This window comes from Puma concolor, chromosome C1, assembly GCF_028749965.1.
Source record: "Puma concolor isolate L17-30 chromosome C1, mPumCon1.1.hap2, whole genome shotgun sequence".
Classification (NCBI taxonomy): Eukaryota; Metazoa; Chordata; class Mammalia; order Carnivora; family Felidae; genus Puma; species Puma concolor.
In genome coordinates, this window is record NC_141674.1 from 201383229 (window position 1) to 201527407 (window position 144179).

The 144179-nt window shown below is 39.2% G+C and overlaps 1 protein-coding gene and 1 long non-coding RNA gene across 14 annotated transcripts; both read right to left on the minus strand.

Annotated features, from left to right (window-relative positions):
- Positions 1 to 10666: 10666 nt before the first annotated feature.
- FN1 (fibronectin 1) lies at positions 10667 to 81722 on the minus strand. 13 transcript variants are annotated; one of them, XM_086719567.1, is made up of 46 exons: positions 81285 to 81722; positions 80172 to 80300; positions 79106 to 79243; positions 77364 to 77495; positions 76287 to 76424; positions 73917 to 74075; positions 71234 to 71425; positions 70246 to 70425; positions 69409 to 69585; positions 68207 to 68359; positions 66787 to 66915; positions 64796 to 64939; positions 59708 to 59829; positions 56406 to 56586; positions 56031 to 56207; positions 54878 to 55006; positions 54681 to 54770; positions 53441 to 53635; positions 52379 to 52651; positions 50787 to 51053; positions 45164 to 45258; positions 43324 to 43492; positions 42699 to 42785; positions 41246 to 41437; positions 39663 to 39935; positions 38354 to 38536; positions 36131 to 36220; positions 34574 to 34843; positions 33460 to 33576; positions 32403 to 32567; positions 31497 to 31652; positions 30712 to 30825; positions 29603 to 29872; positions 28196 to 28383; positions 26891 to 26978; positions 25839 to 26015; positions 24998 to 25087; positions 24563 to 24742; positions 23361 to 23450; positions 21960 to 22066; positions 20684 to 20822; positions 18062 to 18226; positions 16079 to 16204; positions 15471 to 15577; positions 12014 to 12121; positions 10667 to 11425 (listed from the first exon to the last, which is right to left on the minus strand). In XM_086719567.1, the coding sequence occupies exons 1-46, from the start codon at positions 81430 to 81432 to the stop codon at positions 11354 to 11356; spliced, it is 7071 nt and encodes a 2356-aa protein (XP_086575693.1). In that variant the 5' UTR covers positions 81433 to 81722; the 3' UTR covers positions 10667 to 11353. The 13 variants fall into 13 exon arrangements, with proteins under 13 accessions (XP_086575693.1, XP_086575688.1, XP_086575687.1 ...); XM_086719562.1 differs by having other exon boundaries at positions 21960 to 22348; XM_086719561.1 differs by having other exon boundaries at positions 21960 to 22423.
- LOC147578660 (uncharacterized) lies at positions 57557 to 59295 on the minus strand. Its single transcript, XR_015255532.1, has 2 exons — positions 59135 to 59295; positions 57557 to 58894 (listed from the first exon to the last, which is right to left on the minus strand). It is a non-coding gene; the product is annotated as an uncharacterized LOC147578660 (long non-coding RNA).
- Positions 81723 to 144179: the final 62457 nt, after the last annotated feature.

A 144179-nucleotide genomic window follows, 5' to 3' on the forward strand; every position in this document is an offset into this window, starting at 1 on the left:
ATGCCACTCTCCGTTATTTCCCAGATACGGAGGAGCAGTATTTTTTTCTTATATAATTTATTTTTTATTATTTTTTTAATGTGTTTATTTTTGAGAGAGAGAGAGAGAACGGGGGAGGGGCAGAGAGAGGGAGATACAGAATCTGAAGGAGGCTCCAGGTTTTGAGCTGTCAGCACAGAGCCCGATGTGGGGCTCAAACTCAAGAGCTGTGACATCATGACCTGAGCCGAAGTTGGACGCTCAACCGACTGAGCCACCCAGGCGCCCCCGGAAAAGCGGTATTTTTAAAGACCCAAAATGCTTTAAGAGTATTTCTGTTAAAGAGTAAACTTTTTAAACCAGGTAAGTTTTTATTTTGGACTTCAGGCACACAGAATTAGAATAATCTTTAGCCCATGACAGACCGGTTTATGTACATGGTCTTAATAACATTATAGGACCGGGACTTCATCTCCAGGACAAAATCTAGGATCTGGACAATAACTTAGAATCCAGCCCTTTGGAGTCCCCATGTTCCCCCACGCTATCCTATCTCCTCCAAGATAACCTCATCCTGAATCCCATGTCGATCTTTACATTTTTATGTAAACTTAAAAATTAGAAATCTTTGCTACCTACCCAAAGATTAGGAAGATTTTCTCTTATGTTTTGCTCTAGACAATTTATAGTTTTTATTATTACAGTTTACATGTAAGATCTGTTTAAATTTTAGTGTGATGATGTATGTGTCAAGTTTCATTTTCTTTCCATACATTCATACAGGTGTTTTATCATCATTTGGAAAAACTTCCTGTTGGATTTCCTTGTTTGCTTAGTTAACCATTATTTGCATGGGTCTGTTTCTGGCCTCTGTTCTGTTCCATAGTTATTTGACCTAACACCAGTGCCACGTTGTCTTAAAAATTATAGCTTTGTGGTAAATTTTGAAATCAGATAATGGAAGTCCTTTATCATTATCCTTTTTAAAACTTGTTTTTTGGTTATTCCAGGGCTTTGGCATTTTCCTATACGTTTTAAAATTAACTACTCTATTTCTATAAAGAATCCTGTTGGAGGGTTTCTGGGTGACTCGGTTGAGCATATGGCTCTTGATTTGGGCTAAGATCATGATCCCAGGGTTGTGGGATCAAGCCCTGTGTCTGCCTGGTGCTGAGCATAGAGTCTGCTTAAGATTCTCTCCCCCTCTTCCCCACTTGAGCTTTCTCTCAGGGGAAAAAAAAATTCTGTTGGCATTTTGATTGGAATGATAATTGAATCCATAGATCAATTTGTGGAGAATTGGCATGTCCCCTTCTTTCCCTGTGAAGGCTGATCCCCTCTGGTTTCTACCACCTTTTGGTTCCTCTCCAGTGGTTTCAAATATTTTGTAACATTTTTGTTCTATGTTTATAACTATCTGTAGGAGAGTTAGTCTAGTATAGTCTACCCATAAGAGAATCAGAAACACCAGTGAACATCATAGGAAAATTTTTAGTCACTGCTTCCATTTCTTAAGTTTTGTTTTTTTTTTTTTAATTTCTAAGTCAATTCTAGGGGCACTTGGATGGCTCAGTCAGTTAAGCGTCTGACTTTGGCTCAGGTCATGATCTTGTGGTTTGTGGTTTCGAGGCCTGCATTGGGCTGTATGCGGACATCTCAGAGTCTGGAGCCTGCTTCAGATTCTGTGTCTCCCTCTTTCTCTGCCCCTCGCCTGTTCACACTGTGTCTCTCTCAAAAGTAAATAAATTTTTAATACATTTGAGTCAACTCTAGAAAGTATATTTTTTTTCTCCTAGGAACTTGACCATTTTGTCTTAAGTTGTCAAGATCGTTGGCACATGGCTATATTGTTTTGAATTTTTAAAGGGTCTTTATTATGGAGGTTTTGGGATGGACACAAATCAGCTAAACTCTGTACCTGTCATCCAAGTGTAACTCATGATCACTAGTTTTATATGTTTGCCCACTTAACCACTCCTCAACACTGATTATTGTGAAACACAATATAGGTATTTCCTCTGTAAGTATTTCAGTTAAAGTGACTCTATAAAATTTTAAAGTATTTTTACTCTTTAAAATATATAATCAATCTATCTGCTGAAGGGGCCAAGAAATAATAATACCCCAGTAGCAAAGAACATGCCTAATGCCGAGTTCTTGGTTTCTGATGCTATCCAATAAAAGGATCCAGGACTCCTTAGAGAAACAGCCGACTCTAAGACTAGGGCAGAAAATATACAAGATGAGATGGATGCCTGGAGCATCTTAGTTTCAGTTAAGGAAGTGGTTTAAAAACAAAAATATAATGAGAGTATGTCAAAAGACATGGGAGCCAATGAAAAGAATTCCCAATAGCCAAAGCCAAAATAATGTAGTGTTGGATTATAACCCAATCTATGAAATATCTGAGTACAACGCCGACATAAATGAATGACTAAATATATGAAGAATAAATCCATGAAGAAGAATTTTAAGTAATTTATATGGATACTGCACTTTCAAGGATATGAGCATAACTTTCCACCCCTGAAGTGTGGGCCCTCTGCATAGTGACTTGTCAAGGAGCGTAGCATGGAAAGGAGGGTGAAAGAGTAATTACAGTGAAGAAAGCTGCCCACCACCTTGGCCAGGTGAAGGTTGAACCACTGTGTCACGCTGTTAGTGTATGTATGCCTAAAAATGGGAGTGGCACTTTACCTCTCTGGTCTTTCCAAAACCCTGTAACCCCAGCTGAGTCATGAGAGAAACAGACAACTCCCAGCTGAAGGACATTCTACAAAATACCAGTACTTAGCACTGTCAAGATCATCAAAAACAAGGCAAGTCTGAGGACTACTATCTAGAGGAGACTAAAGAGACACAACCACTAAATGTAGTGTCCCCAGGATAGACTGCTTGAACAAAGGACATGGGGTAAAAACTAAGAAAAGTCTGAATGAAGTATGTAGTTTATTATGGGTCAGTGTTGATTCATTCATTGTAACAAATGTACCATAATAATGTAAGATGATAACAAGGAGAAAGTGGGTGTAGGGTATATGGGAACTCTGTACCATCTTCACAATTTTTTCTGTAAATCAAACTATTAGCAAATAAGTTTTTGTTTCTGTTTTTAAATATATCACCATAATTCAAGTATCACACTGAAAGACCTAACCATTCTTAATATCAAATACCCAGTAACTGTCCAGATCTTCCACACTGGCTTCTTTTCCCCTTAGTTTGTTGGGAATAAGATCCGAGCCTGAGACACATTGCATTTGGCTGGTACATCTCAAGTTTGTTAGTTGACTGGTTCCTCTCCTTTTTTATTTTTATTTATTTTTTGCAGTCGATTATTGAAGATGCCCACTTTTTGGTTCCATAGATTTTCTGATATTCTGAATTTTGTTACTGCTTTCTTATAATGTCATTTTATTTGTGCCTCTTTTTTTAATCTCTTTTAAAGTGTTAGTTGTAGTTTAATGATTTTTTTTAAACGTTTATTTTTTTTTTTTAATTTTTTTTTTTCAACGTTTATTTATTTTTGGGACAGAGAGAGACAGAGCATGAACGGGGGAGGGGCAGAGAGAGAGGGGGACACAGAATCGGAAACAGGCTCCAGGCTCTGAGCCATCAGCCCAGAGCCCGACGCGGGGCTCGAACTCCCGGACCACGAGATCGCGACCTGGCTGAAGTCGGACGCTCAACCGACTGCGCCACCCAGGCGCCCCGAACGTTTATTTATTTTTGAGAGAGGGAGAGAGAGCGTGAGTGGGGGAGGGACAGAGAGAGAGGGACACACAGAATCGGAAGCAGGCTCCAGGCTCCGAGCTGTCAGTGCAGAGCCCGATGCAGGGCTTGAACTCACAGACTGTGAGATCATGACCTGAGCCGAAGTCGGGCGCTTAACCGACAGAGCCACCCAGGCGCCCCTGATTTTTTTTTTTTTTTTTTTAAGTTTGATCTATCAACAGTGGAGAAAGATCGGTTGCAACTTCGCTCTGTGAAGATGAGTTTACGTCACTCCCTGCAGATTTATAGATGTTTGCTTCTTGTATATTTGAAGCTAAAAAAGTGCTTGCACTTTTAAGTTACTATTTTTCATAGTGCTTTTATTATGTACTAACTCCAATCCTACTAACAATTTTTGTGTTAGATAAAATATATAAAGTAAGTTATTTTATCTACTATGAACGTAGCTAGACTAGCTCTTTTTCTGGTTTATATATGTCTAATACCACTTTTCATTCTTCTTTGGTGCTCTTACACTATAGGTACAGATACATCTGGAACCTGTTTTTGTTTTTTTTAATTTTTTTTTTTTCAACGTTTTTTATTTTATTTTTGGGACAGAGAGAAACAGAGCATGAACGGGGGAGGGGCAGAGAGAGAGGGAGACACAGCATCGGAAACAGGCTCCAAGCTCCGAGCCATCAGCCCAGAGCCTGACGCGGGGCTCGAACTCACGGACCGCGAGATCGTGACCTGGCTGAAGTCGGACGCTTAACCGACTGCGCCACCCAGGCGCCCCACCTGTTTTTGTTTTTAATGCACTTTGCCAACCTTTCCTTTTGCTTTCAGCTCATTTGTATTCATGTCAATTATTGATATATTTGGACCCTATTTCTACCATCCAATCTATAAAGTTCAAACCACTTTTTATTCCCTTCCTGTATTATTGCTTTAAACTGATAACTATATATTTCTCCCCTAATAAGAACTTCTTCCTGCTTAAGAAAGTTTCTCCATTCTCATCCCCCAAAACTCCCATGTTAATCCCAGATTTTCAATTCAGGGTTAGAGAGAGACATTTTCTCCTACCTTTTTTTTTTTTTTTTTTTTTTTAATTTAAAGACAGTCTTTCCGAGGTTTCTGTTAACTACTTCGCATACCTCTTGCCATTTCTCCTGCGTTTTCTCTCATGTAGAAATTATATGCAGTGTTGTGGTCTCTTTAGGGACAAATTCATTTTTAAAAATAAATTGTAACAAATCATGCCTGTGGGAAGTGCATAAAACATTACAGTTTAAAGAATAATATGTGAACAGGGGTGCTTGGGTGGCTCACTCGGATAAGCGTCTGCCTTTGGCTCAGGTTGTGATCTCACGGTTGGTGAGTTCCAGCCCTGCATTGGGCTCTGTGCTGACAGTGCCCAGTCTGCTTGGGATTCTCTCTCCCTCTCTCTCTGCCACTTCCCTGCTCACTTGCTGTCTCCCAAAATAAATACACTTAAAAAAAAAAAAAAAAGGAACATGTAAAGAAACACTTATGTCACCATCAACCAGGTTAAGGAAAGTAATTTTTGCCAGCAGCCCCCCCATGCCTGTTCTGGATTATTTTCCCATTTTTCCCTCCAGGAAACTACCTTGTGCCTTTTATGATAATCAATAACTTGTTTTGATTCTCACCAGTTGGGTGATCTTGGGTATGTGGTTTGAACTCTTACAGTTTGTTTCCTTCCTCACTTGTAAAATAAAGATGGATTTGCTTCTGGAAAGGCTGAGTAGCTCTTGGTTAAAAGTACTTCTGGTTAAAGACACACGAAGCCAGTTTGTCAGGTTCAGGTCACAACACTGCTACTAACAAGCTGAGTGATGTTAGGCTATGCACTCAGCCTTTGCCTCACTTTCTGTCTCTATGCACCTCATAGGGCTGTTACGAGGGGTGGGTGAGACAATGTGTAAGAACACTGAGAATTCCACCTGGAACATAATAAATACTGTAAAAAATGCTAGTTCCTGGCGTTTTTTGTGTATATGGAAGGTAGTGGAGGATGACATGAATGCATGGAACTTGCTTCAAAAGTAGTAAGTGTATATTTGTGGAAGATTTTATTTCAGTTTCCAAATAGGTAGCCAAGAGATGTCTGATTTCCTTCAGCGTTTCATCGACTCTGTTTCCCCACACCTCACTTCTTACCAGTAGGTAAAAAGATATTGCAGAGACTTTCTGTAAGTAAAGAGGCATTTTGTTTTCTTTTTTTTAAATTAAAAAAAAATTTTTTTAGTGTTTATTTAATTTTGAGAGAGACAGAGTGGGAGTGGGGAAGGGGTAGAGAGAGAGGGAGAGCCAGAATCCGAAGCAGGCTCCAGACTCTGAGCAGTCAGCACAGAGCCCGATGTGGAACTTGAACTCAAAGACTGTGAGATCATGACCTGAGCTGAAGTTGGACGCTCAACCAACTGAGCCACTCAGGACCCCTCTTTTTTTTTTTTGAAATAAGAGTCACATAACACAAAATTGACCATTTTAACAATTCCAACGTGTACAAATCAGTGATTTTTAAGTGTATATGTTCACAAATTTATGTCACCACCACTGCCTAGTTCTAGAACATTGTCATCAACCCAAAACAAAGCCTGTTCCCATTAGCAGTTACTCTATTCCTCGCTTCTCCCTGCCCCTAGTACCCTTTAATCTACTTTCCCTTTTGGTTTGCCTATCCTGGACACTTCATATAATTGGACTCATGATATATAGCCTTTTGTGTCTGACTTCGTCCACTTAGCATAGTGTTTTCAAGGTTCATGTTGTGGTGTGTATCAGAACTTCATTTCTTTTTACAGTCAAATACTATTCCCTTGTACGGACACACCACATTTGTTTATCCATTCATCAGTTAATAAACATTTGTATGGTTTCCACCTTTCGTCTATTAGGAATAATGGTGCTATGAACGTTCGTGTACAGGTTTTGATGTGAACATGTTTTTGGTTCTCCAGAGTATATACCTAGGAGTGGAATTGCTGGGTTCTACACAATTCTGGGGTTAACTTTTTGGAGAACCACCAAATTTTCACAGCAGCTGGACCGTTTTACCTTTTCACCGGCAATGGATGAGGGTTTCAGTTTCTCTACCAAAGCTGCATGTTTTCGAGGCAAATATAACTTTTTAGCGCTTGGCTCAGCATCTTACATCTAATGCTGAATTAATTAGATCAGTAGGTTTCATTGTAAAGTCCCATCCAGCCGTTTGCTGGCAGAGGCAACGTTTCCTTCTGGAACGAAACGGCAGTTTCCAAAGTACTGTAATGCAAGGAAAGAAAAGAGAAGGCCAAGGGAAAATCCTTGGCCTTCACTGCATTATGTGGGAGAGGAGCCTCCTGTGGCGGGCAGCATGCAGACGTGTGTTCCAGGGCCCCGAGCTGCCTGCCTCCCTCGGCCTCCACGCAGCGCTAATTGTGAGTCTTCGGGGCTCCACACAAGAGCTATTTTAGAGATCAATTTGGCTCCTAAGATTGTTAAAACGCGCATGTCTCTAAAGAGTAAGTAAAAAGGAATTCAAGGAAATGTAAAACATGCTTTAATATCTTCTACCTGACCCTAGTGAGGAATGTTAGAAAAGGAATTTCCATTCTTTGCTTTCAGCTGAAGCACCATTTCTCTTGCTGTTTTATTAGAGTATTTTCTTCCTTTGTGATTTATATAGATTTTTGTTTGCAATTTAAATTAATCTTTTATTTCAATGAAGTCATGGAGTGAGCCAATGTGGCAATGATTATAACTCTCATTTCAAATGTGAGTGCCATATACTCTTTAAAAACAATGTTCTTAGCCTGAAAAACCCACAGCAGGCAAGGTCATCCTTGTGTTGTTCTCCTTTATCAGCCTTTATGCTTATCTTTAAGTGTTCCCCGAACACGAGAAGTCCCAAGAGTGGTCTTTTTTTTTTTTTAATGGTCGAAATCTATCTCCTGAAAATGGGATTTTTTAATTGTAGCTTGCCACTTTCCCTACCACAGTAATGGGAATTTACTGAATAGGAAGCAATTTCAGCATTTAAATGTGCTGATGTGATGTTTCTTAATCACTTTAATGAGTTTCATGCAACTAGAAATGGAATAGAATTTTCGATGGAAATATAATTAAATAGAAAAGTCATTTCCTATACTTGTAATTTCCACCTGATCATTTCTTTATTCACCGCCTTAGAAAGTGTGCCTTACAGACTTATAGTGATATTATTATACAGACTAATTTGCATCATTCACTTAGGTCATTAGAGCTGAAAACAATATAAATACACAGTAAATTTCATTGCAAATCAAATGCAGCAAGGCAAGGTAAAGCTTCAAACCTATGATTTTTCTTTTTGATTCTGATATATTTGTTAGTTTTACCTGATTTTTTCTTAAATTGGCAATTTCCTGCCTGAATCCAGATTGGTCTTTTTGTTTTTTTTTTAATGTTTATTTTACTTTTGAGAGAGAGAATAAGACAGAGCGCGAAAGAGTGCATGCACAGTGGGGGAGGGGCAGAGACAGAAGGAGAGAGAATCCCAAGCAGTCTCCACACTGGCAGCAGGGAGCCTGATACGGGGCTTCAACTCGCTTTCAATGGAACCGTGAGATCATGACCTGAGCCAAAGTTGGATGCTCAACTGACTGAGCTACCCAGGTGCCCCCAGGTTGGTCTTTTAATTATGCATTTTCAACCTGGTCTGTTTAAGACAGGTCTCAGGAAGAAGTATCATGAGTCAGTAAAAACTGTTTAAAGAACTTTGGAAATCCTCTTGGTTCTTGTTTTTGAATGATTTTTCTGAGAAATAGTAAAACAAAGTTTTACCATTCTTGCATTGTGATGCCAAAACATAAAAGGCCATTGAAATTTGTTTAATTTGTTCTGATTATTTGAATGTAGTTAACCGATTCACTATTGAAACAGTTTAATTTTAAAATTAATGTATTGCTCTTGAGAATCTAGCAGACATTTTGGAAAACGTGGTATTTTTAAATCTTAAATATGGAGCCTGTGGTTTTTTTTTACATATCAGTGTATAAGTTGTCAAGAGGCTTTGCTGTCCATTTAATCAATACAGTCCAAGTGGATTTACCTAAATTCACATTTGGGAAGATAGTTTTAGGTTGCAGATAGTGGTTCGAAGCACATTCTCAACTGATAGCTGCTCTTTGGTCATGTTTTAAAATATAAAGACTGTTAAGCGAGATGGAGTCGGGGTGTAGACCTTGACCCACGTGTTACCTGGGCTTCCTCTTCACATATGGAAATGGAGGGACCCGTGTGCATTCTCGTAGGTAGGCCTGCACCTTCAGTGGGACAATCCACTGCACAGTGTGCATAGATTTGTATCGAATCACATGTTCTCTTCAGCGATGAATGATGACAAACGAGAGAGTCACTTAATATCACCATGATCTGTTTCTTCTGTGATTTATCTCTCTCTCTCTTTTTTAAACGTATTCAGAGCTGCTGTCTTGGTCATTACTGGCCTAATAAAGCTGAAAGATGAGGAACGTTAAACAGAAACCTAGGGTTAGCTTCTATGTCCTGCTAAGGAAAACTGATCTGAGCTGCATTCTTTATAAAATTAGACTGTAAAACCTTGTCCCAGTGAGACACTAAATGTCAGGGCATTTTATAAACCATAAATCAATTCAGATGTGAGATGTTTTTTTTTAAACAAATGAACCCTGAGGAAATCTCTTTCTGTATTTAGTCTTAATATTCATTGGCAAGTATTTATTGAAATATTTTCTTCTGTTACTCAACAGTGTACAAAAAATGTTTTCCAAAGGCCCTTGGGTGGCTGTCGGTTAAGTGTCCAACTCTTGATTTCGGCTCAAGTCATGATCTCCTGTCATGATCTCACGGTTTCTGGAATTGAGCCCCGTGTCAGGCTCTGCGAGGACAGTGTGGAGCCTGCTTGAGATTCTTTCTCCCTCGCTCTCTGCCCCTCCCCCACTCGCGTGTGTGCATGCATGTTCTCTCTCTCTTTCAAATATAAACTTAAAAAAAATGTTTTCCATCTCTTGTATATTATGAATTACTAATTTTTAACTAATTAGAATTCAGCTGTTTCCAACACCATTATTTACTGTTTTGGATGCCAGATTCGATCTCAAAGTTTTGTTGTTTCCCCAAAGTTAAACTGAAAAGGAGATGTCCTCTGTAGGTCAGGAGTGTGCAAACTCTGTTCCCTGCTCTGCTGGGGCACCTCAAAAGTGTCAGCTGGCAGGAAGCAAGCAGAGCTGGGTTGAGGTTCTCCTATCACAGCATCTCCTTAAGACAGAACTCCTCTAGGATATACTGTTCAAGTAGTTTTAACATCACTGGCCTCCTTTTGTTTTCCTTGCAGGTAACCTCTTTGAATGGGTGTTTATTCAATGAAGGATGGCATGGAGAGGGGAGGGAAGGAAGAATGATAGTTGGAAAAAAACAACCAAAGGTTCTTTCAATCCCACTTCTGAAGAACCAGCTAGCAAGCTAAATAAATATTTGAGTCCACTGAAATCTGGTAAAGCAGAAATATAAAACTAGCTCCATTACTGAAGAGATGAAATGATAAGAATGAATCTGTTTTTGTAGTGACAGATTTAGAAAATTTTGTATGTAAATCGCCAAGGGGGAAGCTGTACACATCATTGGTTTTCCAATGTTTGCTGAATTGAAAAACAACATTAATTTAAAAAAAAAATTTTTTGTTTATTTCTGAGAGAGAGACAGAGCGTGAGTGGGGGAGGGGCAGAGAGAGAGAGGGAGACACAGAATCCCAAGCAGGCTCCAGGCTCTGAGCTGTCAGCACAGACCCCAACACGGGGCTCGAACTCATGAGCCATGAGATCGTGACCTGAATTGAAATCAGACACTTAACTGAGCCACCCAGGCGCCCCTGAAAAGGAACATCTGTGGGGATTCTTCTTTACCCCAAATTCCTTTATACAACATTCAAGCCACGACAGTCAAGTTGTGGAATGTAAATCTTTTATTAAACAGTTGTCTTTCCACAGTAGTAAAGCTTTGGCACAATACAGTATAAAAAATAATCACCAACCATAATTATACCAAATTCCTCTTATCAACTGCATACTAAGTGTCTTCAATACAATTTTTTCCATATAAAAATACTGGGAAAAATTGATAAATAACAGGTAAGAGAAAGATATTTCTAGACCATTACTAGAATCATTTGGAAAAGGTGAATACTGTGGATATTTTAAATATCACAGTTACAAGGACATGCCGTCCCTACAATACTGCAGGCCAGTTAAGTGGAAGCAGAAGTGTTTGGGTAACTTTCCTACTTAAAAATTTGAGAATATCATTTCAATACATTTTGTATGTCGGTTGGTGCCTATGCTTCCCTATTGATCCCAAACCAAATCACAAGTTAGAATCATTTCATTTAAAATACTGAGCGGTATTGAATACTTCGGAGCAGAACAGGCGATGTACTGCTTCCGTTTATGAGAAAAGTCTCAAAACACTCCCAGGGTGATGCTTGGAGAAGCTGTGAGTTGAGCTGAAGCTGGAGAAGTCACTCCAGAGCAAAGGGCTTAAGAAAGAAACTCTCTAAGATGGGGTCTGCTAACATCACTCCAGTTTGGATGGACCTTGGCAGAGAATCCATGCTTGTTTCTCTGGATTGAAAATATCACTCTCGGGAATCTTCTCTGTCAGCCTGTACATCTAAAGGCATGAAGCATTCAATTGGGCAGTTGACATTCTGTTAAAACAGAAAAGGAAAGAAAAAAAAAAAGCAGCATTCTGTTAAAATAGAAGAAAAATTTATAAAAAAAATCCTGTAAAGTTACAGAAAAAAGGTGGGGAGGATTTTATGACAACTACTTATAGATAGATGATTTTTAGCTTCAAGAACTTATCAATGTACCGGGCAATAGGAGATGTTTAAGAGTTTAATAAGTCTGAACCTAAATTATGTCATAGGGTACACACTCTTATGTGGATCCCGAGAAACTTAACAGAAGACCATGGGTGAGGAGAAGAAAAAAAAAAGAGGGAGGGAGCCAAAGCATAAGAGACTCTTAAAAACTGAGAACAAACCGAAGGTTGATGGGGGGTGGGAGGGAGGGGAGGGTGGGTGGTGGGTATTGAGGAGGGCACCTGTTGGGATGAGCACTGGGTATTGTTTGGAAACCAATTTGACAATAAATTTCATATTTAAAAAAAAGGTGTTTTTTAAAAATTAAAAATATTTGGTTCATTCAGAAGAAAGGTAGCTACAGAAAGAGACTCCCTACAAGGTGTCTAACTGCGTTTAGGGAAGAAACACTCGAGGTGCAGGTGCACGTACAGTGTTTGTTCTCTGGTGGTATCTCTGCGAGTACTGGTTGTAGTGGCCGGTGGAGCCTTCGTGACCGGGTTCAGCCCCTGGTCTTCGGCAGTTGTCACAGCGCCAGCCCTGAGAGAACACAGGCATGAAGTCAGATGGGGTTTATGATAACCTGGGAGCATCACAATTTAGGTCTTCCACGTTGGCAAAGTATAAGCTATAAGCGGTTAACCACTGAGGGAGCTTAGATGAGGATTTTATGCACTTACAACTTGTAGAATACATTTGGGCTTATTGCTTATATCTTATAATTGCCCCTGTCTACTTATGCTTTTCCTGAAATGTTCTCCCTTCTCTCCCTATTCAAACCCCACCCATCTGCTAAAAGTCATTCCGGTCCCAACTTCCCAAGTAAGCTTTCTGCACTAGAAGACAGAGAGGTTTTCCTAGAATCCTAGAGCTTTTTATTTTTTTTTAATTTTTTTTTCAACGTTTTTATTTATTTTTGGGACAGAGAGAGACAGAGCATGAACGGGGGAGGGGCAGAGAGAGAGGAAGACACAGAATCGGAAACAGGCTCCAGGCTCTGAGCCATCAGCCCAGAGCCTGACGCGGGGCTCGAACTCCCGGACCGCGAGATCGTGACCTGGCTGAAGTCGGACGCTCAACCGACTGCGCCACCCAGGCGCCCCTCCTAGAGCTTTTTAAAATGGACCTGCGATCACAGGGACAAACACCCTCATTTTGCCGATAAGGAAACTCAGGCCCAAAGAGTTACTTGCACAGAGCAAGTGGGAGAACCTGGTACTGAACTGCCGGTGGATTTGGGACTGCCACCCAGCTGCGTGACTCCTGGCCATCTCTATCTGTTGTCACTTCTTCCTAAATTTCCATGCCTAGTGTGCATTGTAGCCTTTCATCTGGCCAGACGCGGGATGAGAGATGGGAACAGGACGGAGCGGGGCCACTGAGACTCCTCCCTGAGAGTTTTGCTAGAAATGTTAGGGAACAGGTTCTTTTTCGTTGTTGCTCCTAAGCCTCTAGGTGATAAACATGGAGCTGACAGAGGTCATCTTTCTCACTATCAGCAGGAGTTTCTAGAAAACAAAGCCAATACAAAGGAACAAAGCATATGAGAGAGTGAGAGACTCTGAATGCCACTGCCGGAGCAGCTCTGAAGCTGGTCGATCCTGGACTCTTCAGCTTTGTGAGTCTTTTTTTTGCCTAAATCAGCTTGAGTTGAGCTTTCCTCTCATAACCAAAAGAACCTCAAATAATACAATCACTTTCTTCTACTGTCACTTAAATATTCCAGACATATTTCTCCATTAAAAAGTATATTCCCGGGGCGCCTGGATGGCTCAGTAGGTTAGGTATCTGACTCTTGATTTCGGCTCAGGTCATGATTTCACGGTTTGGGAGTTCGAGCTCCATGTTGGGCTCTGCGCTGGTGGTACAAAGCCTGCTTGGGATTGTCTCTCTCCCTCTCTCTCTGCCTCTCCCCTGCTCTCTCTCAATAAAACTTATAAAAAAGCATATTCCTCCTAATACCTAATACAGGTAAATACCTACTTACAGAATCACTGAATCTGGCTTCTACACACATAAAAATGTAACAGTTTCTACTGCTGTCTTTAGTGTTTCATTTAGCACTTTCTTTAGAACAGAACAGGTGTCACAAATGAAAGATTTCATGGGCGTAAATAATGAGGAGATGCTGAAGTGAGACCACAGTCTAAAAATTAACTTTCCATCACACATTTCTATACCAATCACTTACCAGAAATGCCTGAGTTCTATGATCACAGTCTTTGTTTAATGAGAGACAGTGAGCACCTCCACAGGTTCCCTCCATCAGAGGGAGGAGGTCAGAATACTTTCCATGAGCTCAGGTCCTCAGGTGGGGACAGAGGCAGACACCTGAAGACCCTTCCCTGCCTTTCTAAAAACCATTTTCATCATGTTCCTTTTCTTCTTGGGTACCTACAGTTGGCTAATACCAAAGGCATCAACCAGTGAATCTTACCCTAGGGTGGGGAGCAGACTCTTCATGTATCAGAATGTGAGGAGCTGTTGGAGAGGGTGTGTTTTCATTGAAAATAAAAGGAGTGTTATGTTTCATGGCTTGTGAGTTATAAGAACCATTTTATTTTGAAATTTCAAATAATATTAGAGAAAAGCACAGCATTTTCTATCATACTGAGGTAGAGCACAGACTAGAAATGGTTGAGGGGCCCCTGGGTGGCTCAGTTGGTTAAGTGTCTGACTCTTGATTTCGGCTCAGGTCACGACCTCACGGTTCGCGGGTTTGAGCCTGAGTCAGGCTGTGTATTGTCAGCATGAAGCCTGCTTGGGATTCTCTCCCTCTCTGTCCCTCCCCTGCGTGCACACACGCACATGCTCTCTGTCTCAATAAATAAAAGGAAATGGTTGAGAAGTTCCAGTTTAAATGATGGACTTCCAAGCCTTTCCATAAGTGGCTTCCCACTTCTTCTCATCTGATTTGTTACCATAAGACGCTCTGTAAGACGGGTGGCTCCCTGGACCCCACATATGCCAGCCCCTTCCCTTCTCAGGTGCTTTACTCTGGTCTCTCTGCTTCCTCCTCTTCCCTCAACCTATTTTAAACAATCTAGGGGCATCTGGGTGGCTCAGTCGGTTAGGCGTCTGACTCTTCATTTCGTCTCAGGTTTTGTGAGTTCGAGCCCCCACGCTGGGCTCTGTGCACTGACCACATGGAGCTTGCTTGGGATTCTCCCTCTCTCCCTCTTTCTCTGCCTCTCCCCACTCACACGCTCTCTCTCAGAATAAATAAATAAACCTAAAAAAACAAAAAAACGAAACATCCTAAACCCCAGCCAGTTCATGTTTCTCATTCCATGGAAACTTTCTTGCTGATTCCAGCCTACCTGGAAAGTATTTGTCAGACTCACTAAGAAACTTAATCAGCTTGACTTTCAGTGTGTGCTAATTTAATGTTTCCAAATATATCATGAAAAGCCAGGACCATTTCTCCTTCCCTTTGTCCCATATTCCTGAAGCACAGTGCTAGACCAACAGCAGGAATCTATTACTGGATTGAGAGAGGATACAAGAAAGTGGTAATTTCTTAGGTCCAGGATGTTATTCAGAATATTTCACAGCAATGCCACGGGGACACCTATCTATCAGAATGGATCTAGAGGCCCAGCGCTGTGCAGCATTTAACACTTTAATTTAAGATGAAGAATTGAGACAGCCCGAGAATAGTAGGTGTGAGAAGAAGGGCTGGGGCTGCCACGGAGGGGAGAGCTGGGAAGGGGTGTAGAGGGGCCTAACGTTGGCAGCTATGTGCCAACAGGAAATGAGGTATTTCTACTTTCATAACGGGCACTACCACACCTTTGTGTACAGCACACACACAGGAAGCTGACCTCTTAATCCCCAGTGCAGGAGCCCCCTCTTTGTCTTATTTAAATTAGAGGGAGGCTGGCCTTACCCGCTGGCCTCCGAAGCATGTGCAGGAGCAAATGGCACCAAGATATTCCTTCTGCCACTGTTCTCCTACATGGTATGTCTTCCCATCATCATAGCACGTTGCCTCATCTGCGTGGAGACACAAGTCAGAAGCTCATGTAAGATTGAGAATAATACAGACCTCACCTTCCTAAACAGGGTGGTTCTGTTTCTCTCCCAAATTTGCATCATCACAGCCGAAATCCTACATGTTTGTGAAAACCATTGTTAGGAGAGGTACTGCTGTATAGATCTTAGGGCAGCACTTCCAGAAACTAACTCTGATAAACTGGATAAGGTTCGTATTTTAAAAGTTGAATCTAAAGAACCATAAAGCTTTCTTGTAGTATTTCATTGCAGCTTATGGTCAAAATACTGAGGAAAAGTGCTCATGTGCCCTGTAATAACATTAAATCATGGCTCATTTTTGAAGCTTGTCTCCACTTTCCCAAATCAAAAGATTAACAAACCCACTGCTCACTCCTCAAGGAGACCTAAAGTCTCCAATCATTTCAGTGAATGAGAGCTGCAGCTCAGTAATAAAAGTGGGAGTGCTTAATAAGCCACTAAAAATGATGTGTGGCAACGTACGAGGATCACACTTGAATTCTCCTTTTCCATTTCCAAGACAGGTGCAGCTCATCATCTGGCCATTCTCCCCCTGACGATCCCACTTCTCTCCAATCTTGTAGTTCACGCCATTGTCATGGCACCATTCTGCAGGGTGGGGAAAGTCAGAGGCAGAGAGTTACCAGGGTGTTCTGACTCGCAAGACAGTGCGTGAGCTGGGACACGTCACAGGATTTCGAACGCCAGGCAACCTGGAAGGAGTGGCAAGAAAAGTTGAAAGTCATGATCTCCATGACAAACCAGTTTTGGGTTGGATTTAAAAATATTATCTTTACAGTTTCGCATTTTCTAGGATATTTTAAGACGCGATGTATTCCGCCAAAATCATGTCACAAGAATTGTCAGTGACCTTCATCTGCATTCTCACTCTTACGGTTTAAAATTACTGAAAACCAAAGTAGGATTTAAATAGTCTTTTGGGAATGGATCATAGATGAAAAGTCACTTTTTGGATTTGCAGAGAACCTGGATACAAAGTAGTTCTATTAACCAAAAAACAAAGCTCAGGTGGTTTCCACGAGTCACAGCCTGTTTCTTGTAAATGGAAAGGGTAAACGAATAGGCCTGTGTGTCAAAACAAAACAAAAACAAACAAAATGATAGATCACTGGTTATTATCCCTACAAACAAGGCTGCTTCTCAGGAGCATCTAAAAGTCACAGTACTATATCTTTACTACACATAAAAGGTGTCTTTAATCTCCAAAACAAAACGCACCTCAGAAGTGTGTATAACAGCATACCAGTTCTTCCCTTTTATCAAGTCGGTCACTCCTTACTTTGGCAATTACGACATATAAGCAAAGGACATGTGAGTTGGGCCAAAGCATCACATAAATCCTTATAGCTCCGCTCCCACAGTTGCGCCTAAGTACTTAGCTTGGTAATAAATATACAAACCTAAAATAGTTCAGTGTCAGAAATGAAGAGCCACCTAAATGATGCCAAATGCTAAAACCTCCAACTCCTACTAAACGGCATAGGGCACACCTGCTCCATCTTTCCATTTTCAGATGGTCAAGCACACCAGCCTGCATTGAAAAAATTAGTTGTCTTCATATGTTAGTCTGAATTAAACCACTTCACATTTTAGTCTGAAAATCTCTTAAAAATCTATTATGTTGGATTTCCCCAAATACAACTTCTGGATATGTCTTGTAGGAGGCTCGTTTATAAGCCATAATGGTTAACACCTATAGAAAGAAACCAACTGTCCATAATAATCACATCCCCTAAAAAAAAAAAATAAACGCAGAAATGAGAGTTTTGTAAATTCTAATGTTAAATCTCAAAGCATAATAAGTCATTTCTAGGATCATTTTAACTGGAAGTATAATCAAAAATATTACAATCTTTTTACAGTTTGAAACTCAAATATATTTCAAATGAAGTCGATTCTTAATTATGTAGAGATGAGTATCTGTTCTCTCTACATTACATGGCAAGATTCAAACTACCTGATGTGTGTACATGGGTGTGTAATACGAGGGTGTGTATGCGTGAGAGTGTGTATATATTATGATATGTGTATGTTTGGTGTGTGTTGAAAGAGAACATGAGCATAAATGTTCACCTCTGAGCTCACTCAACATTAAAGATTAAAAAAGATTTGGGATTCCTTCACATCTCTTCTATTCTTCATTAGACTTGGCTCCGGAGAATTTGACTTTAGTATCTTAACAGAAAATTTTTGTAAAAAAATCACATTATCATCACATATATATTCTTAATTAATAGTCATATTGCCCCATAACCCTGGAAATGAGGCAGGAGTCAACAAGTAAAATTTCCCATCATTTTTTATGATGCAAAATGTTACTTTGAGGCCAGCAGTCTCCCCTCATTTGCTTCATGTTTGGAAGAGCCCTTGTCTGCCAAACATGCTTGCTTGGCACACTGTGCTAACGCCTGGAACCGGAGGAGATGGACAAAGCAAGCTACTCACTAGATGAGTCACATCTGAAATGCCCACTGCCAAAGCCCAAGCACTGGCACGAGAGCTTAAAGCCAGATTCAGACAGCCGCTCCCACTCCTCTCCGACGGCATGATGAGAAACCGTGTAGGGGTCGAAGCACGAGTCACCTGTAGGTTGGTTTAGGCCTTGGTCGACTACATGAAGAAAAGGAGGAAAAAGAAAAAGAAAAGACATCTTATTGGTGGTTTTGGAGCATAAGGAGAAAACTGAATTACGGTTATAATGACTTAGTCTAAACCAGAAATCCCAGCAGCATTTAGAAACATGCCTCTGTTCTACCCAATGCATCAGCTGCTCTAACAGTGTTTAGATGCTGCCGGTGAACACTTGCCCAAGCACCTTAAAAGGAGCCCACATTTCATTTTTGCCATCACTTCTAAAAAATCCTCATTTCTGGCAAAACATGGAACACATCTCAAGGCATTTTAAGCTAGTTCAGAACCTGAGCGGGACGCAGAGGCTGGACTGTCTCTCCAGGAGTACCTGAGGGACCTTACGCTAGTTACTTTGCATTTCTCTGTCTTACTTCCCTCACCTGCAACACGGGGATACTAATAAAAATATATCTACCTGCTCAGGATCTTGTGAAGGAGATATTATAGCATGAATTCAAAGCACTGGTCCATTGCTAACACTTAGAAAGTGCTCAACAAGTAAAAAATATTAGAGAGCATCTTTTTCTTGTGCTTTTTATTTATTTATTTTAATGTTTATTTATTTTTGAGAGAGAGAGAGTGAGTGAGCAGGTGAGGGGCAGAGAGAGAGGGAGACACAGAATCTGAAGCAGGCTCCAGGCTCTGAGCTGTCAGCAAAGAGCCCGATGCGAGGATTGAACTCACAAACTGTGAGATCATGACCTGAGCTGAAGTCAGATGCTTAACTGACTGAGACACCCAGGTGCCCCTGAGAGCATCTTTTGCTTTTAATGCAAAAGTCTCAGGCATTCTTATATACCATTAGAATGCAATATTCACTTTTATTATTGCAGCCTTTGCTTTGCATAACTGTGCAAAAATAGTGCAAAAATCCTAGGTTCTGTACATTATTATCATAGTAGTAGGACTGTTTTACTTTAGCAATAAAATCAACTGTTTCAAATAAGAGAAAGCAAGGGATATGAACGACTCAGGAATGAGTAATGAGGTCTCTTCATGTTGCCTCAGATCTTGGTCTTTATGTTTTGAGAAAATTTAAAGTAATCTGTGCAAACAAAGCATGCTTCCAATGATTTTCTAAAAATTAAATAAACTAACTTCGGTGACTTTGAATCCCACCGGGTCTATTTCTTTTTATAGTGCAAACATCAAAATCTCAAAAGCAATAGATATTTCAAGTGGCTAATAGTTTAAAAGGCATCACCCTGGAAGAAACTAGAGTTTGAAAGAAACTAAGAAGTCTGACATGTCTAAAAGCCAGGAGAACCTGGCTAGAATGCAGAATACTGCTGCTGGGGATACTGGATTGGAAAGAGAAATGAAAGGAAACTGAACTGTTACTAGGGATTTCGGTAACCCTCCTAAAAATAGCCAGGAGTTAAAATTCCACCTGACTTAAGTTATGGAGATGGAATCTTAAAGAAAAAAAACAAAAATGATGTGGAAAAGCACAAAGACCTCTGTGCTTTTGAAAATTCCTTTCATGTGGCTCCCCACTAGTAAAACCACGCAAGGCAGAAGGCATGCATTACCATGGATACATAACACAACAAGCACAAAATGATCCCCCCACCAAATAGTCAACTGCTTAAATTCACAGACATTTATACACGTAAAGTAGCATGGTCATCTGTGTACTACTGTGTATTCGGCAGCTGACCCTGGAATAAAGCCCGTCCCTTGACAGGGATAGAATTTAGCACTCCCTGCTGATGTGGGATAGAGAACCCTCTGGTGGGAAGATGGAAGGTTCATGGTTTCGATTATTCCCTATCTCATGTTCCTTGGTGAATCTTCAGCTGATGCAGGTTGAAAAGGCAGGTGATACACTACTGGCTTAAAAGGACTTTGCAAGTGCTACAAAGAGATGTCGGTGACCGTTTAACCTCTATTTCAGCTTTGGGCCTATATAATCAGAAAAAGAAACTGAAATCACACTGGACTAAGGGAGCTCCTTGAACAGAAGGGGGCTATGTTGGCAGCATTTTACATGAGGAACAAAAACCAGCAGTCGCTAATGTTTGCAGATAGGGAATTTCCTTTACAGGTAATCAGTTCCAGTACTTAAAAATCCCTGAGGAGGCAGCAACATGGTGAGATGCAGAGGGCCTGGGAAAAGAGATCAGGAGACTTGTGCCCTGTATCAATTCAGATACTCACTGGCAGGTAGTCAAAATGTTGGACTAAATAATATTTGAGGTCCCTTCCAGGTCTATTATCATACACTGTTTGAAACTATTTGTAGATGCATTTTACAAAGATAGTTGGATATCATGAGGGAAAAATCATTGCATTTAAAGTTGCTCATTTACTTAATGGCATTACCTCCCAAAGTTAAAAGACAACAGCGATAAAGGAACATTCAGTCAAGAGAAAAAGGGTCTCTGGGGTAGTCCAGAGGGGAGCCTGTGCCCGAGTAACCAGGCATGCACGTACCAGAGTTGCCCACGGTAACGACCTCCTCCCGAACCTTGTGCCTCTTGTGGTCTTTCAGTGCCTCCACTATGATGTTGTAGGTGGCCCCTCTGGTGAGGCCTGTCAGGGTGGCACTGGCCGAAGTTCCAGGAACTCGGAACTGCAATTATCGGCACATCCAAAGTGACGGAAAGAGCGTTATGGTGAGGAATTCATGTGACTTGCCCTATTATCAGTAACCCGCGCTACGTAAATAAAGCAAACAAGGAAGGACGGTGGAAAGGTCTCAAACCAGCCGTAGAGAGAAATGGAACTTGGGGGAGAGGCCATCTTTTTTATTTGACCTGCCAAAAATCTACCCTCTGTGCTCCTTAGTTATCAGGAGCCCTCAGTAATTTAATAGGCAGGCTCCTCTTCGTCCTGCTGTAATCGCAGGTCTGTGTAAGCCCACTGGAAACCCTCACCACCCCATTTCACATAAAATGTGGACACTGTGCCATGAGGGAGATCTGTTCATCCTATGCAAGGTGGCATGTGACCCCCAGATGGGGGCCTTAAAGCGTTTTGGCAAATCCTCAAACTCATGTTTCTAAGCTCATGAAACTTTCACAGTGTGGTTAGTTTCTTTTGTTTTTGTTTTTGTTTTTGTTTTTTAACTCTTCCACTTTCTAAAAATAAGAACACAATAAAAATTGATACCAGCAAGACAAAGAACAAAAGTTTTAGAGAATCCATCGCTTGTAACAGCTGATATGCACGGCTTCACTTAAGTTCCTTCTCCTTAGACATATTGTAGATAATGGGATTCTTCATGGACAAACTATAAGGTGGCTATTTATTTATTTATAAAGATTTCATTTTTAAGTAATCTGTACACTCTACGTGAGGCTCGAACTCACGACCCCGAGATCAAGAGTCGCATACTCTTCCAACTGAGCCAGCCAGGTGTCCCAAGGATGGCATTTTAGCCCTTCTTGCACAAATGTAAGTTCAGGCAGAATATTGATCTGTCTTTTCTCAGGTAATTTTTTGTCCATATTACTAAGGAGACTCAAATGTGTGAGAATAATAGAAGTTATTTTATTTTCTCTACTAAACAAAAGCTAATGATACTTTTTGGCACATCCCCCAAAGTAAGGCATCCTGAGATTTTAAAAAGAAGAATCAGGGCTTAACGCCTGTCACCTTTCTAAAAGGTACTAGAAATAGAGCCACTTTATAGTTGAGCTCTGGTCACTTCAGTTACCTAGCTTACTTATTTCCAGGCAACTCAGAAGTAAAGAGGAAAAGCAATTACCTGTAAAGGTTCTTCGTCAATGCCAACGGGATGACATGAAATGATATACTCAGAGCTTTCTTGGAATGGGGTCCAAGAGATGGTTGTCTGAGAGAGAGCTTCTTGTCCTGTAGAGGCATTTGGATTGAGTCCCAGAACGTGAGGGTAGAGGTGATGGTCTACGTCTCCCCTGGGGACATGACCAACTTGGATCTCCTCATTTACATTCGGCGGATATGGTCTTGGCCTATGCCTTACAGGGGTGGCCGTTGTGGGCGGTGTGGTGCGCCTAAAACCATGCTCCTCAAAGATCATTTGTTGCCCAACACTGGGCTGCTGACCAGAAGTGCCAGGAAGCTGAATACCGTTTCCAGTGTCATACCCAGGGTTGATGAAAGGGGTCTTTTGAACTGTGGAGGGAACATCCAAGATCTCTGGTCCGTGAAGATTGGGGTGTGGAAGGGTTACCAGTTGGGGAAGCTCATCTAGCCAAGAGAGGTTAGAGCCAAAAAAGCAAAGCGTGTTAAGCTCCCAAAAGTAGCAGCAGTAGTCGTTATCAATTCAAGCAACAATGACTCTTTATCAATCTGATCAAAGCCCTTAGAAAATTAGCAGTTCTTAAATCACAAAACACTTTTTCCAAAAAGAAATCTTTATGATTTTTCTCAAAGATTTCTTTATAGTTTAGAATGAAAAAGCGTTTGTATGAGTTTATCATACACATAAAGCTTTGAACCGCTGAGCCCCATAGAAGCTGCTTCTGCTCAAATTAAGCCTAATGGAACTGAAATGTGCAGCCTTTTTTCTTCTTTTTTTCATTTGAGAATCATGTTATAAGGACTAGAATCCAGACTAATTATTTCAGCATCTGAAGTATGAGAATTCCAGAGGTTTGACTCAACAGTTTTTCATGAATTGAAATGATAAATATACATACATGTTTATTTCTAAACCTCTCCTATCAGCGTAAATATAGCATTTTCTTCAAATTAAACTGAAATTGGAATCATAAAGTTGAAAAAATTATTTAGCTCAAGTTTCAGAAACCAAATAATAAATAAAGACAAATAGGAAGGATTATTCTCCCTACTTTTTTTTTGTTTGTTTGTTTAACATTAACTTCAACAGAAGGTATAAAAGAAGAGCGGTAATAGCAACCTGCTTTTTACATTTTAATAACTGGCTTACATTTTTGAAAAGTGAATAGAAGGCTTTATATTGACTGGCTAAGAAAAAAAAAAACTGTTGCCGATTATGTTAGGTTATTCATGATATCAAAGAGCACAATATACATGCTAAGCTGTTTAAGAAACAATTTCCAGGAGAAAGGTATCAAAACCTCGAGAACCTTTTCACGGCAAAATTTATCACTTATAATTAGTTTTGTCTTGATTATCTTCCTACCCAGAAGGTGCCCTTTACCTGTCTTTTTCCTTCCAATCAGAGGCTCACTCTTCTGGTTGTTCTTGAGGGCAATGACTTGGATGGTATACTCGGTCCCTGGTTCCAGACCTGACGGAAGGACAGATCATCACATTAAAGTCTGTATGCTCAGCTAGCATCCTCTCTCTAGCTGGCCTTTGGCCTCCTGAAAAGTAAAACAGACTTCACCTTTTTCCTGCAAAACCCAAATACTCCACATAGGATGACCACTTGGCAAATTAATAATTTTCCTACCAAATCCGACACCTGAGTAAACATGTTTATGCTAATTTTTTGCGGGTATTCCTTTAACACATGGTCTTATTTGCCCTTTTGAATTCAAGAAAGTCTATCAGCATCATAAACCACTGGTGGAATACACATTTGGGGGAGATCACTGCAGATTGTATACATGAATCTACTTAGGCCTAATAACCAGATGGTCCTCAGTGACAGGATCAATGAAAAGTTAGACTATAGGTAAGTACTCTGTAAAAGAAAGCAGCCAATCTTTGTGTGGTCCCTGTAGGAAGTATCCAATTCAACTCCTTCCACATATGTTTCTATTTTCCTTCCTCCAAAGTCTCTAAAAAAGCAACATCTCTTTCTGGTTTCTCTGTGTTCCATAGTATTTTAAAATCCAGATGATATCCTGTACATAGTTTAAAATCTTAATCCCCTGGAACAAAAATAATACCAGAGGCTTATGATCTTTCCCACTGAAATGCACAACTCTTATTCTCCATTCCAGGCATTCTCCCCAATATGGGTAGTTGGGAATCACTTTGCCTCAAGACCTGGTCTGTGAAACTGGGCAATGAGGGCAATGGCAGGTGGCATTCTGGCAAGTCCTGTAAGATCATCAGATCTTTAGGGAGCTCATGGGAGGACAGGATCACAATTAGTTTCTTTTGAAAAATGTCTTTTTCTAGGACTGGACTGACAAGTATTTGGCAAACATACAGCCAATAAATCTAGTTATGCCATTATGACAGTATTAGAATTACTGCATTTTCATGAATTCCTGTATTTTCAGATGTTTTGAGCTCTACAGCTCTTCCACAGAGAATGCTTTTTGAAGGTACCAGAAACAGGGCTTCTTCTTCTCGTGATACAGCATCAAAGGCATAGTTGGGATCTGCTAAGTGCTTTGTGTGTCCTAGGGAGTCTGGAGGAAAACAGCAACATGGAAACCCCAATACCAGTAATAGTAGCCTCTGTGACACCAGGGCGAGGACGAGGGACCACTTCTCTGGGAGGGGACCCAGGTTTCTCATACTTGATGATGTAACCAGTAATCCTGGCACGGGGTGGCTGCCATGATACCAGCAAGGAGTTGGGTGTGGTGGCCAGGAAACGCAGATTGGATGGTGCATCAATGGCTAAAAGAAAACAAAATTAAGTCTCTAAGAAAGTGAGTAAGCAAGGAAATTATTCCCACACTCCTTTCCCTCCCTTATCAACAGACTTGAGAGAATCTGAGAGTTCTAGAACTATAAAAATGATTCACTTGTGATCTGCAATACAACGTCAGTCTCATTTTTATTTCTTAAGCTCACATCACTGATCACCTATAAGTTGATGGCATTTCTTCAGTAAAAAAGTAGTTACAAAAAAAAAAAAAAAAAAGTAGTTACCAGTGGAGGCATCGATGACCACAGGAGAGCTCCGAGCATTGTCATTCAGGGTGTATAAATAGATCTTGTAGTCCATGCCGGGTTGTAAACCTGTGATTTGTAAACAGATGCTTTTTATCTGATCTTAAATTTTTAGGAGAATTTTCAAACTCCTGTGTAATTTTCATAGTTCCTCTACCATCCCATACAGACCACGTTTGAGCAGTAAATTAGAGCGTGGCATGGGTGCTAATAAGAAACATATCTCAAAAGAAAATCACTGATGCACACAAAGATATTGGCTAAAATACATTTTAAAGTTAAAAAAATGCTATTAGAAGTGGTCGTCTTGGAGAATAAGGGGCGAGCACCTGCTGAGTGTGTTTTCTCTTATTGTACTCAGTCACTGGCTGGTAACCAGACCTAAATTGACCCAGATATTGAACATTCTCAGACTACCACTTTGATTTTTATGAAGTAGTGTTGTTTGCTTTTTAAAATTTAATTATGTTTTATAATCAATATTAATGTTACGAACTGTATGCCACTATTTAGTTTCTTTTGGTTTTAAGCATTATGTTATATATATTTTTTTATATAAGAAAGGATACATTGATGAAAGGTTAAATTTAATAAACGGAACTTGTGCCATTTCTTTGGCAAACATTAGACAAAATCAGGCATTCACAGAATACAATTATTTCTAATCATAGTATGAAAGTGAGTTTTTAAATATTATATCTGGATTATTGTAAAACACTGACAGTAAATTTAATCATTGCAAGTGGCAGAGTAACTGAGAAGCTAATTTATGTCGTGAATAGCAATCAACAAACATGATCAGTCCAGTGAGTTCCCTGACCTGTGATGGTGTAGCTTCTGACATCTGGCTTAATGGTTCTCTGAATTGGAGTCTGGCCGTTTGCCGGGATGGCATCAACTTGGAAGCCAGTGATTGTCTCAGTCTTGGTTCTCCAGCTGATGGTGATGGTGGTCTCCGTAGCATCAGTCACACGGGCCCTTCTTGGAGGGCTGACATCTGCACAAATCACAACTGGAGATTAGCGCCCGGCTGACTCATTTAGGTAAGGTTTTGATATTTTAAAATGTTTCTTTATTATACACCAGATATATCCATTTCTATGAATAACTAATAATGTGTAGATTTTCCCCTGCATCCAGAGAGAAAGGTTGACAGTAATTAGAAAGTATGAAAAGATTCACCTGTCATGCTTTTTTTTTTTGCAAAACTAAAAACCTTTGCAGATATTACCAGTGGTTTCTGAGTCTGATTTTACAGTATCTACAAATATCTTAGTAAGTATTAAAATTACTAATTTATTCTAACATAAAATATGGGTGGTAGGAGTTACAATGATATGGCCAGCCAGCAATAACATATATAGTATTGCTAGTATTTTGTCCTTTTTATAAGCCTTCATTTTTTTCTCTCAACATATGCAATGGAAACTGTATTTTATAGAATAGGAAATTTTGATACTTTATGCGATTTTTGAAAGAGCATACTATAAATTATTGATATGGCACAAAACTAGAATTTTGACCCAATTTTGTCCAATACTTATTGTACTGTTAAGGTACAGCAGAAGTCCATGTGTCTAGCCTCCACAGATTTATGAAGACAATTTCCAACAACTAGAGCATAAACTAAATGTAAGTCCTAGTTCATAACACTAACATTATCACATTTTGAAGTGATTCCATTTATGTGCCAGTACACCACTTTCTGGAGGGCATAAAAGGTGACTGTAGGCAGTCAAAAAGATGGGCAAGCAAATCAGTTTCCATATTGCGAATGCTTCTATGAATTTGGTGATCTAGAAAATCATTTACCATTCTTTCATTTTTGCTTATGCAGAATATCTGTCGACATTAAAATGCCTGATTACTCACTCTCCAGAGTAGTGACGACTCCCTGAGCTGGTCTGCTTGTCAAACTGTCCTTAAGGGCATAGACGCTCACTTCATATTTGGTGGCGACCTAGAAAGGAGGACACGGTAAGTTTTAGTAACGTGATCTACTGAAACCGAGGCATTTTCACTACAGCATTAGAAAAGCACAATGGTTATAAAAGAAAAAATAAACTAGCAAAACCCATAAATTCCTAGATGAGTTTTATTCCTGCACTGCAGATGATCAAAAGGACGTGTTAATTACATGAATTTTAAAAAATGTGCTTAAGGGTCAAGTTAAAGTAAGCTTTAACTTACATACTTACACTGATACAAAGCTGATACAAAGTGGGGAAAGCAGGTATTGGCCTATTTTTCTCCTTTATGATCTGACAGGTGCCAATCATGAATTTTTCTGACCACTGAGAGGCAGAAAGAACACTCTACTCTATCTCAGAACCCTCTTTCTGTCATTTCTCCTGAAACTGGCCTTATGTTAAGAAGTCCATCCATATCCTAGACTCCTGGCTAGTTTTCCACATGCTTATCTAGAAGGATTAAAAATGTTTCAATGAAGGGAGAGTCAGGCTGGATTGGTACACACTGGAGAATATTCCTTGCCAAGATAAAAGAGCTCAAAAAATGCATAACCAAAATGGATTTATGCATTCAACCTATGGATATATGAATTGCCCCCCTCAACACACACATACACACATACAATCTTTTAAAATAAACAGAATACATTTAAAGAGCTGTGCAATATCCAAAGCTGTTTATAAAATTCTGTCTGAGAGAGTCATCTGGAAAAGCTTACATCACTATAGATAATTCAGATACAGAATTACAAGAAAATTATTTGGTGGCAGAGGCACCAAAACACAATAGATTTATTATGATATTTTACCTCCACCACCTTAAAATGTGTAAGAGATGATTACAATTGATCCTTGTACAATGCAGGGGTTAGGGGTGCCAACCCCCCTGCCCAGTTGAAAATCTGTTTATAACATTTGACTGCCCCCCAAACTTGACTAGTAATAGCCCCCTATTGACCAGAAGCCTTACTGATAAGCAGTTGATCACCACATATTTTTGTATGGTATTTGCATTATATACTGTACTCTTATAATAAAGTAAGCTAGAGAAAAAGAATGTTATTAGTAAAATCATAAAGAAGAGAAAATAAATTTATAGTACTGTACTATAAAAAAATCAGCATATATAAGTGGACCCACACAGATCACATCTATATTGTTCAAGGGTCAACTTTATTTTATTCCCATGAAAAAGGGCACTGCATACCATGAGTCCTGATACAACCACAGATGAGCTGTCAGGAGCAAGGTTGATTTCTTTCATTGGTCCAGTCTTTTCCTTGGGGGTCACCCGCACTCGATATCCAGTGAGCTGAACATTGGGCGCTGTCCACTGGGCGGTCAGGCTTGTTGGTGTAACCTGGGTGAACTTCAGGTCGGTTGGTGCAGGAATGGCTGTCAGGATGGTCATTAATTAGAGGTTATATTATAGGAACCGGGGAAAAGGGAAATTAAAGTGAATTCCGAGAAGTATAGATTGTGCTTGTTTGGTGAGGTGGGTTCCCTGGTCAAGTCAAGATTCAGTATGAGAAAGTACAAGAAGGGATGCAAAATAAAGAAAATGTTTGCTGAAAAAAATGTGTTTTATATCCACCAATTCTCAGAATCACTGGAAACACTTGGAAAAATGCCAGAAGACTAAGGGACTTTGGGTTTGAAAAGTTGTTTTTTTTGTTTTGTTTTGTTTTGTTTTTTTTTGCTTTCCCTTAAAAAAATAAACATAAAAAAAAAAAAGTCAAGTTGGCTTATTCGCCATTAGGATTGATTTTCCATTTTATATGGAAAGATGAGCAATAGCCCTTTTCCCGGATAAGTCATTTTGTATGGAAAACCACTTCACAGAGTATTCCATCCCCAAAAGACAGAATTATGTCTTTATCCTCTTTATTTGAACCCCACAGCAGATAGTGCTGCTAAATTTGAAGTATTCTCTGTGGTACAGCATAAGAAGAAAATTGGCTCACAACAGAAGCAGAAAAGAGAAGCAAAGAGCAATAATACAGATAGTCACCTCCAAGGTTTATGGTGCCACACAGACACAAATTTAGCATTCCACTCTGCTTCAGAAACAAAGCACAAGCGGATAAAGTATAGTGGAAAGCATTTGCCCTAAACTGTTTCCGCTGTGTCTGACTCCCAAAACCTATAAGCAAATTGCGCACTCAGCACATGATATCTAACCAGAGAAGGAAGGTCTTACCTACGTGTTCTCAGAATCATGCTGCTAAGAAATAGCCCAGTTTGGGTTCCTTTTTTAGAGTAAGCTCTAGGATGCCAAACTCCTTTCCTTTATGCACGGTGAGTGTGACCACAGGGAATCCCGGTTTAAGAAATAATTCACAATTTTAGGACCATCTTCAGTTGTCTCACTTTATGGCCTTATTTATAAGCCAAGCCACTCTAAAACTTCCCTTTATGAGACTGTATCTGAATATCCCTTAAACTTTGTTGCTTATTACTATTCCTTTCTAAAGAGGGTCTTTCCTATTAGAGAGGCTGCTTTTTTTTTTTAACCCCCTTCCAGGGAATCAATAGCCCGAGAAAGTATAATTCATTCAGCAGGGCATAAAGCCACTGCTCCCGTGAGCACCCACTGGTGCAGTTACCGATATACCTGTGGACTGGGTTCCAATCAGGGGCTGGCTCTCCATATCATCGTGCAAGGCAACCACACTGACTGTGTACTCAGAACCCGGCCTGAGGCCTTGCAGCTCTGCTGTGTCTTCTTCACCATCAGGTGCAGGGAATAGCTCATGGATTCCATCCTCAGGGTTCGAGTAGGTCACCCTGTACCTGGAAACTTGCCCCTGTGGGCTTTCCCAAGCAATTTTGATGGAATCGACATCCACATCAGTGAATGCCAGTCCTTTAGGGCGATCAATGTCTGTTAGGCAAATTAATGGTAAGAGGTTATGTGAAAAGCAAGTTGTGAAATAAGCATTTTTACAACATGCAAAGCAGTTTTGCAGATACCATTTTCTCTGATGAATTAAATTCCAATGAACCCACTATTAAATGGAAAATTACTTGACACCTGAATAGGTTTTTTAGAAACTATTTAATGTTACATCACTTATCAAAACATAGGTGTATGTGAGACACATAGGCACCTGGTAAAATGTCCCCACAATGAGGATTTATTTCTATTAATTTTACGATATTGTAAAATTTGTTTTTTACAATTTGTTTTTTACAATTTGTTTTTGCAATGTGATGTTAGTCTCACAGACCTGAATTTTCTATACCTTGGAAGCGGTAAAGTTGATTTTCAATGTTAGAGTCAGATTATTACAACCTTTCTTTAACTCTTCTCTCCCCACTCTATTATTTACATTAATCGCTGGTCCAGACAGTTTTCCAAATGCTCCGAACACAATAGCTTCACGAAGCATGCCGCAATCAACTTTACCATCCAGTCGTAGAAAAATAGGTCCAGGCAAAATATTTTGTAGATTTGCTATATAGGCAAACAAGATTTTGCTGAGGCCATTTGAGCAAAAGAAATTCAAAGCACAGCAACTATGATAGCTCCACAAACTTCCTTCCCTATATGTTCATTGCTTGGCACCAAGAAGGAAAAATGTTTGTAAAGGGCTCAGCTCAAGATTCAAACTAACCAAGTTGGCTTTCTCTAGGTATAATCGCAAAAGACGTGCAGAGGGCATTCATTTGCCTAAGAACACAATTGACTTTGAAAATGGGAAATAAGCATTGGTTACATACTGGTTACTGCAGTTTGAACCAGAGGCTGACTCTCTCCGTTTCGATTCTGAGCGTAGACACTGACCACATACTCCACTGTGGGCTGCAAGCCTTCAATGGTCATTTCTGTTTGATCTGCAAAGGGAGTGAAAAGCAAATGCATCTATGTCATCCACTGTAAGGTCAGCTAAGTGACTTTCAGAGTTCCGTAATAAACGCACGGTGGCCCAGAATTTTCATTTGCAGAATTACCATGAAAACATGGATGAGTCAGATATGAATTTCCCTTGGACAAACATGTTCTTTGCTAATACAAACTGCCATACTGGAGTAAAGTCAAACTAAAGGAGACACTCTAAAATTTAATATGATGTCTCCAACAATGAAGGATGCTGCTCTTGGAAAAAAATGAAAATTAGCCTGACCTCAAGATACTACCTTGGGATCCCGATTTCACCAGCATTTTATATAAAAACAAAAACAAGAGTTAAAAGGATCTTAAAAAGTTAGGCCATCTCTCTCTTTGGTGTGCATGATAAACCCACAAAGATAGATCTAATCATGTAAGATGTTCACACCATCAAACAGAACTATGCGTGTAAAAGTAGAAACACACTTATCCTAAAAATGCTACCATGGAGGGAGTTTGTAACAATCTTGAGCCCTGAGTTCACAAATGGGGATCTCTGATGCATGATATGAAAATATATAGTACTTCAGACCTAGGTGGCCATTTATATTAAAAACCATATGGTGTGACTCTATTCTGTTTATCCTGATGTATGTGAGATGCTGGTTTTTCTTACCTGGACCCGCAGTTTTAGTTTTTGATGGTCCTGGGCCATTCTTGGGAGTAGTGGTCACTCTGTAGCCAGTAACAGGGGAACTTGAAGGCAGCCATCTGACACTAATGCTGTTTTCCTGAACGTCAGTCACTTGCATCTGTGCTGGCTTGTCAATTTCTACACATAAACACAAGGAGAAATCAGTGAAGCCCCAGCCCATGGGGACAAGAATGGACAAGTCTTGTTTCCAGTTCTGGTATGTACAGAATCATCTCTTATTACCATTAATGACTCACGGGTGTATCTTTTGCAGAAACACAGAGATTGCCTTCTGGAGGTGGGGCATGCATCTAGATGCCACTACCTATTTTCAAGATGGCTGCTTCATTCACAAAGACTATATTCCAAGTAGGTGTTTGTCTTCTTATCACCTCATTCCTTCACTCATTAACGAATATATTGAACACCCTCTATGCTTGTCTCTATTGCAGGCACATGGAATATATCCATTAACGAAATACACAAAATCCCTTTGTATATCTGGTGATACTTCTTTGTATATCTGGCTCAAAACTCTGCTGGCTGTCTATGTTGTTTCTTATTAAAAAAGAAAACCAGGGGCGCCTGGGTGGCTCAGTCGGTTGAGCCCCTGACTTCAGCTCAGGTCATGATCTCGCAGTCTGTGAGTTCAAGCCCTACATCGGGCTCTGTGCTGACAGCTCGGAGCCTGGAGCCTGTTTCAGATTCTGTGTTTCCCTCTCTTTGCCCCTCCCCTACTCATGCTCTGTCTCTCTCTGTCAAAAACAAATAAACATAAAAAAAATTAAAAAAGAAAAGAAAACTAATTCCACATGAGGAGAGTACTTTGGAAGAACTCTGTAAAACTAAGTAAATATTCTCATGTCACCTCAGAGCAGGGGTTGGTACCTGTTCGATAATCAATGGAAATTGGCTTGCTGCTTGCTGGGCTGTCTCCACGGCCAGTGACAGCATACACGGTGATGGTGTAGTCCACTCCAGGTTTCAGGCCACTGATGGTAGCTGTGGACTTGCTCCCAGGCACAGTGAACTCCTGGACAGGGCTATTTCCTCCTGTGTGAAAAGAGGTTAGTTCAAAATGTGAGGGGCTGAGAAGTAGTCGGGGATTGTTGAATAACTATAATAACATATTGAGACAGCAGTTAGTCACACGTTTTCTTATTCCTCTTAAAAGAGTGCTATTAATAGGGCCTAAACAGAAACATATTTATTTATGCATGTAGTGAACCTTAATAAGTGTGTAAAAATTGGGAGAAAATCACAGTTAATGCTTAACTGTGGAATGCTTAACATTCCAGCTTTAAAATGTCTCTGAATTGTGGGTTAAGATTAGAAGAAGAAAGAAGGTAAGTCCTCAACCCGGACTGCATAGACTGTGTTCCTTTTTCAAAATATTAATGCAATATATTCATGTTAAATAAAATTTTGAAGGGGTGCCTGGATGGCTCAGTCGGTTAAGCATCCGACTCTTGATTTCAGCTCGGGGCATGATCTTATGGTTCATGAGTTTGAGCCCCATATCAGGCTCTGTGCTGACAGTGTGGATCCTGCTTGGGATTCTCTGCCTCCCTTTCTCAATGCCTCTCTCTCTCCCTTAAAAATAAATAAATATTAAAATTAATAAATAGATAAATAAAATTTTGAAAATATAGGAAAGTAAAAAAAATACAAATCACTTACCATTTTACCACCGATCATATATTTGTGAATTTTGAATTCTTTCTTCCTCAGCCCTTCTATTCCCCCTTTAGTATTACATGATTTTTTTTCTTGATTTTGCCACCCATTATAGCATAAATATTTTTTCACATCCTCTTAGAAAAGACAAGGCTCCTCTGAATGGACTTGCCAAAGTTTCTTTACATACGTATCCATTGCTAGACGTTCAGGTTACCCACAACACAATCCGACTTGATCAGAATGAAACAGTGTCTTACTAACGCACCTGTTTCTCCATAGGTGATCCTGTAATATCTCACTGTGACAGCGGGAGCATCCCAGCTGATCAGGAGGCTGGTGGGGGTGGCAGCGATGACTTCCAGGTCCCTCGGAACATCAGAAACTAGAAAAACACAGGAAAGTTGCCACATTTATAACTTTCAAACAATGCCCAGATTCACTCTTCGCTCATTTTTCAGGTCAGCACCTTTATAATTCTCTCATATAATAATGTAAATACTACGCAAGATTAGTAGAATTAAAAATTATGAACAATTCAAGGTAAGGGGTTAAAGAGGCAATTCAAATTGTGATGAAATCATTATTACAAATTTATCATAGTGCTTTTTTCTTCAACTTTTTATTTTGAAAAATTGTAAAACAACAGAGAGGTCACAAAAATAATATACTGAACACCTATATCCCCTTCTCACAGGCATTTGCTAATTGGTAACATCTGCCACATTTGCTTGTCTCTCTGTCTTTCTGTTAGTCCACTTGAGACTGAGGTACAGATATCATCATACTACTTCTCCCCCAAATACTTCAGTATCCATCTCCTAAAAATAATGCTACTATTACATTAAAATAATTGTGTTTTTAAAGGAACTTTGAAACAGGGACTTTCTTAATATTTTGAATAAAACTTTAGGTATTGGAAACATATAAATATCTAAATTCGGTGAGAAACTTTTTGCAATAAAAAAATGATCTTCGGGGCACCTGGGTGGATCAGTCAGTTAAGCATCCAACTTCAGCTCAGGTCATGATCTCACAGTTTGTGGGTTCGAGCCCTGCATCAGGCTCTGTGCTGACAGCTCAGAGCCCGGAGCCTATTTCGGATTCTATGACTCCCTCTCTCTCTGCCCTTACCCAACTTGTGCTCATGCTCTCTATCTCTCTCAAAAAATAAAAACTAAGATGTTCATTAAAAAATGATCTTTGATACAGTCTAAGAAGGAGATTTTCTCCACATACACTCTCACTTCTCTCTCCATGTCTCATAAGCACAATCTATTTTTAAGAGACAATGACTCAGACAACACAAAGCTGTTTCACAGAAGACACCCCCTGCACAGGAAAGTCCTCAGAGTTTCTTTGCAGACCAGAAAACAAGTTACCTGTTGACTGTTGGCCAATCAAGGGAGGACTTTCCTCTCTGCCATTAAGAGCAACGATGCTGACCACATATTCTGTGCCCGGAATGAGATTGGTGAGGGTGATGGAATTCCGAGACGGGGGCACCCGATCTTCCCGAGGTCTTCCACCAGTGTGCTCAGGGTGATGGCGAATCCGGTAGCCAGTGATGGTGGCTCGAGGAGCAATCCAATGGACAGTGAAAGAGTGGGCAGTGATATCTGAAAAGTCTATGCCAGTTGGGGAATCGAGACCTGTTTTTCCCACCCAGGGGAGAAAGGTGGGGATGGGGAAAGACACCACCAGTTTAGAAGGTGAGGAAGAATGCAGGGAAGGTAACACACAGCCTTCTGTCTGTCCTTTCTCATTAACACAACATATTGCCATAAACCTCAAGTTATGAAGCACTGATTCTAAGCCACACACAAATTTCGAAATCCTAAACTGACTCAGTTCCAAATAGCCAACTCAAGCTCTTTTTTCTTTTGCTAAATAATCCAAGTTATGTATGTGTGTTGTTATTCTAGGCTTCTGCATCACTCTTAAAGATGGGTGTTTAAGATATCCTGGGAATAATTTTCAAATGCTTCAGTGTTCAAGTATTCCACGTTTCTATCCTGTGTCTCTCAAAATAAGGCAAGTTATGCCCACTCTCAAGCTTTTGGCTCTCAAAGAAGTTTTCTATACTCAAAGGGAACTGATAGGTCAATGGGGTGATAATAATGCCAAACATAAAGCTCTCAAAAACTAAAACAAGACATCATCCTGGACAAATTACAATGCAGGTAAATCCTCATGAATCGAAAATTTAGTGTACCATGGAAAAAGTAATCAGAATTTAGAGTTTATCTCAAATTCAAGTCACTTAATCTCTCTGGGACTACCAGAAAATTTTTATTTTAGTACTAATAATTACTTATTCTATTGAATAACATATTCAAACCAAATTGAGATGTCGCAACTTTTTTGGGGAAGCAAGTGGATTATAATACATAAGTTAATGGATACATCACATTGCAGTTTCTTAAAAGGAATAATTAATAGAAGCCCTCATATTTAAGGACTTTAATGTAATATTATGGGATTCAAATCAACTTCTTTACATTATGCATGCATATTTCATCAAGCAGATAAAAAAGATAAACTTGTTGGCTTAGCAAAGGAGGCAAAAGACTTCCATGACAAGGACAGTGTTGGGTCAGCCTTAGAGCTGCCTAATGAAAAGGAATGTTCGCTATCTCTAAATAAATAGGGATTATATTATTCTTGGGCGATTTTTTACAAGGAAAGATAACAAAGTTCCTGGACTATTTTGAGTCCTCTCTGGAAGCAGAGAGTATAATCTTAGTGACTGGAAATCAGGATAATATTTGAAGAAGTATCATTTAATTTTTAAGACTGGTGATCAAAAAGGAATGACAAGGTTAGAGCACCACTACCATCACAAGAATGGAGATGTAGTTTTAGAAGCAGTATTCTACTTTACTATTAAAATTGGTAGGTGAGAGCTATTTGATAAGCATACTGCCAACATGACTCACCTGTTTTCTGTCTTCCTCTAAGAGGTGTGCTCTCGTGTTGTTCGTAAACACTGGAGACACTGACCAAATATTCGGTGCCAGGCAGGAGATCTGAAGAGGCAAGTGGCACTTACTTTTAAATTGTGCTCAAAAGCATGAAAAAGCAAAGCACTCTTAGGACTATTTCAACTGATAAAATACAAAAAGGTTCAGTCCTATAACTGACTTATACTGACATGACTATTGCTACCTGGAGATGGGCTGTAACAAGGTGATAAGGAAAAGTCACCTCACCCTGTGACATCTCTAAGCTCTGCCCTCAGTTCCACTTCTGAGAGTGATTCAGCCATCTGCAATAAGATGGTCGCTGCCATGTAATATTATCTCTGTCATCCACTTAATATGATATCTATTGAAGGCATATAGTAATAATGACCGTGGCACTGTGGATTATCATTCACTCCTCACCAACAACCCCAGGAAGTAGTTTGCTACAATTGAAAGTGGACTTACGGCCATACAATAAACTACAAATATTTAAAGTGTACAGTTTTGACAGGTTGTGGTGTATGTAGGAACTTGTGAAACCATCACCAAATTCGTAACAATGAAAGTACCCATTTCCCCCAAAAGTTTGGTTTATAACCATCCCCATTTTACACAGGAGAAAACTGAGGTGCAGAAAAGTCATCTTGTTTGGTGTACTTACCCTAGATCATATAGGATTTGACCCAGACCAAGACCAGTGGTCTTAATAATTAACCTTTACTGGAAAAGAGTCCTAGTCCATGAGGAAAGTGATTGGTTCCACCATATTGAGGAAGAACACTACTTAAAAAATTACATACACATTCCTGAGTATCCTCTACTCTTAATTTTGAGGTCCCCAGAAAGGTACAGAGTAGGGTTTCTAACCTTTGAATTCCTACTCAGTAGACCTCATTCCCCTCCATACCATCTCCTCTTCAGCCTTTGTACAGAGGCCCCTGCAAGGTTTGGGAAAGCACCAGATGAAAGAGCTGGATACTTGGACTCTACTTCCCTTATTCCTGCTTGCCCAGGGGCAATTGACTTAGCCACTAGAGACCTCGGTTGCTTCATCTGTAAAATTGGGTAATAATGGCTTCTCTGGGGGGCAGGGGGTGGGGGATGGCTACCTTGCAATCTAGAGCAAGATCTAAAATAAGATCTTAGAATGTGTGATGAACATGTGACCAGTCAGTGGGGCAGACAGTGGTCCTGAAGCAGGAGCTGTGTAATGAGCGATGCTGTAACTACTGACTCCAGAGTAATCTAGAACAGAAACAACAGCCCTGTTGATAGGCAGAACTAAGGATGTTCTCACCCTCAGCCATGAAATGAGAAGCCAAGACTATAGTCATGTTGAGCTGCCTTTCATTCTCTAAAATGTGTCTGCAACATAGACGATATTTTCAGACCGTCATTTGGTAATATACCTAAATGTGAGCTCTTTCTTTCCTTAGGTAGAAACCTATGCTATTCTCATGTGCTTATTTTACTATTATGGTGAAAATAATAAGAAGCAACATTTACAGGAAAAACAGCACCATGTTGCAGCTTCCTTCTATTTTCTTTAATAAACAATGTCTATTTCAAAAAGGTAGGATCCAGAAAGACACATAAATGGTTGCTGTTTATTTGAATGTTAGCTGTTTTCTGGGTCCTCAGCCTTCAGAGAAATCCTGCCAAAAAATTCTTTCTGAAGTACCAATTACACTTCTGGCTCTTTCTTCAAAACAGCATCATCCCGATCTATCCTGGTAACATGTCACTGTTTCTGTGTTTTCAGAAGCTGGAGATTACCCACTGGCCCTTTTTTTTTTTTTTTTTTTTAATGAGAATAAAACAGATATGGTGACACTATTTTCAATCCTTATTGTTTCTCTCTCTGAACATCTAAATTTAGTCCTCTATTTTCTTTTGACATTCATTTATTTGTATGTGCTTATTTGGAAGCAGAATTTATTTGAAGTCTTCAAACTTCGCTGCTGGTGCTTTTCTACTGTGATCTTTAAAAAGTTGTGGATCTCAAAGATACATACATTAAAATAGTGACAAATTGTGACATCTTTCAAAGTGTACAGAGTCACACATCACATTTGGGGTTTTGTTTGTAGTTTTGCTGTAGCTGTCTTGATCTTAGTTGCTCCTCCCTGAGAACCCGGAATTCTCTCCTCGTGCTCTAGCTTAGCATTTATGGAACAGATACAGTTGACTGCTTACTTGTTAAGACCACTGCGTTGTCTGAAGGAGAGATGGACAACTCCGCAACATCTTCCTCATTCTTGACAGGGGAGTAGCGCACCAGGAGGTTGGTCAATTCAATGGACGGAGGTGGGGCCCAGGTGACACGCATAGTGTCTGGACCGATATTGGTGAATCGCAGGTCAGTGGGAGGAGGCACAGCTGGTTTCAAATAAGAAGGAAGACGGAGTCAATGTCACTTTTAAAATGAAAGGTAACAAAAATTAGCTGGAAAGGTAAAACCAATAGTTCATGCATTAAGGAAATGAGTCAGAATCATGCAAACATTCTAATCTAAATCTGATCTAAATCATAGTGAACTACTGTTAAAAATAAAACACTACACACAGTACTGTTAGGCCTCTTTAACCTTTCTGCCATCAGTACATTTCAAAGAATACTTTTCATCTACTTTCAAACATGTTGATTGTAAGTACATTATTAACACCAGTGACAGTTATTTAATCCCAGGCTGAAGAGGCTGAAGTTGCCACACAGCAAAGAGAAACACAGCGGTACTTTTCAAACACATGCACACAGACGAAAAGACAAGAGGTCCTACATTTCCCCTGATGTGAGATGACTACAGCTACCGGCATCGCTACGATCCCACTCCGTGAGTTCTACCTACGAGTGCAAAGGGTTCATGCAGATTGGTTCTCAGCATGTTTCTTACCATGCAGGGCAGAGAACCTTCGGAATGTTGCATGCTTGGCCCCAGACTGGTTAAAGAGGAGTTTCTTTACCTAGCCATGGCAATGCAATCCACAGTGCCCCAAAGTTTCTTTTTCTCCTATGTCAAGACAACCCCCTTTCAACCCACCCTAAATTTGACTGGGTTTTTAAGTCCACTGCAAAGAAGGAACATGGTAGGGTTTATCAAGGAGTCGAAAGAAGAGCATAACGGCACATTCTATAAGTACCTCTCTCATAAACCGGTGCTCATTATCCGAGTTGGTATTCATGTGAGATGATACTTTGTAAAAACTCCAAGTCTGCAAATTCATTTAACCTTTGCCATTTTGTGTTCAACAGATCAGATCTCGCTAGCTTTCTACACATTTGTGGCTTAAATGAAAGTGTCTTTAAGACCACTTGCATATGCCTGCATCCAATCAGTGTAGCATATACATTCAATTCCTTCGCCCCGGGCCTCAATCCACCCTCTCTTTCTTAATCATTGGCAAATCGCTGGCTTTTCCCACGAAACATCCATATTTAACCAGAGTGACTGGTGGCAGCATGCAACACCGTCCACGTCTCAAACACAGAAGTTTTCAAAATTCACCCGTTTGCTGTGTCAGTGTAGTAGGGGCACTCTCTCCGCCATTAATGAGAGTGATAACGCTGATGTCATAGTCAATGCCCGGCTCCAGCCCTGTCACTGTGTAGTATCCTACTGAGGAGTCCACAAAATCTTCAAAAATAGGGATACCTTCTCCTGCCGCAACTACTGTGATGCGGTACCCAATAATGGTGGAAGAGTTTAGCGGGGTCCACCTCAGGCCGATGCTTGAATCGGTTATATCAACAAAGCTTAGGTCAGTGAGTTGGGGCACCTCTATTGAGTTACAAAGCAAAGAGGGGCAAAAGGAAAATAGAGGCAAAAAAGAGGAAAAAATAAAGCAGTGTACATCAGGTTACCAGTGGTAATAATTGATGGAATGTTAAAGCAATGATGGTAATATGCAATCTTTTCCAAATTTTCTGAAAAGACATCCTAATCATCATGAATAGTTTGCTTTCCTGGGAGAATAAGACAGGTTTACAATATTCTTTGGGATTTTCTTGCATTTTAGAAATGTCTCTAAATAGTAGAGTTTGAACGTCTCAGATTCCTAAAAATTATAGGCCTATTTAGGATGTCAAAACCATTCTTAGAACCTAGACATGATATCTGTAGTAAGTATCAACAATGCTGTTTTTTTTTTTTTTAAATCCAAACTGTTTTAGTAGGAAAATAGAGCTTGCATGAAGAAGCTTAAAAAAAAAAAACATCGGTGGGTTTTTCTTTTTTTTCCCATACAAAAACTCATGACAACATTATGGCCATAATGCTGATGCAGTATCATTGTATGGTGTGAAATGTGCCATTCAAAAGCACATTCAGGTGGAAGACAGACTTGAGTCCAATACTATTGCCAATATTTTGTTTAATTCATAATCAAAGTTATTTAATTAGCATTAGTAAAAGCATTCTACCAAACAGGGCAAAGGAGAACACCGCCTGTCCAATGCTTTCATTTGGTCACAATCCAATTTGGGGCAAATAAAAAACCTATCCCTAGATAGGTCTTTTCAGTGTTGTCATTCAATCCACCAGAAAGAACACCCGAAGGCATGGCCTTTCTTTTTTTCTTCAGTTTTATGAAGGAAGGATTTGAAACTGCAAGACGAAGAATTGGACGTGTCAACCAAGTGCTAAGCCAATGCTCACATGTGGAGATAGGTACGATTGTACAGACAGCTGTTGAAAATGGATATGGACTGTAAAATCAGGGACAGATGTACCGATGGGATGCATTTACCATATTACTTTTAGCCTGTCAGTACAGAGGACAGACACATGACACTGTTTTAGTAATATTTCCACGTGAGCTGACAGTACAGAGTGAAGGCCATGGTTGCCACTCCATTACATACCCATCGCAACAAACAGCATCCCAGTGAAGCACAGAAAGTAAAGCGGTGTTAACAGCAAGCATTTGTCCAAATAGTTGCTTTGACTTCATGGTTTGGGAGAGTGTGGTTGGGAGGTCAGAACTAAATCCCAAATGTATCTGACACACTCAACCATCTGGGGATTAAGATATCAATCCCCACTCTCATCGAATCTGCCACTCTTAGGATAACTGCTTATTGTTCCATTACCTGGGATGATGGTATCAGAGATAGGGGCACTTTCCTTGTCATCTTTGACAGTGTAAACACTGACATTGTACTCCAAGCCAGGACTCAGGTTTTCAAAAGTGCAGGAACTCTGATCTGCATGGACCACTTCTTCCAAAGAATATCCCTGTTGGCCATTTGTAGGGGTGGTGGTAATTCTATAACCAGTAATGTCTAGAGAGGACAGAAAGGAGGCAGTTACTGCACAGAGCATTTGTGACCCAGGCTGAATCAAAGTAGACCCCAATGATGGACCCACAGAAGGGAATGGGGAAAGGACCCAGAATTTATTGAGGACTCTCCTGTTATTCAGTGCTGCAACAACCGTTTGAGGCAGGTATTAATATCCTCAGTTTAAAGAAAATCTTGGAATGGGGGAGTGATTACCATAGGCTTGTCTGACTCCTAATCCAGGTTCCTTTTACCACTATACCCTGCTTTGCCTTAACAGATCATCTTCAGGACAGATGAGGAATCCTCCATTTTACCTGCTTAGTCTGGAATGGTTCTCAACCCTAAGCATATTCCCCAATATGGGCTCTCCTAATTTACAAGGTCTGAACCTATGGGATTTACAGGAAGGGAATAAGGAAAGGAGACAAAGTGAAAAACAAAAGTGGTTATACTTATATTGTATACAAAAAATGCTCACTGTGGAAGATGTAAGGAATCATAGAAACTGGGCAGTAAGAGTGTTGAGGGGGAAGAGAGAGACATTCAAATTAAAACAGTGATAATTAGAGATCCACAGGGACCAGACTAAATGAGAAAATATGTTTAAGTTAAAATTACTAAAGGGTGACTTAAGTTAAACTTACTAACAGGCTGGACATGAAAATGGTGTCTAGACAAGAAAGTCCAACTGGATGGAAATAAAGGTTTAGGTCATTACATTTGCTAGTGACCATCCAGACAGGCAGCCTAGACCATCCACGAAGACTAAATGTTAATGATCTGGTTTCAAACAAGCATACGACTTGCCAGCTTAAAGTTTCAAACTGGAGGTCATTTCTGTCTTTCATCACCTTTAGAGTTTTGTGATGCCTCTCATGACAAAATATTTGTAAAACTTCATTGAATAGTATACTTAGAATCTCTAACAATAGACAAAAGGAAATTTCTGCAGTATGATTTCAGCCTTTTTTTTTTCTGGCAATTTTGAGCGCCACTGAGCAAAAGGTACCATCCAGAATGGTTTCTGTCAGCCCTCACGATTCCCTACAGCTTGATAAGGGTCTGCCTTGTTCACTTCCCTGTTATCTAAAGACACATGCAGTGAAACACTCTACATGTCACTCTGTGATGTACGCTCACATACTATATTTTTTATGGAAAGCTGGGTACTTATAATGTTGACCCTTTCTCTCAAAGTTTCCAACACCTTTGTCCTGTGACAGTACCACACAGACTTGCCCTTGATACATCCCAGGCTTACCTGGAGTGGTGCTCCTCTCCCAGGACACTGTAAGCACACCGGTGTCAGGGTTTGCCTCCAGGTGCAGGTTTGTGGGTGGAGACAATGCTATGCAGAAAAAAGTTTAAGTTACAAGTTAAAGCTAACACCAAGCACTTGACCTGTGGAATGTTTCTTACTGCCCTTTGCTTCTCTCCCTCCCTTCCTTTCCCTTCCCTCCCCTCCCCTTCCCTTCCTTTTTTCCTCTTTCTTTTTTCTCTCTCCTCTGTCTCCCCCTCCCTCCTTCCATCCCTTCTTTTTAAGAATCAGTAAAAACATAGAAGCTATACTATGAAACCATGGTGGACAGCAATTCTCTGAGACCATTTTTTTACAATTAACAATTTTGAAATACTATTGACATTCTTTCTGTCTTTCCAGTTCATAAATATTTTTGACATTAGAAAGAACAGTTCTGATGCCATGGAATATATGACAAGAGTTGAACTTGCTGCTGCAAATTTAGAAATAGCTAATAAGATAAGGAGACATGGGATCTTCCTCTTACACCGTCATCAGAAGCAAAAAGTGATACTGATACCAGTTATTTTTACAAATTGGAACAGTTTTAAAAGCTAAAAGAAAAGAGGCAAAGGACTCCTCTTACGTGTCACAACTTTCTTTACAATCGGTGTATCTCTCTCCTGCCCATCTCTTAGGACCGAGATGGTGTAAATGTATTCCACGCCTGGAGTCAGGCCAGACACGACGATGCTTCCTGACTCTGAAGTCACTTCTCGTGGTGCTTCCCCTCCCTGGCTTGGTCGTACACCCAGCTAGAAGAAGGAAAGCAAAATAAACACCAAGGGCAAATATTTCCAGAGCTAGGTTACTGCCGAGAGGTTTTGGTCATGCTTTGTATAATGTGAGCTTCTATGCACACTGCATATTGTGCTTTTATTAGGGAATGAGTTGGCGCCTGCCTTTCGTTCTATTAGATTCTTCAACTAGAAGCTCCCTGGACTGGGGGCGCAAGGTGGGAGAGGTATCTTCCCAAACTGCATTACATTGGCTTGTAATGGATGTCTCTGGAGAACTGTCATTACATAAGGTTTTGCTTGATAAATAATCTCCTGATATAAACCAGAAGTACACAGGGGCTTGGGGCAACATGGCAGTTCATTTCTATTTTCTTTTTTTCTTTTTATTATTTATTTATTTATTTATTTATTTATTTATTTATTGAGAGAGAGAGAGAGAGAGACAGAGTGCAAGCGGGGAAGGGGCAGAGAGAGAGGGAGACACAGAATCTGAAACAGGCTCCAGGCTCTGAGTTGTCGGCACAGAGCCTGACACGTGGCTCGAACATACAGCCGGTGAGATCATGGCGTGAGCCAAAGTCAGATGCTTAACCGACTGAACCACCCAGGTGCCCCTCTATTTTCTTTTTTGCTGGAAGAAATCCTCTAGCACTCTTTTTAATGAGTTATGAACATTCAATGTAAAGGTTAGTAGAGCCTTTAACATTTTGTACTTCAGAAACATTTCTTTTGAAGAAGTATGTTCATAGCTTAAACTGCAGGACAATATATTACAAAAGAAGAATTAAAATAAATGTGCCCATAATTTTCAATTTTTTAATATTTTATTTCAAAACCTAGGCAATACCGTATCATCAAACGGTGTTCTACTCTAGAGACGTCCTTTGTAGGTTACAAAGCTTCTGAAAGTCAGAATGACACGATTAAGGAGAATTTGAAAGGTAATCTTCAAAAACGATATCTCTATATTTAAGTAGCATAATCATCAATATGGCTATTTGCATATTGCAAAAAAGAAGTGACCTTTGGTGTATTTTCTTAAACAAGCTGTCATTGGGATTTAGTCTTGATTTCCAATTATAATAAATATTTCTCTCCCTATACTCTAAATGCCAAAGAAAGGAATTCTTTTAAACATATTCATTTGTATTCATCACTTTCCTAATATCATTACTTTAAAGAACATGAATCCAGATATCTACAGGGAAGACCTTAATCTTAACTTCTATTAAGAAATTCACCCAAGGGGCTTTGAACAAGTTGAGATGAAATGATTGGATGAAAATGTGATTTTTAAGTGACTCTGACTTTAATTGGTCTCTCTAAATGGGTTTTTGTGAACTTGTTGACACCCATTTAGAACAACACAACAAATGGCGTTTCCTTATATATTTTAAAATGCAGTCCCCTGGGGGAAAGGATGGAGAAAATCAGATAACAACAACAGTTCCATACTAATGTTTTATCCTTTTGCGAAGCACTTCCACAGCCTCAGTCCATCCTTCCAGAAATCCAGTGAGGCCACAGTAATGTTATACCTGGACAATGCGGTCAGAGAGGCACAGACAGAAGCAGCGAATAAAACCCAGGTCTCCTGACTCCCAAACATCCTGTTTCTAACACATTCAGAAACATAAGGCCACTTCAGGGCTGTCTCACAAGAGGTTAGGGATATCTGCAATTTACCTTAAAACCAATCCTTGGAGCAGGTGTCCATGTGATCACAATGGTGGTCTCAGTGACCTCTGTGTTGTAAGGTGGAACAGAGCCGAGAGGCTGCCCTGTGAAACAGAATCAATGCATGTGTTCAATGTGCTGGAATCACAGACTATTGCACAGAATGCATGTAGCAATTTTTTTGTTTTTGTTTTGTTTTTGTTTTTTCAGAGAAAGAGAGAGCGAGAGTGGGGAGAGGGGCAGAGAGAGAGAGAGAACCTCAAGCAGGCTCCACACCCAGCACAGACCCCAACGCAGGTTCAATCCCACAACCCTGGGATTGTGACCCAAACCGAATTCGAGTCATCTGCTCAACCGACTGAGCCACCCAAGCACCCCAGTAACAAGTACTTTTATGGAGAACCTCTGTTTACTCAGCTAGTGGATCCTGAATGTAACACCCTCACTGGGTGAGAATTTAGAGTAGGTCAGCGCTTCTCAGTCTTTTCTGTGCCACACAAGTTGTCTGACACCTGGCTAAAATGCAGGTTCTGACTCAGTAGGACCAACATGGGGCTAGAAGTTTGCATTTCTGGAATGCTGATGCTGAGTCCATGCATCGTACTTGAGTGACAAAGAGCTAAGTGACAAAGAAGACACTTTCAAGTCCTTGCAGTCTATGATTTGTGTCTTTTCATCAAGTTTGGGATTTGAGTTTTAGGACAATTAATTTCCCTGGAGAATCCCATTTGAAATATGAAACTGACCACAAATTGATTATCATTCTGCTTTTTAAATCATTAATTTGAGAACAATAGTTAAATTACAGATGAGATCTGAAAATAGCTTTAAGTTGAATTACTCCATAATTATGGTCAATTATTTTTGGTTGCAGTAAGAAATGCCACATGAAAGTTAAACAAAATCTGCCACTATAGACACACTTAAAAATCCTAAAGGTTCCTTAAATATGTGATTACCCATTTAGGATAATCAGACTGAAAAAATTTAGTACTCTGCCACTGAAATTAAGAATTATAACAAAAGTTAATTTTGCATCTCCTAACATCCTAACCTCACTGTTATTTCTCTTAATAAAAATATTACTGCTGGGGCGCCTGGGTGGCGCAGTCGGTTAAGCGTCCGACTTCAGCCAGGTCACGATCTCGCGGTCCGTGAGTTCGAGCCCCGCGTCAGGCTCTGGGCTGATGGCTTGGAGCCTGGAGCCTGTTTCCAATTCTGTGTCTCCCTCTCTCTCTGCCCCTCCCCTGTTCATGCTCTGTCTCTCTCTGTCCCAAAAATAAATAAACGTTGAAAAAAAAAAAATTAAAAAAAAAAAATAAAAAAATAAAAATATTACTGTAAAAAGAAGAAAACAGAAAAGAGGAGTGCCTGGGTGGCTCAGTTGGTTAAGCGACTGACTCTTGATTTCGGCTCCGGTTATGATCTCATCGTTTGTGAGATCAAGCCCTGGACTGGGCACTGCACTGAGTGTGGAGCCTGCTTGGAATTCTCTCTCTCCCTCTCTCTCTGCCCCTCCCCCCCTCACTGCACACTCTCTCTTTCTCTCTCCCAAAATAAATAAACATTAAACAACTTTAAAAACAAGAAGAGAAAGGATGAAAGAGTGTGTATACACAAACTTAAGACAGACATTTTCGGGGTACCAGGGTGGCTCAGTTGGTTAAGCATTTGACTCTTGGTTTTGGCTCAGGTCATGATCTCACGACCTGAGTCATGAGATCAACTCATGAGTTCGATGAGTTCACAACTTCATGAGTTCACAAGTTCGAACCCCACATTGAGCTCTGTGCCAACAGCACAGAGCCTGCTTGGGATTCTCTCTCTTGCTCTCTCTCTGCCCCTCCCCACCTCACACTGTCTCTGTCTGTAAATAAATAAATAAATAAACTTAAAAAAAAAAAGATAGACATTTTCAACAGTCCTATGAATCTTACTACAGATTTAGAATCTCTAAAATATAATCGGCTGAACAGCTAAACCTCGTAATAAGGAAATGAGCATTTTAATAACTGGCTGCTATGGGAAAGGTGAGGTCTCAAAAGCCAAGACATTTGAACAGGGCAAGTGTCAAATTCAAGGGTATCAAGTGTGTTGCCAGCTCAGATCACGTGTTTGGTGTCTTCATAATTCCTTCTTTTTTATGTACCAACCAAATTCTGTGCCCACTGGGGGAAACAACTATTAAATGCATTTATGCTAAATTGTGAATGGCTGGTGAGACAGTTATCCCCCAGAGGCACACACATGGAAATTAAAAGTCTCAAGACCCCACTCACTACTCAGCTCCAGTCATTCATCTTCCCTGTGATCACATGGGAATTCAGGCACCATTGCAATTCTTCCTTCCCCCCCCCCCCCCAGTCTGGACTTTAATGTGTGATTTTAAAAACTGTTTTGAAAATACTGTGTGGGGGAAAAATAAAATATGTGTGTGGGCTACTTTGTAATTACTTACTCTAATGGCCAAATTGAAGTTCTACTGGTTTAGTGAGCTGTTTCCTAACTATGTTATTATTTCAAGGGTGTTTTGGGGGGAGCCAGGATGGGTAATCCATGGTGCCTTCCCAGAGTCTCTGAAATCATACACCACTTGGCTGCTGCTGACTTTGACAAAATGCCGTGGCCAGCCCTGAGTGACCATGTTAATGGCCACCAAAAAAAAAAAAAAATTCAGAAAGCAAGCAGCTTCTTGTACTGAACATCTGTGAAAGCCACAACTTTTTCACAAATTACATTCTTTTCAACTGTCTTGGGCTTCAAGACTGGGTGTTTTCTACTGATTGAGCCAGCCAGCTAGAATCTTCCTAAGTTTAAGATGATGCTCTCTGCCTGGGAAGACCATTACAGGAAAGTCTCCAAACCACAAACCCACAAACTGATGTCAAACAAAGGATGTGACTGTAGTATGAATTATGGGTTCTGGCAGGTCATACATGAAGAATAGTCTAGCTGTTAAAGAAATAAAATTTGCCCTATTTATAAAGGAATAAGCTGTATTTTCCCCAGAAACAGCCCCCCACCCCCCACCTTCACATTTGCTTTTAAGAATTTGGCACAAGTTGTAAAATCCAGAAAAGTTCTTCCCAGAATTAAGCTTAGTAAGACAGTAAAAAGCTACAGAAACTTACAGCAATTTCAAAAATATGCAAGCCCTACTGATGTTTATAGCCTCAGAGAGTTCTCCAAGTTCAAATGAAGTTGTGGAACTCGCTACTTAAGTAGGTTTATTTAAATTGAAGCTTGGTTGAACTGTTTTCGTTCTCATTCTTCCCTCAATCATCTATTCAGTGAATATTTTTTGAAAGCGTGCTGTGTGCAAGGCATTATGTTAACCTTTATCTAATAAAATTAGTTTTGACTATCAGTACTTCCCTTAACTCAAATATAATTTTATTTTATATAAATATACTGTGCAGAGAATAAAAATAACATGTCCAATATATCAAAGTCTCCAAATAGTCTACACTGACCCGCCATACTCTACTTAATTACTGTTAGTACCAGTGAAAATGGTTTTTCTTTCGTGGGCACTCAGTCCAACAAAAGAAACTACACAAAATATGTATCATGTTAAGGAGTGAAAAAGTAAAAATGATAATTTGTAGAATCATATGTGGTCAGAAAAAGGCTAAATCTACTGAAATCTCCATTCTAATTCATGAAGGGCATCTGTAAGAAATAGATATTTACAAGAAATATAAAACACTGGTTTCGTATTAATGGATTCTAGAGTATCTTAGTAACATGTAACATAAAATAGCAAAATTTAAAGGTTAACTTACAAATAAAAAGACTTCACTTGCTTACAATTAGTAGTTACTTAAGAAAAAGACTCCACTAACAAAAATCATACACCAAATTTAAATGGAATTAAATTTTTGGTAAATTATGAATTCCTACAGGAAAATGAATTTTCTTTGGGAAGTAAATTCCATAGTTATTTACAACTAAACTTATATTCACTTTTTGAATGCTTATTAACGTCTGTATTTTTTTTTTTTCAACGTTTATTTATTTTTTGGGACAGAGAGAGACAGAGCATGAACGGGGGAGGGGCAGAGAGAGAGGGAGACACAGAATCGGAAACAGGCTCCAGGCTCCAAGCCATCAGCCCAGAGCCTGACGCGGGGCTCGAACTCACGGACCGCGAGATCGTGACCTGGCTGAAGTCGGACGCTTAACCGACTGCGCCACCCAGGCGCCCCAACGTCTGTATTTTTAAAAGCTTTTAGAAAAATGTAAACTAGTTGATAGCTGTAATATATGTCAAAAAGTGTTACGTGCTTCTGTAACTGAAAAGGTCGATTTAAAAATAACCAATAAAGCTAGAAATTAGGGGTCTCGTAATTCTTTGTAATATAAATGAGAATGTTTTTAATAGAAATCAGTTTATGAATATAGGTCTTTATTGTGTTGTAGACACATAGGAGATTTAAGGCCACTTCCTATAAAAGGTTGAATAAAAAAGGATAGATGTGACCAAAAATTGTCAGTATTTTCTTTCTTATTAAGAACTCTTGAAGTGGAACTTCAAGAGTAATTTAAGAAAGATAAAAGGAAAAAAAAAGTTACTCTGTTCCTCAGAAATACTTTGATCTGCTGCAGTCTCATAAAGAAATAATTTCCTGGGGCACCTGGGTGGCTCAGCTGGTTAAGCATCGACTCAGCTCAGGTCATGGTCTCATGGCTCATGAGTTTGAGCCCCACATTGGGCTCTGTGCTGACAGCTCAGAGCCTGGAGCCTGCTTTGGATTCTGTGTCTCCCTCTCTCTCTGCCCCTCCCCTGCTCGTGCTCTGTCTCTGTCTCTCAAAAATAAGTAAACATTACAAAAATTAAAAAAAAAAAGAAAAATCATTTCCTTATCTTCTTGGTCTGTTGGTTTCCATAGTTGGTAAATGTTTTTATTCTACATTTACTGCTATCATTCAACACCCAGAGTATTAGGATGTAGACATAGGTGCTGTTTCCTTGCCTTAACTAGGATTTGGTAAATTCATTTAATACAATAGCATTCAATTTTCAAATAACTAGGTGCTTTAAACTGTGTTACTCAAAGTGGTCCCAGAGGAAAGAAGAAGCTTGGCAACATTTGTAGTTTAACATGCTGCTACCTTCATCCAGAAAATCTTGCTTTGAAAAATAATCAACTGAACTGAATGGTGTGTTTCATGATTTATATTATGGCACAAGCTCCTTATTGTCCAATAAGAAACAATTCATGGTTCAAATAGCTGGTCCATGACCACATTTTGAGTAGCACTGGTTTAAATCTTCCTTTTTTTTTTTTTTTTTTTTAAGTTTATTTATTTGTTTTGAGAGAGAGAGAGAGAGAGAGAGAAAGAGCAGAGCAGGGGAGGGGCAGAGAGAGAAAGAGAGGGAGAGAGAATCCCAAGCAGACTCCTCACTGTCAGTGCAGAGTCCGATGTGGGGCTCAAACCCACGAATTGTGAGATCATGACCTGAGCAGAAACCAAGAGTTGGAAGCTCAACCAACTGAACCACCCAGGCGCCCCTTATACTAAGGTTTTTTAAGTTAACTTTTTAAAAGTGGGATGAAGAACAGAGAATGCAAATAAAGGTAAAAGAACATATGACATCACTAAGAAAAGAGGGTAAACTTTGACTTACGGGTGGTAAAGACGCCAGTGGCTTTGGGGCTCTGTTGGTTGCCTTTGACAGCCATGAGGGTTGCAGTATACTCAGAGGCAGGCTGCAGATTCCTCAGCGGGTACTGGGAGGCAGAGGGCCCTATGTTGTACTGCTTGGGCTGGCCTCCCCGGGTCAGGGCCACGGTCAGTCGGTACCCGGCTATGCGGGCCCGAGGTGGAGTCCAGGTCACGATGACAGTGGAGTCAGTTTCATTGGTAAATCGGAGGTTAGTGGGAGCATCCAATTCTAGAAAGAAAAGATGAAACACATCAAGAAATATTTGAACCTTGGTAATGATCATACTGAAACTTAAAAGCCCAGCTGAATTTTCTAAAGATTTCTCAAGGTTGAAACTAAGCAAAAGTCAAAACCTTGGAAATGTTGAGCCATTAAGAAATGGAGTGCTACACAGAACTTTGCAAAACTGTGTCAGTCATGAGAAATTGCTGCTTTTTTTTTCTTTTTTTGCTTGACTTTGATCCTGAGGAAGGTCTAATTTTCCATCCTGACTTTCCCATCACCCTCTGAAATTGTACTAACATTATAGAGATAGCATTAAAAATACAAAAACGAAAATACTTGTGAAGGCTACAATTAGACTCTGCTCTGAGCCAAACAGGTTAAGAAATGAGAGACAAGCCCACTAAAATGAGGGCAAGACATAACCTCTACAAGGAACAGAAACAGTATTCTCTGCATTTATTGAATGACTAGTCCTTTGCTAGAGAAATAAAAGTAATTTTCCCATGATTCCTATCAGGTAATAATTATAACATATACATCAGAATCATGGTAAGACACTGGTGAGTGTGCACTATCAGAAAGAATCACACACATCGTGAGTTTCCTTGAGTATGATTACTAGCGGTTTCCCTGCAGTAATTTAAAAACGCTTTTCAGATGAAGGGAATGCTTAGGAGAGAGTCAAGGATAATCACTGAAAGAATGAGACATAGAGCCAAAATGCCATTACGTCTTTGTAGATCTAGCTCCATCACTTCCTAGCTCTGGAACTTTACAAATTGCAGAAATTTTTAAGAGCTTCAATTCCTTCATGAATCCAATGAGGATAATAAGACCTTCCTCATTAGATCCAAAAGAGTATTAAATATAAGCACAACGCTTGTAAAGAACTGAGCAGAGGACCTGGCACTTAATAAGCAATGTTTCAAGCAATCACTATTCGTAAGTAATTCTCTCATAGAAGGGTTAAGAGCATACATTTCAAGTTTTATGGAGACAAATGTAGTTATAAAAAATACACTCAGGTTTGCAATCCATGTGTCTGTTAGCAAAGAAAATCAGGTTCTCTGAAGTTGTCCTCTCTCAGTGCCATTACGTGGGTGCATGAATTTGGGGCACGGGTTACCATTTAGCATGATGGAGTGGGTCTCAGTTTTGCCTTCAGGTGTGATGTGCTTTACGTCCACTCTGCATTTCCTTATCTACTGGGTATTTCCCTATTTCTAACCATAAACCTAGGAGTAAATGGTTTGCTGCACACACATGCACCACAGATCGGGAATGAGGGTGGAGGATTCGGGGTGGAGATGGAGGAGAGCAGAACATACTGGTCGTCTGTTCTGCTGTCAGAGGCTTGCTCTCCCTCCCTTGGTTCACAGCGAAGACTTTGAAGTGATAGGTGACCCCGGGGGACAATCCGGTGACCTCTGCAAAGGTGTTCCTGCTAATGGGCAGCCTCTGTCCGTGCTCCCCAGGCAAGTTGACGGGGATCACGTCCACGCGGTAACCCGTCACGGGGCTCTCAGGGGGTGTCCACATGATGGTGATCTTGACGTCAGTCACTTCCACAAACTGCAGGTCCTTGGGAGGGGGAACTTTATCTAACAGACAAGAGCCAATTGGTCAGTCACAATTCCTACTGAAGACTATTGTTTTTTGGTTTTTTTTTAAAAGCCAATTTCCTAGATGTATATAAGGAAATTCACAGGGGTTCTCATTCCAAACTAATGTCAAGTTTTGTCTCTTAACTAGAAAATATGAATTTTTTCTTATATTTTCATGGTTCTGACTTACTGCTTACATAGAACATTTGAAGTTTTTATCTAAAATATGTAGGTAAACCGAAGAGTTTCCAACATATTAAGTGTCCTATCAAGTAGTTTAAAATAAACATGCAAAAAATACAGTACAATACAATGCAATACAATAATACAATAATAAAATAAAATAAACCCTTATTGTGACAACAGAAAAAAATGTGGTTTGTATTTTACTGAACCATTTTATAGTATTTCAAAGGAATAGAGAAAGTGAGCCTTAAGTTTCTAGAGAAAAATGTGAAGACGCTAAGGTGTCAGTTTTTATTAGGGAAGGCCAATAGCCAGCTTTGATAAGTCAGTTAATAGTGTGGACATTTCAGTCATATTTCTTAAGTTTAGGGATAAACTAATCTATAAGATCACTTGCATGGAGGAAATGTTGACAGAGACGAAGCAACCCTCCCACAGAAACAACTATTCTTTCGTGTAACATTTCTGGTCCTCCCTAGCATGCTAAGGAAATGAACACAGTCCAAGGATAGTTTTATTTCTCCAACAAAAGAGCGGTTAGTCGTGTTTCCTCATTAAGCCCTAAGAGATACAATGCCGTAAGAAGTGACTTTAAGTTACCTGAACGCGGGACACCAGTGGTTTCTTGCTGGATGAAAACAGGAGTACTTTCTTGATTTTCTTCCACAGCATAGATCGTGATGTTATACTGAACTCCAGGTTGCAAGTCACTGAGGGTGACGGAGTTGGCGGTTTCAGGAAGGTTAAGTTCTGTGCTACTACCTTCAACTGATGGCGAGTACACTATTCTGTATCCTGCAGATTCAAGGGGGAAACGTTAGCCACACTGTTTTATGAAACAGAGGTTTCGTAAGTCGTAAATCTCTTATCAGAAAAACCCTTAGCATCTTGCTTGATTAGTTAAGAACCAGAGATGTTGCCACTTCTCATAAGGACTATTCAGTACAAAGGTAAAATAAGAGCAGCCGTGCAAACCTTTTTAAATAATAAATATCCTTGAAGACCTAATATCCTTAATAAATGTCTATTAGAGATGCCATGAGGTGAAAATACTCATGTTAAAATGATTTCTTCTCTTTGAGCTCCGAGCACTGAAAGCAATTAGTGAACTACCTTGAGCGCAGATTGTCTAGCACTGTCTCTTTCAGAAACTTTAGAGGCAGCTGAGTCACTTAATGAGCTAAGAAGGCAACTGAGCTACCTCTTTAAGAATAAGTCTTAGAATGAGGTTTTCAGAAAAAATAACCCTCTTCGGCCTCAGAAATGCCTGGTTAAATAAGTCCATGAGCTGGCTTTAGAAATTGTGTGTGTTGGGGAGCCTGGGTGGCTCAGTCGGTTGAGCGTCCAACTTCAGCCTGGGTCATGATCTCGCAGCTGACGAGTTCGAGCCCTGCGTCGGGCTCTGTGCTGACAGCTTAGAGTCTAGAGCCTGCTTCAGATTCTGTGCCTTCCTCTCTCTCTCTGCCTCTCCCCCACTCATGCTCTGTCTCTCTCTGTCTCAAAAATAAAGATAAACATTAAAAAAAATTTAAGAAATTGTATGTGTGTGTGTGTCTGTGTGTGTCTGTGTGTGTCTGTGTGTGTGTGTCTGTGTGTATGGGGGTCAATAAAATGGATATGATGGGAAATGATCTATAAGAAAATTGAGCTGTAAGCCTTGATGATAATCACATTGTGAATTACTATTACACACACACACACACGTACCCCTCTACCCTAGTAGACTAGTAATTATGCAGAAGATTTATGTGACCTCCCTGTCCACAGGTTAGAATCGGCCACCTCGCCACCTACGCCATCAAGACTAACATGGCAGCCAGGGAGAGGAGGCCAAGCTCACCTGTGATGGGCGCCTGGGGTCTGCTCCAGCGAACAACAATCGAGGTGTCATCGACTCGGTCCACGGCAGGGTCAGGAGGTGCATCGGGCGCTAACAACAAAAAGAAAAGGGCAAATGAGGAAAACAGTCAGGAAATATCACTCTAGGCCTGTTCTACAGATAAACAATTCTTCTCACAGCATGTAGTACACATGTACCTGTTGTCTGTGAAGTAGACAGGATTAGACTCTGCTCTCCTTCTTCAGATATCTGATAGACATTTACAATGTATTTTCGTCCAGGAAGCAGGTCAGGGATGCTCACAGAAGTGGCCGTGCTTGGAAGATCTTTAAAGTAAAAAAGGAAAGGTTAGCAATCAGAGCAAACCAATCCCTCAAATCACTCCACAACCTATAAAGGGGATATTTTTAAAACTGTACATTCATAAGGGAAGGGGAAAGTCTAAAAGGAAATGTACTAATGGGTAATCGATAATTATCAATACATTATGAGATTTTTCTTTTGTTTACCATTTTTTCTCTGAATTTTTTCTCTGAAGATATATAATTTTTGTAATCCACCCCCAAATTTATAAAAACAGCTCTCTGTAGTTAAAAGTCAGGGTAGCGGTTATGGTCAGGGGACGAGGGGGTGTGGGGTAGGAGGAATGATCTTTTTTTTTTAAGTTTATTTATTTTGAGAGAGGGGGAGAGAGAAAAAGAGAGCATGAGTGGGGGTGGGGCAGAGAGAGGAGAAGAGGGAGAGAATTGAGAGCAGGCTCTGCTAACAGCACAGAACCCAACTCGGGGCTTGATCCCATGAACTGTGAGACCATGACCTGAGCTGAAATCAACAGTCAGAAGCTTAACCAACTGAGCCACCCAGATGCCCCTGAGTGTTCTTTTTCTTAATCTGGGTGCTGCTCACATGGATGTCCTCACTTTATAAAAATTCATCAAGCTGTATGCCTATGATATGTTATACTACAATAAAGTTTTTTAAAAGCCCCTAACCATGAGAATTTGAAAAGCATGAGTACACCCCCAAAGGCTAACATTTTCTGCTGTGGTCCTCATACTGGCAATCACTTCCCTGGAGAAAATACTGTGGTTGTACAGACTTGTGCCCAGGCAAACGGGTAAGGCAGCTCACACTGGGACCAGGAAAATGTGAGCATGTTTCAGGAAAAATCCAAGCTCAGTTCTAGAAAGGGTCAGCTGTTCTCCTTCCTCACATTGGAAGTTTGTTCGGTCTGAGCTGTCAACTAGTTCCAAAACTCAATGAACACCTTCTTGGAGGTCCCCCAACCCACATACACATAGAGTCACCATCAGCCACTCAAAAGCTGTCATGGCAACACATTTAGCTTACCAAGGTACTGTGGTTCATCTCCCTCCTCACTTAGCTCGTATTCCACACGGAATCCTGACACGGTGTCTGATGCCGAGACCCATGAGACCACAAAGCTGCTGGCTGTGATTTCGGTCACAGATTCAGAAGTGGCCACAACGGGAGAAAGGGGTGTCGTCTCTCCTGTCACAGTGTTGCCTAGACAGCCACGGGAAGGGGAGAGGGAGCCTTCAGCCATCAAGAAAATGTCCTACTGTCATCTACAGAACACCATTTTTTAAAAACAGTATTGGGGCCATCCATGGAAGAATAGGACTTGAGAAGCAAACCACTCCCTGAGGACAGCGCAGCTCTGAGGAACACAAGCATGGGCATGAGGATGGCTTGGGTACGTACTAGTCACTGCTGTGCTCGTGCTGGTGGTGGTGAAGTCAAAGCGTGTCACCTCTCTGTGGCCGTAGTGCTGAACACTGATGAGCTGTCCCTCATATACCACACCTGGGGTCAGGCCTTTGATGGTGTAGGAATTCAAGTGGCCAGGAATGGTGGCTTCCTTCCAACCGCGTGGAGAATTTTTCTAAAGATTTAAAAGAAAAAAATCACATAAGTATTCACAAGGATGAAGATTCAGAGATGATCATGAGTAATCTTCAAAGAATGAGGGACCTGTGCAGCTCCATTGTGGAGGAAAATCGTGGAAAACTGAAATCAGAAGAGGGACCTGTAGCAGAGTTTAATGTCAATAATAATTATTAGTATGGCTAATATTTACTGATAGCTTATTGTGTACCACACCCTATGCTTTTACTTCATTCTCTCATTCAGTCTTCATCTCTCTCTTCTGCAACTTCATGGTATAAATGCCCTCATTTTACGGGTGAAGAAACAGTTATATGACATGCCCAAGGTCACACAGTCACAGGCACGGGGCACCTTCCTTTTTGCCAGACGAATTTATTTCATATTAGCAAGAAAATACGATGAGCCTAAGTTTTGCCTCTCCCATTTTTTAAATGTCTATGATGCACAGAGATATATTCTTTTCTTAGGTGGGAAACGGCCAGATATTTTACTTCTTACTTAGTAGGATACAAATTTCTTGCCTTGCAGAAATAGTCAAAGATATAATATTACTTTGTGACTCAGTTCCTGCAACCATCACATATAAGGTTCAGCTGGTCTGGCTGTATGACTCATTCTTGGATATGATTTACCCCATCAAAAGCGGTTAGCCAACTTTGGGCAAGACTGCAGAAGAATGTGATTTCGGTTTATTTAATCTTTGCTTCCAGTTTACATTTCACATCCGTCCAGCTTCATTAATATGTCATGGATCACAAAACTCATTGCAGTAAAATGTGTGGAAAAGAAACACACTTACTTCAAACAAGATGAGATCCTTTTAAGTGTAAATATTCTAAGCTAAGTCAAAATACATTTTTAATGCCCAGTGACTTTTTAAAATTATCCAACCAGTTCCTCAATAATTCAAATACTCAAGTGTCCATTTATATACATATATATATTTAATTTTTAATGTTGATTTATTTTTGAGAGAGAGAGAGACAGAGTGTGAGTGGGGGAGGGGCAGAAAGAGAGGGAGACACAGAATCCGAATCTGCGCTGTCAGCACAGAGCTGGATGCAGGGTTCGAACTCACTAACTGTGAGATCATGACCTGAGCCGAAGTCGGACACTTAACCGACTGAGTCACTCAGGCACCCCCATTTATATTTTTGAAATAAATGAAATGGATCGTAGTGTATTTTAAATTTAAATTTTAACTCAAGTACGTTGAAAAAAATCTCAAATTAGTCATTACAATTAGATCAGATTTCATAACTGTTTTATTCAATTCTAGAAGGTTAGGCATCAGAAGAAAGTATTCAAAAATACACTCTTGGATAATATCCATTGAGGAAAAACCTGAAAATTCTTCATCGTTAAAAATCTTAAAGAAATTAATCACTGCTGCTTCTTTGAAGATTTTCCAATTCAATGTACATCTTATTACTTCCCTATAAATGTCCCTTATTACAGTGATCTCACGCAACACTTCAGAATTAGTTTTAAAGTAAATAAAACTGGGAGTGAGATGTAAAGATGAGAGACAAGAAGGTATTGGAGGGGAAAATATAGTAATCCCACTGGCTAACATCACTAAATGCAAAGTTCTGGAAATGGCTGCTCTGGACACTATGACAAGAATACTGAGTATGCTACAAAAAAGAATGCTTTTGGGGCACCTGTGTGGCTCAGTTGGTTAAGCATCTCTTTGTTTCAGCTCAGGTCATGATATCATGGTTGATGAGTTCAAGCCCCATGTCCGGCTCTGTGCTGACAGCTCAGAGCCTGGAGCCTGCTTTGGATTTTGTGTCTCCCTCTCTCTGTCTCTGCCCTGTTCATGCTCATTCTCTCTCTCTCTCTGTCTCAAAAATAAACATTTAAAAGATTTTTTAAAAAAAGAATGATTTCACAGCTTGAATTTTTCCCAAAGAGTTTAAATACAATTGCCTGAGTTGGTCCAGCATTTTGTTTTATTTTGTTTTCAACTGCTAGGATTTAACAGCTGTGACTAAAAGTGGACATTTTTTTCCCTGGGTTTAAAAGAGTGTTTCTTAAGTTATGAGTCATGAATTTTGGAGATCTAACAGGCAGGTTTGAAGGGTAAGAAATCCTAAAATTTACTAGATCAACATCTTCCTCAGTATGATTTCTTCAATTTCTAGATGCTTCTCATTAAAAACTCAGAAGGTTCACTTTTTAAACAAGCCAACTATCACCCCTCATTTTCTTCCCTGGAATCATCTCTTTTCCCCCTCTACCTAAATAACTTCAGAGAAACAAAAGTAACATTTTAAGAAGTGATCCCTTAAAAAGTGAACCTCTATGGGGCGCCTGGGTGGCGCAGTCGGTTAAGCGTCCGACTTCAGCCAGGTCACGATCTCGCGGTCCGTGAGTTCGAGCCCCGCGTCAGGCTCTGGGCTGATGGCTGGGAGCCTGGAGCCTGTTTCCGATTCTGTGTCTCCCTCTCTCTCTGCCCCTCCCCTGTTCATGCTCTGTCTCTCTCTGTCCCAAAAATAAATAAAAAACGTTGAAAAAAAAATTTAAAAAAAAAAGTGAACCTCTATAGCTAAATATTAATTTTTTCAAATCATGGAAATGATGCCAATAACTGTCTTCCTCTGACAGAGGTGCAAGATATACAAAGCCTTTAGATTCCCTTCCCATATCGGGGAAGAGTTGTTTCAGACATTATCATCTCTAATTCCTTGTTAAGAAGATCTTTCTAGGGGTGCCTGGGTGGCGCAGTCGGTTAAGCGTCTGACTTCAGCCAGGTCATGATCTTGCGGTCCGTGAGTTCGAGCCCCGCGTCAGGGTCTGGGCTGATGGCTCGGAGCCTGGAGCCTGTTTCGGATTCTGTGTCTCCCTCTCTCTCTGCCCCTCCCCCGTTCATGCTCTGTCTCTCTCTGTCCCAAAAATAAATAAAAATGTTGAAAAAAAAATTAAAAAAAAAAAAAGAAGATCTTTCTAAATAACAAATCTTTCTAAATCCTTCTAAATACCAAAAAAGCTAAATCTATATATCAAATCACAGATAGTTCATCAGATCGGTTGGCTCGAAAGCTGGAAAACAAATATTTAGAATGTGTTTGTTTCAGAACCCTCAATGTCCCGTTTGTGGGTGGGATACTCACAGGTTTCCATCTGAGAATGTACTTGGAAATGTGAGATGGCTCTGGTGCATTCCACTGGATGGGGTGAGAATTGGGCTGACTGGGGGTCTCAGTGATGATGACTTGGACGGGACCAGTTGTGCCTGAAAATGAGAATGTGAGATTTGGTGATCTTGGGTATTCACTTGCTTCAACTTAAAAGTTAGTGCATGTGGATGGCCATCATTAAAAGATAGTTTTGCTTATCAGTAAGGGTGAGTATAGTTAAAAAAAATTCTGGGATTACTTTTTTACATATTGTCCTTGGAAATCAATGCAATAAAATCCGTTTTAGTCAATAAGTCATTGTCGTTCACATGAGAAATGCAAATAGAACTTGTTTATAGCAAATAAAATAAAATTTGAAAAATGCCTTAGTTTTATTTTGTCTCCATTTTCAAAATAAGAATTGAGAAAATTGCCAAACTACCCTAACCCAAATAAAGTAACAAAGAACCCAAACTCCCATTTATTTATCATACTAAGCTTCTTTAAAACAAATTCTCATTTGTGAAGCTTTTCATCTAGAATGAATCCACCCACTAAGAAGGAAACAACATTCTAAAGGTCATATGACATGATATAAAACACCCATATTTCTAAATGGAGTAGAATCCTAGATGAATACACAAAAGCAGTAATTACAGGTTCAGTTTTATTTCTTATCAGCCTACGCATCCCATTAGGGAAAAAGTTTTCATTTTATTTTTACTTAGTAAGTATACTCTAAAATCATATCACTGATGGGCCACGTTATTAAGAGATCAAACTTTTTTTTTTGAAAAGCAATTATCAGCTGAAATGACAGGTTGAAGTACATACTAAATTCAGTATTTCCACATCTCAGTATGTATGATTGTTTCCTACAAAATTTAAAGTATGTTTTTTTAAAGAAAAAACAATATAAGGAAAATGGAATTAATTTCTTTAAATTTTTTTTTTCTTTTTTTTTTCAACGTTTTTTTTTTATTTATTTTTGGGACAGAGAGAGACAGAGCATGAACGGGGGAGGGGCAGAGAGAGAGGGAGACACAGAATCGGAAACAGGCTCCAGGCTCCGAGCCACCAGCCCAGAGCCCGACGCGGGGCTCGAACTCACGGACCGCGAGATCGTGACCTGGCTGAAGTCGGACGCCTAACCGACTGCGCCACCCAGGCGCCCCGAATTTCTTAATAGTGTAGACTCCACTTAGGATAATAATGAATTACCTAGAAAATCTATGCTTGCTGAGCAGAACACATCTTTTCCCTAAACACTGTCTTTTTCATGATGTCATTGTTCAACTTTTTTGAAATGAAAACAAAGTTTCTTGTCATAACCTTTCCAAGAATTTCTAACTGCCACTCTATCAAAGACAGCAAAATCTTGCAAGTTTAGTAAAGTATTTCACCAGACTGTTAACAGATTTAGGTTTTCTGAAAGCTCTTAGGAAAAAAAAATATTGATTTTCAAACCTAATTATCTTTGCTGTCAAATTCTCTTTGAAAACAAAGTTTTCTGTAGCAGAACAAATATATAACTTGCATCTCTGTGTAGACTTAAAAGTTTTACAATAATATGCTCACTTCCACACTGAGAATAATTCAAAGTGGTTGAAAACTAACAAGTTAAGATTCTTTGAATCTTAATTTCATTTAATGCACCTACTTCTAAGTCACATAAATATCAAAATCCATGTACAGAATTCTTAGTTTTCTTTAATTCCATGTCACTCTTTGAATTACTCCTTCTGTTCATGAAGCTCCTCAAAAATACAAGTAAATTTTTAAAGATAAATGGTGAGGCAGTATGTTAGAGATGTGACTTCTGTGAACATCAGTAAATACAGGAATATCAGGTCCTTACATTATTTACAATAATTGGCATAAGGTTGTTCAAATATCAATCCTTTAAGGAATTCCTACTATAATTTCCTTAGGTAAAGAGACCTCTGATATATATATTATTTAGTTTGACAGTCATGATTTTGAGGGAGGAAAAGGTTTATGATGCCATAGAATGTACAACACCAAGAGTGATCCTTCATGTAAACCAAAGACCTGGGGTGAAAATGGTGTCTTGATGCAGGTTTATTGATTGTAACAAATGCACTGCTTGGGTCGGAATGTTTGTAATAGGGGAGGCTGGGCACGTGTGGGGCAGGGGCTGTATGGGAAGCTCTGTATCTTCCTTTCAATTTTGCTGTGAACCTAAAACTGCTCGAAAAAAAATTAGCTTTTAATTAAAAGAAAAAGTTTATGATGGTTGAATGTCTATTAAGTTTTAGAAAGACAATACAAATGACAATTACTGTCCACCTTTAACCCTAATCCTGTTCCTGGGTCCACAAGGTAATGAATGAGAGGGGAGGGAAACAAAAAAGGTGACTCACTCGTTTTTACCTCAGTGATGGAGCAAAACTACAGGAGTTTTTTCTCTTTCTAAACTTTCAAGCACTGGTTTGAAATTATAGGTTTTAAAATTTAGGCTTGTACCATAGACCACTGAACATCAGTGTGGATTTCATGCATTTAGTGTATTTTTTATCAGAAAGTAAAGAGCCCGTGTCCATCATTTGTAAGGCCAACTAAATTCTGGTTACCACTAGACTTGAATCTACATATGATTTGAAGACAGGACATCTGAAAATTCTGACATCATTTACATTGGTTAGATTTGGTAAAACTAAAATTAACCTAACTGGTATATACTAGCAATTACCAGTAAAAACCTTACTCCCTCTCTTATTCAATCTGGTCAGGCTAACCATAAAATAGTTAAGTAAAGATATGACACAATGTGTATGCTTTTAAAATCAGTTTAAAATAAGGCCGAAATGAATCATTTCCAGGAACGATGACCCTGGGGAAGTTAAATATTTATGAGTTTGTGACTCAGTCCTTTTTTCTCTATTTTGTTTGCTGAGATCTGTGCTTCCCTGGTTGTTTATTGACAAACCAAATGCCTCTTATCTTCTCTGAGTTTGAACAACTCCACCAAATCCTCTGTAGACGGGAGCAAACAGGGCAAGGCTCAGAGACAGTCTACTGGTCATCTGTGGTTCCTTTATTCTCCCCAACCTCATGAAGCCCCACGCGCTAGGCATGAACCACTGAGCAAACCAGGCATGGAGATAAGCACCCAAACACGTACTGAGGGCAAACACCAATCCCCTCTCCAAATCTCCTTCTCTGTGTTCCCTGAGCATTCTTCTTACCCTTTTTAAAAAATAGGAACAAAGTCAACAAGTAAACTCCAAAGCAGAAGGCTTCCTTCCCATGTAGATTTCACCCCTGTCCGGTTCACCTAAATGCTTCCAGCGAGCAGTTTTGTGAATACGCTCATTGTAAAAGGGTGAGAAAAATTTTTTTCTCTAAATCATTGAGGGCGATTTTCAACAAGTTGCCACAACAATAACAACCATAAACATAGAAACTCAGGAGCATTTCTTTAGAAGGCTCTACCCTTTAGTTGCCTCATTAAAGGAAAAAAAAATATATATATATAATTTCTGAACTTAAAGTTCTTCTGCAATCAGATATTTTAAACGTTATTAAATAAAAAAATATATTTTAAGTGATTCCTACACCTAAATTCACCATGAATACAATTTAAGAGCCAGGTCAATTTGTGCTGTGAGCTTGTTTAAGCAAAGTCACCTTGTACGGCCCTGGCAGTGACTGAGGAATGGGGAGAGCAGTGTTTCTTCCAAGTTTGTTGGAAGGGTGTATCTGGGCGGTTAGTGTTTAGGATCAGAGATTGTTAGGTTGTTTGTGCAGAAGGAACTTTAAAGGCAATCAACTTTAATATCCCCATTTTACAGATGAGAAACTAGTGAGTGAAGCTTGACATGGAACTCTTTCACAGCCTACAGCCAGGACCCATGTCTTGGCAAACTCTACCTTTGGCCAAATTGTTCCATATCCTGTTGTCTGTGATAGTGAATATGTGTAATAAGGGATACTAATCTCTTATGACATTATGGAGGGATTTAGTTTACTTAATCTTTTTCTCTTTGTTTATTTTTGAGAGAGAGAGAGAGAGAGAGGGAGACAGGGCACAAGCAGGGAAGGGGCAGAGAGAGGGGGACAGAAGATACCAAGAAGACTCCTCACTGATAGCAAAGAGTCTGACATGGGCCTCAAACTCACAAACCGTGAGATCATGACTGGAGCTAAAGGCAGACACTTAACCGACTGAGCTACCCAGGTGTCCCTAGTTCACTTAATCTTAATTTCTGTCATAGGCAGAATCTGATGCTCTCCCAACTTCTTTTTGTTTCTGAATGTGGCCCATGTTTCAGGTCTAAGGGTAACAGAGGCCTAGGAGGCTTTGCAGCTTAGTAGTTGCTCAAATAACTGGTGCCCAAAAATTTGAGCTTCATAATTCACCGTGTCTTATTATAATCTCTCAGTGAAAATTAAATTTAAAAAATGTTTTTTTGTCTAAAATGAATTAATCACACCTCCAGCTAGGCATTATGTCCTGTGACCTAAAAAAAAAAAGAAAAAGAAAAAGAAAAAAACAAACCCAGCAATAAACATTTGAGAATATTTGAACTGCGTAGGCAGAAAATTGACCAAATTACTCAACTCTTGACCCAGGATAGTTTGTTCTAGACTCCAACTGATCAAACAAATGAAAATTTTGACACAAAGAAGCCCCAGATGAAATGGTGAGCGAACACACATACCCTATATTGTATTTCACATAATCTCTCTAGGCAACCTTTCTGTTAAGAGCTGTAACATACAACCCCACACGTTACCTCCAGTATAGTTCACAGTATGGTTTCTATTTCCACGTGGGGATGTGAGATGAAATTAGCCAGACTGTTTTAACCTAATGGAATGCTCTACAGTGTTCAGAAACAAATTTACACACAGGCACATTTTCACAGCTGAGCACACCTTTAACTTGATGGAGGAGAAAGGAAAATTATTTTAGTCAAAAATCTGATTATTAGAGACAAGAGAAAAAGAAAATAGAGAGGAGGCCAATGCAGGCATCAGAGTATTAAAAACACTGATGCTGCCCTGTTTTGGAAACTCCGTTAAAGACTCTCAGTTTGCATTAAGAAAGGTACTTACCTGGATAGGTCTGCAAAGGTTGGCAATGCCACTCCCCAATGCCACGGCCATAGCAGTAACACTGGTACCTGACACCATGCACGTACTTCTCCCAGGAGTCTCCAATTTGATAAAATGTTCGGGTTTCTGAATCCTGGCATTGGTCTAAAATATAAACAAGTAGAAGAAGCAGCATTGAAGACATGGAGGTACAAATTTAATTTCAGTGTGCTAGACCATATATTATTTAAAAAAAAAAATTTTAAGGTTTATTTATTTTTGAGAGACAGAGAGAGACAGATCATGAGCAGAGGACATGCAGAGAGAGAGAGGGAGACACAGAATCCAAAGCAGGCTCTAGGCTCTGAGCTGTTAGCACAGAGCCTGATGCGGGGCTCGAACCCACGAACTGTGAGATCATGACCTGAGCCAAAGTTGGATTCTTAACCGACTGAGTCACCCAGGCGCTCCTATATTCTTTAAAAAACAGTTTTTAATGCTTATTTATCTTTGAGAGAGAGAGAGAGAGACAGAGTGTGAGTAGGGGAGGGGCAGAAAGAGAGGGAGACACAGAATCTGAAGTAGGCTCCAGGCCCTGAGCTGTCATGTCAGCACAGAGCCTGATGCAAGGCTCAAACCCACAAAGTATAAGATCATGACCTGAGCTAAAGTCGGATGCTCAACCAACTGAGCCCAGACGCCTCCCCCTCCTTTTTTGTAAATTTTCAGACCGTATATTCTTAATTTTAATGGAAACTTGCAACTATCCTTACATTTAAAAAAAATTTAATGTTTTTTATTTTTGAGAGAGAGAGAGAAACAGAGCATGAGCTGGGGAGGGGCAGAGAGGCAACTGTCCTTACAAATATATGTGGTTACAAAATGTTTTGTTCATATCTTTTACCTTACAGAGCAATTAGTAGTAGTAAAAAAAAAGTACCCATTGGGAGAAATGTTTAGCTTTCTAAAAAGATATTTCTTTTTAAATTTATTTTTATTTTTTTCAAGTTTTATTTATTTTTGAGAGAGACAGCATGACTTGGGGAGAGGCAGAGAGAGAGGGAGACACAGAATTTGAAGCAGGCTCCAGGCTCCGAGCTGTCAGCACAGAGCCCAATCCGGGGCTCAAGCTCACAGACCATGAGATCATGACCTGAGCTGAAGTCAGACACTTAACCGACTGAGCCACCCAGGCGCCCCAAAAAAGACGATATTTCTAAATAAAAAATTTATGATTTAGATTTCAGTATATACTGACATTCTGAATATCAATTTTGGAACAATAAATTAGATATTATATTTAACCTATATTGATGCACTGACTTACCGTTTAAATAGTAAGAACAAAGGATCACTTTATATACCTCTTTAAATTTTGGAGTGCTTAATTTTACATGCACATGGATGAACTAGATTTTAACAACGACTACTTGCTGAGCAGTTTCTAAAAAAATACCTCGCAGGCTTCTCTCTCAGCTTTCATAATCTCATGTCAAACAAACTCATCTGATCAGTTTGTTTTCGTGGTGAGCAACAGGTCTCCTTTGGTAAGGGAATATTAATGGATTACCTGAAGGCTGGCCACGCAGCTCTTTTAAGGCTCAATCTTCACTATTTGCTTAGATCTATTATAAAGGGCAGCCAAGAAAAATAAAGTATTTGGAAGGAGGTATTTACTGGCATGCTCACTTGCCCGCGTTATTGCACAGTCAGCAAAGGAAAGTTCTCTTTCATAACATGGATTCTCTTTATGATTCAGAACCAAAGAACTAATTCCATTCCATTAAAATAAACCTGCATGTGTTACCAAACTCAACAAAAATAGATAACTGTCACTATCAAACTGGTATCTTGGTCTATGATTAGAGAAAAAACTTTGCAAAGCTCTCTGCAAGCCATTGATCAAAGTCTGGAGTCAACTTCCATTATGTAATATCAAATGGCTCTCCTTATCTGAAACTTGTTAACTAGTCCCAGCATCCAAAACCTCCTAGAGACATGAGGCTAATTACCAACGGGATCGCATTTCCATCTGCCCCGGCCCTGACCAAAGCAGGTACAATTCAGCATGTGCCCCTCTTCATGACGCTTGTGGAATGTGTCATTCACGTTGTAAGTGATGTCGTCAACAATACACTGATCTGTTTAGGAGACAGTGGGATGGTGGAGAACTTTTTTAAGTTTCACGATGAGATAAAAAAAAAAAGTCATGTTTTTCAAAGCATACAGTTTTTTTTCCCACTAAATTACCAACACCTCCCACTAAAATAACTTTTCTACTAGCATAGAAAGAACATTTTTTCAAACCTTAGTCAGGAATACAGGATTTGGAAAAAAAAATTCTCTGTCTTATCAACTTTTTTATAAACTTAAATATCAGAGGTCAAAGTCTATACAACTAAGTAAAGAATGTGGTAAAATACACCTTCCTGTGGAAAGGTAATTTTTAAATAAATACATGTTTTACTTTTGGAAAAGTTCTTGCTAATTTGATAATGTCCTTTAGATCTCTGCGTGCTATGAGAAATAGGAGGAAAACTAAGCATACTTATGGAGTACCCAGCATGGTGTGATGGTCTGATCTCTAGAATGGCTGGGGTGGGGAGATAGTTGGATTTGGGAAATAAAATAACATTGATGGCATTTGTGAAATTAAAAACAAAACAAAACAAAACACAAGAGTAGGCCAACTGTGTTCCAAACTCTCTGAGAGATCCTGAGAAAATTACTTTCCCTTTTTGGGTCTCAGCTCCTTCCTCTGTAAAATGAAGAGTTAGTCTGTATGTCTTTCCTTTCTGTTCTGCAACATCATGTGGAATTATTATTACTCTGGTATTGTGTTTCCCACAAAAGGAGAACAAGTTCAGGCCAAGGTCAACACACCAGTTATATGGACTATTTATTGGTTCAGAGTTGTACCTAAATCATACTCTTCAAATCAAAGAAACAGAAGTACCAACATGGTTTTCATAAATCGATATCCCTATATTATATCCCAGGATCCAAGGGAAAAAAAATTGAGCTGAGCAAAAGAAATAGGTCTCTCTGATTGTCACCTTCAATTTGGATCTGCAAGGATCTGTTTTTAGAATAGCGAAGTCTCTTTTCTTTACAGAAATTATTCAATCTTTTCTAGACATGAATCCAATGGTGTAACTAAAAGCTAACAGGATCAAATAATTGTGTTCTAGCCTTTGAAGTCATCTTCTCAGCCTAAGTACTTACATCCTGGGAATGTTTCAAATTTTAGAAGTGCTCTGCCAGCTTCTCTCCACTGGCTGCTTAACATGACAAACCTATCTAGCAAGATAGACTGATGGCATGGCGTCACACATTTCCCCTCCTGCTTTTGGAAAGTACAAACGTCCACAAAACTTGGTCCTCTCTACAGTCTCGGTCCTTTCACATGCTCTCATTAATAAGCAAGCATACCTCGGAGCTGAGAGTAGGCGACACAAGTCCATTCTCCACGACCATTCCCAACGCATGTGCACCTCATCATGTGGCCCATATCATGCTGTTTGTCCCACTGATCTCCAATGCGATACATGACCCCTTCATTGGTTGTGCAGATTTCCTCGTGGGCTATATAGAAATGGATGGAGAAATGATCACAAGGTATAAAAACATGTGCAGTATTATCAGTCCTTAGGCTAATAGGATAACCAAGAATTGGTTGGAAAGCAGTCTGGTGTGCCTCAAAGAAGTCTCGGGGCTGCTCTCTGCATGTGTAGAGTTTTAAGTACCAGAGGGAGCAAACATAGTCCACAGGTGAAGTATGTTGTAGGGAATAATTACAGGAAAGGTTGAGGGTTGTTAAACCACAATAATGCCTACACATTCATGTAGAGGGTTTGCATTGTCGTAGAAGACTGATGTTGACTACTGCCTCATAATTTTTTCTACTTCCAGCTTATTCTATCCTGAAGGGAAACTATGCATTTGGGTATAGAATTGTAAGCTAGAGCATGTTTTTCTTCTAAATCCGACATTCTCTTGTGTTGAGAGAAATAAAAGTATAATTAGTTTTCTTATGTTTCATGGCCTCACATTCCACAACATACGGTGCACGGCTTCTCAGTTCCAAAACTACAAGATCAACTGTAACCTATGGCGTTCTTGAAATTTGAGAACAAAAAAAAAGGGGTTGGCCCCCCTTTCTCTATCCTTACAAACTAGATCCCCCTTAAAAAAGAAAAGATCCCATACTTGAAAGAAAAGCAGAGTTTTGGTCATTTTGGTGTTTAATAAGTGACCGGGCTTATTCTAATCAAACCAAAATTATGTTGTAAATATCATGGGTCTGTGACTACAGCAGTTATGTATTAAATGCTGTAAGTTGTATGCTCTTTACAAATGACAAACCTGTAAAATATGTGCATTTCCAGACTTTAAAAAAAAGCATTTTTATTGCATTTATATGTTTTTGGAATTCAACTATATCGAAAGGATTTTACAATTATATGAATGGTTATATAATATATAATAATTATATATGATACTATATAAGTATATGTATATAAATATATCTTACAAAGTTGCATGCTATCTGAAAATTAAGACTTAATGGGTAAAATAGGAGTAAACCGGACACTATTCTTATGTCTATGGGTGTCTACAGGGCTTTGTCTTACCGGCCATGGGGCAGAATCCAAACTTCTGGTCAGCATCGTAGTTCTCCGTTGTTCCACACCACTTCATGTTGTCTCTCCTGCCCTCAGAAGTACAGTCCGTGTAGTTGTGGTTGTTGTACAGGAAGGGGAAGTGGCACAAGGCACCATTGGAATTTCCACCTCGAGTCTGAACCAAAACTGCCCAGAATAACAGACAAATAGGAAGAAATAATATGACAACTGAGCTTACAGTGGGGACTAAGCACACAGCTTCATGTGACCCCAGCTTACAGTGGGGAATTACCACAGGAAGGTTCCGAGCGAGCCAGGTCTCTGCAGCTAATTCACGGGGAGTCTACCTCAGAAGAAAGGATGCCTGATAATATAGTCTCAAGCTTCCTTAGCGTATTCACCTTCACCTTCAAAACAGATTTAAATCCAATTTCACTCTCATTTTCCCAGCCAAAAGAGAAAAGATCAAATGGTCGCTTTGAATAAAACATAGTGTTAACCAGTAGAGAAGCAGAAGCACTCAGGCATTCATCCTGTGTATTCTTTAGTGCTGGGGGATTGCCTACGGATGTTAATATACCCGTATCTTTAATCACATCATAATCCCAGTGTGTCAGAAATAATTGAACAGGAGGGCTTTCCCCTCGGTGTCATTTCCCAAGGGTCCTGGGGAACATGGAAGGATCTTCAGCTGCTAAGTTCGCTTCATGTCTCCTGGGTCCAGACTGAACAAAAGTGATACGTCTTCTGCAGCCTCAAGATGAATGCCCAGAAGGCTGGCAAATAAAAATAGGGTGTGAGAAATGGGTTTTTCTCACTGCTGTGCTTTCCTCCTGGGAGACTCACCAGTATGGTCTGTACAGAAGGAATATTTCTGGTCTTGCTCATAATTGGAAGTTGTGCTGCACCAGAGATGTCCATCCTGTCGCCCTTCTGTGGTGCAGGAGTAGAAAGTCCTGCCGTTGTAGGTGAATGGTAAGACACACGGCTCCCCATTTGAATTGCCACCGTAGGTTTGGGTTACAGCTACAAGCACAACCAAAAGGGTCTCAGTAAATAGAGCTGCATTTATCTCCCACCAGTAGCTGCTTCTTTATAGCTGAATGGAGACTAAGCTTGTGCCTTCAAGCGGCCAGCACAGAGAATCACCTAGTCAGTCCAAATGTATTACTCAACAAACCTATCTTTTGTGAATAGAGTGACACCAGAGTTCCTCTGCCCATGTCCTTTGTTGCCACCTTTGCTGCCGTGCCTCAGTTTCCCCATTTGCAATGGTGTATTAATACAGACTAGTTAAGAATGCTGTTCAAAGTATACTGGAGTGATATACAGAACTCTGTTGGTGCCATAATAATTAATACATGAGGTTATTCTAGGGAAAAAGTCAAAGGTACCAATTGTTATTGGTTACTACCAATTATATAGTTATACCACTATAGTGGTTACTCTCACTTTTGTAGCCCAGAAGCAATGTATTAAGTTGTTGAAAGTTTACATCATGAAGCTCCAAAAATTTGAGATTCAGAGTATAAAATATGGTTGGTTTGCTATTCAGAAAGCAGCCCTCTTATAACAACATTTTAGACAAATAAAGATAATACATAGCAGTTTAATCCCCACTACAGGAAAGAAAATACATAGATTAAAAAGATTGGAAGAAAATATATGAAATGCCAACCCTGGTTGTTATCACAGGGTGGTAAGATTATAAGCTTTTCTTGTTTGCTTTATTGTTTTACTTTTTTTTTTTTGTTTTTGTAAATGAATGTACTGCTTCTCAAAAATTTAATAATAAAAAGCTATCAGTATTATTTTTTGAAAAGATAATACAGACCTGTCTCTTGGCAGCTGACACCATTGCCCAGGCAAGTGCACAGCATTTGCTTATTTCCTTGTGTCTTCAGCCACTGCATCCCCACAGAGTAAACCACACCACTGTCTGTGACACAGTGACCGTATGGAGCAGGCTGGGGGTGAGGCTGGGGCTGGTAAATGGCGGTTCGGACATCTGTGAAAGAGCCAGATCCTAAGGGCATGAGAAAGGAAAGTCATAAAGCTGGGTGAGAGAAACCAACTAACTACTTTCTGGAGTGGGGATCTTCAGGGTCCCATACAGATCACTCTGAAATCCATGGTGTTACTGATCTGGAACTGAAAAGAAATGCCCCTCCCTGTGTTAGCTTTTACGTTCGGCCTAGGAAATAACCTATAAGAGTCTAACCAAAGGGTGTCCATCTTCCAGCTTATCTGAATTATATTTCTAAATCACAGAAATTATCCTGCCACTCAACAGAGCAGATGCCCTCAATAATTCCTCACTCAATCCAGGAAGCACATGGTCCACAGCTTCATAATCCCCCATACTTAAGTTCTTCCAGCTCACCTCTGACCACGTCCTTCCTTGGTGTAAGCCTTGTCTCCTCATTCACTCATTGTACCCTGTACTGTCTTTATGTCTTTCCCTTCTCCTGGAATGGTCTGCCTCACCCTCGCTCTCTTAGCAGCTTCTATATGTTCAATATAACTAGGCATTTCTCTTGCCAATATTGTTTTTGAGAAGTCCCTGACACCCTGCGGCAGACCTGTGGCCGTCTGTTTAACTCTGATCTCAATGAAAGCATCCTGGGCAGCCATTCTGGATTCTCTAGAAGTTGTTCCTCCTTCCACATTTTGTTTCCCCCCAGGATTATTTGAGAATTGGTGTGTGTGTGTGTGTGTGTGTGTGTGTGTGTGTGTGTTTCTAAACCCAATCAATCCACTTAACACAGCTTTGTTTTCAGAGTAAGACAACACAATATGTTGATCTTTTCTCTAAATTGTTGGAAATCTGTTCTCTCAAAAGCCAGGCCCACAGGAGAAGAGTCAGAATGAACGCCAGAATAACTGATGGACTGAATTCAGCATCTCTCTAAGCCTGCTCACCACTAGAACCCAAAGACACTTTACATACGATGGGTCCCAAGGTCATACACACCGGGGAGTGGGCATCTGTATATACCCCACTGAAGAGCCACAGTACAAAGTAACATAAAGATCTCATAGAAGCAGGATCCATTTTGTTTGACCCAATACTTCTCAAACTTTTTAAATAGAACCTTTTCTGTATAATATTAGTAATATTAATAAAATTAGATAACATTTATTGAATCCTTATCCTGTTACACCTCAATTACCCTTTTAATTTAAACTATTTCAGTAGGGGAGCTGGAGGAGGGAAAAAAAATAAAACAAACTATTTCAGTAGATTGATGTTTATAATTGTTTGTTTTTTTGGTTAGCAGTAATTTCACTGATATAATCAAAAACCTCAGGATGCATGGGTGGCTCAGTCACTAAGTGTCCGACCCTTAATTTCAGCTCAGGTCATGATCTCACCATTGTGAAATGGAACCCTCCTTCGGGCTCCACACTGTGCATGGAGCCTGCTTGGGATTCTCTCTCTTTCTCTTGCTCTCCCTCTGCCCCTCACCTGCTCTCTCTCTCTCTCTCAATCAACCAATCAATCAATAAAATAAAAATGAAAATAATCAAATAACTCAAACATACTACCAAGTCTAATCTTGTTTACCTTTGGAAGTGCTCAGAGCAAGACGAAAATTCATCAAAGGGAGAAAAATCTAAACAAATAATATTTTTATTTATGGTTAAATGGTTGATTGATAACGGGCTAAACAATAATGCTAGTACATTATGCAGTGAAAACTTGATGAGAACATATTAAGAAGGATAACAGAAGCACACACCGTGATCGCCATTATTTCTGTCTTCAGACTCTTACAAAACAAGTTACAATGCAACGATCTTGCTCTTGTGCCAGAAATAATGAAAACTACTTTTTTTATTTTTTTTAAGTGCTTTAGACATTGTGTCATTCATTCTCATCCCTAGGCCTCCTCTGAATTTCTCGAATTGTAAATGCCAATACATGAAGAAAATGATTGTGCATTATTTTATGGAATGCAACAAAGTCTGCTGGAGCATGGAAACCACGCATAAAGAATTGTTTCCGCTACAAAGAGAGCTGAATGTCAGGACAAGGAAATATATTCCAGTTGGGAAAAGAACAAATGTACTTTTTTCCCTTTTCCTAGCAGAAGAACCAAGTAGTCGTGTAACCCATCATAACCCTTTCATTTCCATTAAAATGCACTTTAGGTATTAAAAATGCATAGGTAAAAAAATGCATATGTATGTGAATGTATATGTGTGCATATCTACATATATATCTATATATTAATTGTGTGGGTTTTTTAACATTGGCATTGCCTTAAACATCGTTTAATCTCTTGGGGCTAAACCTCCTTTTGTTCCCTCTAAGATCTATTTTTATTTCATTTTTTAAAAATTTAAAACCTGATATTAAACAAAGTTTTTAACAACTAGCAGTCTGTAAATGAACTCAGATTATTAGCAGAAACATGGCAAACTCATCCTCAAATGGCGTGTCAAAGGAAAGATGGATTTGCAGAAATAGGTTTCGAAACGTGCTGCGGTTTCTGGCTAGTTCTGTGCCTCACCAGCGGACGTGGTCTGCAGAGCCGCATGCCTCTCACACTTCCACTCCCCCCTGCCGTTGCCCGTGCAGATGCACTGGAGCAGGTTCCCCCGATTATCCTTCTTGCTCCACGTGTCTCCAATTCGGTAGGATGTCCTGGTGTCCTGGTCATTGCATCTGTCTGTATCAGAAAGGAAGCATTTCAATATACACGTCATGTCAAGCTGGGCAAATGCTCAAGTCAACGCTAAAAAAAGAACGTAGTGGTTTAAAGTTTGGTGAGCTATTCTCTGGTGGTAGGTTTCTATGTGGCTCTGGTAGCACAGGTGTCAACCTTCTGAAAGATGGGATCCCATTTGTTAGAGCAGAAAGGGAGATGTGTGACTTTGTAGGATTTAGTCTCGTTCCTCTTCGCCTTTGCCAAAGGACTTTTTCATCATCTTTCGTCCATTAATTAAAAAAAAAAAATTGTTTTCACATTGGTCCTTTGATCAAATTCATTCTCTGGCTTTCTATTTTCCCCCTCTCTTTCCTTCTCATGCTCTCCCAGCTTTCTCCCAGTAATTGCTGGATATGACCAGCCTTTCAACAGGGGACTTTCTTTAGAAAGTGAGAAACAATAGGAGGCAAGTAGGTTTCAAAAGGTCTCCCCCAACTGCCCCAAAGAAGCTATAAAAAACAGTAGCATCTCTTTTTTCATTTGTTATGTAAGAAAATTCAGAGTACTGCCAACTTCTTTAAAATGTTCTCTTCTAACCTCCTCCAACACACACCTATTTAAAATTACCAGTCAAATGGCTTCTTTTGAATGGCTCAGTGTGAACCTTTCATGGAAAAATGGAATTATTAACATAAAGTGATCATTTGTAACTAAATTGCCATTAGTGTATGTGTTCAATTATCTGGCAAATAGATTGTTTCAGTTATAATCCAGTTTTGTCCATATGCTACAATGTGAGGAGGGAGGATTTGATTTCTGTATGAATCAGAAAATCACAGCACGAGGTGAAAGAGACCATGATTAGACGGTTGATGTAAGTGCACACAAACACACACCCACATTGATCTAGCATCAGAATGGAGGTCTGGAGGAAGATATTATAGCTTTTCTCCATATCCCAGGGAAAAGTACTTCCCTAAACCCCTGTAACACTATTTTCAGTATTTTTCTTGAAGCCCTTAATATTACACTTTGTAGAAAATGAGTATGTATAAGCCTTTCTTATCTCCCTGACCGACTAACTAAGTGCTTTTGGAGGCTGTACTAATGTCCAATTTATTTTTTGCATTCCTATACCATCCTGTATAAACTGGGGACTTACAAAATTTCATGCAATACATGACTTTTCTTTGAGGAACTTTCCCCCAACTTGCTATTAGAAGAACTTTAAATAATAGATGAGGGTTGAGTCAGACACTTACTTTGTCTTGAGCTAAAACTTTGCCACCAAGGTCTTGAAAGTCTGATGATCATAATAACATTCTAAATGCAAAAGATCTAATGAACAAGCAAGTTTCTGGGAAAGAGTCTGCCAGAATTATTATCACTTTCCATGAAAGACTCATTTTTTTGTTAGCAAAGAATTCAAATTTAGAGGTTGAACATTTTAAGATGTTAAACACTTTAACCTAGATAAACAAAATAGGTTCAATATATTGAGATTTGACTTAGAATTTATTTATAACAGCAACATTAATGGTTGTTTTGCTTCAATAAACTAGTTGCCTTTGGTCTGAAAAGTTCAAAAGAGGAGCCTTGAATCCCTAGGGCAACAGGTAGGGCCTCCAGGCAATCCTGGAAGGAGCAACTGGGGTGCTAGAGGTCAGCTTCTTTATGGCACTAAGAAGCCTATTTAAGAGCTTTGGGTAAGAGACACTGTCCGTAGTCCCACGTAGACACATAATTTCAACCTATGTGTACGTTTTATTTTCATCAGTTTTGCCAGTGAATATGCCCCAGTTAAATTTCAAACATAGAAGGAAACCTAAAACTTTAGAGCTTCACTCCATTCTCTGTTAATAGTACCTACATACCCAAAGATATATTTGCATGGATTTTAATGATTTCTTTGCTTTTAATACTTGGAAAATATCTCAGTGATAATTTAATCAAACATTTGCAACTAATCTTCAGGTCCACAGCATATTTGGCATTTTAATGCATATTTGGGATCTTTCTTAGTCACTCATAGCCGAAGACCTTATTATTAAACTTTATAGTTTTCTTTGAAGAAACAGAATAAGTTGATTGTGGAATTTTTCTTGACATCCAAATGTTACCAAAGCATGCTGGTGTGGTGGGTGTGTTATAAGTGACATCACGTTACAGGTCTCTCTAGGAATCCAGAAAACAATACCTCGCCTCATCTTGAGCAAAAGAACTAAGACGTACTTCTAGAAGTACAGGTGATACGTCCACTGCCTTCTCCCAGACAGGTACAATCCACCATCATCCAGCCTTGATATGGCTTTTCCCAAGTTTCTCCAACAACGTAGGAAGTTCCAGCAGCATGATCAAAACATTTCTCAGCTGTAAGGAAATTTGGATGAAAAACAGGGGTGGGGGGGAAAGGGTTATTTTGAATTGTGCAGGCTCCTTGTAATTTAAAGTATATTGTGTAAGCAAAAATCCAGCCACATTTTTTTAAGTGGTACTCTGTTCAAAAAGAAAGGCACGCCCTATAACTAAGCACATAGTAAGTAACCAAAGTGAAAGAAAGCCCAAGACGAGCCGGCAGGCGGAAATTCTATTCTCCTAATAAGTACATAGACTATATATATTCAGCTAGTAACATTTCTCACACAAGTATTTGAGTGAAAAGGATCTGTATATGTATTCATCTGTGGGGGACAAAACACCCACAATTCCGATCTTAATTATGAATGCATAAAAAAAAGACAAGAAAGCTGTTTAAAATCTGATTTCTGTAATAACTACAACACAAAAAGTCTGATTCAAGAACAATTTATATATTCAAATCTATAGGCAGAGACTTAGACTTGTGTTTATAGAGTTTAAGATTAAGGCCAAAAGAAGCTCAAAAAGTTTGAGTTTGAAAAAGAAAAATTACCAAGGTGTGACAGAGCACACACAGTATTGTTTCGGTCCAGCGTGTTCCAATAAAGAAAGATGTCAAAAGTGCTATTTTTTTTCCTTTTAAATAATTTATATCTTGACCAAGGAGAAAGCAGCGATGAGACAGTAGACAAAAGAAATGACTGTTTCCTAAATCTTTCAATTCGATCCTGTCCTTTTGAAACAAAATTAAGACATCTACCAATGTTAGTACTTTTGGGCCTGATTCCTTCAGGGCTGTGGATTATGAACTTATTTCAGTATTTGAAATAAAATTTCCACTTCCCTATGTTTTGAATTGGAATTCAGATCTCGCATCCACAGGGCCTTTGGTGCAATCCACCATGTTGGCTGTGCTTCCCCGCCTCTCCGTCGTCCCTCAGAGCCACACACCTATCGGCTTGCAGGTCCATTCTCCTTTCCCATTACCAAGGCACACACACTCCAACATGTAACCGCCGGTCTCATGTGGTCTCCTCCACGTGTCACCGATCTTGTAGGACTGACCCCCTTCATGGCAACGGTCTGTTCAAGACAAAAAGCAAATGTTAGAGAAAAAGACAAGAGAATATTTCAGTTAAGAAAGAAAGAAAGAAAGAAAGAAAGAAAGAAAGAAGAAAGAAAGAAAGAAAGAAAGAAAGAAAAAGAAAGAAAGAAAAAAAAAAGGTCTCACGTTCCACCCAGGATAGGTACTTGGGTTAGGCAAAGCAAGAACACAGACAACAGCTTTCCCATCAGAGGCAGGGGGAAAGTTAACAGGTCTGGTCACTTTGGGTCTTGGTTAAGCATGATGGGAAATCACACAGAAAATTGAATGGCAAAGAAAGAGGTCATAAATCCTGGTTCCTCGGAGAGATCACAGGAAATTGGGTCCTAAGGCAGAAAAGAAAGGCTGGCAGGCAGATTGAGCCTGACGGAATGAAAAGGCCACATTGGGCATAGCTTTCCAGCTTTCAGGAGTGGGAGAGCCCATGTTTTACCCCAGCATAAAAAATGTCACATTGGTGGAAATCACATAAATGCACACCTATCAAGTGTGGAAATCTGGGTACTCTTCTAAGCTATTAAACACAGTGGCACATCAGAGGCCAAACTGTCCATTAGATTATAAGCACTATGGACCACTAATTCATAAGACTGCTAATAAACTTGAATAAACCCTAACATTAAGTACAGGAAAAGCTGATTGGGTCTATTCACAAAGGACTGCTTTGTTCTTTTGGACAGAAGCCTTTCAAGTAACTTATACTTAAAGGATGGATTAAAAAAACTAAATGCTTTCTTTTTAAAATTTAATTTAATTAATATATTATTTTTTTATTTTTTTTTAGAGAGAAAGAGAGAGAGTGGGGGAGAGGGGTAGAGAGAGAGAGAGAGAGAGAGAGAGAGAGAGAGAGAGAGAATCTTAAGTAGGCTCCATGCTCAGTGTGGATCCTGATGCGGGGCTTATCCCATGACCCTGGGATCATGACCTGAGCTGAAACCAAGGGTCAGATGCCCAACTGACTGAGCCACCCAGGTGCCCCACTAAATGCTATGTTAATAGAGTCTATTGGTAGCCTAGTGAATAATAATGAAAAGACTGCCTTAGCTAAACGGGAATTAATGAGAGTCAACACAGTCCCCAAAGGTCCTTGGAAACACTAGTAGGCTAACCATTCCATATTATCCCTGGGAATAGAGATTTGTTTCCTGGGTAAATCCTATAAGTCACAATGAAGTTAGACTGTATCTGTGGGATGCAAGAAGTCTGTGCATCATAAACAAGAAGAGCAGACCACACAATGGCTAATTCTCCTCTTCTTGACCATCTTCCTAATCACTTGGTCAGTCTAGCTTGAAGATGTCCAGGTAAATTAAAACGAACAACTCCTCCAAGCATATCTTACTGAATTGGAACTGAAGAGATCCACTGGGTACTCACAAGTCCATACAAACTAAACACTGTTTCCAGCTGTGCACAGAGCCATCTTCCAGAAACACAGGATCCAGTTGGGTGATCACATAAGAGCACCCAGTCACCTGGGGTAAAGCCCCAAATTAGGAATATCCAGTCATGGATAGCAGAAAGTGACAGTGACGGTAATGGAGAAATTCATTTATTTTATTGACATTTTGCAGAATGTCTTCCTTACTTGCAATGGTACAACTTATCCTCCCTCGCCCAGCTCCAATGCAGGTACAGTCCCAGATCATGGAGTCTTTAGGGCGCTCATAAGTGTCACCCACTCGGTAAGTGTTCCCAGTGTACTTGTCAAAGCAAGTCTCTTCAGCTGAGGAGAGAAAGAAAGTTCATGTGAGCCTCACACATATAAAAGCTTTTTTATTCCACTAATCCCATCCAAAGAAAAACTCACTTTTTCATTCTATGAGTAGCACAGTACAACAGAAGTATGTAAAAAATTAAAATGGGAGACCTAGATTTTACTGCAGGCTTTAATGGAGCTCAACTTTTGAACTTTGACCAGTTGTCTGATTTTCTGTAAATTAATTTCTATTGTAAAGGATTCTCAGGCCCTTAGGAAAAAACTGTATTAAGCACTACTTTAGGACTGGTTAGATTGTGAAGGAAGGCTTCCATTGTAATCTCTGGCTCACTCAAACCAAGGTCCACACTAAAAGCAAACAATTTGAAGATCTCCACCTCCCACCAGGCACTGTCATGGCTTAATCCTATTTCCATTTTAGCCTCATCCGTGCTTCTCTCCAGGTGTTGTTATAATTTACAAGAAACAGAAAAATGGTCACAAAAGAATGAGAACTTTGAAGTAAGCAGCTCCTGGTTTTATGTAACTGACAAATCACTGTATAATAGAGTGCCCAAAGTGTTTTCTGGCCCGTAATCTTACATGTAGTTTAAGATTTGAAATTCTTTTCTAATAAACTAAAATTTTATAAGTCGTTTCTTTGGAGGGGAAACACAAAATCTTTCATTTTCTCATCAAAAACTTTGAGAGAATAAAACAAAAAGTAGACTCAAGAAACTACTTTCAGATACACTAGTTGTTTGGTTTTAAAGGTAGAAGTAACATGTAAAAGACAAATAAAAGCAGTTACTAACAGTTATTTAAAGAGGAAATGATAGATAATGCTACTGGGAAAATGGTGTACATATTTTTGTTACCAATGCTAAGTTTAATTAACAAGCACCCACTTCCCCATATATCAAAAGATACTAACTGCCAGGCTCCCACCACTTACGTTCAGGTTTACTCTCGCAGTTAAATCCTCGGCTCCCTCCATAACAGGTACAAACCAAGGCATTTCCCAGGTAGGTGCGCTCCCATTGTTGGTTTATCTGATAGTGTTTCCCATTGTCATAACAGCCAGCTATAAATGATTGAAGAAAAAAGTGATTACATCTCCATCTTCTCTTTTTTCTAAATTATGGAATTTTCTTACACAACTAAATTGACAAGACTAAGCAACAAACATAGAAAAATAAGTTAATCAACAGAGGATCAGAATATTCCACTCTAAAATATATAGCAATTAGCTATCTAGGGAGTTAACCACAATTCGTACATGTAGATATTTAGGTATTCCTTTTTTCTCTCTTTTAACTTAGCTAAATGTTATACCATGATGTCATTTCCATCAGGCCAGGGGTCTACATCAAAGGAGTGGAAACATTTTGGAAGACAGATACCTGGAATTACATTTTAAAATATGCAAAGACCTTCAATGCTTTTCTGAGGTAATAAGTCAAGAAGGACAACTTTAAGCAGTTTCCTTTAGCCCAGGCTATGGGAGGGTGTGTCTTTGAAAAACTGGAAGAGGAATTCAGATCTGTTCTTGGAGAAGTATCCTGAAGGGCCCAAAGCACTGTGAACCAATCACATCGCTTTCAAGTTCGTTAGGAACAATGTAACTATTTGGACACCCTCCTACCATCCCCATTTTGAAAATATTTAACCAATTATTTAGTAACAAAGAAAATCTGAAGTGTAAGGATCACACTAATACCAAATGGAAAATGTAAAGGCAGTTTCCTCCTTAAAAGCAAGTTTGGATGAATTCATAGGAGGACGACTTTAATAGGTACCGCTGACAAGAGCGCTGCAGGAGCCCCTGTACTCCAATGCATTATTTTATTCTAAGGCCCTCGGACCCAGCCTGCTCAAACCCCGAGCCTTTCGTGCCCTCGTTCGGCAACTCTCATTAAGGCGTGTACACACACACACACACACACACACACACACACACACACACACACGCCGCACACGCGCGCGCGCAAAACTTCAGCCACAACTTTGGTTGGCTTCAGGGTCCCGTCCCGGGGACAGCCTGTTTCAGCCCGCGGTCGGTACTCACGCTTGCTCTGGCTGACAGCCACTGGGGTCTGGGGCTGAATGATTTGCTGAGCCTGCCTCTTGCTCTTCGAGGCTCCGGTGGAGGGCACCGCTGTCCCCAGGGACAGGACGGCCAGCAACAGCAGCCGGGGCCCCGGACCCCTGAGCATCTTGAGACGGCGCGGGAGGGAGACGCCCTCACCAGAAGGCAAGTTGCCACCAAGTTTGTCTCCCTTTGCAACCTGCGGGAGAAGGTTCCAGTGCCTTCTGCGGGTTGGTGACCCCAAGAAAATAGGGGCCAGGGGATGGGGAAGGGGACGGCCCGAGGGACAGAGGGGAAGGAGAGGACGAGAGAAGTTGTGGCTGCAGGTCCCCTCTCCGGCGCTCGCGCCTGGAGCTCCCTCACCTCCCCCTGCAAAGCGCTGCCGGCGCGGGCGGCCGAGCCCCGAGCGCCAGGGTTTATATGGGACGGTCCCCTCCCGCCCCCCACGAGGCCCCGGGCGCCGGGGAGGAGGGACGGCCCGGCTCCCCCCACCCTCCGGCCCCCGCCGCCGCCGCCGACCGCGCGCCGATTGGCCCGGACTCCGGGTGACGTCAGGGGGACTGTGGGTTCGCCGCGAACAAAAGAGATGCTGATCGCCCGCCAGGACTGGGGCAAAGGAACTTTTTTTTGGTTTCCTTTGCGGTCGTCAAACTTTCTTGGGGCTGAGGGGGAGGGATGGGAAGCGGCTGGAAAGGGGTAGACTGGGAGGAAAGGGAGGGGCTGGAGTTGAGCGAGGCGAAGGGGTTGCAAGACACCCCCCGCCTTTCCTTTTCTTTTTTACTGGGGCGGGGGGAAGTTGAGGAATTGCATCACTTCTGAGAAAAAAAAAGTCTGCTCACTGGAGTGTATTTTGGGGGGAGGAAAAACCATAAAGTAGCCACCACCTTGCAGCTGGAGGAATGTAGACTTTACAGTCCCAGGGCGGGGCTGGCTTCCCTCCTGTTCCCTCTCTTTGGTCTAATGTGCACTGACTTGGGACTCGCTTTCTCTGCCTTCACAGCTTCCTATTCAAGACCTCTCCCCTTCTGAAGGCTGTACCTGCCGGGTTCTGAGGAAGGGGGGAGAAAGCGATTCTTTAATGAGCTTCTACTAAGTTCTGCGGGGTGCTTGGAGGATCTGGGGGAAATTCAGAGAACGAGTTTTCTTTTTGGAAGGACAAAGCAGCAGTTAAAAAATGTGCGGGAAAGTCTCTTTCCTGGGGATGGGGTGCCTGTTTCCACTCAAAGTGAAATCAGTCGTGGATGACCTGAAACCTGGAGAGAGAAAGGTCTTCATGTCTTTGCCCACGTTCACCAAGCCTGTTGCACACGGGGGAGAGATCTTGTCTGACTCACTAAAAGCTAAGAAAAGACCATTCACAGCCTTGCCTCCCAATAGTCCCTTCCTTGCTTTTATTTGGCATTTTCTTTTGGTAGACATCAGTTTCATCACAGAATGCCCTTCCCCCAGCCCCTGCTGCCAATAAAAAAAAAAAAAAAAAATACATCTCAATTGTTACATATTCCAAGAATGTGGAAAGTTCCCATTTAAGGTCTCTCCCTCTTTCCCTCTAAATGCAGAGGGTTGAAAGGGAATCTGAGAAGACTAGCATTTAGCAATTCATCACATCAGTTTGTTTTCAGACAAACCAGAGTCACACTCGGCTTTAAAAAGGTCTTCAAAAGGAAGACTCTAGTTTTCTTCAGCAACTCCAGAGAGACCCTGACTCAAAGTTCTGCCTTCCAGAAGTAATGTTCGTGGTGCAGACCTCCTGTTTGCTTTAAGAACCTATGAAAAGTACTGGAAAAATGTTTATTTCTGCAAGTACTTGTTTTCTCCAAAAGTTCCACCTCCAGTAACTGCCATGGGTTAAAGAACTCTATGGTTATAAAATACCCAACACATCAAAGACACAAAACTAACATTTGCTTTTATTAACGCATGGATTAAAAAAACCCCACAGCAAATATCAGTTTCTTACAAGTAGTATAAAATAACTCCTTGAGTAATCTTTGTGACCAACGTTTCAAGTTGAGAGAGTGCCATGGGTTTCCCCAAATTTAGAGCCCCGTCTGGGTTAGACTTTTTTGTTTGTTTGTTTGTTTTTTTTTATTTCTCATCATCATTCAACAAAGCAGTTTTCTCTTTCAAGTATAAAAGGGCCCCTTGTAAAATGCCTAGTAAATTTCTGGGAAGCCAGAGGGAAGGATACCTGGAAATCAGGATGTAAGCAAGATAAACCTGAAACTAAAGCTTTCTTAAAATACATAGATTCTGGGGGAAGGAAATAAGTGGTTAGAAAAGTATTTCGTCCACCAACAGCATGATATTTTGATATATTTGCTGTACTCAAAATACATTAGAATAATATATATATGAGAGCTTGGAGGAAAAAGGACCACCTTACATTTGAGAAGAAACTTTTATATTTCAATCCTATTGAAATATAATTTGTTTCAGGAAATAGTACATCTCTAATATCTTACAAGCAAAAATATAAAAATATGAGACTGAATTTTATAGGAATGTTTGGAAGTTTACCCTTTTACTTGAACTTTTGTTGTTATTCTTAAACTTTGGAGACGGAGACATTTCTTTGGTTAAGATAACAAGGCTTGCCTTGGTATTCTTTCATTATCAAAATCCCTTGTAACTATGTAAGTCTAGTATCTCTTACTAGCGAGTTAATTAAATATTGAAGACCTCTCTGATTCTGTTCTAACTCAACTGATATGCCTAGGGTCCAAGATTCCCTGGCATTTCTTAAGAATTCTGGAGACTATTTGGACAGGATGGATTCTTCAGTAAATAGTATCCTTCTACTGGCAGGATATATCCTTGGATTTCTTTTTCCTCATCTTGATTTGGAGAGGAAAGTGTGACAAAGGAGACGGAAAGTAAATTCATAGGTGTCTGGGGCTGGGCCCAGGAATTAACTGTAAATGGGAACAAGAAATCTTACTGGGGTGATGAAAATAAATGTTCTGAAACCAGACTGTGCTGGGACGGGTGCAACCTGGCAAAGTTCCTAAAAATCATGGGGTTGTAACTTCAAAAGGGTGAAAATTATGACATTCTGTAAATTACACCTCAATAAAGTTGTTTTTTACCAAAGTGACCAAAAAGTAGTATTTCTTTATTCTTTTCACTTGTACCTCTTCTGATTTTGTTTCAAGGACACACTCCCAAGAGGCTGCAGCCATACATAAGGTGGCCTCATGTCTTCATCTTTCTGAGAGGAACTTTGCCTTTGATAGACTAGCAGATTCTGTGCCTCTATGCCAGAAACTCCTTAAGACACCCAGTATTTGTGAGATGACATGTATGTTTCAAGACAGAACAAATCGTTACTTAGGACTGTGCCTTGTTTCTCCATGGAGGTGCCGTGGTGATAGGATTTTCCCAGAATTTATTGAGAGCAACTTAAAAAGGAACACACGTACTCGTGCGTGGGGAGGGGGGTGTTATTTGGATGTTTTATTATTAGAGGAGGATATTGAGGATTATGAACAATTATGGAAATCTGAGTTGAATTGACTATTAGTGGAAGATTATGCTTAAGCACAAAAAGAATTTATCAGATCCAGTCATTTAAAGAGGATTGAAATTAAAAAACAATTTAAGGGATAAATTTTAAAAGGCAATTTTTTTCCAAGTGAAAATGAGTTTCCTTTAAGACTAATACACACATGGCAGAAAATACCCTTGCTACCTGAAACCCTTCTATTAGAAAAAAACCTTAGCCCTGATAAGAAATAACTTCTTGACCCAAAGGTTACTTTAAAGGAAGGTAGGCTGTTTTTCCTGAAAACCTTTGGCTTTTATCCTGTTCTTAATCTCTTTCAGTCCGGTTAGAGGGAAGGCCATTGACTAGAGACCTTTGGAACTTTCTGCCTTAAGAGACTGTAGTGTCTTTTTCTATTTCATGGCTGGAGAGAGATAAATTGCAGTAGTTTTGTTTCTTATCTTGATTTTATTTTTTTGGCATGAAATCCTTCCCATCTTCTTCCCTTGAAAATGGCCAAGCTTGCAAAACTGCTACTCATTAAACACAGGTGTGAGAAGGAAAAATAAATTGCCCCAAGGGCAGCCCACGTGGGTTGAATGTCTAAGCAGTTTGTCTGTAATTGACAGGGCACCTACAACCAGGGAAAAAATATTTGATAAGGGGGTTAATTTATTCCTTGAAAGCTAGCCAGCTTCCACTTAATAAGTATTTTGTTTATATTTTAAGTTACTTTATTATTTAATCAGCACTTTTAAAAGCTTTAATCTAAGCCCCCCCCCCCCCCCCCCCCCGCCACTTTTTTAAACAGGAGTACTCTTTTCTCATTAGACTAACTCCCAAAAGGCTTTTCGAAGAAGTCTAATCCATCCAGTAAAACAGAACTAACTACTGTGTAGCTGGAACACTTAACCAATGCTAAGAGAACATTTCCAGCTTCCCAAGATGGGTAACAGTTTCTGGAAAAATTTTTATTTTTGTGTGTTGCTTCTTTTTTCAGTTTTGCTTTATTTTATGTTAGTGTCTTTAAAGGTTTGTTTTGAAAGGCTGAAAAAATTTTTTAAAAACTTGGAGTGCCCTGGTGGCTCAGTCAGTTAAGCATCCAACTTCAGCTCAAGACATGATCTCATAGTTTGTGGGTTTGAGCCTCGCATCTGGCTCTGTACTGACAGCACAGACCCTCTGTCTCCCTCTATCTCTGCCTCTCTCTTTCTCAAAAATGAATAAACATTACAAATTATTTTAAAAAAACTTAAAGTACTTGGGGTGCCTGGGTGGTTCAGTCAGTTAAGAGTCCAACTCTTGATTTTGGCTCAGGTCATGATCTTACAGTTTGTGGGTTTTGAGCCCTGCATCAGGCTCTGCACTGACAGTGTGGAGCCTGCTTGGGATTCTCTCTCTCCTTCTCTCGCTCTGCTGCTCCCCTGCTCCAGCATGTACTCTCTTTCTCTGTCTCTCTCAAAAATAAACATTAAAAAAATAAATAAGTAAATTATAAAAACTTAAAATATTTTAAAAAACTGAAAAGATTTCCACTATTTAAATTATTTTATATCCTTTTACATTTACATACTTTCAGTTTCTGATATGCAGCTGATCATGAAGGTTGTGTCAGATGCTTAAAAATAACTGTACACATTATCTCTTAAATAAATTTTCAAGCCAACAAAAGGCTATTGTCATACAGGTGGTCAGTAGGCACTCTTTCTACCAACTTTTTAAAATGATTAATTAGTTACAATAAATTAAAGACATTCAACTCAATTATAAAAGTGAAAGCATAAATATATTTATCTCTAAATCTTTGCTGAACCATTTTCTAGATAAATTTAAGATACTCTCTCATTAACTATAAAATTTTACTGAGATGCAATAAACATTTAAAATCATTACTGTGTTGGGGCTCCCTGCTGGCTCAGTTGGAAGAATGTGTGACTCTTGATCTTGGGGTTGGGAGTTTAAGCCCCATGTTGGGTGTAGAGATTACTTAAAAATAAAATCTTTTAAAAAAAATTTAATGTTTATTCATTTTTTTGAGAAAGGGGGGGGAGGGTCAGAGAGACAGGAAGACACAGAATCTGAAGCAGGCTCCAGGCTCAGAGCTGTCAGCCCCAGAGCTCGAAGCATGGCTCGAACTCATGAACCATGAGATCATGAACTGGCCAAAGTTGGACACTTAACCCACTGAGCCACCGAGGTGCCCCAAAAATAAAATCTTAAAAAAAAAATCTAAAATCATTACTGTGTCAAACATGGAAAACTAAGGCAAGTTTAAGTATCTGCATCAGGTCTTAAAGATTCTAGCACCAAAAGAGAAATAAATTAAATAGCTAGATTTTATTAAGCACTTAACTCTGAGACCTGATACTAAGTGCTTTACACGCATTTTTTTTTTCATTCAACCATCAACAACCCTCTGAAGTAAATACTATTCTCTACTCACTTACTTTTACAGATAAGGGTCTGAGGTTTAGAAAAGTAACTCGAGGGGCGCCTGGGTGGCTCAGTCGGTTAAGCGTCCGACTTCGGCCCAGGTCATGATCTCACGGTCCGTGGGTTCGAGCCCCGCGTCGGGCTCTGCGCTGTCAGCTCGGAGCCTGGAGCCTGCTTCCGATTCTGTGTCTCCCTCTCTCTTTGCCCCTCCCCCCACTCACACTCTGTCTCTGTCTCTTGAAAAGAAATAAATGTTAAAAAAAAAATTAAAAAAAAAAAAAAGAAAAGTAACTCGAAGGATGTTTTCTGAATTGCCAGTCCTATTGAAATTGTGGTATCACTTAATGATCTTCCTCTGGAACAAATGTATAGGCAAAGCAATTGGCTAAAAAATTTAGTGGGTGATTTAGTCAACAGAAGACTAATTTATTCAGAAGATGTCACACAGATCTCTGTTACCTGATATGTTACCAGTTGTCACCTGTGGTATCTGGGGCCATTCTTTTGTGAACCAATTTCCTTCCAACAGCCTATGTTCTGATATTGTGAATCTCATGTAGAAGACCATTACCTGACTCCAGTAGACTACAAGCATGGTGGGGCAGAGTCTCTGTCTTGTTTACTCTGTCTGCCCAGTGCTGGACACAAGGCACTATTGGGTAAGTACTTGGCACCTATGAATGAAAGAAAAGAAGGGCACACGATAGGCACTCTCAAATTCACATTTAGTGATTATTTATCCAGCCGGTCACATTACTAAGTGCTCTGCCTCTGTTATTATAGTTTATTGTCAAAGCAATTGCCAGAAATAGATATAAATAGCCTCATTTTTCTCTCTGAGCCTCCAGAGATTAAAGATGGTCCTTAAGCTGGTGTAGTGAGAGAGGGACAAAGCTGGAACTTCAATCAAGTTCTTCCTGACACAAAATCCATGTTCTTTGCCAAGGCGTACGAGGCTTCCCCCAAAGAGATCTGTTCCCTATAAGTGTTAAGAAATTTGGAAAAATTCTTTGATGGTTACTTTTTTTGGTTCCTCGCAGATCTTCATGCTCTGCTTTTCACTGCCTTGCTCTGACCTGGGGGCTGACCCCTTGGACTGTATGGCAGAAATCTCTGTTTGCTGGAGGGCAGGAGGACAAAGAGGTCAGGGTGCTTCTTTTGAAGTCTGTTTCCTGTTTCAGGGCCGCAGTTCTGGGGGGCAGCTGCCTGTCTCTAGAACATGCGTTCTTTCTCAGTGGGAGCAATATTGCGCCCAATAGGGTAAAACTGGTTCTTGAGAAGTGAGTGGGGGTTAAAAAAAAGAACCCAAACAACTCACCCCTACACCCCTACCTGATAAAATCTTATTCCTTTGTTGTTAATTTATTTTGTTAGGTAAAATTTGAATTAGATTTAATTTTTGGAGTGGGGGCAGTTGAAGTGGGGGTAACTAAAAAGAAATGGGGAGGAACTCTGCTCTGGAGCGACGTCTCCTGCCAGACTGTTCTCTGAGGTTCCAGCCCTCCCTGGCTCCCTCCTATGATGACAGCCCTAGAAGTAATAAAAGTTCATACCTTCCTGGTCCCTGGGAGCCTCAAACATCCCTTCTTCTTTATCCCTTGGCTATGCCCATACCTCTTTAACAGGCCTTCACCAAAGTGTCTCAGAGGAAATCATTTGAATTCTATTTCCTGCTGAACTCTAATAATACAGATTCCAACAGTTTCTAAGGATAACATGAATAGTTCACATAAGCTATGGTTTAAGTTGTAAATTTTAGCCAAATAGATTTAGGACACATGAATTCTTTTCCAAACTTAGCAACTAATATGACTCAGTCAGTGATTTCTTCTTGCATTTCCCACGTCTTGGCCTTTATGTTTTCCTTTTCTCTGCTGAATATGTGCCCCTCAAATATTATATCTTTCCCAGAGTAAAATGCTCTGATGATAGGAGCACATGACCTAATGATTATAAATTATAAAGAAAAGAAAACAAAGCAAGATTTTATTTTTAAGTATATGTGTTGTAACTTCCTAACTCCCTTGGAAATAATTTGATTTATCCACCAAGCAATTTGGTTCATGCAAAGAATATGGGATCAAGAGACTTACCAGATCAAAAATGGAAATTTATCTTTAAAAATCCCTCATAAATCTACAAATGGCATGTATGGAAAAGCTGAAGTTTTTACACATTTTTCTTTTTTTTTTTTTTTTTAATTTTTTCTTTCCAACGTTTATTTATTTTTGGGACAGAGAGAGACAGAGCATGAACGGGGGAGGGGCAGAGAGAGAGGGAGACACAGAATCGGAAACAGGCTCCAGGCTCCGAGCCATCAGCCCAGAGCCTGACGCGGGGCTCGAACTCACGGACCGCGAGATCGTGACCTGAGCTGAAGTCGGAAGCTTAACCGACTGCGCCACCCAGGCACCCCTTTACACATTTTTCATATGTGTAAAGATGAGCTTTGCTTTTTAAGTCATTTCAGATACTGAAATAATTTAGCTGAGAGCTTGTAGAGTCAAGGAAAGCTTGTTTGGATTGCTCTACTCCTGTGAGCAGTAAATACCAAGGTCTTACCAACATTCGTGTAGATAAATTCCTTATGCAGAAACAAACTTTCTTAGACAGACCTGATGCATCACTAATCATTTATACCTTTTGGAGACTCTTCATCATCTTTTGAAAACTAGAGAATCCAAGGGTGGCTGGGTGGCTCAGTAGGTTAGGCTTCCAACTTGGTCTCAGGTCATGATCTTGTGGTTTATGAGCTCAAGCCCCCCATCACACTCTGTGCTGACAGCTCAGAGCCTGGACCCAGCTTTGGATTCTGTGTCTCCCTGTCTCTGCCCCTCCCCCGCTTGTGCTCTGTGTCTGTCTCTCTTTCTCAAAAAACATAAATAAACATTAAAATAAAAAATTAAAAAAACCTAGAGAATCTATTTATTTTTATTAATTTGGAAATCAAAATATGTATCACATCTTTGTCAGTTCTGTGTGATCAGTTGTAGCTCATCCTAAAGATACTTGATAATTTATTCTCTATTTTTTACAGCATAGTGGTCACATTTTTGTCAATTTGTACAAAATTCTTGAAAGATTCCTGGTACTTTAACAGCTTACACATTTAATTAATCTTCCCATTTGCTTCGTCCAATTAAGTTTTGAAGCAAAATAATACAAATTTTTACAGACCCTAAATTATAAACTCATTTCAGTTTGGAAGAGAGAAATACTAAGCATAAATTATGATTAGAGCATTAAATTTGCTCTGATACTATCTAACCTCTCTGAGGAAGTTATCTTTATTTTTTAAATGTTTTTAATGTTTATTTATTTTTGAGAGACAGAGAGAGACATAGCATGATCCGGGGAAGAGTAGAGAGGCGGGGGAGACCCAGAATCCAAAGCAGGCTCCAGGCCCTGAGCTGTCAGCACAGAGCCCAACACGGGGCTCAAACTCACAAACCCAGAGATCATGACCTGAGCTGAAGTCAGACACTTAACCCACTGAGCCACCCAGGTGCCCTAAGTTTTTCAATTTAGGCACACATAATATGAAATTAGAAGGTAGGTATTCTCCTTTACTTGCGAAAATCTTTATCTTTTCATTCTCTGTTCTTTACCAAATTTGTTTAATTGTGGGTAAATTAAAATTGCTTAAAGTTATAATCTAGACAGCCAGCTCTAATATTCCAGCAAATTATGTTTTTGGTTATTCCCAAATAATAACAGATTATTTAGAGAAAGCTGTATTTAAAGAAGTTTTTAAAATTTAAAAAACAAGGACATACTGTTTTCTCTAAAATGTTCCCTTAAGATTCTTTAACTATTTAATGGTATAATTAACATATAATAAATTGCACATACTTAAAGGGTACAATCTGATAAATGTTGGTATATGTGTACACCCAAGAAGTGATCACCACAATTAAGATAGTGGACCTATCCATCACCTTCAAAGGTTTCCTTGTTTCCCTGGGCAGTCCCACCCTCCTGCCTTGTCTATCCCCAGGTGACCACTAAGCTGTTTTCTGTCACTATGGGTTAATTTGCACATTCTAGAGTTTTATATAAATAGAAGCATACAGTATATATTCCTCAGTACCTGACTTTTTTGACTCAGTGTAATTATTTTGAGATTCATCTATGCTGTTGCGTTTATGGATAGTTCATTCTTTCTATTGCTAAATAGTATTCAATTAAATAGTTTTACCACCATATATTCATCTATTGATCTGCTGATGGACATATGAGTAGTTTTTGATGGCTAGAAATAAAAACCGCAAGAAACATTTGCATGTAAGTGTTTGAACATACACTTTCTTTTCTTGTGGGTAAGCGTTTAGGAGTGGAATGGCTGGACCATATCATAAGTATATTTTTTTTAACATCTTAAGAAAAGTCCAGATGGTTTTCCAAACTAGTTGTGCCATTTTACATCCCCACCAGCAATGTATGAGGACTATAGTTTCTTAACATCCTTGACAACACTTGCTATGTTCCATCTTTTATATTTTAGCCATTTAAATAAGTATGTAGTGATGTCTTTGTGATTTTAATTTGTATTTTCTTAATGACCAGTGATATTAAGGATCAAAGTGCTTATCCATTTATACATCTTCTCTTATAAAGTGGCTATTCAAACCTTTTTCTCATTTTTTGTTTTTTTTTTTTTTGTATTGAGTTTTGAGAACTTTTTATATATTCTAGATACAAGTTATCAGATATATGCTTTGAAAATATTTTTTCCTGATGAATAGCTTGTCTTTTTTTTTTCTACAATGGTATCTTTTGAAGAGTAAACTTTTCTAATTTGATCAAGTACAGTTTACAGTTTTTTTCTTATGCCATTTGTTTTGAGTCTCTTAAGGATCATTGTCCCTTGTTGCCTGATACCCAGTGTCTTGAAGATCATGGTTTCATACACTTTTTCTTTCTCTCTTTCTCTCAATCTCTCTCTCTCCCTCCCCCCCCCCCCAATTTTTTAAAAAGTTGTTTTGGGTGAGATTGTAAATTTGTTTCCTATGATCCTATCTTAGCTGAGAGTGGGACTGCTCTTCAGTTTTCAGATATTTTAAATATATTAATCAGTAACTTGAAAAAATACTATGCCTTATTTCAAATATAACTTGGAGTTATATTTATTACATATGCATTTTTAGATAGTTTTGTGTCTCTTTTATTTTGTGCCCAATAAAAAATATTACTTTTGACAGTATTTTATTACATAGATTTTTTTTTACTATTGTCTTCATATTTCCTTTTAGCTAATAAAGCATTATGTCCTTTTCTATCACTTTACTCTTTGACAATAAATTTTATTTCTCTTGGAACATGATGTCAAAGACTGAAATTGGAAGAAAGTCTAAGCTCAAATCCATGGAAAAGACACCACAGGAAATAAATGTTATAACCATGGGGCTTCTCTAGGTGTTGAATTAAATGGTTATTAAGCTAATTGATAGATAGTCCTGGAATCTATTATCATTTAATATAATTAGTAGGTAAATAATGTGACATAACTTGTGTTCTGTGTGAAGTTGTTATTGATTGTTATCTCTGCTTGCAAGTCAGAAAGTCAATAGGAAAATTATGATTATTAGTGGCAATGATAACAATTATAGGCCTTCTCTGATTATTCTGGCCCAATCTGATATTTTTCTTATTTTGATTACACTTACATTCTTTTCCACATACACTGGTATATTTCTATGGCTTCTTGAAAAAAAATCTGCATGGATTCTTTTCTCTTCAATAGCACTGTAAACTCTTTGATGGTAAGCACTGAATTCACTCCTACTAGAAAGTCTTTTAAATTTTCTATTATTTGAGGTTTTGTAAGGAATACAGTGGAGACTGTCCAACCAGATCCATTCTCTTCTTCCACAGTTAGTTGCTTTGTGCACAGCGAGACTACATCTCACAGCCTCCTCTGTGGTTAGAAATTGCAGTGGAAATAGTTCTCACCAATGGAATGTGAGAAGTGATGTGTCTCTACCGTGGGTCTGGGACTTAATTCAATGGGCATACCTCCTCCAGATTCTTTTATTCCTTCCCACCAGCTGAAACCACGCAAGCTTGGAAAACATCCAGCTTTTACCCTGCAGATGATGAAAATGTCTTGGAAACAGGTTGGGACCTGACTCTGCTCTTCATGTGAGCAGAGCACAGCTTCACCATTGACCTGGACCATTCATTCTGGGACAATTGCATAAGAAAGAAGTACACTCCTTTATGCTGTAAGCCTCTGTGTTGTTGATCATCTTTTTTTTTTTTTATAGCAGCCCAGCTTTCACATTAACCAACAGTGGGGGTCTATCTCAGTCTTCCTTAGATGCCCCGTTGCCATGTCTCTTGTCAATAATTGGAGGCCCCAGAGGGGTGCTTGGGTGGCTCAGTCGGTTAAGTGGCCGACTTCAGCTCAGGTTATGATCTCGCCGTTCATGGGTTTGAGCCCGGTGTTGGGCTCTGCTCTGACAGCTCCAGAGCGTGGAGTCTGCTTCAGAGTCTGTGTCTCCCTCTCTCTCTGCCCCTCCCCCACTCATGCTTTCTCTCTGTCTTTTAAAAGTGAACAAATGTTAAAGAAATAATAAAACAAGTAACTGGAGGCACCGGGTACCTCTAAAGGTAGGGAAGAAATGAAGGACTGAGAAGTACTTGAATGTCTCTCTATAAGCAGGAACTTGACAATTTCTTCATCTCTCCTCTAGTCTACCTAACCAAGGGCCAACTCGCCACATCCTCACCTCATGAAGCAGGAGCTAGGAATTTGGCTTACTGAATAGATGGCCCAGAAATACCAAATGCAGTAGCAGGAAGAGTGGCAGAAGGGAAACCCAGTGCTGAAACAGGAGGATTGACTGAAAGTCGACATGCTTACTCTCCATGTGGCAGATGGGATACTTAATCTCTGGATTAAGTATCTTTGGAGAGAGTGATATGCAGATACAATGAAACAGCCAGATGTCAACCTCAATCACCTATAGTGATGTCAGTCGGTCATTAGGCTCCATCATGTGCACAGAGTTTCCAGTCAGATCTTTGGTGCCTCAATTCTCAATCTCAATAGACAGCTAACGGTCACCAAACATTTGAGGAAAACCTCTTACATGAAGAAAGAGCAGAATGGACTTACACAGAAGACAAAATAAAAGATTTGAATGAGCGACTATGGAAGAAATAGGAGAAAATGAAAAACAAAATAAATGAAAACTCGAAAATCAGTGACTGTAGAGAGAGAAGAGATTTATTGTATGAATAAAAAACATTAGTAATCTATATATGTATGGGCCTTCAGGGAGCAAGAAATAACTCACAAATTAAAAAAAATAGGGCAGCAGAAACTCTGAATATTGATTTTATTAGATATTATGGTGGAATTGGGAAGTGTCTTTACAGGGGGGTGGGTAAGGTAATGGAGGAAAGATGGGGAGGGGTGGGGTAAGAACAGCTGTTTTTCATAAAAAACTTTGTACTAATGGGGAACCTGGGTGGCTCAGTTGGTTAAGTGTCAGACTTCGGCTCAGGTCGTGATCTCATGGTGTGAATCTAAGCCCCACATGGGGCTCCACGCTAACTGTGTGAGCCTGCTTGGGATTCTCTCTCTCTGCCCCTCCCCCACTCTCTCTCTCTGTCTCTCTCAAAATAAACAAATAAACTTCAAAAGAAATTTTACTCATTATCTTTTGATAAAAATAGAATAAAATTATAAAAAAGCAAAATAATAAAGAAAAAGAACTATCAAAACACTTGATTTAAACTGAATGTTTGTATTAATTCTAGTACTGGAGATAGATATTGTACTTTTCTCTCATTCAGTAGCTTTCCAAATTGGAAGGCCGATGAGAGGCCAGGACAAGCGAGAGAATCCACTACCCAAGCTGTCTTTGGCAAACAAGATTTATTTCAACTCTTTGGGAAGGAAGCAAAAGTCTTGTTCCTGGAGCTCAGATACCTTGACACGTCTTGACCAAGAGGACATTTGAACAACGAGGCACTTGACAATTTCTTCATCTCTCCTCTAGTCTACCTAACCAATCTCTGTCGTAGACACTAGATCAGAAATCTGTAGGGAGGATTCATTATTATTTTTAGAATGTGTTGATGATCTAATGTATACCTATTAAAAATATTCAAAATTATACCAGGGCTATATTGCATTAAATGAAATTAAATAAGCACTGGAAACAAAATGCATATGCCTTTCAATACAGCGATCCCAAATTCCTGTTTTTTTTTTTTTTTGTTTTGTTTTTTTTAAGATACCTAACCTAACCCACAGATCGGCAAATTTAGAAGCCAAATCTAGCCCATCATTTCTTTATGCAGGCTGTGATCTAAGAACAGATTTTATATTTTTATTTTTAATTTAAAAAAAATTTTAATGTTTATTTATTTTTGAGAGGGAGAGACAGAGTGCAAGCAGGGAGGTGAAGAGACAGAGAGGGAGACCTAGAAGCGGAAGCAGGCTCCAGGCTCTGAGCTATCAGCACAGTGCCCAACGGGGGACTCGAACCCACACACCATGAGATCATGACCTTAAGCCGAAGTCTGATGCTTAACTGACTGAGCCACCCAGGCGCCCCATATATTTTTAAAACCAAAAGAATAATACTTTATGACATGAGAAAATTATATAAAATTCAAATTTTAGTGTTCACAAATGACATTTTACTGGAATACCACATGCCCATTTTTTAGCATATTGCCTTTGGCTGCTTTCTTGCTACAGTGTCAGAGTTATATAGGGAGAGAGACCACATGACCACAAAACTGAAAATATTTACTATTTGTCCCTTTAAGAAAAGTTTGTTGACCATCTGAGTGAAGTATCTTTCCCGATGACTATAATATTTCTTCTAATCTTTTTAGTTGCCTTGTTCACACCCAATTCCAAAGCAATACTTTACATTCTGCACTTTATCATGTCTTTTCAGAGTAATTCAAATTAATTTTCAAAGAAAATGCTCTTTTCACACTTCTGTACCTCAAAGGTTCAAAAATATTTAATTAAATTGCATGATTATGAAAACAAGTAGAGGGGCGCCTGGGTGGCGCAGTCGGTTAAGCGTCCGACTTCAGCCAGGTCATGATCTCGCGGTCCGTGAGTTCGAGCCCCGCGTCGGGCTCTGGGCTGATGGCTCAGAGCCTGGAGCCTGTTTCCGATTCTGTGTCTCCCTCTCTCTCTGCCCCTCCCCCGTTCATGCTCTGTCTCTCGCTGTCCCAAAAATAAATAAACGTTGAAAAAAAAAAAATTTAAAAAAAAAAAAAAAAAAAAAAAGAAAACAAGTAGAAATGGAATAAACAGTTTGGTAGCCAAGAACTGAGCCCTGGTAAACCCGACTGACTGGAGCAGAAGAGCATTGATTGACATGTGGACAGGACCATGGCTTTGAGGATGCGTGGCATCACTGTTATGTTCCATGGACAGAAAGCAGAGCACAGGCCAATACGGTGCATGGATGGAGTGGAAGTTGTTTAAGAGATTTTACTTTGAAATTGTAGTCTGGTTATTTCCGCTGTTTGGCATTCTCATCCCAACTAAAGTATGAACCCCATAAGGGCAGGGGGTCATCTTCACATTTCTCTTGTATTCTTTCCCCAAGCACGGGATGCTGAATGGAACGCACCACAAACGTTCAGAGTGTCCCGATGGGAGGTTAGATAGTGAAGCTTCCACAAGCCAGAGGTGACAATGCCTGGGGTAAGTCAGTTCTCAGAGCCACACAGACAGGTCTGCTCAACCACGGATTTTAGGCCCTCAATCTGTTTTGATTTGTGACGCTGTATTTCTTTTTTGCCATTCTCCCAAATGACACTTCAGCTTTCCTGATTCATTTTTATGCTTTCTCATCTACCGCCTCGATGTTGGACTCTTGCCTAAGCAGCAGCATTCAAAGAAAAGCCTCCTGTCAGAATCGCTGATGTGAAAGAAGGCCATCAGGTTCAAACGACTTCATAGCGCATAAAACAATGTGACTGAAAATGGGCACATTATTTATTGTTCCTGACAAAGAGGAGGACGCAGTGGAAAGCTTGCTCAGTTTTGGTGAGATGGGAGAGTTTGCTGCACGCTGCCGAAAACTTGAGTTATAAGATGTCATTAATATCGACAACAATAACAAAGCTGCCTTGAAGGCCAATCGTTATATGTAATTTGCATAATTCTTGCCTCAACTATTTTCACATTTATTTACTCAGGAATATGATTAAAAATCTGTAGTAGAGCAGCCTAGTCTAAGGGTCCTTATTACCCTAAGACAAAAATGCTTTTGGGTTGCCAATTAACCAAAAGTTTTGTATACAGACAAAGTATATACTGCAACGTATAATTACTCAATGTATAATTAATTGTCAAACGTTAAATATGTGTACTCAGGTATAGGAAACCTAACAAAAATTAGGTTATTAATTTTATTCTTCATTTGCCTTATGATTTCAGGGAAAGTACTTATTTTTTCACCCTCTTTTTAAGAAAACTGGATAAAATTATACCTGTCTACATCTCCACATCATTAGTATATTGCAAAGAGTGGTCTGCAGAGTGGCATTTACGGCAGCTTTTGGCTTCATATTTATCAATTAGCAGTTTTATATAACTGGCACTCTGGTCCTTGCTTTATCAGTACATACACCTGTGTCACCTTGATTATGCTTAAAAAAAACCACTTGTGCCTTAGTTTCCTTATGTGCAAAACAGGTATGTTGAATTATATTATTTCTGGGCAAAAAAAAGTACGTCATTATAAAACAGCTCTTATCACTTGCGATTTTTAAACTTCACTTTCAAAAATGGCTGAATATAAAATAATGACACATTTACACTTGTTAACCATTCATGTAAATATTTTGTCTATACCCAGAAAATTGAAATACATATTTTAGCAAGGAATATGGGTTTGTATCTGAACTTGTTTTGTTTCTAAGAGAAAAGTTGAAGAGATAAAGCTTTATCTCTAGCAAGAGTAAAAACTGTGTTTTTCTCCCCTCTGTTTAAGTCATCAGAAAACCTTTGTTACTCTACCTCATGGTTTCCTCTTTTGGGGTCCCTGGAGGTGGGCAGTGCAGTTCACAAAACAGGCATCTCTTCCCTGCCTGCATCCTAAAGAGACGGCCAATGAGGGCTAGGATGGAGGTAGTGATTCACGATGGACCTGCTAACTGTGCCCGGAATTAGGGAGGCTCCTCTGCCGGTTGAAGGCCCCACTGGACTGGAGTGACCCATGGAGGGCACATGACTGTCCTAGCAAGGCCAGATGCATGGAGGAGCAGAGAGGCAAAAAAGATTTCAATGACCAGCCTCCATACCTAGGGGGAAAAAGGAGTGCAGAGTTCAGCTGGCTTGTCTGGTTATGCTTTCCAAATTTACCAATCCAGTAACTCACTTCACTTCTCCAGAGATGAGACAAAATGAGATGAAGGTCAAGGAGAATTACCAGGACTGTGCTTACAGAAAATCATCAGGAAGAGGGTAAAGATGCTTCTTTTCTAAACGTACGGTCACAGTCATTACTGGCTATGTTCTCCGGAAATAAACTTTGTGAATTTTTTTTAAATTTTAGAGAATGCCAAGATATGGCATGTAAAGCAATTTAATAGAACTTCTCAGGTAGATTCGTCCATAATGAAACCACTCTTGGTTCTACATTTGCAGATGCTCTTTGCAAAGAAATGTGTGCACATGTTTAACATTTATCTTCAGTATTAACTGTGTTAGCATTACTATTGCTTACTCTGACATTTTAGTTTTAACATTTCTATTTGGAGGAATTAAAATACCTTTGACTTCAAAGGCAATATAACTCATTTTCACAATTTGGAGTTCATGTGAGTGTTTCAGAAGTGTTTCAGAATGGCTGTCCATGAATTTAAAGAATGAAATGGCTTCTGAGACAATGTTTAAGAGTATGCCACTTGGAAATTAAAATCCTACTTGTGGGAATTGCTTCTATGGAAATATATGTCAGTGTACGATGTAGAATATGGCTTGATAGAATGAATATGTTGGCAGAATTTTCAGTGACTAGATAAAGATCTATAATGAAATAATAACTAGCAAGATAAGAACAAAATAGCTACAATCTTAAGTACAGTTTGACCTTCATGACAATGGATAGAAATGATAGGGAGGTAGAGATTTTATTTCGACATAAGGATGAACTTCTTCATGGTAAGAGCTATCCAAGACTGAAATGGGCTGCCTTAGTTACAAAAAGGCTGTATGATCACTTGGTGATGGTACTTGAAGGAGAATCATTCATGCTTGTATTCTATTGGTTGACTTCCAAATTCTCTTCCAATTCTAATATTCTGTAAGAGCTATTGAAATATGTAATGATGTCAACTCTTTCAAAGTTTTTTTTTTCCCTTTTATGTTAGTTAATAGAATATACTAAAACTAACCATCATGCCTCTGCTTACAATAACAAAAAAGAATCAGGAACATTTAAAATCGGCTAAGTGGAAGAAGAGGACCATTGGAAATGAATTTTTGCAAATTAAAGTATTGAGAACAATATTTTCTAACAAGATTAAAAGATTATTGCAAGTATGAAGTATTTTATACTATTAGTATTCCTTTATTACTTCTGAAAATAGTTTCTATGTATTACTCCTAAAACAATGCTGTAAATGATCGAAATTTTGTTGGTGAAATCACTGGGCAAATTCTAAAATTTATGAGAGGAAACTCATGAACAAAAGCTGCCCAAAGAATGGACGCTATCAATTTGGAAGCATGGTCTTGAAGATTTGGTAAGTAGATGGATTCTACTGTCTTGGCTATAACTTTTCTAATAAATTAGCCACAGCTTCTTTTTATCCAGATGGATGGAGCTACATTGATTTAGCATTATCGAGGCAACAGTGGTCAAAACACGTGACTAATTTCTTTATTGCATCCCAGAGTTAAGCTTCACCAGAAACACATTTCCTGATTTGATAGTAAATGCCGCACCCTCAATGACAACTAGGAGGAGCTGTTTGGTCTTTACTCTGTCTCAAAATCCTCACTGTGGCATCAAAACGTGCCTACTTACACTGAGTTCACTTTTTGAGTCTTTTGGTTCACACATGTAGAGTACAAAAAAGTACATGTTTTGTAAAGAAAACACAATTGCTGGGATTATTTATGCCAATGAAGATTCTTCTGCTCCTTTTTGTTCTTAAAGGTTTTCATGAATTGTTTTGAAAAGATGGCTTGTTAAATTCTCAGCTCAATCATCAGCTCTTGGAGTCTTGTTTCTGTGCATAGGAGCTTACCACACTTCTCAACTGCTTTTTTACTTTGTAGGAAAAAAATGTTTCAATCTACAGTTTCAACTGTAAAACATCTCCCCCCCCCACCCCACCCCCACTGTTGTCATGCCAAAACAAAATCCCCACATCACTCTGCATAACTGAATCATATACTCTTTGAATTTCAAAAGGTCACCATTGGAAACCTAAACATTGCAATGTTTGTTTGTTTAAGTTTATTAACTTATTTTGAGAGAGAGAGAAAAACTGGGAGGGGCAGAGAGAAAGAGAGCGAGAGAATCTCAAGCAGGCTCTGCGCTATAAGCACAGAGCCTGATGTGAGGTTTGATCCCATGAACCTGAGATTATGACCTGAGCCAAGATCAAGAGCCAGATTCTCAACTGACTGAGCCACCCAGACACCCCTGCCATGTTCATTTATTAAGAGAGTTTTATGTAAAAAAATTATATTGGAAATAAACATATAGTTTCTGACCTCAAATACTTCAAGATTACATTTGAGAACAGACAAAAGCTTTAATATGGCTCAAAATTGGTAATAGCAGTAGTTAGAAACAACATAATTAGAGGTAGGAGACATTTTCTCTGGTGTAAGACTGATGAGATGATAAACATATATGCATTTTTTTTTGATGTGTGCATCTTGGAGAGTAAAAGATAAGGGAGTGGGTAAACATTTTTTTTTTTTTGCTATGTTCCTACAATGCCAAAGTTATGAGAACCCATCAGCCAAATAATAACAGATTGAACACATCCAAATAATATTACTTTGAATGAAATGAAATCGTTATTTCTATAGATGAACAGTGAATATTGGCAATGTCATATGTGTAAATCAATAACAATTAAAAAAAATCCTACCTCAGTTTTCTATTGCTGTATACAAATTGCCACAAATTTGACAGCTTAAAATAAGACTTAAGTATTATTTCACAGTTCAGTATATCAGAAGCCTGGGCGTACTTGCCTGGATTCTCTGGTTGGGGTCTTATAAGCCCCAAATCAAGGTGGGGCAGGGATCCAAGCTCAGTCAGATTATTGGTAGAATTTATTTCCTTGTGGTTGTTGCCAGGAACTCAAAGCTCCTCTTTGGTCCTTGATGTGGCTCCCTCCATCTTCAAGCCAGCAAGGATATGTTGAATCCTTGTGCTTCAAATCTCTGACTTCTTCTGCCGCAAGCCTGAGAAAGCACTCTCTTTTAAAGGACTCATGTGATTGATTAGGCCTGTCCAGATAATCATTTTGATTAACCCAGAGACACCTGATTGGTGACCTTAGTTTCACCAGCAAAATCCCTCTTGCTATATAATGTAACTAATCTGGGCTTGATAGCTCATCATATTAGAGTAAGAAATCTTAAGGGACTATTTTAGAATTTTGTCTACCACATATATTAAACATGATCCCAAATGTCTTGGATGTAAAATCCTCAATTATCGTAACTGTGTTATCCATGACTTGGGATCTTTCTCCAAGTACAAGATGTCCACTAGAGGATGGGGTGTATTTTTGGAAATGGCAACCCTTGGAGGATTTTTCTAATGTGTTAAATGTAGTCAGTGTTCTAACACATTTCAATTTTAACCTTAGTTCTATTCTAAATTATAAAATAATACTCATTATTCCATGAGTCAATATTAAAAATAGTTGGAAAATGTTATAAAATTAATCTCATTTTGCAATATATATGTGTATCAAATCATTACCTTATACCCCTTAAACTTATGCAGCGTTGTATGTTAAATATATCTCAATAAAGCTGGAAACAAAATAAAATGAAATACTATAAATCTGGTAAGAATCTGAGAATGTATTCCAGAGAATCCATGGTACATTTTTTACCTGGCACCACTTTAAAAATAATAGCCAAGGATAATACTCAGTCATAAAAAAGAATAAATCTTGCCATTTGCAATGACATGGACAGAGCTTGAGAATATTATGCTAAGTGAAATGTCATCAGAAAATGAAAATACCATGTGATTTCACTCATGTGGAATTTAAAAAACAAAACAAATAAATGAACATAGCGGGGGAAAGAAAGAGGCAAACCAAGAAACAGACTCTTAACTACAGAGAACACACTGAGGGTTACTGGAGGGGAGGTGGGTGAGAGGATGGGTGATATAGGTAATGGGGATTAAGGAGGGCACTTGTGGCACCATGTGTTGTATGGAAGTGTTGAATCACCATATTCTATACATGAAACTAATATTACATTGTATGTTAACTAACTGGAATTTAAATAAAAACTTAAAAAAAAAGAACTGGAATAGTCAAGCAAGAGAGGTAACATGTATGCAATAAATAACAGCAAGTCTAATGGCAAAAGAATAGTTAAGAGTTGAAATAATTAGTACATTTATGAACTGAAGAAATTACAAACGACCTCTCCTTTTTAAATTTGAAAAAAGTGTGCATTACTCTTGCTAATAGACAGTGATATTTAGAATGTTTCCACTTCTGGTCTATTTGATAGATTAAATCCAAGGACACATTAAATGTTATGCATGCCTAACAAGTTGTAGGGGGCTGTGCTACGGGGAGAAGAAAATACAGGACATTTTTTTGAGAACCTAATATTGCAATGTAATAATAAAGAAATCAATGACCACCATTTACTGACTGCTTATTATGTGCCAGGCACTGTGGTATAGATAAATGGTCCAGACTAAAGTGCTGTGAGAGGTTGAGCTGGGAAGTGGCTGAAGACGTGGGCTCAGCAATCAAGCTGTCTGTGTTCAAAGCTATGCTTATTCACTAATTATATGATACTGGACAAGGTTTTTTAGCCTCTTTGTGGTTCTGTGAAACAAGCATCACCTTCAGTAACCTACTTGTTGAATGGATTACATAATCTATGAAAATCATTAGCACAGTGCCTGCCTGGTACATAGCAATTGCTCAGTGAGTAACACATTTAATAAATTATTGAGGAGGGGCACCTGGGAGGCTCAGTCATTTAAGCATATAACTCTTGATTTCAGCTCAGGTCATAATGTCATGGTTCGTGAGTTCAAGCCCCAAGTCGAGTCTGCTCTGCTTGAGATTCTCTCTCTCCTTCTTATCTCTGCCCCCTCTACCACTCACGCTCTTTCTCTCTCTCTCTCTTTCAAAATAAATAAATAAACTTAATAAATAATATTTTTGGAGGAAAAGAAGATGGAAGAAAAAGTGGAAGGAAATTGATACAGGCAGAGTGATCAAGAAAGGATTTATAAAGAAGATGAAACTTGACTTGAATGGATTTAAATTGAATTTTTATACAGTTGATCCTTGAACATGACAACATAAGGTTGAACTGGGTGGGCCCACTTATATGTGGATTTTTTTCATAAATATAGTACAGTACTGTAAATGTATTTTATCTTCCTTATGATTTCTTTTTTTTATTTAAAGTTTTTATTTAAAATTTAGTTAGTTAACATATATGGTAAAATTGATTTCAGGTATAGAATTTAGTGACTCATCATTTACATATAATACCCAGTGCTCATCACAAGTGCCCTACTTAATTCCCATCACCCAGGTAGCCTATCCCCCACCCCCACCCTCCATCAACCCTCAGTTTGTTCTCTATAGTTAGGAGTCTCTTTTTTTTTCTTATTGTTTCCTTATGATTTTCTTAAAAACATTTTCTTTACTTGGAGCACCTGGGTGGCTCAATAAGTTGGGCATCTGACTCGATTTCGTCTCAGGTCATGATCTCACTGTTCGTGAGATTGAGCCCTGCATCAAGCTCTGGGCTGACAGTGTGGAGCCTGCTTGGGATTTTCTCTTTCTCTCTGTCTCTGTCCTCTCCCATTTGAACTTTCTATCAAAATAAATAAATAAACAAAAATTTTTCTTCTCTAGCTTACTTTATTGTAAGAATACAGTATATATGTAACACATGAAATATATTGTAATTGACTATTTATGTTACCAATAAGGCATCTCATCAATAGGAGGCTATTTGGAAAGTTTTGGGGGAGTCAAAAGTTACATGTGGATTTTTGACTATGTGGGGGGTTGGCACCCCTAACCCCCATGTTGTTCAAGGGTCAACTGCAATTGTTGTTGAGGAGAAATTATTCTTTCTAAATTATTTCAAATTCACAAAAAAGTGTTTATTTTGTAGCAATAAGAAACTGATTATATCTGCTTCTTTGGACACTGAATCCACATATTCTGCCTGTTGGCAAATACTAGGTCTGTATAATTTCATTTTCTTCAAAGATAAGTAAACAAATGCCTAGTCCATTCAGGCTGCTATAACAAAGTACCACAGACTGGATGATTCATAAACAAAAGAATTTATTTCTCACAGTTCTGGAGCCTGGAAGTCTAAGATCAGAGTGCCAGTGTTGTTGGATTCTGGTGAAAGCCCTCTTCTGCATTGCAGACTGCCAATTTCTTATTGTGTCCTCACAGTGATGGAAGGGGCTGAGGAGCTCTCTCTGGTCTCATAAAAAATTCATCTCATTCATGAGGGTGCAGCTTAATCACCTCACAAAGTTACCCTCTCCTAATACCATCACTTTGGGCATTAGGATTTAAGCATATGAGTTCTGGGAGAACACAAGCATTCAGACCATAGCAACAAGCAAACAAACCAATAAGGCCCACTGGAATAATAGGACACTGTGTTATATTGGATAAGCAGGCTTGTTCCTGATGTATGAGATTTAACCCAGGAAATTGGTAAACGAACTTTCAATATTTATCTCGACTACCCAGGAGTACTGTGTATGCTTTTTCATCATCAGTTGATTGGTACAAATGCCTTAGTCACTCCCTTCCAGCATAACCCAAGCCAAGATGAACAATGACCATTGCTTAAGCCTCAACCTCCAGTCAGAAGAATGGGAAAGCATCATAGCCATTTAGATCACAAAAAGCCTGGGTTCATAGCCATCTGGTTAGTCCATTCTGCTAATAACTTTTGTTTATATATTTCCTATCCAAGAACAGACTAATCTAAGACTGGCCCTACATGGCCAGTCCACAGACTAATTAACCAAGAGCCAATTAACCAAAGCAATCATCTCTTTTTTCAATATATGATCCCATGATGAGATAAACACCTTGACTTTCCCCTGAAGAACCGTTCGTTCTCCACTTTCCATCTATGATTTTTAGGCATAGATGACCTCAAATGTGGGATTTTGACTTGACTCTGGGTAATCAGAGCATTGAAATGCCTTAGCCTTTGCTCTTGGTTCATGGACTCACAATCCAAACTAGGCCAATTAAATCTTTCCTGAGAATTTTTATAGAATTAATTAATAATTGTACTTTCTTTTAGGGCTGCTAAAATAGTAGAATGTAGGTGTGAAGCTACTGGTGGGTAACATTCTCCATAGGGAAAGAGGTTGCCTGGGAAAGAAGACAGCCCAAAGAAAACAAACTCAGAAATGGAGAGACTCAGTCTTGAAGGTGTCATTTGAACACCTATATCCAGCAAAGCAGTTAAAATCCCTCTAGACTTCTAAGTTTATGAGCCAATAAGTTATTTATATGTTGTATAAACACATTTGAATTTTTATTTCTGTTACTATCAACCAAATGTGTTCTAATTCAGATTTAATACTGGGCATTACCCATCCAGATTAATTAAATTCAGTCCCAATTATAGAATCCTGGTGGACAGAATCTCTAACTCCTAGTCCAATCAACTGTATTTAGTATCAGATAAACTCACAGAGCCCAAACATGCCTGTTGTTGATGCTTACCCCAGTAGGTGAGGTGGGTAAAGAGAGGTACTTTCATCAAAGAGGGATGGAGATATGTACTAAAAGTCCTTTGGTTTCTATCTCTAAGAACATTTTGGAAAAGAATAATTATAAAAGAGAATTTCCTCTAATTATCATAAAATATAACAAGTAAAATGTGTGTGACTTTTATAATCAGAATATAAGAACATTTATTTGAAAAAGGGAAAAAATCTTGCTCTTTTGTTAAATTCAGTGGCTGTTAGGAGTTTTTATTCTTCAAATAATTTTAGTTAACATTTAATAATGGAAATCCATGCAGCAAAAATGTTTCCTTTAAGTCATTTGAAACAAGGGGAACAGTGCTGGGATGATATGTAGACAGCCAAAATCGGGTTAGGCATTTTTCCTTTCCATGCTTCATAGTCTCATGCTCTTTAGCCAAATTCCTATTGGCAGTCCCTGTGATCTGTTCTGTCTCTAACTACTTCTCTCCCTAAGGCACACGCATTCCATGAAATCATCTGATGTATTGTTAAGTAGACATTAGAGACTATTTGGAACAGCTTTCATTTGGGATATGTTTCTAAGAGGTTAATAATTATGAGATATAAAAAAAGGGGGGAAACCTAATGTTATCAAAAATCCCCAAACAACTTGATATTGGAGGTGCTTATCGGTTCTAAATCAGACTGTGGCTAGTTGGTTCCTAAGTATATAGCCTTTATTCCTAAGTAAATTTTTTTCTTTAGGATTGAGTGGTCAACCAAGCTCAGTCATCATAGGGTAGAAGAGATGTTGGAAGTTATCTGGTCTAACAGCATTATTTTACAGAAGAGGGTACCCAGGCTCAGAAAATAAGTGAAGCTAAATGAGAAGAACATTCTAGGAAGGAAAAACAACTAGAACAAAGACACTGGGTTGAGAAAAGTTACACTCAGGGACAACATTTTTGAAAACTATTTTTTTTAATTTATTTATTGTGAGAGATAGAGAATGAGCAGGAGAGGGGCAGAGAGAGAGGGAAAGAGAGAATTTCAAGTAGGTTCTGCGCTATGAGTGCAGAGCCCAATGTGGGGCTTGATCCCACGAACTTGAGATCACGACCCAAGCTGAGACCAAGAACTGGACTCAACCGACTGAGCCACCCAGGTGCTGCAGGGAAAACATTTTGACAATGAATTTGAACATGGCTTCCGATGCTTGAGGAAGTTGACTGTAAACTTAGGAAAGGTAAATTATTAAGTCGCAGTTATAGAAAATTTTCTGAGTCAATGTAAAGAGTTTTTCTTTCTTTTCTTTTAAACTTTATAAAACATACGAAAGTGGGTAAAATCTGATAATGAAGCCCATGTAGTTATCACCCATCTTCTGTTATGATCAACTCATGGCCAGTTTTAGTCCATCTGTGTCTCCAACTCCTCCCACCTATCCATGCTCCCAGATTATTTTGAAGCAAATCTCAGTCATACCATTAATTTTCTATAAATATTTCCTATATATCTCTAAAGAAAAAAGGTTTTTAACTCTTCTATAGATAAGAGAAACTTTTGAATATTTGTAACCTGGGGAGCAATATGTTCAGAACTGTGCTTTGTAGGAAGGCTAGTATGACAATTACATGTGGGAGGGGCTGGGGAGCACGGTAAGCACTTCATATTCCCCATTGTTATCATCACATATGCTACCTTAAAATTAGTTCCTAGTTTCCAAATTTAAAAAGTGCGGTACAATTTTCTATTCCAGTATTGAAAGTAGAAATAATTTATACATTCTTGGCCATTGGAACGACTTCCTTTTGGAGGTTTTGTCATCTTGACATTTAGTTTCACGGTTTGTAATTCTTTTATTCATTGAGGTGTATGAGAATAATGTAAGTGTGAATTTTTCTATTTCTACTTATACATTAAATATTCATCTTTTATTTTATTATATTGCTCATAAGGACATTCTGAGTAGTAGCTTGATGTTTATGGGAGAAAAAAGCTTTCTTAGCTCTAAAAAAATTGCCTTTGAGTTCCTCATCTCTATGAGTAGCAAAATACATCACATAAATTATTCAGGTGATATGAAAATAAAATAAATACATTTCAAGTGGCCATATAGGAAATCATTTCTCCGTATATCAAGTCCTCTTTCATATAGGCACTGCAAAACCATGAAAGACTGAAATATTTTCTGAATGAGAAAACTTTCAGCACGATGCGCCTCCCAGGGCATTGTGAACAGTCTAAAATAATCCCTGTCTGGCCCTAGGGTTCATGTTGAATATTTAGAAGTTGGAAATTCTCATTTCAGGGTACATTTTTCCTTAACCCTGTCATCTCAACGTGCCACAACAATACTAGAGAATAAATATAAGAGTCTGTCTGGCCAGCTGAGTAGGCTCTCCTTTACATTGCTGAGAGATTTCTGGAGTACCGCAGAGGCTTTCAGATCTTCAATGCATACAGTACATCTTCTGCTTTTAATTTAGGCTTTGAAGATAAACACAAATGGAAAGAACAGATAACTCACTTTCCAGTAAAAGACTCACATTTTCCATCTGACATATTGTCATGCGTTACATAACAGTACATTTTTTCATACCAGTGTTTGTCTGCTGTATATTTATAATCAGAAATGTCACATGATCCACTGAAAAGAAATCAGAATTATGCATCATTGCTATCATTTACCTCCTTATATTTCTTACCAGAAGGTTTTCCCTGCAGGTTACCTCTGTAAATTGTGAGGAATCATTAGAAAAAAGCCCAAGTGGAGAGCCAGCAATGTCATAAAATTGTAGAGAAAAAAAAAGAATTTTTTGTCTAACCATCACAATAGCATATTTTTGAAACTCTTATCTTTTTGAATGCATTATTTCCCCTTTTAATGAATGAATTAAAGTTTTCAGAAGAACTTTGCCTATCACATTTATTTATTTGTGTTTTAATTGCAGCTTTATTGAAGTACAATTGGCAAATAAAATGCAAGATATTGAAGTGTACATCATGGCAATTTGATCTACATATTCATTATGCAAAGATCCCTCCATCTAATTAATTAACACATTTGAGGTGTATTTTTTAAATCAAAACACAAGATTGATAGATAACAGAAAATCAAGAATTTTCATAACAAATCTCTCCTAAATTCTTGAAACTTCAGACAGACCAGCAGGAAGTGATATGAGCATGTAGTGACTAGTATACTTTGTCAGGCCAACACATCATGCTACCAAAAAAGTCTGTCTGTGGAAACATGTTTGTTTTCTGAAAAAAGAATCCTAGTTGCTTACAGAATTTCAGGTTTAAAAAGTCACAGATGTGCCCAAAGTTTTCCCAAACTTCTTTTTTTTTTTTTTTTTTAATTTTTTTTTTTTAACCTTTATTTATTTTTGAGACAGAGGGAGACAGAGCATGAGTGGGGGAGGGTCAGAGAGAGGGAGACACAGAATCGGAAACAGGCTCCAGGCTCTGAGCCATCAGCCCAGAGCCCGACGCGGGGCTCGAACTCACGGACCGTGAGATCGTGACCTGGCTGAAGTCGGACGCTTAACCGACTGCGCCACCCAGGCGCCCCTCCAAACTTCTAATTAACACAGAGGAAAGGCAAGAAACCCAAGTTCTCACTACTGATCACCCACTGGTGGGTTGCACTTAAGCATGTTGCCAATTTTTTGTTTTCAATGCTTCACTTTTTTTTATTTCCAAATAAGATAGCATTTTAATCATAAACCAATTTTAAAAGAGCACACACATATAAGGCAGTAATTGCTATTCTTTTTATTTACATAAATCTGGGAAATCAAGATTGCCAACAATCATTCAGCCACAAAGTTTATTGAATATCCATTCCATAAATTGTTCTTGCTGCTGGGGATTTAGTAGTGAACCAGATTGCATCTCTGCTTTACTTGGTATAGAGGGGGAACTCAGACATTGAGGAAAGTGATTTCATTTTAAGTGCCACAAATATTTCAAAAGGAGAAGGAAAAGGCTCTGTGGGACTGAATGATAGGGTGTGCTAACCAAATGTGGGCAGTCAGGGAAGGCCTAGAACTGATGCAAAAGTTGGGTGAATGGTTGGGGAAAAGTAAAAGCCCTGAAGTGGAAGAGAGGCTGATGCATTTGTGGACTTGAAGGGAGATCAGCGTGGCTGGAATTCAGCAGTGTTTCCTGGTAGTTTTCACACCATTGCATGCAAGTCGATGGGCCAGTTTGTGCCTCTGGCAGTCCAAAGGCTCAACATCTTGGCATATCTGCAATCAATTTGCAGAAGCGCTTTGGACTTTGGCAAACCAGTTGGGAAGTTTGGCATGAATGGATGCCGACAAAATAGAGAGGGGCCGGACTGGAGAGGACTGGGAGGTGACTGGGAAATGGGACAGGGACTTTAGTGCGAGTAACACATTCGAGGTCAATAAAGTCACAGACGTCTTGTTGAGGATACCCAACTATACTGGGGGCAGTGGAGAACCATAGAAGGGTTTTAAGCAGGATGGAAGTTTGTCTGGAAAGGGGAGGAAGTGATTCAGAGATGCCTTTAAGAAATGCACTTGTTGAGGCACCTGGGTGACTCATTCGGTTAAGTGTCTGCAGCTCAGGTCACGATCTCTTGGCTCGTGAGTTCAAGCCCTGCATTGGGCTCTGTGCTAATAGCTCAGTGTGGAGCCTGCTTTGTATTCTCTGTCTCCCTCTCTCTCTGTCTCTTTCCTGCTCACTCTCTGTCTCTCTCTCTCAAAAATAAATGAACATTAAAAAAAAGAAAAGAAAAGAAATCCACTCGTAGATGTTATAGGTCTAGAGCTCAAAGAAGATTCTGACCCCAAACCCAGTTTTTCAATTTCATGCTGATTCTAGGAAACCCTGGTATTCTTTCAATACATTCCTTTTGGTCTACAATAGCCTGAGTTGGTTTCTGCTGCTTGCAATGAAGAACCCAAACTAATGTGATAGTATGCAAGTAACAGTGAGGATGACATCAATTCACATACACAAGATACAAATTCAGTTTAATTTACCAAATAAAGACACAGCAAAATGGTCAGAGTTTACTGATTCTGCATCCCTTTTGGAAGCGTGTTGAGCGGCCTGAACTGCAAGGCCTCTGTGCCCAGTTTAATGATTATACATGCGTGTTCTTCAATGAAAAAATGAAATGTGAAATAGTCTCCTTAAAATGGATTATATTCATTGTCATTGTGAATTAAAGTTTTAAAAAATACAGATTATGGAGAAAAAAATTACAGTGTTAACACTATGCCTGAATGTTATTAAAGAAATATCTATTCTGACATATCAAGTCACATCTATTGGACATAAAGTTAAAAAGCAATCAAAATTTTTGTCTCTTTTTTTTTTTTTATTTATATATGAAATTTATTGTCAAATTGGTTTCCATACAACACCCAGTGCTCATCCCAAAAGGTGCCCTCCTCAATACCCATCACCCACCCTCTCCTCCCTCTCACCCCCCATCAACCCTTAGTTTGTTCTCAGTTCTCAACAGTCTCTTATGCTTTGGCTCTCTCCCACTCTAACCTCTTTTTTTTTTTTTTCCTTCCCCTCCCCCATGGGTTCCTGTTAAGTTTCTCAGGATCCACATAAGAGTGAAACCATATGGTATCTGTCTTTCTCTGTATGGCTTATTTCACTTAGCATCACACTCTCCAGTTCCATCCACGTTGCTACAAAAGGCCATATTTCATTTTTTCTCATTGCCACGTAGTATTCCATTGTGTATATAAACCACAATTTCTTTATCCATTCATCAGTTGATGGACATTTAGGCTCTTTCCATAATTTGGCTATTGTTGAGAGTGCTGCTATGAACATTGGGGTACAAGTGCCCCTATGCATCAGTACTCCTGTGTCCCTTGGATAAATTCCTAGCAGTGCTATTGCTGGGTCATAGGGTAGGTCTATTTTTAATTTTCTGAGGAACCTCCACACTGCTTTCCAGAGCAGCTGCACCAATTTGCATTCCCACCAACAGTGCAAGAGGGTTCCCGTTTCTCCACATCCTCTCCAGCATCTATAGTCTCCTGATTTGTTCATTTTGACCACTCTGACTGGCGTGAGGTGATACCTGAGTGTGGTTTTGATTTGTATTTCCCTGATAAGGAGCGACGCTGAACATCTTTTCATGTGCCTGTTGGCCATCCGGATGTCTTCTTTAGAGAAGTGTCTATTCATGTTTTCTGCCCATTTCTTCACTGGGTTATTTGCTTTTCGGGTGTGGAGTTTGGTGAGCTCTTTAAAGATTTTGGATACTAGCCCTTTGTCCGATATGTCATTTGCAAATATCTTTTCCCATTCTGTTGGTTGCCTTTTAGTTTTGTTGGTTGTTTCCTTTGCTGTGCAGAAGCTTTTTATCTTCATAAGGTCCCAGTAATTCACTTTTGCTTTTAATTCCCTTGCCTTTGGGGATGTGTCGAGTAAGAGATTGCTACGGCTGAGGTCAGAGAGGTCTTTTCCTGCTTTCTCCTCTAAGGTTTTGATGGTTTCCTGTCTCACATTCAGGTCCTTTATCCATTTTGAGTTTATTTTTGTGAATGGTGTGAGAAAGTGGTCTAGTTTCAACCTTCTGCATGTTGCTGTCCAGTTCTCCCAGCACCATTTGTTAAAGAGACTGTCTTTTTTCCATTGGATGTTCTTTCCTGCTTTGTCAAAGATGAGTTGGCCATACGTTTGTGGGTCTAGTTCTGGGGTTTCTATTCTATTCCATTGTCTCATTTTTATAGTCATTAAGGATTTTTTTTTCCCTGAGTATCTTGGAATCTAATTTTTAATGTTAATATTGAAAGTTTTACATCAGTTAACATTTGATAGGTATGGATTGAACCCAAGTTAGCTAGACTTTCTCCCCAGGGTAAATAATGTGATTTTACTTGGCTTCTTTTCTTTATTGCTTGTAGCATTTAATTTTTTAATTGAAGCATTTTTACTGTTGAAGTATAGTTGACATACAACGTTATGTTAGTGTCAGGTACACAATATCATGTTTCTTTTTTGTTTTGCATGAATTTTTTCTAGTTCCTGTGATGGATAAAAAAAAGAATTTCTTATCAACCTGTATTACTTCAGTAGATTGACTTTCCATTTCATCCACTTCAAGACTGAGATGGCAGCTTCCCTACAAAAATCTCTTACTATGGGTATTCACGAAAAGGTTTAATGAAAATTAATGAAATAAAGCCATTCAATTTTGACAGTGATTTTATTATTTTTATGTTTATAAACTTTTGCAAGAGAGAGAGAGAAAGAGAGAGACAGAGCATGAGCAGGGGAGGGGCAGAGAGAGAGGGAGACACAGAATCCGAAGCAGACTCCGGGCTCTGAGTTATCAGCACAGAGCCCAACGTGGGGCTCCAGCTCAGGAACTGTGAGATCATGACCTGGATGCTTAACCAATTGAGCCACCCAGGCACCCTGTGACTTTCAGAGGTGGTATTAACCATGTTTAAATAGCCTTAAGAATCCATTGAATTTAAAGGAAAGAAAGAAAACCTAAGAAAGCACATAACTAATTATGAATGCTAGGAGTTATCTGATTTACACATGGTTTCTTTTCCTAAATTTGGGCATAAGGGTAGCCTATTTCTCACCCCCATCTTTTGTTTATTCTTCCCGTTCCTATGCATGATTACATGTGGATGTAGACAGACCAACAATTATGCAACCAATTTCACAGTTAAGTGAGTTGTCTGTGTTTAGATATCCTGTTGGTCTCTTAAGGCCTATTTTTTTCTTCCCTTGTGATCACCAAATCATGTACTGCAGTGGGTTTGCCATTTCAGAGCTATGACCCAATGGCTCTGATGCTGGTGGAGAACATCTCTAGTAGAATCTCCATCCTCTGCTGTTCCACATGATTTTCTTTTGCCCAGAGAAATATTCTGAGTGTTACAATTGAGTCTCGATAAGAGAGTCATTAGGAAGCTTTTCTATGATGATAGGCATATTTGTACACCTAAAACATTAATGAGACAAACATGAGATCAGTTTGAAACTCTTAATGCTGGTAATTTCTAATTAATGTGCCTTTTCTTCTGACACCTTCTTTAAGGAAGCATATTTAATTTTTCTATCACATTTCACTCTGTTCCCATTAACCTCTTAAGCTCATGCTAATGGTTTACAACTTTTTAATTTACATTTTATCTAATTCAGAAATAAATTAAAAGGCAGATGTTTTCATAACTGTGAGTCAGGAAAAACAGCCCATCCCTAAACAGTATTGGCCAAGTCTCATTTGATGCAAGGGTCCACAATCTAACTGGCCCTAGTAAAAGAGGGAATGTGTTGGCCCCTATAACTGAAAAGTTGACAGGCATCAGACCCAGCTGGATACATACACATAGTATGGGGCATAAAGATCCCTCTTTTTCCAACACTCCTGACTCTGTCTTCTTCAAATGGGCTCGTTTTCAGGAAGAACTTCCCACACTCCCAAATACAATGATGAGATGTCTACCAGCAGCTCCGGGTTTCTAATCTGCTAATTTAGTAACTCAAGCAGAAAGAACACTTCTTTCTCTCCGTTGGTGGGATCTTTCAGGGGCCCAGCAAATAGCATCACTCTTTCATGCCTAGGTTCTGAGTCAACTGAGATATAAGAAAACATTAAGGGGCCCGAATATAACCTTTATTACTGACAAAGACTACCAGTTGGCATTAAAGCCCCATGGACTTCTTAATATGAACCGTAGAATTGGGTGGACTTTTCTACCCGGTTCCAGGTCAAGATAGTTCTGCATTGGGCTGGGCCTCCCAAAGGGTTATCAGTGAGCAGACAAGTCTGGTGAATGTACCAAATTTATTCTTCTCAAATTTACCAATTAGGTAAGTCACCCTTCCTCGGAAAACTTGGATGGGGGGAGGTTGAGGAGGGGCAGAAAAGCCAGGACTTCTCCTCTATTAGTGGAGCAACTTCAATATGGAAAGAAATGTCATGGATGTGGAGAAAGTTCCTTCCTAGTCTTTCCTGGGTCTTAGTTCTCTCAATCCACTGAAATCACCATTGAATCCATGGGCAGCCAGGAGTGTGGCTGCCCCCCCTCCAGGGACAATCCTGCTCCCTCTTTTATGGGGTCACTCCTAATACCAAGCATCCCTCCACCGAGGATCCCTCTGGGACTTCCAGTGAGTAGGGTAGTTTTGATGCAGAAAGCTCTGAAGTGGGTCAGAGAAATAGATTAATTCAACTATTTTCAAAGCCAGTTTGGATCCAAGGCTGAGTGTTCATTTCCTATTCTATTTCCTAACCTACATGGTATCCCAGGTCATTTCAGAGATCAAATACTACCATAAAGACATTCCAATAATAAAATGCATAGAAATTTCACTAGTACAATTTCAACAATTTAGAGATTTCACAAATATAACATTTTTCAATGATCATAGTCCTAGGAAGAAATTATAAATTCCATAAACAAAGCCTCCCTTTTAAGTTACAATTTGTAGATATTAAAATCTAACAAAATTAAATTCTATAAATAAATGCCATTATCCTTGTGGGCTAAAAAGAAGCTCAGAACATTAAAATGAAATCTCAAAAGCCATTCTCTCCAATTTATTATTCAGTTTAGTAGTCTTGGCGTGGGAGCTCTGGGTACGTGTGAGGGGTGAGGTTCTCTGAGCACATGCATGTGAAGCCTGAACTATTTTTTCAGGGAGAGGAGTCATTCTCTTGGAACCTCAGAAGTTTTATTAGTTTAATGTCAATCTCTCACTTTCTAAGGGACTCAAAGAGTTAGTAGGACATACAAGATTTCTATAGCACTGCCCTCAAGTTTATCATTTGTAGGAAACAAGTAATATGCAACCCCTTAAAGCAATCATCCCTAGCAAAATGATGTACCCAGGACTGAATATTTAGTGTTGCCAAAGAACATTACAGAGACTTGGAGACCTCTAAAGAAAATAGAGTAGATGAAAATCTTGGTTTTAGCCTCACAAAATGCAGGGCAGTCAATACTGGGTGCCTGGAATCCATAGCCGGGTAAGAACTTTATAATGAAGAGATGATCCTGGATTATCTGGGTGAGGCCAAGGTAGTCCCAAAGTTTCTCATAAGAGGGAGGCAAGAGAGTGAGAATCAGAGAAGGGTAAATGATAGAAGCAGAGGTGGGAGTGATGCCATTGCTGGATGGAGTCCAGGAGCTAAGGAATGTGGGCAGCCTCCAGATGCCGGAACAGGCTGGAAACATTCTCCCCTCGAGCCTTCAGAAGGAGCACGATCCTGCCAACAACTTGATTTTAGCTTGGTGAAACCCTTTTTGGACTTCTGACCTCCAGAATTGTAAGATAAGAAATGTATGTTATTTTTTTAAGCCACCTCACAATTTATTATGGCAGCAACAGGAAACTAATACAATCCTCCACCTCTGTACTTTTTCCCCTCATCTGTGCTTATCACCTTATCACATACTAAATATTTTATTTACTTGCTTTGTTTACCTTCTGTCTATACTAGATTATTACTCCATGAGGATAGGGAATTTTTTGTTATTGATCTCCAACATCTAGAATAGTACCTGTCATATACTAGATCACCAATAATTATTTGCCAAATGGAAGAATTATTTATTTTTATTTTATTTTGGTTTAATTTTTGAGAGAGAGAGAGCATGAGAGGGGTGACAGGCAGAGGGAGAGAAAGAGAGAATCTTTTTTTTTTTTTTAATTTTTTTTTTTTCAACGTTTATTTATTTTTGGGACAGAGAGAGACAGAGCATGAACGGGGGAGGGGCAGAGAGAGAGGGAGACACAGAATCGGAAACAGGCTCCAGGCTCTGAGCCATCAGCCCAGAGCCTGACGCGGGGCTCGAACTCACAGACCGCGAGATCGTGACCTGGCTGAAGTCGGACGCTTAACCGACTGCGCCACCCAGGCGCCCTGAAGAATCTTAAACAGGCTCCATACTCAGCACAGAACCCCATGCAGGGTTCGATCCCATGACCCTGGGATCATGATCTGAGCTGAAATCAAGAGTCAGATACTCAACCGACTGAGCCACCCGGGTACCTGGATTATTTGTCTTTAAAAAATTCTATCACTTCATATCATTCTTAGTTGTTGGGTTTTTTTTTTATGTTTTCCTACACAGCTTTTTATTTTTTAATGGCATATTCTTCTTTATGATGAAGAATTTTTCCACATTTTCAGCTCTTTCAAATGTAAGACAATCAGCAGCAGTCTGTTACTGATTTTTTTAAAAAAAATAGCTACTTTATAGATGAGTATTAGCCATTTCATTTACAAAGTTTATTCCCACATTTTAAATGTTTTAAAATAGAAAATTTTTTTTTCACATTTTAGATTTTTAAAAAGGGACTCATGTTACAAAAACATTAGTAAATTCAGAAATTATTTTCTTACCTAATAAAGAAAGCAGTCTTTAAATTCCTGGCCAAGTATCAATTTCCTGAACTCATATGACTTTAAATCTAAGGACCTTAGTCTTCTAGTGAAAATTCCAAAATATGTTTCTCATGGATTTAGAGGAAGCAAATCATCTTGGAATAAGTACCTTCCTCCCACCCTTCCTCCTTACCATTACAGGGTCTTTTCTACATTTCAGGTAGAGGAAAATGATGAAGTGTGGCATGTTCTGATCTTTACGAAATCTGCCATGATGGATTTTCCTCATTGTGACCCCAAGTCCTAGGTTGGGTTTATGGTATCACAATTCCTGTCTATGCAGTTGAAGTATACTACTTTTTCCTCTACTTTTGGAAAGGACATGAGTAGCACTGTGTGTGGTCATTCTGCCCCAGTGTTTCCTGAAGTTGTCGGTGACTCTGCATGTCACCCAGTGCTAAAGAAGCAGTAGTGTGCATAACGATTTCCTCCGTTATATCAAGAATATTTATTAAGCACCCATTTTTATGGGATATGCTAGAGGTACAAAGACCACAGACTCTGATCACCTTGAGCCCTCAGTCTAGTGAATATCTTCCATCTTGCTTTCAGGGAACCAAAGCATCAGGGCTAGTTGGTGTGCAATGAATTCCAAAGGTAAGGAGGAAAATGTAGGAAAAAACTAATGAGAACAACTTCTTACTAGGGAATCTTTATTTTTTCAGATAATAATGTTTTGGGTAAAGTATATTACATAAAAGCCTGTCTCACAGGAAAAAAAAAAAACTACAATGCTTCTGCTTCAAGATGGGAATCAGAAGGCCTATTTGGAGCCTCCCTTTCCCCAAATTCTCATGAAAATGTAGAGGAAACTCTAGAGCATTGCTGGAGCCAGGAAAGGGCACCATTGCTTTTTTCAAATGAATGGAATTAATGAGAGATACCATGCAGCTAAATTGGGTTGAGTAATGGGCCAAACAACCAATGGTTGGCTTACTGCGTAAGGATCCAGATTTACCAGTAGGTGAAAGTACCTCCCACTTCAGATACGAGTTGGAGGAAAGGGGGAGGGGTGCTTCGAGAGGTCTCTGAGGTACAAATGTCTGTGACAGTGACCATAGACCACATAGAGCATACCTGCCACGATTCTTCAATTATTTGAACTCACACTTGATGTAGATGGCCATTTCTAGGCAAACAGCCAGGGCTCCCTTAGCAGGCTCCTAATGAGGGCAGTTGTGCTAGTTAGGAAAGGGGAAGCTGCTTGAGGTGGCTGGCTGCCATGCAAAGGAGAAAAGAAGTTCTCCCAAACTCAAGGCAGCTCCTGAGTATAACAGCTTTTGTCTTGGATTTCCCTTCTGAGTCCACAAACTAATGGGCCACCAATCTGAGAAAGCAGAGCCAATTTTTCTGGACTTTTTTTTTTCCTTCTTTTTTTGATCAATGGTTTGGACAGGTATACTTGCAATTTCTGATGAAACTGTTTAAATCCACAGCAATGGATAAATCTCTACCTGCTTTTGTAAGGATGGGTCAACAGGTAAACCACAGAATAGACAGGTGAGAATGCCCAGCCGTCAAAAGGAGGCAATCATTCTGAGAAAGGATGTTCTTGGGAGACAGTGATCATGAAAGATGAGGTCAAAATGTCTAAAAGCTGATCCTCCACAACTGATCAAATAACTTACAGTGTCCCATTACCATAAAAAAATGGTAGCCAATAGAAAGGATATTATTAGATACTTTTATTGGTATGGAAAGAGTTTCGCAATATACTGCTAAGTTTAAAGAGTGAGAGACAAGCCAGGTAATGAAGCAGTAAAGCAAATGCATTGTGTTTATGTGCACAGATGGGAGGCATGAGTGGGCATTATCAGTGATAAGAAGATAAATATTGGAAAAATATGAATCAAAATAATAAGCAAAAGGTTAATATGCACTCTGGAATGCGATACTAAGATGATTTTATAATTTTCTTTTTGATGACCTGTAGACAACTTTTTGACAACAAAATCATAAATGGTTTCATTTTTCTCATGTAATTACAAAAAGTAAATATTGTTTCTCAGAAAGCTTACTTCCAAAAAAAAGTGTTGGACTGAGACAATTTTATGGATGAGTTTTTAACACCTAACAGAGATGAGTAGTTTTCATTTTATTTCAAGTATTCTCTAATGCAGGAAAAGACAAAAAGTGTACTGGTTCATTTTATGCATTTATCATATCCCTGTATATCAAAAGGTAACAAAGAGCTGAAAAGAAATCAACCACGAACCATTTCACTTGTGAATATGAAGCAAACTTTCAAAATGATAAAAATTTAAAACAATGAAAGCAATTTGTTTTCAATATTACGCTAAAAGAATAATATGCCATAGCCAAGTAGGGCTTATTCTAAAAATGCAAACATGGTTCAGGGAGCCCTGGGGGGCTTCATTGATTAAGTGTCCGACTTCGGCTCAGGTCATGATCTTGTGGTTCACAGGTTGGAGCCCCATGTCAGGTTCTGTGCTGACAGCTCAGAGCCTGGAGCCTGCTTCATGGATTCTGTCTCCCTCTCTCTGCCCCTCCTCCCCTTATGCTCTGTTTCTCTCTCTCTCTCTCTCAAAAATAAATAAAACATTAAAAAAAATTTTTTTAATGCAAACATGTTTCAATACTCGTGAGTTTGTTAACAACATTTTTGAACAATAAATAAGCTATTTGACATTGAGGTCTCAGTAGAGTTTGAAAAGCATCTGGTAATACTTAACGTCCTATTCATTAAAAACAAAAACAAAAACAAAAAACTAGACTCTTAGCTTGGACTAGAAGGACAATTTTTAGACATGATAAAGAATGTTTATTTTAAGCAAGCACCCAATACATAAAACAATGAAATAGTAAAGACATTCCTGTTAAGAGAAAATTATCATTATTCGAAGAGATAATACATAAAAGCCTACAGGTATCACATAAAAAACAGTGATACCCTAAAAGTTTAGGCAGCTGGCCAATAACAAAGTAGAATATACAGACTAGAACTAGAAGATTGAACAGAACAGTAGGTTGGACCTGAATTAATAGAGTAACTCCATCCCACTTAGACATTTTAAATACTTAAATCTTTCTGGTAGTTTGATTTGTTACTCCTCTTAGACAAGTAACTTTCTTCCTCCTCTGTTTCTTTATTAAATCACACTGAGGTAATTGGCCTTCCCAAGTCAGCAGGGAAAGGAGTTGGAGGCAAAGGTAAGCACCAACGCGTTTAAAGAAATGCACGTGGAGGTTTAAGCTAAGACACCAGAGACTAGTGATTTTGTGCCACATAGAACAATAGAAAATGGCTTTCATTCCAATCTTACACTTCTCTGGCAAGGTATGCTGTTAATTGTTTTTCCTTCTGACATCGACTAGTTCTGACACCAACCTGGGGTCCTGTAATTCGATTCACTTTTGACACTGAATAGCCAGAGTTAGCGCCAGACCCCACAAATTTAAGGGCTCAGTCCCACAAGATTGTCCTTGTTTTATTTATTTATTTATTTATTTATTTATTTATTTATTTATTTGTTTGTTTATTTATTTAGTGTCAGTAGGGGAGGTGGGCAGAGGGAGAGAGAGGGGATCTTAAGCAATCTCCATGCTCAGTGCGGAGCCCGACAGGGCCTCAATCCTACGTCCCTGAGATCATGGCCTGAGCTGAAATCAAGAGTCGGATGCTTAACCAAATGAGCCACCTAGGCACGCCAGAACTGCCCTCACTTCAGATTTCAGCCACAAATATTGGGTCTTCAGGTTACCCACACTTCTGTCTGACATGGCTACGACTTGGAGTTCCCCCTCCTATCCCATTTAGGTTTGCTAATTCGCTAGAATAGTTCACAAAACACAGGGAAATTCTCAACTAAGATTTACCAGTTTAATGGGATATATATGGGGTATATATGGAATATATATGGACAAGGGATATAAAGGACAAGGGGTATAAATGCCAGATGAAGAGGTACACAGGGTGAAGTCTGGAAGGATCCTGAATGCAGGGCTGGAGTGGGGTACACCACCCTACTGGCAGGTGGATGTGTTCGGCAACTCAGAAGCTCCCCAAAACCCATTGTTAAGGGATTTTTATGGAGGTTTAATTACATAGATATGATTAAGTCATTGGCCATTAGTGATTTAATGCACCCTACAGCCCCTTTCCCCTCCCTGGAAGTCAGTGTGTGGGGCTGGAAATTTCAACCCACTAATCACGCCTTGGCTTCCTGGTGATCTGAAGGCATCTAGGGGCCTCAGGTGCCAGTCATTTTATTAGCATATAAAAGATACTTTATCACTGGAGGTTAGGAACTGGGGACAAACACTATTTCCGAGATGGTCATACATACGTTCAAAGAACAAGGAGTGCTCTGTGATAGCTAACCCAAACAAGGTTTGCACGGTCAGGGAATGGGGTGATGGTGGGCTGCCACAAGTACCACTGGGAAGACACCCCAGTTCAAGGGTGATGCCCCCAAATGTTATGTCCACTTTCCACTTTCCTCAAAAGATTCGTCCTCTAAAGAAAGCAATAATTGGGGCGCCTGAGTGGCTCAGTTGGGTAAGTATCCAACTTTGGCTCAGGTCATGATCTCATGGTTCATGGGTCCAAGCCCTGCACCAGGCTCTGTGCTGACAGTTGAAGGCCTAGAGCCTACTTCGGATTCTGTGTCTCCCTATCTCTCTGCCCCTCCCCTGCTAGTGCTCTGTCTCTATCTCTCTCAAAAATTAGTAAACATAAAAAATTAAAAAATAAATACAGCAATAATGACAACAAAAATCTAAGCTTTACCCTGCTACCCTCTCCTGACTTTGAAAGACTAAGCAGGGATTTACACAATCTCCGACAAAATCCCTTATGAAATGGACAACACAAGAAACAAAACAACACTTTAGAACACAGTAAACCAGTGGTTTGCGAACATAATTCATTCTGGAAACATGCCTGTAATCCAAAGCACTTGTATATCAAAGCGAATTTTAATAGCCAATGGCAGAGTTGTGATCGTGTGACCCTCGCTGTCACATACTACTTGTATTGCAAGACATAGCTCATTTATTAAGTTAAAATTTATTAGGAATGTTTGCTCATCTTGCAGAACACTCACAGAACAAGTTACTCACAATCTAATATATGTGATTAATTTTCTTACTAGAAATTGTGAGGACACTTCATTTATATGAAAGCGTGAGGTCAGGAAACATGTCCCAGAGGCGAAACCTGATGGTGAAGGAAGAAGTAAATGGCAGATTTAAATGGCAGACATAAAAACCAGTGAATTGGAAGACAACTCAGGAATTCTCCCATTACTGAGAGAAGATTAAAGAAATAAAAATGAAGAGAGAAGAGGTAATAGACTTGGAAGGGAGATGTCAGTGGTTCAGGATATGCACGAGGACTTTCAAGAGTTGATAATAGAAGAAACCCACAAACCGGAGTCAATAAAGAATTGATTTTTATAACAAAAGGGCTAAAAAAAAAAAATACCAGGCACATTAATTAGCAAACTACACAGTCATAAACATAAAATTTCTGAATTTCAAAGACAAAGGAAATTCTTCAAGCAGACAGTTAAAGGCATCTGATATCAAGATGCTGAGGCAGACCCAACCCCTGAGGTGAGTGGATTGGGAACGAGAAGCAAAGTTTGAAATATACACAGCTGAAGGGAGTCTGTGAATATTTCAACTGCTCCACTCTATATGAAAGACACCAGACAGCCATTTTCCCAGATATGACAAGGATCCAAAAGAATTATGTTACATTACCAGTAACAAGTTGTGAAATTAAAGTAATTTTTGGACCTTTCCGTAAGAAGAAACAAATTTAGATCAACTGTGCTATGGGGATTCTCTTATGCTTCTCTGTATAGAAGATGACATTAGAGGGGCACCTGAGTGGCTCAGTCGGTTAAGCGTCTGACTTCGACTCAGGTCATGATCTCACAGTTTGTGGGTTCAAGCCCCGCACCGGGCTCTACTGACAGCTCAGAGCCTGGAGCCTGCTTTGGATTCTGTGTCTCCCTCTCTCTCTGTTCCTCCCCCGCTCATGCTCTGTCTCTCTCTCTCCTTCAAAACTAAATAAAAACAGGGGCGCCTGGGTGGCGCAGTCGGTTAAGCGTCCGACTTCAGCCAGGTCACGATCTCGCGGTCCGTGAGTTCGAGCCCCGCATCGGGCTCTGGGCTGATGGCTCAGAGCCTGGAGCCTGTTTCCTTCCGATTCTGTGTCTCCCTCTCTCTCTGCCCCTCCCCCGTTCATGCTCTGTCTCTCTCTGTCCCAAAAATAAATAAACGTTGAAAAAAAAAAAAATTAAAAAAAAAAATAAATAAAAACATTAAAAAAAAAGATGATATTAGAAAGTTGTTATGAAGAGATGAATAAAGAAGATGCAATAAAAAATGTAGGAAAATGTGTACATTATAGAAGTATACCAGGCAATTAATTAATATAAATACTATGTTATTTTCTTGAATGTGTGAAATGTGTAGCATTTGTTCATATTTTAAGATTTTGCAATTTGTTATTTCTCATCCTGAATGAAAATTTGTCTTCATCCCTAATTTTTTACCAAGCTACCATTTGCATACACTAAAATGAATAATCATAGTTGTGTATCCTTTTTCTTGAATAGAGCTCCTAAAATTATGTTTCAGCCCCCCAAAACCTGAATGCTTTCCCTGTACACTTCTCTATCCAGTCAAGAAATAAATATAAATCAACACAAAGAAATAAAACACTACTTTAAAAGAAGGGGAGGATTGGGTGCCTGGGTGTCTCAGCTGATTAAGCGTCCGACTTCAACTCAGGTCATGATCTCACTGTTTGTGGGTTTGAGCCCTGCATCAGGCTCTGTGCTGACAGCTCGGAGCCTGGAGCCTGTTTCACATTCTGTGTCTCCGTCTCTCTCTGCCCCTCCCCAACTTGTGCTCTGTCTGTCTCTCTCTCAAAAGTAAACAAAGGTTAAAAGAAAATTTCTTTAAAAAGGGGAGGATTAAGAATTTAAACCATCCTGAGTAATATCAAGACCAGAATACACATTTAATGTCTACATAACTGTTAATATACTTATAAAACCTAGTGCAAATTATTTAAAAACATGATTCTTGAAAAAATAATATGCAAAAAGATAAATATCTTTTTAAAAAAGATATAAATCATAAATCATAAATATTGGATCATTTCCAGAAGCTTTGTATTTAGATTCTATTTATGATGGAATGTAATTTTGTTTACTATAAAATTGGCATATTATAAGTATGTAATAACTGGTGTACTATGAGAATTTACCAAGTAAAATAGACACAAGTTGTAACAATTCATATGCTCACCTAGTACATGTAGAAGTAATACTATCTTGGATAGAAATGGTCATCGGTGGTAGAAAAGGTAGGAATTTGCAATTTCTAAATCATTAGATTTTTTTAAAAGTGAATTTCTTTGCCTTCAGTTAACATCCAGTCATTTTTCAGTGAGAACATTGGCTTTGGGAAAATAGTAAGTATTCAGTGGATTAAAAAGTTCCTATCTTTGATTTGATATCATTAAGCCAAGGCAAACACACAGATTGAGACTCATTATCAACTGTGCTAAATTGTTAGAATACCAGTGCTCAAACACAGTAACTACAAAATCTCTGGTGCCTTCAGCACTGGCTTCAAAGAGTGGAGTTGCAGTAAATTTCTGTGAACTGTTGAAGGGCTGATTTCAGACTCTTTCTTCTTTTCCAGGAATGAAAGCAAAGCTTTTTAGAAAAAAAAAAAAAATCACACATCTGTCATAGCCTTGACTTTGTTCTTTTTACTACAAGTTCATTGGTTTAAGAAAAAAGTATTTGCTAAAATCAGCAAAACCCAATAAACAAACTTCCCCAACCCAGAACAGCACTATTTCCTGGGGACTGTTAACCAACTTATGCATTTGTTTTATGGAAAATGTTGGGGGTTCTCCTGGGGAGCTCAGTCGGTTGAACATCTGAATCTTGATTTTGTCTCAGGTGCATGATCCTGGAGTCATGGGATTGAGCCCTGTGTCAGGCTGCGTGTTGAGCATGGAGTCTGCTTAAGATTCTCTCTCTCTCTCTCTCTCTCTCCCCTTCCCTCTGCCTCTCTCTCCCTCTGCCCCTCTCCTCACTCATGCTTGCTCTCTCTTCTAAAATAGAAAGGAAGGAAGGAAGGAAGGAAGGAAGGAAGGAAGGAAGGAAGGAAGGAAGGAAGGAACAAAGGGAGGAAGGGGGGAAGGGAGGAAGGAAGGAAGGGAGGGAGGAAGGAAGGGAGGGAGGAAGGAAAAGGAAAGGAAGGGAAAGGAAAGGAAAGGAAAGGAAAGGAAAGGAAAGGAAAGGAAAGGAAAGGAAAGGAAAGGAAAGAGAAAAAAAGGAAAGTGTTGGAATTGTAATTGAAAAAGTAGTGAACCTCAGACTTGGAAACAGTGATTCTTTCCTATGCAGGGTATGAATGTTAATGTTTAGGACCTTGAAGTTGTATATTATATTTATTTGTTAGTGGTTATAGAAAACAGAACTCTAGAAATACATCCTACCTTCCCTTAACTTGAAAACTCATTTCAGTACTTTATCACCTGTAGGTTGTTAGCGTAGAGCGGACATCCCAATTATTCATTTTTCTGAGCATGGCAATGGTATCTTTTCCCTTCGTTTTCACTTAATTATGCACTTGGTAGCTACTGGATACCAATTAGCTTGCTGGCTGTAGGGGTATACGTGGCTTTTTGTGTAGCCTATGTCTGTTTCTGTGTACAAAATTTTCAAGTAACTTAAGAGTGTGATACCAAGGCAAATGCTTCCAGCTTCCAAAATAATTTTTTCATGGGCCTGTCATTTTTTTGGCTTTTGTTTGAATAGTTTAGTTCAGTTGCTTGGGTACAGTTGATTGAATACAGTTGCAACAACTAATAAAAATCTGTTATAAGTTAGGGGCACTTTACATTTGTACTCCATTGTCTCCAATATGATGCATTATTTTCAACCCAGAATTTAGTTCCTGTACAAATCTGCTCTCAGTCTTAAGCCTTGACTAAAAATGGAGAAGATGAGGAAAACATTAACTCGCTTTGAACTGAAGAACAATTTATTAAAAATATAATAGTATATAAAAAGTTGACAGAAACAGATTATTTCTTTTGCCATGTTAAAATTTTTAAAGCTTATTTATTTATTTTGAGAGAGAGAGAGAGCGTGCATGCAAGGGGCAGAGAGATGGACAGAGAGAGAATCCCAAGCGGGCTCTGTGCTGTCAGCATAAAGCCGGATGAGGGGCTCAAACCCACAAACCGTGAGATCATGACCTGGCCAAAATCAAGGGTCAGATGCTTAACCGACTGAGTCACCCAGGCACTCCTCTCTTATCATGTTAAAAAGAGGCCAGTCGCCCTTGCACAAAACAGGACTTCTTGTCAATGGTGGGGTCTGGTCAATGGAGGCCCCAGCAGGAAGTTGGGGGCAGGGAGGAGTGTGAGGTCAGGGTATTTATTCTCTGCCTTCCTGTCTGCCAGGTTGCTGAAGAGTAGCTTTGTTCCACCGCCAAAGCCACAGCCCTTGTCAGTAGCGCTCCATCCAGTTCTGTATCTGGGCTCTAATACTCTCCCTCCCTTTTTGTTTTAAGACACAGAGCTGGTAACAGTTCCCTTCTATTGTTAGTCTTCTAGACCCGTGTCTTCTTACTTCTCTGAAACCCTGTACACATCTTTGTGAAAAGTAATTTTAATTGAATTCTCAAATTTTCCAATGTAAGTGTAACTTCTGGGTTTTGCCAGGTCCTTGGGTAAGGCAGTAATTTATTAAATGAAAAGAGGCGTTCTGACCAATATTAATGATGAGTGAGAGAGAGCAGAGGAGCTGTGAAGTACTAACTGAAATTTCTACACAGCTCCTTCCTACCTCCCATCTCTGTTTGCTCATCCTGGTCCTTTCTCCCTTCTCCTGGCTCCTGGCTTCCTCATGACTGACCAAAGCCTTTTATTTCCATTCTGCAAGGAATCCTCTCTACTCTGGATGAATGCCAATACTGTAAATATAGCACTCTCCCATTTCCTGAACTTCTCATCACCTTTCATCTCCTATGCCTCATTTTCTCAGAACACAAATGTGAACTGATTTTGATTAAATAGGAAAATAACTTGATGTACTAATTTACGCTAATATACGATGTCTGATGATACCTTAGTCATGGAGAGCATTCCATGGAGTTCCGACTTTTAACAAAGACTTCTTTTTTTATTTTTATCAAAAAAATTTTTTTAAGCTTTATTTATTTTTGAGAGGGAGAGAGAGAGAGAGAGCGTGAGTGGGGGAGGAGCAGAGAGAGGGGGACACAGAATCTGAAGTAGGCTCCAGGCTCTGAGCTGTCAGCACAGAGCCAGACACGGGGCTCAAACTCACGAGCTGCAAGATCACGACCTGAGCTGAAGCTGGACGCCCAACTGACTGAGCCACCCAGGCACCCCAACAAAGACTTCTAAAGATAAAAAGTCTTATCTCAAATTATATAATATGGACAAATGAGTGACTCTCTGATGGTGAGTATATCACCCACAAAGGCAGAGACTTCCTTTGGGGAACTATTATGAGGCAACAAATGCAACTCTTGGGTCACATAATAAGAGTTGTCAGCTCTACTTTGATATAAGGTTTGCACTAAGAAGCTGAGTGGTAGGTTTAATTGTAAGGACTATGCAAAAATGAGACCATTTCTCTTTTTATATAAAGGAAAAAAGGAAAGTGAAATGAATATTAGCAACTTTGATATAAGAAATGAGCAGATACTATAATAATTATTTATGTATGTAAGGAATCTCCATTTAGATATGGTTTGGGCATAACTTGATATATTAAAACTTAAGCAGAAGTCTGAAGAGTATGAAATTTGATGTGTTTTGTATAAAGTCAAGAACTGCTGGATGATTTGGACTATTTTTAGAGTCATATTTCTTTTTATTCCTCTGATATGAAAAGTTTGGAGTGTCATTAATACCCATAGCCCAATTTCTGATGGTTTGCACTATTATATATTTGATGTCATTGATTCAGCACCCAGAAGTGTTTTACATACCTTTCTTTTCTTTTTTTATTGGCATGTAGTTGACCCACAATGTTGCATTACTTTCAGGTGTACAACAGAGTGATTTGCAAGTCTACATGCTGTGCTCAGCACAGGTGTAGCAACCATCTGTCACCAGACAACACTATTACAATACCATTGACTATATTCCCTATGCCTTTCATCCATGTGACTTACTCAGTCCATAACTGGAAGCCTGGACCTCCTGCTCCCCTTCACCCATTTTTCCCATATCCCCAGCCCCCTCCCATCTGTCAGGCATCAGTTTGTTCCCTGTATTGATGAGCCTCTTTCTGCTTTTTGTTTGTTTTACATACCATTTCTTAAGAGCTTCTGTGGATGATGGCTTTCAGTTCAAACCCAGATTAATGAACAGATCTCACTTTGTCTTACTTTAATCCAGTTAGATGAAGGCATGTGTGTAATTGCATCTAAGAAATATTTTGTTAAGAAACTGCATATCAATTCATTTGCATGGGGTAGGCTTAGTAATACTCTTCCAGGGTCAATATCTGATTTCTGGTAGCCAAGTCCTAAGTCTCTAACTGGTCTAGAAGCAGGATAAGAGAACATATAGCCAGGTCTCAACATGGAGAGAGGGAGGGGGAAGCCTGGGGGAAAGATCTGGGTATGAGTTGGAGGGAGGCTTGCCAGGAAGGAAGCTTAAAAAAAGCACCATCCTTTGACAACCTTACCTAAAGTTGTCAAATACTGGTCATCAATGTCTCAATAGAATATTTTGCAATTTCTTTTAACAGTTACCATTCATTTATTCAGCAGATATTTTTTAAAAAATTACCCACCAAGGGGTGCCTGGGTGGCTCAGTTGGTTAAGTGTATGATTCTTGATTTCAGCTCAGGTCATGATCTCACAGTCATGAGATCGAGTCTCATGTTGGGCTCTGTGCTTGGAATTCTCTCCACCCCCCTCTCTCTCTGCTCCTCCCTCTGCTCTCAAAATAAATAAACAAACATTAAAAAAATTACCCATCAAGTACTAGGCATTGTTCCCTGTACTGGGGATGGATCAGTGAGGGAAAACGGATACAATAATTCTGCCTTATAGAGGGCAGAGATGGGGAGAAAGACCATGAACAATAAATATAATAAATAAGTAAGCTATATAGTGAGCTAGAAAATGATGAATGTTAACCATAAAGAAAAAGAACTAGATAAGAAGATTGGGAATTTGGGGAATTATAATTTATGTTGAGAGATATAGTTGAGTAATTGACATTTGAGCAAAGACTTAACGGAGATAAGGGAAGGGGTCATGCAACTACTCCTTTAACACAGGCCTGCCAACCATTAAATCAACATGTTAAAGCAGCTCTGTCCACTTGGAATATAATGCAAACCACATAGGTGATTTTAGATTTTGTAGTATTCACAGTTTAAAAAGTAAAGGGAAATAAGGGTGCCTGGGTGGCTCAGTCAGTTAAGCATCCCACTTCAGCTCAGGTCATGATCTTGCAGTCTGTGAGTTGGAGCCCCACGTTGGGCTCTGTGCTGACATCTTAGAGCCTGGAGCCTGCTTCAGATGGTGTGTCTCCTCCTCTCTCTGCCCCTCCCCTGCTCAAGCTCTGTCTCTCTCTGTCTCTCAATAATAAATATTAAAAAATTTTTTTTTTAAAAGTAAAGGGAAATAGGTGAAATTAATAAAAACCAAATGGGTTGTCCAACTAAATATATCTCAAATATCATTTCAGCATGTAATTAAGTTCTAGAAAAAAATCTTAGATGTTTTGCATTTCTTTTTTTTAATAAGTGTTTAGCATGGAGTATTATTTCATAATTACAGCGCATCTCAATTTTGACTGGGCACATTCAAATGCTCAATAGCTATACTTGGTTAGCCGCCATCATATCAGACGGCGGAGGCTTAAAGAGCACTGACAAATTGCCACTTTTGAAGAAAACACTTGAGGAGAGTGAGTGGTCCCTCTCCTTTCCCATCTCTCTAAGTCAGGCTCATGGGCAATGGGGAAGAAGCTAGCTTAATTTGGGGTTGGGGAGAAATTTATTGCAAACAAAGCGCAAGGCAATTTTTTTTCTATTTTAATCCAATAAGGATAACCTATTCTATCCCCTTTGGGTCGACAACTTGGCATAAAGGGTCACATTTATTCTCAGATGTTTGTATATGTCTTCCACCAAAACCTTCCTTTCTTTTCGGAACTGTCTCACTCAGAGACTGGTTTTGCTGGATTATCCATTCAAGGTCAAGCCTTTGTGGTATTTTGTGTTTGTTGGACATGTGGATGATCACCTTAAACTACAGGTTAAGGATATAAATAGGAGTTTTAAGAATGCAACTGTTTTCAGAATGCCTGAGTTCTGCTTACAAGGTATCCAATTCAGCAAGAATAACGAAGAAATAAACCATACATTAATGCCATTTTTGTAGATACTAGTAAGATGAGGAACAGCTGTTACTAGTTTTCCCCTCTGCAACTAGATTGGAAGTCCCAGAGGATAGGAACTAGGTCTCCATGATTTTCTCTTTTCTTTTGTTTTCTCCATAGAGGATGGTGCTGAGCACATAGATGATATTTTATAAATATTTATAGATTTCTCCAGGGGTTGGCAGGGCCAGATCATAAATATATTAGTCTTTGAAGGCCATACAGTCTCTCTCACAGCGACTCTACTCTGCTGTGGTAGCACAAAAGCAACCATAAACAACATGTAACAAATGGACTTAGGTATGTCTCAATAAAACTTTATTTATGGACACAAGTTTTTATGTAACTAATAAAAACTAATAAGGCTTTTTTATGGACATGCAATTTTATGTGTCATAAAATATTGTTCTTTTGTTTTTTTTAACCAATTAAAAATGAAAAAAACACTTTGCTGGGACTCTGCCTAGACAACAGGCTGGGTTTAGTTAATGAACCATAGTGGGCCAGCATCTGGCTTACAAGATCCTCACTTTTTGTTTCCACCTTTTTCCTTGTCTTCATTTCCTTTCTTCCTTATTTCCAAATTCATTCTCTTTTCTCTTTTTTTGGCTTTCCTTCATCTCACCGCTGATTCCCCTATATCCTCCTTTCTTCCAGATCTTTCTTTTATTCCTTTCTTCAAACATCATTGCCATTTTCTTCTCTTAGTTTACATCATCACTGTCAACTCAGGTGGAAGGACTTCCTGAAACACTGATTCATTCAATTACGGGGGGGAAAAAGATAGATGAGATTGAAATCATATTTAAAACATGAAGTCCTAAAATTATTATATTATGACCTCCCCTTCTCGTTCTCCTTCTCCTCATTTTTATGCTTCTCCATACACCCAGTACAAGTGTAAAAGAATAAAAGTGACTTATATGTATGTATTGACAGAAGTGCCATTACTAATATGTGCAACTATGTGGGTGGGGAATGGATATTCCAGTTGTGCTATTTATTCTGCATTAACCTGTAATAACTGGGCCTCTCAGCTATTTATTCTTTCACCCCTCCTTGCAGATTCAGACACCTATTTGAGAAAATTATCTTGATTCACTAACAATTTTGTCTTTGCTGAATGTCAGGTTTTTTTTTTTTTTTTTTAAATTTCAATCATTCCAATTCATAGCTTCTAATTTTACAGATGGCCTTATTCAAGTCTTTTATAAATAATTTGCCTCAAATCTACCAGGTTTGAGCAATAGCCTTAAAATTCTGTTACCAGGGCAATTTTAGAAAGTACAGGCATGACAAAGACAAAAACAAACAAAATAACCTCCACAAAAAACCCTGCTTTGGTTCTTGTCCACAAATGTTCAGAGCATGTCTCTTTGAAAACAATGCTGTTTTAGAGCTTTGTTCCTAAAACAAAAGCAGCAGATTTTCCTTTCTTGTCTTTTCTTTCTTTACAAAATTACCAACTTGAAAAATATGATAGAATTTTACCCTTGTCAGCAGTATGCAGAATGTTGCCCATAAATCTAAGACGCTTCTGCCTTTCCTTCATTTTTTTGGCTACTCTGATTAAGTGTTAGGATCAACAACCCTCCTTTTCTGATAGAACTCTTTTCTCCCACTAAGAAATATCCTCTGAGTTAAGGTGAGGTGGTCATTTTCTTCAGCTGTGTTTATCATCGTGTTAGGCACAGAAATCTATCTTTTTAAGATATTCCATGATTTTTCTCCTTAATTCAGAATATATGACAGAATGTGATATAGCACAACTAGCAAAATTGAGACCAAAGCAAAATATTTACAAAAGGTATGATAGCTTCATAATCATTCCATCCTCAAATGTACACACTGTATGATTTGAAATACCATTACAGCTCTTGTCCTCTTTGGGAAAACATTGTCATTTCACTGAATCTCACCAAATCATCTCAATCACATGGATTGCCAAAAAATGTTGACCTTGATCACATCTGATATGTTACCTAAAAATTCAAAGATAAAATGATTATTTTTTGTATATGTGCTGCCGAAGCGAGCACATAAAATGATTATTTTTTGGTTGCATAGCTTTTTTTTTTTTTTTTTTTGCATTGCAAACAAATCACATTCACTCACTTGATAATATTTCTAATAGGTGAAAAGTATGAGGAAAATACTAACACTAATATTTTCAAACAAAAAAGCACAGGCATCCAGCAATAATGGTATGTAATATAATTTACACATTATTGTAAAGCTAATCATAATTGTTAAAATTTAATCTATATACATTTTATATGTACCCCTTAGGTCATTATAAAAATATTTCTAGGGGTGCCTGGGTGGCCCAGTCAGTTGAGCAGCAGACTCTTGATTTCAACTCAGGTCATGATCCCAAAGTCGTGGAATTGAGCCCCTCGCTGAGATTCTCTCTCTCTCTCTCTCTCTCTCTCTCTCTCTGTCCCTCTCCCTTGCTCACAGTTTATCTCTCTCTCTAAAATGAAAAATAATAAAAATAGAGAACAGGATTCTCATTGAAAAATATATTTCTAAAGACCACAGACATAGGAAAAGATACTGTCTATAATATACATAACTTTGCCAGTCATACGTCCTATAATCTTTCCTTTACCTTATATGGAATTTTGCCAATGTTAGAGTAAGAGAAAAAGACTTAATCTTCTCTTTGAATCCGGGAAGGAGAAAGAAAAATACTTTCATAGGCATTCTCCAAGAAACAGAGCTGAAAGTAAAGCCTCCCTAAAAGTGTCATTGCTCTCTTTGGGCAGACTAAAACAATGTGCAAAGAAACTAACTAGTAGACCTTTGTGGCTGATTGTATTTTCCAAAGATTGTTTCACCAACATTGATCCCATTTCCCAAGTTCTTCCCACACAATTGCATTGACGTGTCTCCATTCAGAGGTGAGGTCTGCTCCAACCTTGAATTTGGATATATCTTTCTAACTGCCTCAACTGATAGAATGTGATGGATATGGCGCTGCAGGATTTCCAAGGCTGGGACGTAGAAGGAAATCCAGCCTCTGCCTGGTTTTCTTCTTCTTTCTCAGGGAAACTGCCCCTTTGGAATCAAGCCATCATGTTTTAAGGAAGTCTGGGTCATATGAAGAGGCCACATGTAGGTGTTCTGGCTTAAAGTCCTAGCTAATAACTTGGCTGGCAGTCAGCATTAACCATCGTTTATGTAAATTAATGAGTCTTCAGATAATTGTAGCCCTCAGCCTTTGAGCCACACTGGCTGATATTAAGTGGAATAGAGATGAACTATCCTCCAAGCTATTTTTAATTTTAGATTTATGAGAAAAATAGGTATTATTATTATTGTTTTAAGCCTCTAAATTTTGGAGTAATTTAACATGTAGCCATAAATAACTGGAACAGCCTTCAACAAGATAGTTCTTTCATGTTGCAAAAATTACATTGCTTGTGTAATTTGAGTTCCATTCTATCTCAGAACTAATGCTGAACCATAGCAACCCCTGGCATACCTAATATATCTCCCCTTTTATTGAATATACAGTTCCCTTTTTGTGATTGCTCTGGGATCAGAAACAAATAAGACCACTTCAGAACAAGAAGTGGCCAGAGAATTATTACTTTATGGTTTTTGTGAGTCCTCAGAACTAGAAAAAAAATTAACTAGAAAAGCAGTAAAATGCTTCCATTAGTTGAGCTCTTGGAGGAAAGCCTTCACAGCTAGCAATACTATGACACCACCCCTGTGTACCTATTATGAAGCAAGAATGATCTAGTCCCACCTTGATCTTGATCTACCTTTGTCATCCCAACAAAAATAATTTTTGGGGTGCATTTGAGTAAGCGGTGTGTACAGACAGAGCAATAACTTAATTTATGTTCCTATTTATTGTGCAAGTCCTCAGGTAGGCTGGAAGCATATGGCTATAGCAAGTTTAGAGTTATTTCCCCATTTGTAACTCAGTAGGGTGGCCCCTGTGGTTGGCCTTAGAGTCACAGAATGAGCTAGTGAAATCTGTCAAGATGTGTTGGCCAGCTCCTTGGATAAGCACTTCAGTTAACTTAGAGGTCAACACCACCATTTCAGCCGGACTCTCCAATTTTGGCAACTTGGATAAGAGTCTTGACCACAAAACCCTTAAACTTGATTGAGGTAAATTGTTTACAGCAATCTACAATAACTAGATTGCTGAAAGCTTATTTCCAGGTGTTTTAATGACTCCATATTAATAACAGTTCTTCCTATGATGTGGTCCTGAAAATTCCATATGAACTACTGAGCAAACACACACTTCATAGAACAGAAGAAGCTTATATGTAGCCATGGAATCTACCATTATAACATCTAACTCAATTTCAGTTCGCTAGGCCAAGCTTCACACCGAAGCTTTCACACAAATACTCTCTGGACATGCCACAGAAAGGTGGCCAAGACAATTTAATAACCATCTAGAAGAAAAAGTCAGGGATCACAGTATTTAATAGTATGGACTCTGGAGCCAGTCTGTCTGGGTTCACATTCTGTCTCTGACGCTGATTATGTGATTCTAAGGCAAATTCTAATTTCCTAGCATTAGAAAATTAATCTTCCTTTGTCTCAGTTTCTTCATTTTCAAAGTGAAAACGATAAAGTTGTGATGTTTAAAGAAGTTAGTAGACATGCAGTGCATACAACAGTGCTTGGTATGCAGTGAGTGCTTACTAAATGTTAACTCTTACTATTATGTTGTGAGTGAACAACTTGAATTACTTGAATTACTCAGTAATTACTCTTTCACCATTATAAAGTGTTTTAGGGTTCTGGGCAGTTAATCATACAACTTGTTCAGATGGAAGATATGTTTCAAGCACATTTTTTAACATCAACGCTTTCTCTAGAAGTGTCACAATCTCTCCAGAAATCAGTTGTGACAGTCAGCTCTGGACATCAAGATTACATACAATCCTTTCCATTGCATTCTAGGCAAGTAGAAAGCACCCTGTGACCACTGAGAATGTGGTTTCAATGCTGTGTAGATTGTGATCGTGATAATTAATATAAAAGCCTGCAGTTAGAGCTTCCAATAAGATTTGTATTATATTGGTGAAAATTGAGCAGTGGGGAGAGTTTTGACTTCTGAGAGAACTCATAATAAAGATAATATTCTTTGGAGCACTTCTCAGAGCCAGCCACCATTGGTTTTTAGACTATATGGAGCTCCCTCACCATAAGCTGAGGAATCATTGGTGGGGAATTATGGTTTATTCTCAACATAAGAAACTGATTCTGACTGGGAAATGAATGATCATATAGCATTCCCAGAAAATAACATTTTGCTGAGACCAGTTCCATAGGATGGTATTTCCAAGAAGTTGTGAAGTGACCCAGAAATGGCAGACTTTTGAGGAAGAAACATAATAGAAAGCGTGGAGCCCCAGGAAATTTTAGTTCTGTTTGGCTTTACATCACATCCAATATTGCACATACTTATCTCAGTTGGCTAAATGATGAAAGCAGGGATGGGGTAATCCAAGAAGGTGCCAGTGGAAGTTCTTGTTCCAAAACTTCCCTTATTATGTGGATGCCCACTACGTCCTCCTTTTATGAGATTATCATCACTTTTTCCATCCTTGAAGAAACCTTAGTATTTTATCATTATCAGTACTTATGGGAAACTTTTTGTGAAACCAGGATTATTCTTCTTACTGTATTTCTGAGTTTTTCTGTGGAATTCAGCTTTCTTATTGACCCCTTGATTAACATATTTATTTGAGTATTAGCCCCTTTTTGTTAGTCACCTGTCTGTTTTGCTCTCAGATGCATTCCCTGCCTTTCTCTGTGCTGGGAGGGAGCTCCATTTCCCAGGTTCCCTTGCACTCTGGTGTTTGGATAGGTTTGGCCAATAGGAGGCATAGGTGAGAGACGGGAGATCAGGAAGAAGGGAGAAAATAAGGTATTTCTCCTCTCTCTTTCCTCTGAGCAATATCTCTAACAAGTATGTCTCATCTGTGGCTCCAACTCCCATTGAGTTGTCTACCTTGGTTCTATTTGGCCTTTGCTTTGGCACTTTAGTAACATTGACTTCTCCCTTTCTCCTTCTACTTCTAGTTTTGCTAACCTCTGGTTTTCTCACCATCCTCTTGCCTTTTCAGATCTTCCAGTACTAGTGCAACAAATTTCCTGTATTAAACTCCTCTTTTAGAAATATCCAGAGTAATTTCTATTTTCTGGCTGGATCCTGACTGATATATACATGTAGAACTTTGTAAGAAGTCTGTAAGACACTCTAGAATTCAAGAAAATTCAAGATTTTGAAGGATGACAGAAAAGCTAACTGCTATAACTGAGACTATTTCTGAACCATTGATTGTTTGGACATACACAGTCATGCCATTAACGATCAGCTATTAATAGCCGTAGAGAAGGCCAATTTTTACAAAGATCTTGTCCTCAATAAGGATAATGAGAAGTTTACTGTATACAAACACTACATTTGGGGCTTCTTAAGGACTTTCTTTAAAGTCTTTGTACAGTCTCTATAGAATTTAACATAGAGCATTAGTGACAGTATAATTATATTAGTCTATAATATGCAAAATGTATTCAATGTTATGTTAGTTGACCAGAACCTCAAATATCTCTTCTATATTTTCACTTAAAACAAAAGGTTCATTTCTGACTTGGAGTAAATTATTTCAGAGGCTGAATGTAGATAGAATGGCATACTTTTTAGTACAATTTTTCAGAGACATCATGAGAAATCTGTTACCATTTTGTTGAAGCTGGGATTTTCCTATGGTATTGGATATCTTGGAAATTAATTCCTAAAATTATGAGACAGTTTCTTCCCTTCAGTGTATTTTCTTGACAAATGGAAACGTGTCTATCACCACAACACAGTTTCTGATAATATCAATTATTTGATTTTTATAATCTTAAAGAATTACGCTGAGTGGTCATAGCAGTGGGGTAAAAGAGCTTGAACAAAATATTACAGAAGGGTCTCAACCATACCTTTAAACCATTCCTATAACATCACCTGACATTTATTCTGCAAGCCACTGCAATCTGGCTCCCACCCATTAACCCTCACCCTATCTTCCACCTCTTTAGTGGAAGCGTCTTGAGAAGGCTATCAATGACCTGCCAAGTTAAATCTAGTCCCCTTTTCTTAAACATTTCTTTCTTTGGTTTAGGCTTTTTGAATCTCACTTTACTCTAGAGATACTTAATTAAGGATCTCATTTTCTCTTCCCTGAACAATACAATGAGCTTGTGTTGTATTGTATTGTATTGTATTGTATTGTATTGTATTGTATTGTATTATGTCTCCTTGACTCTACTGGGTTTTCTCTCCAATTTATCCTTCCCATTGTCACAGCATAGAAGGCAACATAGTACAATGAGAAGATCATGGGCTTGAAGCCAGAAAGACCTATGTTCAAATCTCAGCTCTTCCATGTAAATGATTTGATGCTGACCTCAATTTTGACACATCTTGCAAATATGATAATAGAACTTACCTTGAGTAGCTGTTTTCATAATCAAAAACAATAATGTCTATGAAGTGGCTTGTACATAATACAAAGTCATTTTGATTTCTATGCACATGTCTATCTTCTCTTAGTTATAGGATAAGTCCAAGCCTCCTTAGCCTGGCGCACATACCACTTAACAGGCTATAGCTTCTTTTCAGTCTTAGCTTCTGTGCCATCATCCCATGTTCTGAAAATATAGTTGGGCTTGCTCTTTTCCACACTCAGCCTCTCATTTATGTTCCCGCGTATTTGCATATTTAGTTCTCCATCTGTAATGTCTTTTGCCCTCCTGTCTGAATGGATGGCTCCTAATTTATTCCTCAGAGCCCTATTCAAATATTATCTCTCAGTCCTTTGCCCTATTCTAATAGATTTTGAGCAGTTTAGGCTATTAAAGTGGTCTCCTATTCTTGAAGATTCCACCCTTCATATGCTGGAATTTGCAAACACAGTGACTCTGTGGCATCACAAATTTAAGAAGTAGATAATCTACAAAACCCAGCAGATATTATGGGACTTAACTTTCCAGACAGTCTGTCAACCCTGCTGTCAAGGGTGTGCTATTTCCATGTTAAGAACAGAAATTTTATTTAAAATTACTCATTATAATAATTCTTGGTGCTGGTGAAGATATGACAGCTATTCCCATATCACCTATGATGGGGATGCAAATTTTAGGATAAACAGTTTGTCAATATATGTCTAAACTGATACTTAAAATATTCACCCAGGGATTCTATTTCTAAAAATTTACTTAAAGAACATAAAAAGATACGTGTAGACAAATTTATGCATAAACATGTTCATCATATAGAGTGAAAAACTAGATAAAACTTAACCACCCCAAATAGGTTTTAGTTATATAAATTGTAATACATACATATAGGGGCTCCTGGGTGGCTCTCAGTTAAGACTCTGACTTCGGCTCAGGTCATGATCTTGTGGTTTGTGAGTTTGAGCCCTGCGTCGGGCTCTGTGCTGACAGCTCAGAGACGAGCCTGCTTCGGATTCTGTGTCTCCCCCTCTTTCTGCTCCTCCCCTGCTCACTCTCTGTCTTTCTCTCTCTCAAAAGTAAATAAACATTAAAAAATTAAAAAAAAATATATGTACACACAACATAATACTATGTAGTCACTAAAAGTTACATTCTTGAGGTATTTATAATAAAACAGAAAATCCTATGACATAATGCTGAGTTTTTTGAAAAGTCAGAGTACAAAGGCATACAATTGTATTGAATAGATATAAGGAAAAAAAGACTTGAAGGATGCCTGAGTGGCTCAGGTTAAGTGTCCAACTTTGGTTCAGGTCATGATCTCACAGTTCGTGGGTTGGAGCTCTGCATCGGCCTCTGTGCTGACAGCTCAGAGCCTGGAGCCTGCTTCAGATTCTGTCTCTGTCTCTCTCTCTCTCTAAAAAGGAAGTAAAGAAAAACTTTTTTAAAAAAAGAAAAAAAGACTTGAAAAAATGCTGAATGTTGGTGATTAGCTACATTAATCAGAGTGGGGTACCTGCTGGAATAAACAATCCCCTAAGTTTCTGTGGGTTAATAATGATCGTTCATTTCTTGTTATGTCATAGTCCAATGCAGGGTTGAAGAGCAGCTCTTCTTCATGCAATTATTTGAAAATCTAGTCTCTACCTATCTTCTAGAGAAAATTCAATCATTAGGCAAGTAAAGGAAGGAGGTGTGGGAGGTATGGCTTGGAATTGACACACGTCATTCTGTCCACACACCACAGGCCAGAACTCAGTCATATGATCCCACCTATGCTCCTAAAGTTTTGGGAACTGTATTCCCGAGAGGAAGGAAAGGAACTTTCTCATCTCTGAGAGTAAATCTAACAAATAATTTCTATTTCTTCACATATTTCTGTATTTCCTAGTTTTTCTCCAGTAAGTATGTATTACAAGAAAAAATGTAGAATCAGAAGCCTTCACATTTTTAAAAGAAGCTACTCTTTTAATTTTTGTGACATAAATTAATATGGTCTAAAGCACTTTCTTTGACACTCAAAGGTTAAATTTGGTTCAGGCAAGAGTTGCTATCTCAAAATGTCACTATTAGCACCATAATGAGAAATCCATGCGATATGAACAATCGCTTGAACTCATGAAATTTATATACCTAAATAGCTTTGAGAAATACATTGATTATCTCACAAATTCATCAAATATTGTTTAAGAAAATGAAGTGTTAAGAAATCTAACTTTATGTAACTAAATCACGTTTTTAGTAGAAAGAGATGGAGAGGTGGAAATGTCTGACCCAAACACTTGAACCTCAAGCCCTCTGTTAACTGCGCTCTTCCAATAGTTCTATTGTTCCCAAATTGTCCTTATCCTTAACCTATCCGCATCAGCGCTCTTCTTATTTGGGAATAGAAAAGAAGTAGAGAGAGAGGAGGTTGGATTAGTACAATTGTCCCTTTCATTAAGTTCTCCCTTTGACGTCCAGAGGCTAACATATATTCTGGATAGTACTGAAAATGTTGACTCTCTTAACAGTTGAGGTGATGGCAATCTTTTCTTTCTTTCCTTCCTTCCTCTCTCATTCTCTCCCTCCCTCCCTCTCTCCTATCCATCCATCCATCCATCCATCCATCCAACCATCATCCATCCATCATTGAAGAAACATTGATTGAGCCTCTACAAGTAGCTAGGAACTGTGCAATGTAACTCTATTTTCAGTCTTTTATTTTTATTTGCTACATAACAAATGAAAGTCTTTCTCAATGTGCATACAGGAGAGCAGGTACACTGACAGAAATTCTTTCTATTTCCTCTAGAACAACCATTTTAAACACAGGATCTGCTCAGATCCCTGAGTGGAGATAATATTTGCTTACTATTCTATAACACTTGAGGATGGATCTACATGGCCTGTTGGACACCTTTCTCTCTTTCTTTTCTTTTCTTTTCTTCTTTTTTTTCTTTTCTTTTCTTCTTCTTCTTCTTCTTCTTCTTCTTCTTCTTCTTCTTCTTCTTCACACAATGGCTTCAAACCTGTGTGTGTGTGTTTTAATATTAAATTTATTGTCAAATTGGTTACCATACAACACCCAGTGCTCATCCCAACAGGTGCCCTCCTCAATGCACATCACCCACCCTCCCCTCCCTCCCACCCCCCCCCCCCCCCATCAACCCTCAGTTTATTCTCAGTTTGTAAGAGTCTCTTATGGTTTGGCTCTCTAACTTTTTTTTTCCTTCCCCTCCCCCATGGTCTTCTGTTAAGTTTCTCAGGATCCACATAAGAGTGAAAACATATGGTATCTGTCTTTCTCTATATGACTTATTTCACTTAGCATCACACTCTCCAGTTCCATCCACGTGGCTACAAAAGGCCATATTTCATTCTTTCTCATTGCCAAGTAGTATTTCATTGTGTATATAAACCACAATTTCTTTATCCATTCATCAGTTGATGGACATTTAGGCTCTTTCCATAATTTGGCTATTGTTGAAAGTGCTGCTATAAACATTGGGGGTACAAATGCCCCTATGCATCAGCACTCCTGTATCCCTTGGGTAAATTCCTAGCAGTGCTATTGCTGGGTCATAGGGTAGGTCTATTTTTAATTTTTTGAGGAACCTCTCAAACCTGTGCTTTAAAAAAGCAAAAACAAAAACAAAAGAAGACAAACAAACAAAAAACCACACAGACCCAAAATGGTGTCATTTAGACTGAGTTCCCAAACCAACACTTAATACATAACTTAATTGCAGTTTTAAGTTCCTCCAGAAATGTAGTCTTAACTAGTCAGTCTGGAATTTTTCAATCAGCACCAGTGAGTTTGCTGAGTGACCCCTCTCCATCACCAAAGGAAGATGAGGTCATCTGCATGGTAAGACCCCTTGCTATTTTCTCTAGAAAGCCCTGGAACAATCCTTTTCTTTTGCTAATAACTTTCTTGCCCCCACTGTCCTTCTATAAAAACCTTCCACTGTGCACAACTCTTTGGGGCACCTCTCTATTTGCTAGATGCGGTGCTGCCTGATTTGTGAATTGTTTAATAACGCCAATTAGATCTTCAGATTTACTTGGTTGAATTTTGTTATTTTAGCACCACCCATTCTAGAGTTCTGAAAAATGTGGCATAGCAGTTAAAAACAAACAAACAAACAAACAACAGCAAATCCCAGCAGGTCTACTGCAAGGTGATTACTATTCAAAACAAAACACAGCTTGCCACTGTAAAGTCTCAGAAAGGGTCTCCAGCTCATAACCCAGAGGATATGGGGATGTGTGTTGAGCCTCAGTGAACATGGGGTGCATGAGCCATGGGTTTTGCCACCACATGCTTATCAGCCCGGTGCAGTATTGGCACAGAGCAGCTGCCACAGTGAGGTTGTTATAATACATGTGGGTGTCCTCCTCCCTGGGGGCGGGGCAAGCATGCTCTTTCTACACTCATTAGAAACTGTGTTCACATAGCAGGCATCCTTTGTTTTCCTGTTGTTTAAGGAAATTTTGTCTAGGATAAAAGTCCCAAAGAAGAAATTGGATTAACAACTTGTTTTATTCTATAATACTCTATCTAGTTAAACTTAGAAAAGTCATATTTATTGCCCTTCTTGGTTTATCAGGTTGAGCAACATAGATTTTATTACATATGACCTCCTGGGTCACTAGGACTTCACAATCATTAACATTTCACTACAGCTCTTTTTCAGAGCAGAGAATGTCACTGGGAGCATATGTGAAATGTTTAGGAATCTTGTATAAAATGTACAAGATTTTTTCTTTTATATTTAAAAGAAAAAATCCTCTTCAAATGTCTTGTTAGTTTCCCACTAAAATTTTAAATTCTTGGGGTGCCTGGGTGGCTCAGTTGGTTGGGTGACCGACTTCGGCTCAGATCATGATCTCACAGTTTGTGAGTTTGAGCCCTGCATCAGGCTCTGTGCTGACCCCTCAGATCCTGGAGCCTGCTTCGGATTCTACCTCTCTCTCCCCCTCCCCTGCTCATGTTCTGTGTCTCTCTGTCTCTCAATAATAAATAAACGTTAAAAAAAAATTTAAAAAAATTTTTTAAATTCTTGGTTAAATGCTCAAGTCAATGATGCCTGATTGAATGGACTCTGCCATCTCTCCATCCCTATTCAGTCTTCCATTTCTCCTACTTAAATTATTGTTTTCGTATGGCTGGTTATGTCTACAGAGCCAAGAGAATCGGGACATAGAATTTTATTATATGTGTTTGGGATCATTCGGTCAACCATTCCACATTAGATTAAGGCAGAGAACATTGAATTTTCTAAATTGTCTGCTAAAATAGGTCAAATTTGCTAAGTGTTTTTCCCACATCCTCCTTTTTCCAGGAGCCTACCTTAGGGTTTATTCACTGTATAAGTGTGCTGATGGCTTTATTGAGTATACACGGTTAAGTTATGCACTATATAAAAAAATTCATTTTGGATTCAGTCTCTGACCAGTAGGTTCACAGCCTTTATTTAGCACTCGCACTTACAAGGGAACAGAAATAACTGCACTTTTGCTGAAACCTCATTGCTATTGTATACTGGGAAAGAAATTAAGACTTTTTTCTTTCAGTTAGCATTTCCTGGTGGTGATAATTCTGAGCACACATTTAAGAGAAATAAAACCTTCTTTATTTCACAAAAGCATTTTTAGTAATGCAGATATGTTCATTTTAAGTGAGTATGCTTTGAAATTAGAATT

Coding starts and splice junctions, on each gene's coding strand:
- FN1 (XM_086719561.1), bottom strand. CDS start 81,432: ATGCTCAGGGGTCCGGGGCCCCGGCTGCTGTTGCTGGCCGTCCTGTCC. Junction 36,221..38,353: donor CAACGCAGTGGTCTTAACAA/GTAAGCAGTCAA, acceptor TTGCCTCTTCAG/ATCTCCTGCCTGGCACCGAA. Junction 22,424..23,360: donor GATTGGAAGGAAAAAGACAG/GTAAAGGGCACC, acceptor TCTCTTGGCTAG/ATGAGCTTCCCCAACTGGTA.